The sequence below is a fragment of the Salvelinus namaycush genome, chromosome 37 (assembly GCF_016432855.1).
Source record: "Salvelinus namaycush isolate Seneca chromosome 37, SaNama_1.0, whole genome shotgun sequence".
In the NCBI taxonomy this organism is placed as follows: Eukaryota; Metazoa; Chordata; class Actinopteri; order Salmoniformes; family Salmonidae; genus Salvelinus; species Salvelinus namaycush.
In genome coordinates, this window is record NC_052343.1 from 1,313,742 (window position 1) to 1,437,639 (window position 123,898).

Here is a 123,898-nt window from a genome sequence, read left to right on the forward strand (position 1 = left end):
AAAAAAGTTATATTACAGTCCGTAAAAACATGACAAACGAAGTATTGAATCAATCTCTAGGATGTTTTTAACATAATTCTTCAATAATGTTCCAACCGGAGTATTCCTGTGTCTTCAGAAGTGCGATGGAACAGAGCTCGCTCTCACGTGAACGCGCCTGGTCAGACTCATTCCTGTCTCCTTCGGCCCCACTTCCCAGTAGTGGCATCAGACAAGGTTCTAACGACTGTTGACATCTAGTGGAAGCCTTAGGAAGTGCAACATTACCAATATCCCACTGTATCTTCAATAGGAGCTGAGTTGAAAATCGAGCAACCTCAGATTTCCCACTTTCTGGTTGGATTTTTTCTCAGGTTTTTGCCTGCCAAATAAGTTCTGTTATACTCACAGGCATGATCCAAACAGTTTTAGAAACTTCAGAGTGTTTTCTATCCAAATCTATTAATAACATGCATATCTTAGCTTCTGGGCCTGAGTAGCAGGCAGTTTACTTTGGACACGCTTTTCATCCGGACGTCAAAATACCGCCCCCTATCCCAAAGAAGTTATCTTCAGGATTGGTGGGTCCCCTGCTGGATGGTTGAGCTAACGTAGGCTAATGCGATTAGCATGAGGTTGTAGGTAACCCCTACCTTGTCACAACACAACTGATTGGCTCAAACATATTAAGAAAGAAATTCCATAAATGTACTTTTATTAAGGCACACCTGTTAATTGAAATGCATTCCAGGTGACTACCTCATGAAGCTGGTTGAAACAATGCCAAAAGTGTGCAAAGCTGTCATCCAGGCAAAGGGTGGCTACATTGAAGAATCTCAAATATGTTTTGATATGTTTAAGACTTTTGGTTACTTCATGATTCCATATGTATTTGATAGTTTTGATATCTTATTCTACAATGTAGAAAATATAAAAAAGAATGAAAAGCAGGACTGAAACCCCTACACAGATTCTAACCAGATGTTGAACTGGAAAAACAACTATTTCCATTGATCGTTAATTCCCTACTGACCTCTAGTCCTCTGCATTGTGTAGTATTTTAAAATATTCTTACACTCCCCCCTAGACCATTTAAAAAATAAATATACTTAAAATGTATTTTTAGAAAACATGAAAAAATAGACCGTTTAAAAAACATTAGCAGTAAGGATAAAATAATTTACATGAAACACTTTGCATTTATATAAAACACAAATGGCATATTTTACTTGCCGTTACAATAAGATATAGAATTCACACAAAGTTATAGAAAAGAGGTATTAACAGGTGTGATACCACATCTGAGAGAGCATGGTTCATTACAGCACCAAGGACAGTTACCACAGGCACATTTACCACAATCATGAGGCTTGGTGTGATGAAGACCCTTATGATCCCTACCACATTCTTGTGAACACCACTGACTGTCACGCCCTGATCTTTTTCATCTGTCCTTGTGCTTGTCTCCACCCCCCTCCAGGTGTCACCCATCTTCCCCACTTATCCCCTGGGTATTTATACCTGTGTTTTCTGTCTGTCTGTGCCAGTTCGTCTTGTTTGTTCAAGTCAACCAGCGTTTTCTCAGCTCCTGTTTTTCCCCAGTCTCTTTTTCTCGTCCTCCTGGTTTTGACCCTTGCCTGTCAAGACTCTGAGCCCGCCTGACCCTGAGCCTGCCTGCACCTTTGCTGCTACTCTGGATTATCAACCCCTGCCTGCCTCGACCTATCATTTGCCTAAACCTGTTGTTGCAATAAACATTGTAACTTCAACACAGTCTGCACTTTTGTCTTACCTGAAACCTGATAGTACGAACTGGCCATGACTGACCCAGCAGACTTGGACCAGCTCCGCAATGCCATCTCCTCCCAAGGAGCCATCATTAGTAGACACGAGGAGTTGCTTCGCAGTTTGATGGAAGGGTTCCAGGATGTGGCTGTACATCACGACCTAGAATTGGACGCAATTGCGGGAGCAATTCCGTGGGTTGCCTACCAGGCAGCCTACCATGACGGAAACCTCCCAACCCCTCAGTAACCCAGCTGGTAGCAGCGCTTACCTCCCCCGGAGCGCTACGATGGAGATTCCAGAACCTGCCGGCCCTTTCTCTCCCAGTGCTCCCTTGTTTTCGAGCTGCAGCCTTCTTTGTTCCCCTCGGACAGCTCGAAGATAGCGTACATTATTACGAGGATGTCCGGAAGGGCATTTGCCTGGGCCACGGCAGTGTGGGAGCAACAATCCAGCAACAATCCGCTGTCTGCCTCAGTCTGGATTTATTCGTGGCGGAGGTGAGAAAAGTTTGAGGCTCTGGTGTCCGGGAGAGAGGTTGCACGGAAGTTACTCCAGCTTCGGCAGGACACTCTCAGTGAGGCAGACTATGTGGTGGAGTTCCGCACACTAGCAGCGGAGGGTACCTGGAACCCAGAAGCACTGTTCGACACATTCCTGCATGGATTGTCGAGGAGGTAAAGAATGAGCTGGCAGCCCGAGAACTACTGACGGATCTCAACTCACTCATCGCTTTAACTATTCGGATCGATGGTCGGCTACGGGAACGTAGGAGGGAGAAGAGGTTCGATTGCAGTCCCAATCGCTCACTCAGGGATCCCACCTTGCATCTGATGAACTCCGGAAGTCCCCGGCGTCTACGTCCCCGAGAGGATCCGAGCTTACTGAGTCCCTCCAGGAGCCTCCGGAGACTGCCGATTCACCTCTTCCCAAGCCGATGCAGCTCGGCAGGGCTAGGCTGTCTACAGCCGAACGTGTACGCAGACTTGAGACCCAGACTTGTCTGTATTGCGGTACTGCCGGTCATTATGTGTCTACCTGTCCCTTCAAGAGACCTAGCTCATTCGTTGGAGTGAGTACTCTGGTGGGCCTTAACATTATTTTTCGTCTCCCCTTGCTTGCTCGCCCCCCTCTCCATGCCCTCCTGTGGTGGGGCGACCAGTCCAAGTCTCTCCAGGTACTCATCGACACGGGGGCCGATGTGAGTCTCATGGACGTTACCCCGTAATCCCTCTCCATTCCCATGGGTGTTAGAGTGCTGGACGGGCGCTCTATAGGCCGGGTCACCCACCAGACCACCCCCATCAACCTATGAGTGTCGGGGAACCACAGCGAGACGATCCAATTCCTGCTGGTTGAGTCTCTGCAGGTTCCCGTGGTATTGGGATTCTCTTGGCTCAAGCGACACAATCTCTCCATTGATTGGGCTACTGGTGCCATCGTTGGCTGGAGCCCGTCCTGCCACACTCATTGCCTGAAGTCAGCTCTACCTGCCCCGGGGCGTCTTCCTGGGGACTGGGAAAAATTACCCCGGACCTCTCCGCCAGCTCCGTAGAGTACCAGGACCCCTCCGGGAGGGGTTCAGTAATCCACTACTCTGGATTATCGACCCCTGCTTTGCTTGAACAGTCGTTTGCCTGCCCCTGTTGTTGCAATAAACATTGTTACTTCAACACAGTCTTACCTGAAACCTGATACTGACACCCATCTCCAAAAGGACACGGTTGATGAATCTTATGATATCCCCTATCACGTAACCGGCAGATTTTAGCAGACAAACATTGGGAAATAGCGCACTTGATCACCTGGATGAGGATAAGAAATATAACCACAACTCCCACTATTGGAAGTATCATGCTCACCAAACAACTTCACCATGTGCCAAAAGTGGAAGACAACCACATGACTAATCCTAAATCATCTGGATTGTAATCATGATATTTAGCGCCCTCAGTCCTGATCTTTTGGATTATGTCAGTTATTTCCTCAGAATTATCAGGAATGTAAGTACAGCATTCAGCACCAATAACAGTACATGTACCCACTTGTGCTTACAGAAGATAGTCCAGGGCCAAACGATTTTGCATCGCCGCAGTCCGAATGGCAACCATCTCAGCTGTTATTAACTCAAGTCTCTCAACAGTACTATTAGCTAGGATTTCCAAAGAGTTAGCCATATTAATAACTTCCAGTGCTATTTTAGAAATACCATAAGAGGGAAAAGCAATCGCAAAGAATCTCTCAGTTTCTGTAATCACACGTTTATGGCGTTGTGAAAAAGGAGAGTAACGTCTGCTTCCAACTCACCCATTCAAACACGTAGATCCTGAACGCAGCTCACTCTCCAGATCCCAATCACCTGAATTCTGATCACCTGTTCACCCGGAGCACTATTTTCCCATAATTTAATCATCCCGTGTATGATAGTGAGGCAGGCAAAAATGAACGACGCCTTTTGCCTATTCCCTGCCTGTACCTTAGACTATCGGATTTCCTGTTATCAACCTATTGCCTGATCTCTCAGATGACGTTGGTAACCATAACTAGGATCCACAGATATAGCTCCATTAGGAGCTATCATACCATTATTGATGATATTACCAAAGGTATTGGCATAAAAAGTAATCATAGTGCCATTACTGGGAGTCAATTCAGCAGAAAGACATTCCGCAACCTTAGTACGGTTACAGGCAGATGGGTCTGTTGTCTGATCACACGTATTCTGTCCTACTTTGACAAACGCGTCCTGGTGCATTTGAGACAAGTTCCGAGAGAGTGACCTATTAAAACATAACCACCCAACAGGGGCATGTGTAATAACTAGGTAAGGTGGTTGCTGATTAGTGTCATTGGTCATTTCAAATGAAGGAAGGTACCTATCACTCCAGGATGTTAGCTCCTCCCCCAACTCATCCATATGTTTTTGAATGGACACACATCCAGGAGTATCAGGCCTCCCCCAGCACCTATCTGCAGATCCTCCAGCTCCTATCTGCAGAACTAGGTACTCTCGCATGTTGATACTCAACATTCTCACCCCAATTAGTACCAATAATCACCGTATACCAATTAACATCTCTCCATATACCCAACATTTCACTCTGGTTAAAAGGAATAGCCCCTCGGGGAATTCCTGCCTTTGATGTGAATGGAGCATACGTACAAACCCAACAACTACTTTGATTGACCATAGTGGAGAGAAAGAGCTAGAAACGTATTGACGCCTCAGTGTCCCTCATTCTGCTGATGCATCTCTGTGTTGGAAATGGAACCACCACCCACACCCTGTATTAGGAGGAAACTCAAAGAAAATCATTTAAACCATCTTTCACTTGTCTGCAAGACAATAATATTCAATCGTCCTGTTGTCAAGGTAATAATTCACAAAGTCCTTTAAAAGTGACCAGCTCTTCCACACTGGTATCAGTCCCACATAGATAACTATCAGAAATTATATTCTGACAGTCTGCCGGTAGTGAGGAATTCTTCTTCCGTTCCACTGGTTGATAAGGATGTCTCTAATGAACACTTCACCGGTGATCTTGTATCTTTTCAGCTACAGTCCTTGTGTAACAGTTGGTAAAGTACTTTTTGAATTTCACCAGGTTCATATATTAATATGGCATGTTGATTTGTTATTATGCATATATGCACATATATTCCAACCGATTTCATACGTACACCAACTGAGATGGGACGTAAGAGGGGGTCTGTTAGTTTACCTCCACGACATCCAGCAAACTCTGCTGCTGAGCCGGAGAGAGCTTCTTAAATTTCTGCATCAGCATTGTGTCGTTGGGGCTGCTGTCCCGTTTCCATTTTCCCTTAGACGGACCCTACTTCTCATAAGAAAAAAATACTAATATGATGGAATTTAAGACTTAATACTCTGTTCACATAGAAAACCATGTAGCAGCAGTATTCAAAACGGAACTTTGGGGAAAAGTACGGAATGTATTCTTCATGATGATCATATGTTGCCAGTGACCCGAAATCCCGCAATAATGGCATTCACCAGGTTTCTCTTCTGCTGAACGAATGTTGGTTTCACTCGGAACCTGCACAACTCTGATAACAGCCGATCTATTGCGTTGATTGATGTCTCTGTCCAGTCTTAACAGCCTGTCGACGATGTCGCCGTAGTTCTCTCCCAATCAGTAGCTGTGGAAACAAAAGTTTTTCACAAATCAACATGTATGGATTACATCAGCTGATGGGTGATTGCCCCATTTTTGGAGTAAATGAGTGCATCTTCATCTTCCATGTCGGGTAACCCACTGTGTCTAACCACCTCTATTCTAAACATTTCTTCAAATTCAACAAACGGTTCTTTTGGTTTTTGGACACATTTAGTTCTCTCCCCCCAATTGGTTTTTACATTGGTCAGACCCTTAAGGAAAACATGTATGCTCTTCACCACCCACAGCTCTATATACCTTTTCTTCAAGTACGCCATGTTCACGGTTGTTTAAAACAAAGGCTAATAACTGTAACCAATTATAAGGATGTAGATTGTGGAATTTCTTATAACGCTTCAAATGGTCCCACATCTTCATACCCACATCTCGTGGATGCTTCAAAGTCTTTAACCATTCATCCAACTGTTTTGGAGATGCTGATTTATGTGTGATTAGCCACCGGAGGTTTGTCTTTACTACCTTTTACAGCCGGTGTTCTGGTTGGCCTAAGACATCGTTTGTCACCGCTGTCATAATCTGTGGACTCAAAGCCAGGCAGTGCTGACCAGATGCTTGAAACCTGATCTGCCTTGCGCAATTCAATGTGAGGATGGAGGGAACACAGGTGGGGGTCAAGTCTGACTTTTTCACCCACGTCTCACCCACGAAAATGGAAGAAGTTCAAGATGACAGTCAATCACCCTCGGTCTGGGGCTCCATGCAAGATCTCACCTCGTGGGGCATCAATGATCATGAGGAAGGTGAGGGACTACACGGCAGGACCTGGTCAATGACCTGAAGAGAGCTGGGACCACAGTCTCAAAGAAAACCATTAGTAACACACTACGCCGTCATGGATTAAAATCCTGCAGCGCACGCAAGGTCCCCCTGCTCAAGCCAGCGCATGTCCAGGCCCATCTGAAGTTTGCCAATGACCATCTGGATGATCCAGAGGAGGAATGGGAGAAGGTCATGTGGTCTGAGACAAAAATAGAGCTTTTTGGTCTAAACTCCACTCGCCGTGTTTGGAGGAAGAAGAAGGATGAGTACAACCCCAAGAACACCATCCCAACCATGAAGCATGGAGGTGGAAACATCATTCTTTGGGGATGCTTTTCTGCAAAGGGGACAGGACGACTGCACCGTATTGAGGGGAGGATGGATGGGGCCATGTATCGCGAGATCTTGGCCAACAACCTCCTTCCCTCAATAAGAGCATTGAAGATGGGTCGTGGCTGGGTCTTCCAGCATGACAATGACCCGAAACACACAGCCAGGGCAACTAAGGAGTGGCTCCGTAAGAAGCATCTCAAGGTCCTGGAGTGGCCTAGCCAGTCTCCAGACCTGAACCCAATAGAAAATCTTTGGAGGGAGCTGAAAGTCCGTATTGCCCAGCGACAGCCCCGAAACCTGAAGGATCTGGAGAAGGTCTGTATGGAGGAGTGGGCCAAAATCCCTGCTGCAGTGTGTGCAAACCTGTTCAAGAACTACAGGAAACGTATGATCTCTGTAATTGCAAACAAAGGTTTCTGTACCAAATATTAAGTTCTGCTTTTCTGATGTATCAAATACTTATGTCATGCAATAAAATGCAAATTAATTACTTAAAAATCATACAATGTGATTTGGATGGATTTTCTGGATTTTTGTTTTAGATTCCGTCTCTCACAGTTGAAGTGTACCTATGATAAAAATTACAGACCTCTACATGCTTTGTAAGTAGGAAAACCTGCAAAATCGGCAGTGTATCAAATACTTGTTCTCCCCACTGTACATAGGCGTACATAGGCCCATTATCAGCAACCATCATTCCTGTGCTCCAATGGCACGTTGTGTTAGCTAATCCAAGTTTATCATTTTAAAATGATAATTGATAATTAGAAAACCACTCTTCCCCTCTCCTGTGGGAGAGAGGGGGTTTGGCTATCTGTCAGCCATTGCCAGTTGATCTGGCACCTTTGATCCTCACCAAGGAGAGAGAGTCATGACAGCTCTAATGGGTTAAATGAGTGACTACTAGCTCTGCAGCCTTAAAACTTCTTATGGCTGCAAGCCCTAAGTCGGGCTCAATATGACAACAGCCAGTCCAAGTGCAGGGCGCGAAATTCAAAAGATATTTTTTAGAAATATTTAACTTTCACACATTAACAAGTCCAATGCAGCAAATGAAAGATAAACATCTTGTGAATCCAGCCAACATGTCCAATTTTTTAAATGTTTTACAGCGAAAACACCACGTATATTTATGTTAGCTCACCACCAAATACAAAAATGCACAGACATTTCTTTCACAGCACAGGTAGCTTGCACAAAACCGACCAAATAGAGATAGAATTAGTCACTAACCAAGAAACAACTTCATCAGATGACAGTCTTATAACATGTTATACAATAAATCTATGTTTTGTTCGAAAAATGTGCATATTTCAGGTATAAATCATAGTTTTACATTGCAGCTTGCAATCACAAATAGCACCGAAGCAGCTAGAACAATTACAGCGACCAAATTGAAATACCTAAATACTCATCATAAAACATTTATGAAAAATACATGGTGTACAGCAAATGAAAGACAAACATCTTGTGAATCCAGCCAATATTTCCGATTCTTTGAGTGTTTTACAGCGAAAACACAATATAGCATTATATTAGCTTACCACAATAGCCAAAAACACAACCCATTTATCAGCAGCAAAAGTTAGCGATCGCAAAAAAACAGCAAAAGATCTATAATTTTTCACTAACCTGGACAAACTTCATCAGATGACAGTCCTATAACATCAGGTTATACAATACACTTATGTTTTGTTCGAAAATGTGCATATTTAGAGCTGAAATCCGTGGTTATACATTGTGAAAATGTAGCAACTATTTTCCAGAATCTCCGGATATATTTCTGACACTCACCTATTCTGACCAAATAACTAATCATAAACTTTACTAAAAAATACATGTTGTACAGCAAATTATAGATACACTAGTTCTTAATGCAATCGCCGTGTTAGAATTCTAAAAATAACTTTAGTACGACATGCAGCTTACGTTATAGCGAGACAGCGCCCAAAATAAGAGCGGAATATACGTCTAAACATTTGACAGAAATACGAAATAACATCATAAATGGGTCCTACTTTTGTTGAGCTTCCATCAGAATCTTGCACAAGGGGTCCTTTGTCCAGAACAATCGTTGTTTGGTTTTAGAATGTCCTTTTTCCCTCTCGAATTAGCAACCAAAACTAGCAAAGTGGCGCAAAGCTGTCCATCGTCACCAAACGCAGAGAACGGAACACGCCAAAAACAAATCTGATAAAACTATATTGAAAAAACATACTTTACGATGATATTGTCACATTTATCAAATAAAATCAAAGCCGGAGATAGTAGCCGTCTATAACGAAAGCTTTTCAGAAGCCAATGCTGATGTCCTACCCGCGCCTTCCTGAACAAAGGAAATTGGGGTCATGTCATTCCAAGACCTCTCTTTTGACCTCAGATCAAGCTATACACTCCATTTCTTCTCTCACTGCCTATTGACATCTAGTGGAAGGCGTATGAAGTGCATGTATACTAATAGATTTCAAGCAGATTAATAGGGAGGCCCTGGAACAGAGCCTCGAGTTCAGATTTTTCACTTTCTGACAGGAAGTTTGCTGCAACTTGAGTTCTGTTTTACTCACAGATATAATTCAAACGGTTTTAGAAACTAGAGAGTGTTTTCTATCCAATAGTAATAATAATATGCATATTGTACGAGCAAGAATTGAGTACGAGGCAGTTTAATTTGGGAACGAATTTTTACAATGTGAAAACAGCGCCCCCATATTGACAAGAAGTTTTAAGATACAAAAGCGATTTAATTGTTTTTGAGAAATAAAGATCAACATGGTTTTTAAAAAGCCAGTTGTAATATTTCATTCAGTACAGAAACTTGTAGGCGGCTCAACTTACCCTGGTGCGTGGCTCAACTTACCCCATACCTGAGGTAAGTTGTGCTAAGAGAACACTTTTTTTGAACGAGCTATGAATACAGTTTTGAAATGTTGCCATTCATTCTAATTATTTCCAGGATATACAACATCTTAAAATATATAGGTAGATATCTTTGTTAGAAAACTAAACTGATCAACTCTCCCCTAATGTTAAAACTATGCCTAAATTGACATTCATCAGTCAACCATTCAAGAGAGAATGCAATGGCTGATGTGAATGAAACTGAACTGGATCAATGGCTGAAACTGAACTGGATCAATGCAGCTCACAGGTTCAGTAAACTACTATCCTGGGGTCACTTTGAATTTAATCAATCTGAACTCCAACTCAAGCACATGTGGCATCAGCACAGAACTTGGGATATCCTGATTACTGCACTCAACACAATTCTATATGACAACTTCATTATGTAAGCAGAGGGGATAATTCAAGGGCCACCTCAAGCCAATCAGTGACAGGGGGATATTGGATGTTATGAATGGTTTGTATGAGCTGTTAGGATGTTGGATGTTATGAATGGTTTGTATAATTTACTGTGTAATTATTTCTGCTCCTTTTCTTATTAGTGTCAGAGAGAGAGGCTGGCTGGTCCAGGTGCTTCATGTCTCGTCTGATGAACACTGCAGGTTTCACATTGAAAAACCTCCCCCTGGTTGCTCATTTTGAAAGTTTTAAACAATGGATTGAAAAAATTTGAAATAACCTGAGGAACTGTACATTTTCCCATGAAGCTCTCACTTGGAGAAAATGTTAAATCAATACACAACTTTACAAAAATAGAGTGCATTCAGAAATTATTCAGACCCCTTGACATTTTGTTACGTTACAGCCTAATTCTAAAATTAATTTAATCTTTTTATCCCTTTTCTACGAACAATACCCCATAATGACAAAGCAAAAACAGGTTTAGAATTTTTTGGAAATAGATTTGTTTAATACATCACCTTTACTTAAGTATTCAGACTTTTTACTCAGTACTTTTTTGAAGCACCTTTGGCAGTGATTACACCCTCGAGTCTTCTATAAGTTTCTCCCATTCTTCTCTGAAGATCCTCTCAAGCTCTGTCAGGTTGGATGGGGAACATTGCTGGAGTACAGGTCTCTCCTGCAAATAGATGTTCAAGTCTTTAGCTGTGTGCTTAGGGTCATTGCCCTGATGAAGGTCCTGAGTGCTCTGGAAATGGTTTTCATCAAGGATCTATTGTATACAAAGATAACTATTGTATAATATACTATGTCCGTCAAATGTATATAGTATGTATAAGTGTTGTCCATTAGTTTAATCCAATCAGGGGAGGGATTGTAGGGTTAGGGGAAAATGATGAAGGAAAATATATTTAAAACATTTCTCATCAATACCCAACAATGACAAAGCGAAAACAGGGTTTTAGAAATGTTTTCAACTTTATTAAAAATAAGAAACAGATACGTTATTTACATAAGTATTAAGACCATTTGGTATGACTCGAAATTGAGCTCAGGTGCATACTGTTTCCACTGATCATCCTTGAGATGTTTCTACAACTTAATTGGAGTCCACCTGTGGTAAATTCAATTGATTGGACATGGTTTGGAAAGGCACACACCTGTCTATATAAAGGTCCCACAGTTAACAGTGCATGTCAGAGCAAAAACTAAGCTATGAGGTCGAAGAAATTGTCTATAGAGATCCGAGACAGGATTGTGTCGAGGCACAGATGTGGGGAAGGGTACCCAAAAATGTCTGCAGCATTGAAGGTCCCCAAGAACGTAGTGGCCTTCATCATTCCTAAATGGAAGAAGTTTGGAACCATAAAGACTCTTCCTAGAGCTGGCTGCCGAATGGTCACTTTGACAGAGCGAAGCATCTTTGCAGCACTCCACCAATCATGCCTTCATGATAGAGTGGCCAGACAGAAGCCACTCTTAAATAAAGGGACAAGACAGCCCACTTGGAGTTTGCCAAAAGGAACCTAAACGACTCAGATCATCAAAAACAAGATTCTCTGGTCTGATGAAATCAAGATTGAACTCTTTGGCCTGAATGCCAAGTGTCACGTCTGGAGGAAACTTGGCACCATCCCTATGGTGAAGCATGGTGGTGGCAGCATCATGCTGTGGGGATGTTTTTCAGTGGCAGGGACTGGGAGACTAGTCAGGATGGAGGGAAAGACAAACAAAACAGATTGATTCTTGATGAAAACCTGCTCCAGAGCACTCAGCGCATGTTCAGGTCATGGTAGACCTTACTCAATCCCCTCTCCTTTGGCCCCACTTCACAGTAGAAGCATCAGACAAGGTTCTAAAGACTGGTGACATCTAGTGGAAGACGTAGGAAGTGCAAAATGACCCATATCCCACTGTGTATTCGATAGGCAATGAGTTGAAAACCTACAAACCTCAGATTTCCCACTTACTGGTTAAATTTTTTCTCAGCTTTTTACCTGCCATATGAGTTCTGTTATACTCACAGACATCATTCAAACAGTTTTAGAAACTTCAGTGTTTTCTATCCAAATGAACTAATAATATGCATATATTAGCAACTGGGAGCAGGCAGTTTACTCTGGGCACCTTTTCTTCCAAGCTACTCAATACTGCCCCTGCAGCCATATTAACAAGACATTTGTGGAGTGGTTGAAAAACGAGTTTCAATGACTCCACCTAAGTGTATGTAAACTTCTGACTTCAACACTATGTATATATATATGCCTGCTGTGCTAGTGGGAGGCAGGTGTGACCGGTCCTTCGCCCACCGCCTGCTGGGCACTGTTTTCCTGCAGTTCTGTTATCGACGGGGTGAGGGCAGGTGTTCGGCAAGCAGGAGCAAAGGACACTGTCTACTGGTGTCGCTCCCGCTAGCCAACAAGGAGGACCAGGAGTTGGAACCGGAACAAAAGTGATCTATGCTGTTCTGGAATAGAACCATTATTTTAATAACTTTATAACTACGGACATATTCAATCTCTCCCTATCCCAGTCTGATGTTCCCACTTGCTTCAATATGTCCACCATTGTTCCTGTACCCAAGAAAGCAAAGGTAACTGAACTAAATGACTATCGCCACGTAGCACTCACTTCTGTCATCATGAAGTGCTTTGAGAGACTAGTTAAGGATCATATCACCTCTACCTTACTTGACACCCTAGACCCACTTCAATTTGCTTAACGCCTCAATAGATCCACAGACGATGCAATCGCCATCGCACTGCACACTGCCCTATCCCATCGGGACTAGAGGAATACCTACGTCAGAATGCTGTTCATTGACTATAGCTTAGCCTTCAACACCATAGTACCCTCCAAGCTCATCATTAAGCTTGGGGCCCTGGGTCTGAACCAAGCCCTGTGCAACTGTGTCCTGGACTTCCTGACGGGTCACCCCCAGGTGGTGAAGGTAGGAAACAACACCTCCACTTCGCTGATCCTCAACACAGGGGCCCCACATGGGTGCGTGCTCAGCCCCCTCCTGTACTCCCTCAATGTCAACAAAACGAAGGAGCTGATCGTCGACTTCAGGAAACAGCAGAGGGTTGCACGCCCCTATACACATCGACGGGACCGCAGTGGAGAAGGTGGAAAGCTTCAAGTTCCTTGGCATACACATCACTGACAATCTGAAATGGTACACCCACACAGACAGTGTGCCTCCTTAGGAGGTTGAAGAAATTTGGCTTGGCCCCTAAGACCCTCAGAAACTTTTACAGATGCACAATTGAGAGCATCCTGTCGGTCTGTATCACCGCTTGGTATGGCAACTGCACTGCACGCTCTCCAAGGGGTGGTAAAGGTCTGCCCAACGCATCACCGGGGGCACACTGCCTGCCCTCCAGGACACCTACAGCATCTGATGTTACAGAAAGGCCAAAAAGATCATCAAGGACATCAACCACCCGAGCCATGGCCTGTTCACCCCTCTATCATCCAGAAGGCAAGGTCAGTACAGGTGCATCAAAGCTGGGACCGAGAGACTGAAAAACAGCTTCTATCTCAAGGCCATCAGACTGTTAAATAGCCATCACTAGCCGGCTACCACCCGGCTACTCAACCCTGCACCTTAGAGGCTGCTGCCTAATGTACATAGACATGGAACACTAGTCACTTTAATAATGTTTACATGCTGCTGTAACAGTATAACTTTAAACCGTCCCCTCGCCCCGACACGGGCGCGAACCAGGACCCCTCTGCACACATCAACAACAGTCACCCACGAAGCATCGTTACCCATCGCTCCACAAAAGCCACGGCCCTTGCAGAGCAAGGTGCAACACTACTTCTAGGTTTCAGAGCAAGTGACATAACTTATTGAAACGCTAGCAGCGCGTACCCGCTAACTAGCTAGCCATTTCACATCCGTTACACTGCTTTACTCATCTCATTATGTATATACTTTATTCTATTCTACTGTATTTAGTCAATGCCACTCTGCCATTGCTCATCCTAATATTTATATATTTCTTAATTCCATTCTTTTACTTTTAGATTTGTGTGTTGTTGGGAATTGTTAAGATACTACTGCCCTGTTGGAGCTAGAAACACAAGCATTTTGCTACACCCGCAATAACAATATGTGACCAATAAAATTTGATTTATCAGCAGGAACATGGAGCACTCCATGCCAGTAAGTCATGATATTTTTTTCCCTATAGATTGCACTAAACTATTTCAAAAGCTAATACTGCACTCATATAAGAAGTGGAGAAGCCCTATGCATCATACAATAGTCTACTCCTGGAGTAACTCCCTGTCAGTGTCACACCCTGATGTTTCACCTGTCTTTGTGATTGTCTCCACCCCCTCTAGGTGTCGCCCATCTTCCCTATGTATTTATACCGGTGTTCTCGGTTTGTCTGTTGCCAGTTTGTCAAGTCAACCAGCATTTTTTTGCATCAGCTCCTGCTTTTCCCCAGTCTCTCTTTTCTCATCCTCCTGGTTTTGACCCTTGCCTGTCATGACCCTGAGCCCGCTCGCCGGACCACTCTGCCGGCCCGAGTCTGTCTGCCGTCTTTTACCTTTGCCCCGTTTCTGGATTACCGACCTCTGCCAGACCTGAGCCTGCCTGTCGTCCTGTACCTTTGCCCCCGTTGAAGTAACAATGTTTATTACAGCAACACGGTCTGCATCTGGGTCTTACCTTTATCCTGATCGTCAGAGAGACTGTGATTAGAGGGTTAGGGAGGAGGCCCTGGGCCAGTGGTAGGTCAGGGGTGAGGGCTCTTTCTTTCAAGCACACTCACTACCTCTATCCGTCTCTCTCAAGGACCTCCAGAGCCTTCTGACCGACTACCTGCGATCTCTCCAGAGCACAGAGATGTAAGCTCCACTCATAATAGTATACTTGATGCACTATGTAAACCTCCTTCACTATGGCAGTCTTCTTGTGTGATGCTAGCATATTATCCAGGGCCAATGGTCAGATTGGATTTACTGTACTCCAACTCATGCTCTCAACCCTGTAAAAATCAACCAGACTTTTATCAAAACTAACCTGTGTCCATCCCCCTTTCCTCTAGATGAGTATGCTGGGCTATGGAACTCTAGAGCAGCACGTACAAAAACGTGCCACCCTGTTGTCAGTGTAACGGATGTGAAATGGCTAGCTAGTTAGCGGGTACGCGCTAGTAGCGTTTCAATCAGTTACGTCACTTGCTCTGAAACCTAGAAGTAGTGTTGCACCTTGCTCTGCAAGGGCCGTGGCCTTTGTGGAGCGATGGGTAATGATGCTTCGTGGGCGACCGTTGTTGATGTGTGCAGAGGGTCCCTGGTTCGCGCCCGAGGTCGGGGCGAGGGGACGGTTTAAAGTTATACTGTTACATTGGTGCCGTGACCCGGATCACTGGTTGCTGCGGAAAAGGAGGAGGTTGAAAGGGGGGTGAGTGTAACGGATGTGAAATGGCTAGCTAGTTAGCGGGTACGCGCTAGTAGCGTTTCAATCAGTTACGTCACTTGCTCTGAAACCTAGAAGTAGTGTTGCACCTTGCTCTGTAAGGGCCGCAGCTTTTGTGGAGCGATGGGTAACGACGCTTCGTGGGTGTCAGTTGTTGATGTGTGCAGAGGGTCCCTGGTTCGCGCCCGAGGGGACGGTTTAAAGTTATACTGTTACATCAGCTATCCAAAGACTTCCAATGGCCACATTTTGTGGATGACCAAATGCAATACAGTTTTGTATAAACAATTAATTTTTTTATTGTAAGATTACAAAACTACTTTTTCATAGCATGTTGGTCTTCAATTTGTACTAACTCCTGTGATAAGTTAAACATCAAGACAAATACACGTAGAGCTTGAGATTTAAAGTGAATACATTTTTAATAATCTCTCTCATACAGGTGTCTCAACTAAAATATTTATCTCAAACAAGATTAAAGAATGGGACAAAGTAAATATAAATCAGTGCTGGCGTCCGTAGCAGTTTATATGAGTTTGAGTGGGTTCCGTACTATACATGTTGACAGAATGGCTGCGAGACTGTTGCTGTACTCCCAGGTAAGGCCCTTGCTTCCAGAACCACTGAAGACCCCAATATTCAGTCAGGAAGCTTGAAGATGTGTTACCATCCAAGCCCATTTCACAGCATGCAGTGGCCTGATAAGGAGATGACAATAAATGCATGATGTACCTTTCATCACCAAAGCCATGTTCACTGTACATGAGGCTGAACAATTCAACCCTTTTGATAGTGTCATTGATATGGAAATTAACATACAAAGATTAAGTTCATGAGCTTTGACTGTAATACTGTACCTCTGGGGTCCTGTGGTGAAAGACTGTTGTGCAAGGTATTGGGCAACAACTTTCTTCCCGGGCCTGTATTCACAAAGCGTCTTCAGAGTAGGAACAGTGATCTAGGACCAGCTCCCCTTACATAAAAGGCAAAACTGATCCTAAAATCAGTACTCCTACTCTGAGATGTTTTGTGAATACGGGCCCTGATCAGTCTGCATGCTGCTTTCTAGTGATCCAACTCCCTCTTCATCTGAAATGCAACACCACCAAAAACACGAATAAGTCAATAACTTAGATAACTAATGAAACACTAATGTAAATGTGCACAAGCCTACTCAGCCAAATTATACCAAAACCACAGCCTATTTGCAGTGAACTTGTGCATATTTTCAGTCACCAGTGCATCAAAAAACAGGCAGGGGAACGAAGAAGTTTGACCAAAGTCTTCACAACAGTATACTTAACAAAAATATAAACACAACATGTAAAGTGTTGGTCCCATGTTTCATGAGCTGAAATAAAAGATCCCAGAAATGTTCCATACACACGAAAAGCTTATTTCTCTAAAGTTTTGTGCACGATTTTACATCCACGTTAGTGAGAATTTTGCCTTTGCCAAGATAATCCATCCACCTGACAGGTGTGGCATATCAAGAAGCTGATCGTCTGAAATCAGCCACCCGGACAGCTGATGAAACTGGGTTTGCACAAAAAAAAATCTGTACGAACTGTCAGAAACCGTCTCAGGAAAGCTCAGCAGCGTGCTCGTCATCTTCACTAGGGTCTTGACCGGACTGCATTTTGGCATCGTTACCGACTTAAGTAGGAAAATGCTCACCTTCGATGGCCACTGGCACGCTGGAGAGGTGTGCTCTTCATGGATGAATTCCGGATTTAACTGTACCGGGCAGATAGTGTGTATGGCTCGTGGCATTTTAAGATACCGTGACGAGATCCTGAGGCCCACTGCCGTGCCATTAATTCGCTCCCATCACGTTTCAGCATGACAATGCATGGCCCCATGTCGCAAGGATTTGTACACAATTCCTGGAAGCTCAAAATGTCACAGTTCTTCCATGGCCTGCATACTCACCAGATATGTCACCCATTGAGCATGTTTGGAATGCTCTGGATCAACATGTACGACAGCGTGTTCCTGTTCCCGCCAATATCCAGCAACTTCGCACAGCCATTAAAGAGTAGTGGGACCACATTCCACAATCAACAGCCTGATCAACTCTATGCGAAGGAGATGTGTCGCGCAGCATGAGGCAAATGGTGGTCACACAAGATACTGACTGGTTTTCTAATCCAACCCCCTAGATATGTCACCCATTGAGCATGTTTGGAATGCTCTGGATCAACATGTACGACAGCGTGTTCCTGTTCCCGCCAATATCCAGCAACTTCGCACAGCCATTAAAGAGTAGTGGGACCACATTCCACAATCAACAGCCTGATCAACTCTATGCGAAGGAGATGTGTCGCGCAGCATGAGGCAAATGGTGGTCACACAAGATACTGACTGGTTTTCTAATCCAACCCCCTAGATTTTTTAAAAGGTATCTGTGATAACAGATGCATGTCTGTATTCCCAGTCATGTGAAATCCATAGATTAGGGCCTAATGAATTCATTTCAATTGACTGATTTTCTTATTAACTGTAACTCAGTAAAATCTTTGAAAATTATGCATGTTGTGTTTATATTTTTGTTCAGTGTAGGTATTATAGCTAGCAAATATTATTATTTTCTTGCAACATTAGCCAACTTTCTCCCAGCAATTTCAATCTAGCTAGCGGCATTTTTTAATCAACTTTACCAATCAGATGGATAGTTTAGCAAATATAGCTATTAGTTTTCCCATCGCATTTAAAGCTGCCTGATACAGCTTGCCAGTGAAGTAGGATGAATAAGTCAGAAGCCAGTTAGCAATTTCAATTTCAGGCCTTTTACCAACAAAAATCATGTACAAGTATAAAATAGACAATTACCTTCAAGCAGATCATGTTCGTTTTATATTAGGACTTCAGGCCGAGGAGTAATAGCCACTTGTTTGTAGAACTAGCATCTTCACCAGATGTTGTCCACATTCAGCTCGTTTTCACTTAATGAGCGTCACAGGCAAAATCACATGCTGCGGCATGCACTTGAGGGGGCGTTACTTACCTTCTCAGTTCTTTCTTTGGCAGCCAGGGCAAATGTTTTTTTTTTTAATTGCCATCTACAATTGGTGTATAATCTATTTATATTGGCAAATTTAACTTGCAACATGGCCTTAATAAGGCAACAAATTCAGATTGCAACGCTAACATGCTTGGTCAACGGCATACATAAAGGCTATGATAATTCTTTGAGGCAATATTGCCGAGCAACAGAGCTCGCCAGCTTTGAGTCCTACAACCCGGAAATGAGTTACCTCTGGTTCGCTCAGCCATCCCTATGAGCAAAATGAATGGCGAAAGAATAGTGGAGGTGACGTTTTGATAACCATTTAAAGCGCTCTCGGACAAGGTGACTTTTATCAATATATTCGGCTGTATTTACTCTGATTCGAAAATGCTAATTAGCATAAAAGTAAACATCATGCAAAACCACAAATCTCTGAAAGCTCCTGCACGCCATCTCTAGCGGACACCTTTGCTAACAATTATTGTGTCAATTTAAAACTTGCACAAGACAGATCACAGAATTGTCCATTTAAATAATTGTTTCCACATTTATTCATTACTACATTTATCTAACATTAGATAGTTAATACAGAGATTCTTACCTTTGCCTCGATTCGACAGTCTCGTTTTGTGGGGGTAAATACAGGGCAAATATGGATAAAGGTCACCGTGTAAGATTTACACGGTTATCAAAACGTCATGCCAGGGTATGCCTACACAAAATCCAGCCATTATTTTAAGTGTTTCCAAAATCACCTATGGGAAAAATGAATGGTGGAAAAACAATTGGAAGAATTTCCCTGTTTGACCACTAGGTTTTATGGGTATTATGACATACTGTGCTACTCTATAGGGTTTTGGAATAAATGCAGCAAATAATGTCTGAAGTTAACACAAGCTTAGAGATCTTGAGGGAGTGTACAATTGGCATGCTGCCTGCAGGAATGTCCACCAGAGCTGTTGCCAAAGAATTGAATGCCTTCAACATCGCTTTAGAGAATTAGGCAGTACGTCCAACCGGCCAAACAACCGCAGACTACGTGTAACTACGCCAGTCCAGGAACTCCACATCAGGTTTCTTCACCTTCAGGATCGTTTGGGGGGGGTCAATTCAGTCAATTGACTGATTTCCTTATATTAACTGTTTTATTTAACTAGGCAAGTAAGTTATTAAGAACACATTCTTATTTACAATGGCGGCCTACCCCGGACGACGCTGGGCCAATTGTGCGCCGCCCTATGGGACTCCCAATCACGGACAGTTGTGATACAGCCTGGAATCGAACCAGGGTCTGTAGTGACACCTCTAAGCACTGAGATGCAGCGCCTTAGACCGCTGCGTCACTCGGGAGCCAACTGTAACTCTGTAAAATCGTTGCATTTATAAGAGGTTCTTTAGCATTTCAAAGCTTTGAGAAAAATGGGAGCTACTAGGGCTTTTTAAGACAATCCCACATACTTCATGAGTCATTAGTCAGATGAACGCCATTACAAAAATCCAAGGACACAACAATTCCCTTCTCACTAGCACAAAGGCGGCCTGTGGTTTTGATCTATGCCCACGGAACAATCATTTGCAACTTCAAGTGATTTTAATTTACACTGTCTGCCTTATAGAAATATATGTTGACGGACTGATAAATGTGTGGCTGTCTTACTCAAGTCATCACTATGGCCATCTGTTATTGGGTCCTCAATGTATTACCAGCGACAATCCCTGGACAAAGTTTGCCATTGCAGTGTGCAAAAAAAATTAAAAATAATTCCAAACAGTAAAATTGTACTTTATTTCCGAGTTGGACCAGCAAATAATTGTGCAAGGGGGTACAGTGAACAGCTGTCTCAACTACATGGTTCAAGACACCTTAGGCCAGACTTTCAACTGAAAGGACCTTGCTGACAAGAAATACTAGTACTCATCTTACTGATGCCGTTGGGGGGGGGTTATTGCTTGGAACAAAAATTGGAATCTTAAAAGGCTGTGACTTGGGATTTCATTAAAAGGCTTGTCCACTATTTTCCCCACACACATACTGGCATCCTAAAGATTGTCATAAAAAAATAACTAAGCAAACTAGATTTTTAAAAAGTGTTTCTCTTGCTTAATGATCATGATCTACTGAACCACATCCAAATACATTAGGGGATTTTTGCACTGAGTGGGAGATTGAGCCCTCTAACAGACTAGTCAGTCTCACCCCTGCCCCATCACGTTCCCTCCACGGCTTACCTGGCTCTGCACAGGAAGGCACATTCATCCACAAACCCCTCCCCCACATGTAGGTATTTAACACAAATCCCTCTGGTGCAGACCAACAAGGTCAACCTTCCCCTGCCTGAGGATACATCAACTCTCCAGCTTGTCTTTGACCAGCAGGACTGTGTGCTGCCCGCCGCTGGCCACCATCAGTACTATGCGGTTCTCCAGCTGCTTGCCCGTCATCTCTACAGGGCTCCATTCGTCATTCTCCTCACCTGTGCCAAGCTGGAGGTTAGTGCCCATACCCCAGGCATACACAGACCCTGCAATAAATACACACATCAGTGGACCATATAGACACAATGGCCTTGGAGTCATTCCTATCACAATTACACACAATAATGTAGACATGCACAACATCAGCAGATTATTATTTTTTATAAACCAGAAATACACTAGCTATGACCTCACCTTGTTTGGTGACAGCGTAGCTGACCGATGCCCCACATGCCACCACCTGGGCTACATCCAGTCCTTCCACAGGCGTGGGTTCGCTCTTCTCCTCTGCCCCCTGGCCCAGACCCAGACGCCCATACTCTGCCCGGCCCAGGCTGTACACCTTCCCTATAAGAGGACAGAGAAAGGAGACATCTCTGTATCCTGTATCTTCCCAATTTGTGCTGCACTATGCAGTTGACAGATTCTTGAACAGTCCAAGTTCTGACATTTTAAACGCTCTTGATCAGATCAACTAAAATATGGGCCCCGAAGCACTTACCGGCAGAGTCGAGGCAAACTGTGTGGTGCTGTCCCCCTGAGAAGCCAATCCAGTTAATGGTGGAGTTTTTGAAGGTGGTAAGTTTTATTGGAACGAAGCATGTGTTGATGAGTTTGGTCCCTGAAAACATTAGTACAGAGGTCTATGGTCAATGGGTACTGTGTGACTCTCCAACACACCCAACTGCAATTCCAGAGCAGATCAGAGACTCAGTGTGCATAAATAACCAGGTTTCCAGCCAACCTTTCTATGCAAGTAAAGTACATGTCAGATAAAAAAAAATGTTGATGGAAATGCCTTTATGCGCATATATTGACAAGCACCATAAAGTAAAAATGTTCATATTTCTTTATGCAGATTACTCAAATTTATTTTTTCTTCAAATTTTACCCCCTTTTCTCCCCAATTTTCATGGTATCCAATTGCTAGTAATTACTGTCTCATCGCTACAACTCCCGTACGGGCTCGGGAGAGACGAAGGTCGAAAGAAACACAACCCAACCAAGCCGCACTGCTTCTTAACACAGCGCGCCTCCAACCCGGAAGCCAGCCGCACCAATGTGTCGGAGGAAACACCGTGCACCTGGCTCCCTTGGTTAGCGCGCACTGCGCCCGGCCCTCTACCGGAGTCGCTGGTGCGCGATGAGACAAGGATATCCCTACCGGCCAAACCCTCCCTAACCCGGACGACGCTAGGCCAATTGTGTGTCGCCCCACGGACCTCCCGGTCGCGGCCAGCTGCGACAGAGCCTGGGCGTGAACCCAGAGTCTCTGGTGGCGCAGCTAGCGCTGTGATGCGATGCAGTGCCCTAGACCACTGCGCCACCCGGGAGGCCCCGTTTTCTCAATTTTCACATGAAAATCTGTTGCCAATTGGATGGAAACCTAGCTATAGTTGATGAATTAAGCTCAAATTGGAGGATAAACCAAGTTCTACAGTATTTCTAAAGGTTGTCGAATACATTTTTATCATGCTCACCAAGCTGATGGTAGTTTGACAGTCCAAATCCATAGACGTGGCCTTCTTTTGACACAGCAATGGTCATATAAGCCCCACAGAAGGCATCTGTGAAGTGAACTTTGCCCCTAGACTGGACCTTCACAATCTGAGGTATCAGCAACCGCACTATAATCATACAGAAACACATGTCCTGACTGTCACCCATAGCAGTCAAAACAGAGAATAGTGGTACAGATATCCATTCATCATATGAGTGCTCACACCCAAACTACAGCTGAATGAATACAGTGTCAGAGGTAAATGGTTTCAGTTGGTACATACACAGCCCTTTCCTGCCCCCTCGGTTGGCAAAGAGCTCTGGCACCCTTCCCAGCTGCCCCTGCTCTCCGCAGCCTGATGTGTAGAGGTCACCGCTTGCGGTCAGCATCACCAAGTGGTCATTACCTGGGGGTCAGAGGTCATGAATATGGTCTTATAACCAGGGCAGCATTGAGCAAGAAACGATATGGTAGAAAGCTCAGATGTAGGACAAACATGCCTCTGACCCGCAGAAGGAATCACGTCAGTTCTAATCATTATATTTTTATTGAACGTGGTCCAGACCTCTGGGCAAGCAGAACTTAAGCAGAGAAACCATAAAGGTTAGGGACAGAGCCCCCATTTCTCACCTGATGCTATTTTCATCACAGGCCCTTTCATGGGGACCTTGACAGGCACAGTAACCTTCTTCATAGGCTCTAGTAGACCAATGACTCCGCTGTTATCCTAATGCAAATGGGACAATGTGTGAAATGTGAGAATAGCAGGTTCTCTGAATTTGGTATATGATAGAGATGACATATGCTGCTGCTACTGTTTATTATCTGTTACTTTATTCCTAGTTATACAGTGCATGTACATATCTACCTCGCACCCCTGCACATCGACTCAGTATAGGTACCCTGTGTATATATATCATTACTCATTGTGTATTTATTACATGTATTAATTTCTATTATTTTTACATTTTCTTTCTCTGCATTGTTGAGAAAAGCCCATAAGTAAGCATTTAACTGTTAGTCCACACCTGTTTACGAAGCATGTCACAAATAAAATTGTATTCCATTTGATTAGTTAAAGGCAGATGCAATGCAAGTCAATGGAAAGTCAATTTAAGATTATTTGAGTAACAGAATGGTGCATAAACAGTTTCCAGGGTGTTTGACAGCGGTTAAACCCTGTCCCCTACTCACCCTGAAAGAGCCCCAGATGTATACGGCACCGTCCTCTGTGAGTGCAGCTGTGTGACTGTCCCCAGCGGACACCTGAACCACCCTCTCGTCCAGGGACACCTTTCCTGGCACCATCTCAGAGCCCTCCTCTGTAGTCTCTCGACCCAGAGCACCCTCGTCATTGCAGCCAAACGTGTAGATCTACACCAGTGACAAGCATCTTGTTACTAAGCAAAGTCATATATGCTTAAGATACGGTTTTTCAGTCCCGGGTTAATCTTAGTCCAGGGTGTATATTCACAAAGTGTCTCCCAAGTAGGAGTGCTGATCTAGGATCAGTTTTGCCTTTTAAATAAGATCTAGATCAGCACACTTACTATGAGCCAGTGTTCATTTTCACAGCTATTTTAGATTTAGCCATCAGGCGGTTTAGTAATTTCCTCTTTCGTAGTTTGTCACATTTCCCCCCCATAAACAAATTTATATTTACCCCCAATAGTGTTCACATTAAGATAGGCCTATTTGGACAAGGCTACAATTCCCACATAGTTGGCAACATTGCTTGTAGCAGATTGTAACAAAAGTCAGCCATTATTTATCATATAGGCTACAAAGCCTTGGCTACTAGTAAAAGAATTTGGGCCCATACAGCTCAGATCTTCTCCCCATCATAACCTCGTGATGTGGGTAAACAGTGATTTCCCCCCCCCCTTTTTATTTATTAATTTTTGTTTTTAAATGGGAGAACCTGAGCTTTCCAACAATGCCAAAATTATTAATTTACTCCTAATATTTCAACAAATAGCCTTAATATTTCCAATCAGATAAAAGCAAAAGCACTCGCATTTCCCTCACGCATCAGCAGATGAATAAACAGCGCACATGGTAATAGAGCTTCTGATGTGATCAAAGCAAAAATAGCCTATATGTAAGAGAGAGTAAACATTATTGGTTCTAGTTGAGGTTAGTTACAATTGAAGTGTCCTGGCTGCACATCAGTTCAAAAGAGAAGTGACTGGAGTGACCTAGTAGCTGTGTGTGTGTGGTAGAGCCAGACAGATCAGCTTAATCAACCACTGCAACTGAAAGACCACTGAGAGGATCGCATTATATTCCACAAAGGCATGTATGCTTATGATGGGACACAAACGGCTCAAAAGGAGCTTCATGTGAAATGATGTCAATTAGTATCACATGGAACTCTCGTCTCTTTACATTTGTCAACTAAAATGGAAAAACATTTTTAATCGTTATCGTTTTCTTCAGGGCATTTCAACTCATTATCGTCATTTGTTTGCGTCAGGAAAAAGTAATAGACAAGTATTTTTCATAATTGTTGATGAAATAAAAGCTCTGAGCCAATTCATGATTACAGGGCCTGAACTAAAAAGCATTTCCAATAGATATTCTCAATTGAGCATTTTTTTTCTCCCACCTTAACTTAACCAGGTAGGCCAGTTGAGAACAAGTTCTCATTTACAACTGCGACCTGGCCAAGATCAAGCAAAGCAGTGCGACAAAAACAGAATTAAACATGGGAACAAACATACAGTCAATAACATCTGTATACAGTGTGTGCAAATGAAGTAAGGAGGTAAGGCAATAAATAGGCCAATAGTGGCAAAGTAATTACAGTTTAGCAATTGACACGAGTGATATGTGCAAATGAGGATGTGCAAGTAGAAATACTGGTGTGCAAAAGAGCAGAAAAACAAAAACAAATATGGGATGAGATGGGTAGTTGGTTGGATGGGTTATTTACAGATGGGCTGTGTACAGCTGCAGCGATCGGTAACCCGCTCTGACAGCTGATGCTTAAAGTTAGTGAGGGAGATAAGTCTCCAACTTCAGTGATAAAAAAAAAGAAAAAAAAGACCAGTAGCATGGTTAATCTGGATTTATGAAATTGGATGCTGTATCTTGAGACAGTTGAAGTTGGATCTGCTGCCTTCACTCACATTTCCAGTGTCACTGAGACAGACTGTGTGCATGCCCCCCGCCGCCACCTGCACCACACCCTCAGGCAGGGTCACCAGGGCCGGCCTCTTCCTCTCCATGATGTCCTCTCCCAGACCCAGCTGTCCTACGTCCCCTTGGCCCAGCACTAGAACCAGACCCTTATCCTGCCCATGGCTGCTGTGGGAAACTGACACCAACAGTATTATTTAATCCAAACTGTAGTATCTTTATGGAAATTGCGCAAATAACAAGCACAGTGTTTTGATGATTCTATTTCAAAGGACTCATACTAGGGGAGTGTTCAAGTAGGCAGCTTGACAACGAGATTGAACATTAACAATAGACTTCATATTGGCTTAATGGAGTCAAGTCAGTGGCTTACCTTTAACTTTCTTAGGATCCTTTACTTCCTCTGGTTTACTTTCCTTTGGTCTCTTCAGAGCCTTCTTTGCAGGCATGGCTACAACAGACCCTGCACAAAACACAACTCGTGTGAGAAGATTTGAGGGGGAAACAAGCCTGTAGGAACAGAAAATGAAGACTGCATTTAATATAGCAAATAATTGTTTTAGGAAGGTTATTAGAGGAAGCACAATTCTAGATAACAGTACCAATAATATTGCTGCAGTAGGATATCAGCTACAAAGTCAAATGTGACCTATGGAAGAGGGCTGTGTGATTTTGGACTTGGAACAGATGTCAGGAATTGGCTATTATTCAGTCAACGGCTAGCCTAACCAATGCGGACAGCTGTTGCACAAGATGTACGTGCAGCGAGACTTGGACTAGAGTGGTATGCAACCTTACGACCGACAGGCGCAAACAATATAGCTACTTGTTCCTGGCTGCAAACAACCATCCTGTTAACTTTAGCCATGTGGTTGATACACTTCCCAGGGACATGGTGATGGCTATAGCTAGTACTGCCATCAATTGTCGGTACATTTGTTAGACTGGTGTATATTGTTATAGTAAATACAGAACTTAGTCACCTTGGTCAGCTAGCTTGTTAGCTAGAACTAAGCTAATGTTAGCATACAAGCGGCTGTGGTTGCAATGACAACGTTAGCCAGCTAACGTTAGCTAGTTAAGTTAACAGTTGGCAATTGAGTTTGTTTAAACCAGAAAGTGTGCTAACGTGTTCGCTATTTTACCAACACAAAGCTGACGCTAACTAGCTACACTTTAAACGGGAAGGTTAGGCTAGCTAACATTGCCAAAATGAGTTGGCTAACGTTATCTGAAAGTTAGCTTGCTAGCTGATTCATTGGTACATGGATGAAAATATACCGCTAAACGAATCCAAATAACTAAACAGCTCGTGGTTATATTAAGATAACTCGTATATTCCGTTTTCACCAAGGGAAAAATATTAAATACCGACATAACTTACTTGCCTGTACCGTGGATCACTTTGGTAGCTGACAGAGATGTAGCCACACTGGTTCAGTGTGCGTGTTACCGTAGGCTATCCCAGTCGGCAACTGTTCTACACAGACCACGCGCCCTCAATTTTTAAAGAGACAGTGGCCGTGTTAGAACTCTGTCTTGCCAATTACTGCACACCGTATGTACTATTTAGAACGTACTGTTTAGTAAAAACGAAAACAGTCTTAACGTATGCATCAAATTCTATAGGTAGACTTGACAGAAATAGTAGCAAAAGGTAAATATTGAACTTGCACACATATCAACTAAAACAGTTTGACTTGCAGAATCGATTATGCTGCAATGGCTGTCAGTCTGATCAAGGCGTTAAAGCTGCACTATACAGAAATCGCAGCCGCCATTACCTGGTTGCTAAAATTCAAATAGTTCTAATACGTTTGTGACAAAACAAGCACTTAAGTTTAGTTTTTGCTTCTTTTACTTTGAGTTTTGTACATCAGCTTCAAACAGCTGAAAATACAATATTTTTTGTTATGGAAAATATTTCAGAGGTTTAGCTGGTACAATGATTCTCTATACTAAACTTAACGAGAAGCATAGAAATAGCGCACATAAAACAGATTTACCGCTTCTTAGACTTGCTTTGAATGAGAATGACAGATCTATAACTCATATTTCTATGTGAATTTGGACCGTTTGCCCCAAAAGTTACAGATTGCAGCTCCTTTTCTTTCCTAGACTAATTTCCTTCTTTCTTAGCGTCCTTTCATTTCCTCTTTTCCTAACTTCCTTTCCTTCTTCCATTTCTTTCCTCTACTGTGCGTTGTTGATACCTGCCACAAAATAAAGGAAACACTTGAGTAAATGAGGGATACAAAGTATATTGAAAGCAGGTGCTTCTCTAAAGGTAGCTAGGAAAGGAAAGGAAGCTAGGAAAGGAGAAATAAAGAGAGTTAGGAAAGGGAGCGAGAAAAGGAATCTAGGAAAGAAAAGGAAGAAGGAAAGGAAGCTAGCAAAGGTAGATAGGGATGGAGGTGAGGAAAGGGATGTAGGGAAAGAAAGGAAGCAAAGAAAGGAGGAAAGGAAGCTAGGACAGGAAAGAAAGGAGGAAAATAAAGGGAGTTAGGAAAGGGAGCGAGGAATGGAGAAAAGGAATTTAAGAAAGAAAATTAGGAAAGGAAAGGAAGAAGGAAAGGAAGCTAGGAAAAGAGGAAAGGAGCTAGGAAAGGTAAGGAGATGAGAATAGGGAAGGGGGTGAGAATATTTAGGTTGGGAAGGAAAGGAAGCTAGGGAAGGAAAGGAAGCTAGGAAAGGAAAGAAAGCTAGGAAATTAGAAAAAGAAAGGGATATAGAAAAGGAGAGAGGAAAGGAGGAAAGGAATCTAAGAAAGAAAATGAGGAGTACACATGTATGTGGTAGGGATTAAGGATCTAAACCTAGGCCAGCTAGTGACTAAGCCTACACGGCCTAACCATAAAGATCCTTCAAAGTCAACTCTGATTGATTCTATTTTAACGAATACCTCTGAGAAATATGTTTCTACTGGTGTCTTCGCCCCAAGATATTAGTGACCATTGCCAAGTTGTGTGTGTTAATACAAAAATCTAAGCCTTGTGTCATCACAGACTAATTTTAAAAACTTCCGTGAACAGGCTTTTTTACACAATCTTTATTTTAGTGACCTTGATTGTAATTTCAGCTGTCCCTGAACCAGATTTAGCTTTGAGCCTCGTCAATACTATTGTTGAAAATCATAATCCCTTAAAAAAAATTAAGGGTTAAAGGTAGATTGAAAGAACACAGGCTTAGGCCCAGACTGGCAAGCTTTTAAGCAACTGAGGCATAGCCGCGGGAAGTAGGGGTGCTGACTGTGCTGCAGCACCCCCTAAAAAACAATATACTGTACTAGCTATATTGATAAATGCTATATTTTATGCAAGAAAAAGTATATGAACCCTTTAGAAATACATGGATTTCTGCATAAATTGGTCATAAAATTTGATGTGAGCTTCATCTAGGTCACAACAATAGACAAACACAGTCTGCTTAAACTAATGACACAAACAATTATACTTTTTCATGTCTTTATTGAACACACCGTGAAAACATTCACAGTGCAGGGTGGAAAAAGTATGTGAACCCTTGGATTTAATAACTGGTTGACCCTCCTTTGGCAGCAATAACCTCAACCAAACATTTTCTGTAGTTGCAGATCAGACCTGCACAACAGTCAGGAGGAATTTTAAAGAGAACCATTCCTCTTTACAAAACTGTTTCAGTTCAGCAATATTCTTGGGATGTCTTGTGTGAACTACTCTCTTGAGGTCATGCCACAGCATCTCAATCGGGTTGAGGTCAGGACTCTGACTGGCCCACTCCAGAAGGCATATTTTCTTTTGTTGAAGCCATTCTGTTGTTGATTTACTTCTGTGTTTTGGATCGTTGTCCTGTTGCATCACCCGACTTCTGTTGAGCTTCAATTGGTGGACAGATAGCCTAACATTCTTCTGCAAAATGTCTTGATAAACTTGGGAATTCATTTTTCCGTCAATGATAGCAAGCTGTCCAGGCCCAGAGGAAGCAAAGCAGCCCCAAACCATGATGCTCCATCCACCATACTTTACAGTTGGGATGATGTTTTGATGTTGGTGTGCTATGCTTTTTTTTCTCCACACATAGTGTTCCTTCCAAACAACTCAACTGTAGTTTCACTGTCCACAGAATAATTAGCCAGTAGCGCTGTGGAACATCCAGTTCCACTTTTGCAAACTTCAGACGTGCAGCAATGTTTTTTTGTTGACAGAAGTGGCTTCTTCCGTGGTGCCCCACCATGATCACCATTCTTGTTTAGTGTTTTGCGTATCGTAGACTCGTCAACAGAGATGTTAGCATGTTCCAGAGATTTCTGGAGCTGACACTCTAGGATTCTTCTTAACCTCATTGAGCATTCTGCGCTGTGCTCTTGCAGTCATCTTTGCAGGACGGCCACTCCTAAGGAGAGTAGCAACAGTGCTGAACTTTCTCCATTTATAGACAATTTGTCTTACTGTGGACCGATGAACATCAAGGCTTTAAGATGTACTTTTGTAACCCTTTCTATATTTATGCAAGTAAACTTCTGAGATCTCTTTTGTTTGAGGCATGGTTCACATCAGGCAATGCTTCTTGTGAATAGCAAACTCAAATTTTGTGAGTGTTTTTTATAGGGCAAGGCAGCTCTAACCAACATCTCCAATCTCGTCTCATTGATTGGACTCCAGGTTAGCTGACTCCTATCTCCAATTAGCTTTTGGAGATGTCATTAGCCTAGGGGTTCACATACTTTTCCCAACCTACACTGTGAATGTTTAAATGATGTATTCAATATAGACAATAAAAATACAATAATTTGTGTGTTATTAGTTTAAGCACACTATGTTTGTTTATTGTTGACCAATTTATGCAGAAATTCAGGTAATTCAAAAGTGTTCACATACTTTTTCTTGCCACTGTATATTATTCTTTTTTTTCCTTCTTTTTTTTAACGAAAGTAGTGCATTGGGCCTTTCTAGTATTAGCGTACCAATATAGACTTCTGTAAGGTGGGCAACAACGCTGGCCGCCCAAAAATTCAGCATCTCAGCTTTGGCAAAAAAGGTAGTTGTATAATTTTTTTTATTTCACCTTTATTTAACCAGTAGGCCAGTTGAGAACAAGTTCTCATTTACAACTGCGACCTGGCCAAGATAAAGCAAAGCAGTGCAACAAAAACAACAACACAGAGTTACACATAAACAAATGTACAGTCAATAACACAAAAGAAAAGAAAAATAGAAACATCTATGTACAGTGTGTACAAATGTAGAAGAGTAGGGAGGTAGGAAATAAATATGACCTAAAGGCGAAAATAATTAAAATGTTGCATTAACACTGGAGTGATAGATGTGCAGATGATGATGTGCAAGTAGAGATACTGGGGTGCAAGAGGGTAAGTAATAATATGGGGATGAGGTAGTCGGGTATGCTATTTACAGATTGGCTGTGTACAGGTATAGTGACCGGTAAGCTGCTCTGACAGCTGATGCTTAAAGTTAGTGAGGGAGATATAAGACTCCAGCTTCAAAGATTTTTGCAATTCGTTCCAGTCATTGGCAGCAGAGAACTGGAAGGAAAGGCGGCCAAAGGAAGTGTTGGCTTTGGGGATGACTAGTGCAATATACCTGCTGGAGCGGGTGCTATGGGTGGGTGTTGCTATGGTGACCAGTGAACTGAGATAAGGCGGGGCTTTACCTAGCAAAGACTTATAGATGACCTGGAGCCAGTGGGTTTGGCGACGGATAAGTAGTGATGCTGGCCAGTCAACGAAAGCATACAGGTCGCAGTGGTGGGTAGTATATGGGGCTTTGGTGATAAAACGCATGGCGCTGTGATAGATTACTAATTAAGAACAGTATCTTGCAGGATTCAATAGTTGGAATTGTAAGAGTTGTTGCCCTGTCCCTTTCTCTGCAATTTCCATTCTAATGGAATCCAGAAAGAACAAAACCCTGTCCTCAAACATTTACATCAAAAGGTGCAAAGTTATGGGCAAAGACACAAAACATCCACATGAAATAAAAAAAATGTCTTGATCAAATAACATGGAAAACAAACACTTTTTGTAGAGTTTTCATTTACCATTCTTACAAACCACTTAATGTAAATGTACATTACTGTATTGTACATAGGCTGGTCATCTAGGTCTGTACCTGTACACTTTCCAACACCACGAAGAAAAACAATGCACAATACAGTACTTGAGTACAGTCATGGCCAAAAGTTGAGAATGACACAAATATTAATTTTCACAAAGTCTGCTGCCTCAGTTTGTATGATGGCAATTTGCATATACTCCAGAATGTTATAAAGAGTGATCAGGTGAATTGCAATTAATTGCAAAGTCCCTCTTTGCTATGCAAATTAACTGAATCCCCAAAAAATGCTTGCTCAGGAATGGCAGCAGGCAGGTGTGAGTGCATCTGCACGCACAGTGAGGTGAAGACTCCAGGAAAAACATCAGGGACAGTGATATTCTGCAAACGGTACAGGGATTGGACTGCTGAGGACTGGGGTAAAGTCATTTTCTCTGATGAATCCCCTTTCCGATTGTTTGGGGTATCCGGAAAAAAAGCTTGTCCGGAGAAGACAAGGTGAGCGCTACCATCAGTCCTGTGTCATGCCAACAGTCATGTGTGGGGTTGCTTCTCAGCCAAGGGAGTGGGCTCACTCACAATTTTGCCTAAGAACACAGCCATGAATAAAGAATGGTACCAACACATCCTCAGAGAGCAACTTCTCCCAATCATCCAGGAACAGTTTGGTGTCAAACAATGCCTTTTCCAGCATGATGGAGCCAGGAAACTCCCCAGACCTTAATCCCATTGAGAACTTGTGGTCAATCCTCAAAAGGCAGGTGGACAAACAAAACCCCACAAATTCTGACAAACTCCAAGCATTGATTATGCAAGAATGGGCTGCCATCAGTCAGGATGTGGCCCAGAAGTTAAATGACATGATGCCAGGGCGGATTGCAGAGGTCTTGAAAAAGAAGGGTCAACACTGCAAATATTGACTCTTTGCATCAACTTCATGTAATTGTCAATAAAAGCCATTGACACTTATGAAATGCTTGTAATTATACTTCAGTATTCCATAGTAACATCTGACAAAAATATCTAAAGACACTGAGGCAGCAGGTTTTGTGAAAATTAATATTTGTGTCATTCTCAAAACTTTTGGCCACGACTGTAGAACCCCAAAGATCCCATTTTCCTAAGAGTAGAAGCTTTTCATCTAGTAGAATCAACGAGGAAGAGGTGAAGCGAGAGGTTTAAATACCCAAATCTGTCCACAAAAATAAGCCCACAGAGTGAGGAATTTTTGTATGGAAGTCAGTAACCAAGTTTAGATCCACAGTTTTTATGCGAGTAAAGTCATACCATGTTTTCAAAAAATCACAATGTGATTTTATATAAAATGTCAACAGATCATTTTTTCATTCGACATGGTGGGATATTTTTGTGTCAGTAAAATGTATTATGCAAGAATTGCCAATGGAAAAACTTTTATGCGCAAATATTGATATAATAAATTCAAAGTTAACTTGGAGTCACGCAAAGACATGTGTCGTCCTCACACTACGACTTGTCGGGAAAGCAAGCAATTTTTTAGGCTACAGATTAAATAAATTATGAACTTCACATGGTGGTGAAAGTGAAAGGTAATGAGCTTGATACTCCTTTCCAATAATTATCGAGGGTCTTATTCTGTTGACATGATGATCGATGCTTAACTGCTGTTTGACAAATACAAATATGAATTGCTTTTATCCATATTAATCTCATCATGTAGACTAGCCTACCCCCACAGCCTACTCGCACTGTGTCTGTTATTGGCTAGAGCTCACACGCCAAGACCAGAGTAGGCACGTTTGCTATTTAACAGTTTTTGTGATCTGTAGAGTGAAAAATGCAATGGAAACACATTGAACTTTAGATTTTTATTCGGTACATGAAAACTGAAGCAAACATTTCTTTGTGTGCACTATGTCATTTTTATTCACACCAAGTCTGTTAGGACACACCACTGGAGGGAAAATGCCCATCTATCCTTTATGCAGATTTTAGATCGCATGAAAATCTGCCTCCAATTGGATGGATACCTAGCTAATGAGAGAGTGTCGAATTTGATCAACAAAATGTTTTATTGCTAATTTGCTACTTAAGGCTAATTCGATCAAATAGAAGTTTCGCAAATGGTCAGGTTGTTACGAATGCACTGATATAAGTGGACGCATGTGGCATTTCCGCAAAGTTGTCATAGAGATGGATAAAGGACTCATCATGGATATACATTGCCATTAAAGGGCTTTCACCATTTTAATGTAATCAATTGGTTGGGATTTCGGCAGGTAGCCTAGCGGTTAAGAGCGTTGGGCCAGAAACAGAAAAGTCACTGGTTTGAATCACAGAGGTGGAAAAATCTGCCATTCTGCCCGTGAGCAAGCCAGTTAACCCCCAACAACAACTGCTCCCCTGGTGCCGATAACATCGTTTAAGGCAGCCCCTCACACCTCTCTGATTCAGAGGGGTTGGGTTAAATGCGGAAGAGACATTTCAGTTGAATGCATTCAGTTGTGCAACTGACTAGGTATCCCCTTTCCCTTTCCTATGAATTGGGAGCAATCAGCCAATGAAGAAGAAGAAAAATGTACTACTTTAAAATGGAGATAGCCTCAATGGCGCAGCCCATGCTATCACAGACGCTATGATGGCACAGATACATAGATGAGTCCTTTATCTATCTCTATGGCATGTTGTTCACATGCGTATCTGCCCTCTCGTTGGCTAGAATGGTTCCACCTGCTCTTGCCTTCTCCCGTCTGCATTACATCTTTCAGAACATGTATTTCCATTGTCAGAGCCGTCACTCGAATATCTTGTCAATATAATAGACAATCTTTGTTAGAATTCAGCACACTATTGAGGAAGAGAATGATATTTCAAGACCCACCTCTGTCTGACAACAGCTGATAATCAGCTTAGGGGATGCACTGTAAATAGTATCCAGCTGCAGCAGCCTGTGACTTAAACTAGCCTGTCACTAAAATCAATACTATTGCAATCTACTGGCCGTGGTTAATCCCTACCACATACATGTGAACTCCTCCTTTTCTTTCCTATATTCCTTTCCTTCTTTCCTCTAACCCATTCTTTTCCTCCATTCCTAGCTTCCTTTCCTTCTTCCTTTCCTCTACAAGCCGTGATTTTATTTGTTATTTTATTTAACATTTATTTTGATAGGGAAGACATATTGAGACCTACAGACCTTCTTTTCCAAATGTGCCCTGTATAATACAATATAAAAATACACATGAAAATACAAAAACATGGTCATGGTAAGCACAAATTAAACATCACAAATCACCCAGAAAAACAGTTACATTCCTCCACAAATAAGTTCCCAATCAATACTTTAAATTGAAATATATTTTGAATTCTGTTCCAGCAATACGGTGCATTAAAACTAAAAGCAGATTTACCTAGCTCTGTGGAGACCCTAGGAACCTCAAGAGTTAACCAATCCTGTGAACAGGTTAGGCAACTCAGGTGTCTATACTTCAACAGCAAAGTTAGATAAGATGGAAGTTTATGAAGTAGGGCCTTGTAAACAAAAGGGAGTAATGTAGAGATCTTCGGGTATTTAGCGAAGTCCAGACAATCTTTAAATACAGAATACAGTGATGAGTATCTAAAATGTCGCCTGTAACAAAACAAAGGGCACTATGGTAGATGGAATCCAAAAGTTTAAGAGTAATAGCAGCTGCACTTCGATAAATAATATCACCATAATCAAGAACAGATAAAAATATTGACTAAATCATCTGCTTCCTACTGTTTAGAGAGGCACAATCTGTTTCTACAGAAAGAGACCATTTTAAATATTAGCTTCATAACCAGCTCATCTATTTGTTTTTTAAACGTCAAATCCATATCAATCCAAATGCGTATTTATTTATATGCGGGAACACGTTCGATTGGAGAACCATCTATTGAGTGATCATGTAATTAGTCTGAAACATTCTTACGAGAGTTTAAAAACAACATGAATTTAGTTTTGCCCATATTAAGCACATTTTAAATCAGCAAGGGATTCCTGCATAGCTATACAATCTGACTGTAGTTTTGACACAGCCAGATCAACAGTCCGGGCAATAACATACAAAAATAATAGTATCATCTACATATAGATGAAGCTTACAATTTTTAACAGATTGACCAAAGGTGGTTATATAAATAGAGAAGAGAACGCGTTCCAAAATTGACCCCTGTGGTACACCTTCATGTACTTCAAGGGGGCGCAGCCATGGGTGGGCCTCCCACCCACACTGGGGAGCCAGGCCCAGCCAATCAGAATCAGTTTTCTCCCACAAAAGGGCTTTATTACAGACAGAAATACTCCTCAGTAGAAGCCGGGTGTGGAGGTCCTGGGCTGGCATGGTTACACTTGGTCTGCGGTTGTGAGGCCATTTGGAGGTACTGCCAAATTCTCTAAAACAACGTTGGAGTCTTATGGTAGAGAAATGAACATGACATTTTCTAACAACAGCTCTGGGTGACAGTCCTGCAGTCAACATGCCAATTACACGCTCCCTCAAAACTTGAGACATCTGTGGCATTGTGTTGTATGACAAAACTGAGAGTAGCCTTTCAGTGTCCCCAAGCACAAGGTGCAGCTGTGTAATGAACATGCTGTTTAATCAGCTTCTTGATATGTCACACCTGTCAGGTGGGTGGATAATCTTGCCAAAGGATAAATGCACACTAACAGGGATGTAAAACAATGTGTGCACACAATTTTAGAGAAATAAGCTTTTTGTGCATATGGAACATTTCTTATATATTTTATTTCAGCTCATGAAACATGGGACCAACACTTCACATGTTGTGTTTATATTTGTGTTTAGTATACTTCGTAGTTTAATCAATCGTAGGCTATTGTCCTGTCACGTCCTGACCTTAGTTCCTTTTTTATGTCTCTATTTTGGTTTGGTCAGGGCGTGAGTTTGGGTGGGCTTTCTATGTTTTATTTCTAAGTTTTGTTTTTCTATGTGTTTGGCCTGGTATGGTTCCCAATCAGAGGCAGCTGTCAATCGTTGTCTCTGATTGAGAACCATACTTAGGTAGCCTGTTCCCACCTGTGTTTGTGGGTAGTAGTACTGGTCAGGCACCGTGTTATGCAGTGAAGCGCACGGTGCCACCAGTGCGCACTCATAGCCAGGAGCGCTATAGGCCAGCCCCCCGCAAGTGCCATGCGAGAGTGGGCATCCAGCCAGGGCGGATTGTGCCAGCTCAGCGTGTTTGGTCTCCGGTACGCCGTTTCGGCCCAGGGTATCCTGCGCCGGCTCTGCATGCTGTGTCTCTGGGGCGCTGGGAGGGTGCAGTTCGCCCTATGCCTGCGCTCCGCCCGTGCCGGGCGAATGTGGGCATTGAGCCTAAGGGAGAGGTGCGAGTGGTATGCACCAGATCTCCAGTGCTCCCCCACAGCCCGGTTCAACCTGTGCCTACACTCTGAAGGGTCCGGGCTAAAGTGCTCATCCAGCCCGCTGCCACCTAAGTGGGCCAAGACTAAGGTGGAGTGGGGTCTACGTCCCGCACCAGAGCCGCCACCGCGGTGAAATGCCCACCCAGACCCTCCCCTATAGGTACAGGTTTTGCTGCTGGAGTCCGCAACTTTGGGGGGGGGGGGGGGGGGGGGTACTGTCACGTCCTGACCTTAGTTCATTTTTTATGTCTCTATTTTGGTTTGGTCAGGGCGTGAGTTGGGGTGGGCATTCTATGTTCTATGTTGTTTTTCTATGTGTTTGGCCTGGTATGGTTCCCAATCAGAGGCAGCTGTCAATCGTTGTCTCTGAGAACCATACTTAGGTAGCCTGTTCCCATCTGTGTTTGTGGGTAGTTGTTTCCTGTTTTGTGTTGTGTCACCTTGCAGGACTGTTTCGATTTTCGTTTGTTACATTCACTTTGTTATTTTGTCTTTTCGTGTTCAGTTAATAAATTAACATGGACACTTACCACGCTGCATATTGGTCCGATCCTTCCTATTCCTTGTCCAAAGAAGACGACAATCGTTACATGTCCAGCCAAAGTAGCCTATATTTCCATGAAACATTTCCCCCACAATACTGCAAAAATACCATAACTTGAGAAGTCGTTGGGAAGTAATTTATCTGAAGCCTTTAGGCCTAATATATAGCCCTATGTGTGTCACAGATGCGTGTCTATAGCAAAATAGCTGGCAATTCAGGAAGAGTGGAATTCTAGAAAACAGCTGCTGGTTGTCAGTGAAAGCGCAGCGCAGAGAGATGCAGAGGAAAGTCATACGCTACTTTTTATTCGTCTTATATAGCGAGCCACTATGTGCTCCTGCAACGGCATACATAATCCTACATAATTGGACAAATAAATATTGTAAACCATAGCCTAGCCTACCTCATTGCCAATTTCGCTTTTCAATCAATCAATCAAGTTTATTTTATATAGCCCTTCGTACATCAGCTAATATCTCGAAGTGCTGTACAGAAACCCAGCCTAAAACCCCAAACAGCAAGCAATGCAGGTGTAGAAGCACGGTGGCTAGGAAAAACTCCCTAGAAAGGCCAAAACCTAGGAAGAAACCTAGAGAGGAACCAGGCTATGAGGGGTGGCCAGTCCTCTTCTGGCTGTGCCGGGTGGAGATTATAACAGAACTATGCCAAGATGTTCAAAATGTTCATAAGTGACAAGCATGGTCAAATAATAATCATGAATAATTTTCAGTTGGCTTTTCATAGCCGATCATTAAGAGTTGAAAACAGCAGGTCTGGGACAGGTGGCGGTTCCATAACCGCAGGCAGAACAGTTGAAACTGGAATAGCAGCAAGGCCAGGTGGACTGGGGACAGCAAGGAGTCAACATGCCCGGTAGTCCTGACGTATGGTCCTAGGGCTCAGGTCCTCCGAGAGAGAGAAAGAAAGAGAGAAGGAGAAAATTAGAGAGAGCCAAGATTTTCAAAATGTTCATAAATGACAAGCATGGTCAAATAATAATCAGGAATAAATGTCAGTTGGCTTTTCATAGCTGATCATTAAGAGTTGAAAACAGCAGGTCTGGGACAGGTAGGGGTTCCGTAACCGCAGGCAGAACAGTTGAAACTGGAATAGCAGCAAGGCCAGGCGGACTGGGGACAGCAAGGAGTCATCATGCCCGGTAGTCCTGACGTATGGTCCTAGGGCTCAGGTCCTCCGAGAGAGAGAAAGAAAGAGAGAAGGAGAGAATTAGAGAGAGCCAAGATTTTCAAAATGTTCATAAATGACAAGCATGGTCAAATAATAATCAGGAATAAAAGTCAGTTGGCTTTTCATAGCCGATCATTAAGAGTTGAAAGCAGCAGGTCTGGGACAGGTAGGGGTTCCATAACCGCAGGCAGAGCAGTTGAAACTGGAACAGCAGTTTGTCCAAAAATGATGCAGAAAAATTAATCCATGCATTTGTTACTTCTAGGTTAGACTACTGCAATGCTCTACTTTCCGGCTACCCGGATAAAGCACTAAATAAACTTCAGTTAGTGCTAAATACGGCTGCTAGAATCCTGACTAGAACCAAGAAATTTGATCATATTACTCCAGTGCTAGCTTCCCTACACTGGCTTCCTGTTAAGGCAAGGGCTGATTTCAAGGTTTTACTGTTAACCTATAAAGCGTTACATGGGCTTGCTCCTACCTATCTTTCCGAGTTGGTCCTGCCGTACATACCTATACGTACGCTACGGTCACAAGACACAGGCCTCCTAATTGTCCCTAGAATTTCTAAGCAAACAGCGGGAGGCAGGGCTTTCTCCTATAGATCTCCATTTTTATGGAACGGTCTGCCTACCCATGTGAGAGACGCAGACTCGGTCTCAACCTTTAAGTCTTTACTGAAGACTTATCTCTTCAGTAGGTCATATGATTGAGTGTAGTCTGGCCCAGGAGTGTGAAGGTGAACGGAAAGGCTCTGGAGCAACGAACCGCCCTTGCTGTCTCTGCCTGGCCGGTCCCCCTCTCTCCACTGGGATTCTCTGCCTCTAACCCTATTATGGGGACAAAGTCACTGGCTTACTAGTGCTCTTCCATGCCGTCCCTAGGAGGGGTGCATCACTTGAGTGGGTTGAGTCACTGACTTGATCTTCCTGGACGGTTTTGCGCTCACTTGGGCTCGTGAGGTAGAGGACATCTTCGTGGGCTATACTCAGCCGTGTCTCAGGCTAGTAAGTTGGTGGTCTGTTGATATCCCTCTAGTGGTGTGGAAGTTGTGCTTTGGCAAAGTTGGTAGCGTTTTATCCTGCCTAGTTGGCCCAGTCCGGCGATATCGTTGGACGGGGCCACAGTGTCCCCCAACCCATCCCCCCCCCGTCTCAGCCTCCAGTATCTATGCTGCAATAGTCTATGTGTCGGTGGGCTAGGGTCAGTCTGTTATATCTGGTGTAATTGTCCTGTCTTATCTGGTGTCCTGCGAGAATTTAAGTATGCTCCCTCTAATTCTCTCTCTATCCCTCTCTCCCTCCCCTCCCGGAGGACCTGAGCTTTAGGACCATGCCTCAGGACAACCTGGCCTGATGACTCCTGGCTGTCCCCATTCCACCTGGTCGTGCTGCTGCTCCAGTTTCAACTGTTCTGCCTGTGGCTAGGGAACCCTGACCTGTTCACAAGACCTGCTACCTCTCTCTCTCTCTCTCCCTCTCTCTCACACGTGCTGTCTCGACCTCTGAATGCTTGACTATGAAAAGCCAACTGACATTTACTCCTGAGGTACTGACCTGTTGCCCCCTCTACAATCACTGTGATTATTATTTGACCCTGCTGTTGATCTATGAATGTTTTAACATCTTGAAGAACAATCTGGCCTTAATGGCCATGTACTCTTATAATCTCCACCAGGCACAGCCAGAGGATTGGCCACCACTCAGAGCCTGGTTCCTCTCTAGGTTTCTTCCAAGGTTCCTGCATTTCTAGTGAGTTTTTCCTAGCCACCGTGCATCTACATCTGCATTGCTTGCTGTTTGGGGTTTTAGGCTGGGTTTCTGTATTGCAATTTGTGATATCTGCTGATGTAAAAAGGGGTTTATAAATAAATGTGATTGATTTGTTATTGTTTCTACTGCTGATTGCCACTATAAGCATTACGATTGTCGTAAGAAATGATATCGTTATTTACGATGCAACTTTTTAAATGTTTCCCAAACAAGCACTTAGAGTGAACCTGTAAGAGTGACAGCAAAGAGCGTCGTTGGGGGCATGTTCGGTTTTTCACCTGATTCTGTTGGGGGAGCTGTCCAGTTCACTGGTGCTGAAATAGATGCCACTTGTGTCATAAGAAAACACGACTAATAGCCCACATTTCATGTGAAACGTAGGCATATACATTTCATAGACTCGTTTTTATGAATAAAAAAAATAACACTAATCTACATTTGTCATGTAATGTTGATATACAAAAATATACACTACCAGTCAAAAGTTTTAGAACACCTACTCAAGGGTTTTTCTTTATTTGTACTATTCTCTACATTGTAGAATAATAGTGAAGACATCACAACTATGAAATAACACATGGAATCATGTAGTAACCAAAAAAGTGTTAAACAAATCAAAATATATTTTATATTTGAGGTTCTTCAAATAGCCACCCTTTGCCTTGATGATAGCTTTGCACACTCTTGGCATTCTCTCAACCAGCTTCATGAAGTAGTCACCTGGAATGCATTTAAATAAACAGGTGTGCCTTCTTAAAAGATCATTTGTAAATTTATTTCCTTCTTAAAAGTTGTTTGGGATAGGGGGCAGCATTTTCACTTTTGGATTAATAGCATGCCCAGAGTGAACTGCCTCCTACTCAGTCCCAGATGCTAATATATGCATATTATTATTAGTGTTGGATAGAAAACACTCTGAAGTTTCTAAAACTGTTTGAATGATTTCTGTGAGTATAACAGAACTCATATGGCAGGCAAAAACCTGAGAAGAAATCCAAACAGGAAGTGGGAAATCTGAGGTTTGTAGTTTTTGAACTCACCCCTATCGAATACACAGTGGGATATGGGTTATTTTTCACTTCCTAAGGCTTCTCATGTGAAGGGGGGCCGGATGGGAGCTGTTTTACTAAGGGGTCTGCCTACAGCCTCGTTCTCAGTCACGCGCTTTCACTTGAGAGGTTGCTCTCGTTCCAGTGCATTTCTACAGACAATGGAATTTTCCAGTTGGAACATTATGGAACTTTTATGATAAAAACATCCTAAAGATTGATTCTATACTTAGTTTGACAAGTTTCTTCGACCTGTAATATAACTTTTTGAATGTTTCGTCCGAAGTTATTATGAATAATGTTGATTACCCAACATGGCAGAGATTTCTCTGGCTGGTTTGGGCTCTGAGCGCCATTCTCAGATTATGCTTTTTCCGTAAAGTTTTTTTGAAATCTGACACAGCGGTTGCATTAAGGAGAACTGTATCTAAAGTTTCATGTATAATAGCTGTATTTTCATCAACATTTATTATGAGTATTTCTGTGAATTCATGTGGCTCTCTGAAATATCACTGCATGTTTTGGAACTACTGAATCTAACACGCCAATGTAAAATAAGATTTTTGGATATAAATATGAACTTTACCGAACAAAACATACATGTATTGTAAACATGAAGTCCTATGAGTGTCATCTGATGAAGATCATCAAAGGTTAGTGATTAATTTTATCTCTATTTGTGCTTTTTGTGACTCTTTGGTGGGAAAAATGGCTGGGTTTATCTGTGACTTGGTGGTGACCTAATATAATCGTTTGTGGAGCTTTCGCTGTAAAGCATTTTTGAAATCAGACACTGTGGCTGGATTAACGAGAATTGTATCTTTAAAATGGTGCCTAATACTTGTATGTTTGAGAAATTTCATTTATGAGATTTCTGTTGATTTGTATTTGGCGCCCTGCAATTTTATTGGCTGTTGGCGAGGGGTTCCGCTAGCGGAACGGGGTTCCCCAGTCCTAGACAGGTTAATGCGTTTGAGCCAATCAGTTGTGTTGTGATAAGGTGGGGGGTTATACAGAAGATAGCCCTATTTGGTAAAATACTAAGTCCATATTATGGCAAGAACAGCTCAAATAAGCAAAGAGAAACGACAGTCCATCATTACTTTAAGACATGAAGGTCAGTCAATCCGGAAAATGTCAAGAACTTTGAAAGTTTCTTCAAGTGCAGTCGCAAAAACCATCAAGCGCTATGATGAAACTGGCTCTCACAAGGTCCGCCACAGGAAAGGAAGACCCAGAGTTAGCCCAAATAAATGCTTCACAGAGTTGAAGTAACAGACACATCTCAACATCAGCTGTTCAGAGGAGACTGTGTGAATCAGGCCTTCATGGTCGAATTGCTGCAAAGAAACCACTACTAAAGGACACCAATAAGAAGAAGAGACTTGCTTGGGCCAAGAAACACGAGCAATGGACATTAGACCGTTGGAAATTTGTAATTTGGTCTGAAGTCCAAATTGAAGATTTTTGGTTCCAACCGCCGTGTCTTTGTGAGACGCGGTGTAGGTGAACGGATGATCTCCGCATGTGTATTTCTCACCGTAAGGCTTGGAGGAGGTGGTGTTATGGTGTGGGGGTGCTTTGCTGGTGACACTGTGATTTATTTAGAATTCAAGGCACACTTAACCAGAATGGCTACCACAGCATTCTGCAGCTATACGCCATCCCATCTGGTTTGGGCGTAGTGGGACTATCATTTATTATTCAACAGGACAATGACCCAACACACCTACAGGCTGTGTAAGGGCTATTTTACCACAAAGGAGAGTGATGGAGTGCTGCATCAGATGACCTGGCCGCCACAATCACTCAACCTCAACCAAATTGAGATGGTTTGGGATGAGTCGGACTGCATATTGAAGGAAAATCAGCCAACAAGTGCTCAGCATATGTGGGAACTCCTTCAAGACTGGTGGAAAAGCCTTCCAGGTGAAGCAGGTTGAGAGAATGCCAAGAGTGTGCAAAGCTGTCAAGGCAAAAGGTGGCTATTTGAAGAATCTCAAATATAAAATATATTTTGTTTAACACTTTCTTTTGGTTACTACATGATTCCACATGTGTTATTTCATAGTTTTGATGTAGAAAATAGTAGAAATAAAGAAAAACCCTTGAATGAGTATGTGTTCTAAAACGTTTGACTGGTACTGTATATATTTCCCGAGCTTTCTTAGTGTTTATGTCTTAGACATAAACTCAGCAAAAAAAGAAACATCCTCTCACCGTCAACTGCGTTTATTTTCAGCAAAGTTAACATGTGTAAATATTTGTATGACATAACAAGATTCAACAACTGAGACATAAACTGAATAAGTTCCACAGACATGTAACTAACAGAAATGGAATAATGTGTCCTTGAACAAAGGGCGGGGGGGGGTCAAAATCAAAAATAACAGTCAGTATCTGGTGTGGCCACCAGCTGCAGTAAGTACTGCAGTGGAACTCCTCCTCATGGACTGCACCAGGTTTGCCAGTTCTTGCTGTGAGATGTTACCCCACTCTTCCACCAAGGCACCTGCAAATTCCCGGACATTTCTGGGGGCAATGGCCCTAGCCCTCACACTCCAATCCAACAGGTCCCAGACGTGCTCAGTGGGATTGAGATCCGGGCTCTTCGCTGGCCATGGCAGAACACTGACATTCCTGTCTTGCAGGAAATCACGCACAGAACGAGCGGTATGGCTGGTGGCATTGTCATGCTGGAGGGTCATGTCAGGGTGAGCCTGCAGGAAGGGTACCACATGAGGGAGGAGGATGTCTTCCCTGTAACGCACAGTGTTGAGATTGCATGCAATGACAACAAGCTCGGTCCGATGATGCTGTGACACACCGCCCCAGACCATGACGGACCCTCCACCTCCAAATCGATCCTGCTCCAGAGTACAGGCCTCGGTGTAACGCTCATTACTTTGACGAACTAGGAGACTCTGAAATTTCTGACTTGCTAACTGGTTGTAGTTAATCACATGCCGTGTTCAAAAAAAATTGCAAAAAAAAGATTCTGATTATCTTAGCTTGTGAACACGGCATAAAACCCAGCCCTGAAACAAAAATAATTTGCATGTCATCTCATAGGAAGACACAGAAGACTCAGGGAAAATCTGATTCCAAATATATCATACTTTGACTAAAACGATAACATTGACTTACATCATGGGTAAACTCTGGCTATCGTCTTTCATGTCAAAAAAGTGGATTTTTACTGGTGTGGGAATTTAAAGGCCCAGCTAGTCAAAATTGTATCAGCTGATGCAACGAACACTAAGAGTGAAAAATTGTGTTCAGTGTCATTTCCTGATAGTTGCTGGTTGAAAAAGCAATCTACACAGGACCTTCTAATCAGCAGCTTTGCATGGCTGGGAGTTTCAGCTTTCGATGGTGACATCCCCATGCATTAAATTGGTTAATAGACCAAAAAACAAAGAGTTCCAAACCTCTGCCAATAACAGCTAGTTTTCCCCTCCCTACCCAGACAATAGCTAGATTTCCATTCAATTGGAGACACATTTTCATGCGAATATTCTAAAATACACATAACGAAAACATGCACATTTTCCCAAAAGTGGTGTGTTTCCACCAAGCTGACCTGTTGCGGATATAAATCAGTGCACGATGACGTAGGGCACGCAAAATGTACTTTTGCTTACGTTTTCATGTACCGAATAAAGATCAAAAGTTTGATGTGTTTACATCGCATTTCCAACTCTGATAGTTTTGTCACAAAAACTGTTGCGTTAAATAGCAAATGTGCCTACTCTGGTCTTGGCACATGCGCACGGTTTTCAGATAGAGTGTGGGTAGGCTTTGCAGGTAGGCTAGTCTACATGATGAGATTATTATGGATAAGAGAGAGAATATTTAAATTTGTCAAACAGCAGTCAAGCATCATGCCACAAGAATAAGACCCGCAATATTTACGAACAAATGGCAGCATTTACAAAATTGTGCCAAAACTTCCTGTTTCGATCACAGCTGTCGCAATGACTTATTCGCATAAAAACTGGATGGAAACATGATTTGTCCTAGCAAAATTCTTGCTTGAGAAATATTGTTTTTCGAAAAAGCATTTTTTTTAAAACACTTTTTAGGGAAATCTATTACAGTACAGTACTTGTTAACCAGAAATTATTTTATCTTTTTTCATATTAACTAGTCTAGATCCACTTGTAGGTTCTTGTGATTCAGCTATATGCCTGAATCCCAGATGAATGAGAGATGCACCATCTTGAATAATGAAGTACCATCTTTCCCAATTCATTTGGAATTACAGGATATAGCTGGATCATCACAATTGAAGACGGGAGGTGGGACGTGGGACGTGGACTCTATCTAAATTAGGCAATTCATTCTGGAGTGAACCATCACTTTACAGTACAGCACGGACATATTTATTCACAAGTGAGCTATTAATGCCGCATTCAAGTGCTAGTCGGAAGTAGGAAACTCGAAGATGTTAGACTTGCTAATTGTTTGAACGCGGCACGTGTAACTGCAAACAGTTAGCAAGTCTTACTTTTCTTAGTTTCCTAGTTCCGACTATTATTATACCTTTATTTCAACAAGGAACACAGACTGAGACCAAGGTCTCTTTTACAGCTGGGCCCTGCATATACATGTTTACACATACAGTTTAGGTACAATGATTAAAAAATTAAACAAGACAAACAAAACGATCACAGATAATACAATTTTTTTTTTTTAAATACAGCAACAGATTTCATTTACACATAGGTTATTCTACTAACAGCACAAGAACTTGCATTACCCGAAACACTTACAAGCAATACAAAAAAAAAAATGCTCCAATAAATATTTAAAATGAGTAAGGGGGACAAGAGTCTCAAGTTTAAGTTTAGTCTGCAGGCTATTCCATAGGCAAGGAGCGTAACAGGAAAAGGCAGCCATACCCAACTCGGTGGAAATCGCATGGGCCTCAAGTGTAATCCATGCTTGAGACCTGGTTTAAGGAATTCTAATTCTAATATTGATGAGTGATGATAAATAAGAAGGTAGTTTATTCAGAAGTGCTTTATAGACAAACACGAGAGCATGTTGTTCTCGTTTCACGGACAGCGAAGTCCAACCCACATTATGATATAAACACAGTGGTGAGTTCTGTAGCTAGCAACCGTAATATACCTAAGTGCGCAATGATGAATTCGCATCCAGCGATTTAAGTGTTGATGCCGTAGCATGCATGCAAATAATATCCCCATCATCTATAACAGACATAAAAGTAGCTTGCACAATTTGTCTTCTATTTGTAGAGGACAAGCATGTCCTGTTTCTATAGAGGAAGCCTAGTTTGATTTTTAGCCGTTTACAAAGTTAGTCAATATGCATTTTAAAAGACAGTTTATCATCCAACCATATCCCTAAGTATTTAAATGCAGAGACCTGATTAATTCGAGAACCATCTAAGCTCGTAAGTGAAAGTGTATTTTCAACCAACTTTTTGAACCTATTAAAAATCATAAAATGTGTTTTCTTTGCATTTAAAACAAGTTTCAGCTGTATAAAATACCCTTGTAATATCTTAAAATCTGTCTCCAATAGTGATAATGCTTGGTCAGCAGTTGAAGCGATAGAGTACATGACAGTGTCATCAGCATATAAATGATTTTGACACTTTCTTATCTCATCACCGATATTGTTTATGTAGAGTGAACAGTAATGGACCAAGTATAGAACCTTGTGGGACCCCTTTAACCAACTCCAATGGCTCTGACTGGATGCCGTCGACTCTAACAGCCTGACTTCTATCCTTTAGATAGTCATGAAACCAACGACAGGCATCCAGTCCCAGTCCTATTGACGACAGCTTACCCAAAAGTATCGCATGGTCTACAGTGTCAAAAGCTTTAGATAAATCTATGAACAAGGCGGCACAGTACTTTCTATTATCTAGGGCATTAGTAATATAATTTACAACACATACAGTGGCCGTAATAGTACTGTGTTTAGGTCTAAAGCCAGATTGATTACTAGAAAGAGTATTGTTAACAGTTAAAAAAGATTGTAGTTGCCTATTCACCAGTGACTCTAGAATTTTAGCCAAACAGGAGAGCTTAGAGATGGGATGAGATAGCAAAAGCTCAGGTTGCCCAGCCCGGCTGAGATACAAGCTTCGGCAAAATCATTCGCAAGGAGATTCCTGCAAAAATATTATTTGAAGATGTAATTATCCAATTCACTACCATCACCTCCCTTGAGGAGTGGTAAAACAAAAGCTGTTTTCCAAGATTTAGGAATCTTTCCTATGACAAACGTTTGATTAATAATATGCGTCACTATACTAGCAATAATAGGTGCCGCACACTTGAGTAAATATGGATCCAGATTGTCAGCGCCTAATGATTTATTAGAATCTATAGCAGATAGTGCAGATAAGACCTCATCTTCTGTGACTTTTTGAAAATTAAAAACCGGATTACTGTTTTCCACATCAGCTAAAGGCCGAGGGACTGAAACAATAGACCGGTCAGGATCATGTTGGCCATTTTTTCTTTCAAAAAGAAAACCAGCAGAAATAAAATGCTTATTAAAAACATCACAAATTTCAGTTCGGTCACTGATGATCCCAGATTCCGATGTAATTTGCTTCGGCAGGGAAGTCAAGGAGTTTCCTCGTTTAAGTGAGTTGACAGTTTTCCAGAATTTAGCGGGATCACCAGCAGACTCTGTCATAGCATCAAGATAGCATCAAGAAAATACCTAGATTTTGCCTTTTTTATTCCTCCGGTCCATTTATTTCTCAATTGCCTAAAAAGCAGCCAATTAGCTGTTTCGCCAGTTTTCCTCGCCAAGGCCTATGCTTGATTCTTTTGCAGAAAAATGATTTTCAAATCACAGGAGAACCAAGGATTAGTTCGATTTTTTACCCTAAGTCTCATTAACGGGGCGTGTTTATCAGCCATGAAGGTAAAAATTTACGAAAAGAGAACGCTAAAACTGGGTCCATTATGCAGTTTACGGATAAAAGCTCTGAATAATAAAGGTCATGAATAAAGGCTTGCTCTGAAAAGTGTTTATAATTTCTCTTTAGAATTATACGTGGGTCAGGGTTTTTCAGCCTAGTATCTCTGATACATGCAATAGGGCAGTGGTCACTGATGTCATTAGCAAATAACCCACTAGCTATATTTTTGTGAGGTGTATTTTTTAAGATAAGGTCTATTAATGTAGATTTTTGGGGGTCTTTTGGATTAGGACGGGTAGGTATAGTTATTAGTTGAGTAAGATTTAGTTCGTTACAAATATCTTTTAATTTAAACGATGCTGGCATCAGCCAGTCCAGATTGAGATCTCCGATAATCAATAATTCAGAGGTTGTATAATTAGACATTAACTAAAAAAAATTGCTTAGTGCAGATACCGGAGCTGAGGGTGGGCGATAAACTCCCGCTAGCGTTAATAGTGCATTATGACCAAGGACCACATTTAGAACTAAGCATTCATACTATTTTGGAACAGAAGTTGAAATGGACACAGTGACATCTAGGTTGCATTTAACATATATGGCAATACCTCCTCCTCTATCCACTCTGTCTGCTCTGTAGATATTGTAACCAGCTAACAGAACATCTGAGTCTGGAACAGAGACACAGAGCCAGGATTCAGATATAATCATTATGTCAGCATGTGATTGTGAGACCAGTATTTCAATCAAATCTAACTTTTGGATCAAGCTTCTAGCATTCAAATGAATAATTCCTAGGCCACTATTTCGAGAGCTCATATCAGAAGGAGCATTCAAGGTAATATTAGATGAGTAACGCTTCCTTATGTAACTGCTGACAGGCCTGAGTTGGATGGAGATGAGATTACTTTTAACAATACCCCTCTGCCTGTGCGAGGAAATGGCAACACGGTACCTTGACAGTAGTGTAACAATAACAAAGTCCATCAAAAGTTTAATCCATGTTAGCAGCACCTGTAGAGCTATTTAAAGCTATGGGGGGAGCAGTCAGTATAGCCTGATGGGGAATCGACCAATTCCGAGTATCAACCCCCATGGCTATATATTGTCAGTTCTCACATGCCCTGTATGAGGCGATAGTGAGAGCCAGGTTTGAGGAGAGAATGCTTGTACCATACCTATTCAGATGTAATCCATCCCGGAGAAATACATTTGGACGATGTAGAAAAGCTGTAAAATTGTCCACATATTGTATGCTTATTGAACAACAATAACATTTAAACCAGATGTGTAGCTGGCGTATACGACTGAAATGATTATCCGTAGAGCGTGGAGACGGGAATGGACCTGAAATAATGCATTGTTTAGCACGTGAACGCGGCATAAGTCCAACAACAAGACACAAAGAGTGATTAAGGTTTTTAATTATAGTCAGTTACTAAAATTCTACATTTCATAAAAAAACAAAGTAAAACTGAACAGGTACACTTAAAGATTCCCATTGTTGTAGTGTTTAATCATATAGTAATATTTTGTGCTTAGAAAAATAGCAACATAATACTTTATTATATTTAACATTTATTTTCAAATAATAAGGAAGAAAAAGATTTACACAACAGTAACCTAAATGCATCTGTACAGCACAGGACCCTGTAATCTACTGACCAGAAGACAATGCATGATACATTTCTCCAGATAAAAAAGTATTTTCCTGACGAAATTATTCCCTGTCAACCGTAAAATGCACTAAATTGTTCTTTCATGTTTGATTAATCAAATCCTGATCTACACTAACTGCACTTTGATACATTCTCTAAAGATTTGTAACATTTTAACTTTTGTTTTATTTAAGATGCCATCATCATGATCTTAGCATTTTAAAACAGCTATTATTTGCAGCATTGCATGGTTTGACCTATGTAGAGAAGTACAAAAAATTATAATAAAAAAGCATAAATAAAAAAAAGAATTATGTATTGATTCAATAATTGCACTGTGTGTTGGCTCATGCAGCGAATTGAAGAAATCTGCGACATGAAAAACCAGCATTCTACTGTCAGCATAGGGATCAGTGTCTGGCAAAAAAAGAACGAAACAAATAAAAAGAATAGCACACCAACTACCTCCTCATTGTGTTCTTTCCTATGACTAGTATAAGCTCAAATGCTCACCCCACGTTACAGCCAAATACAAATACAGGCAGGGCAGGCTAGCGGTTAAGAACGTTGGGCCAGTAACCAAAAGTTTGCTGGTTCGAATCCCCAAGCCGACAAGGCGGGAAAAATCTGCCGATGTGCCCTTGAGCAAGGCACTTAACCCTAATTGCTCCTGTAAGTCGCTCTGGATAAGAGCGTCTGCTAAATGACTAAAATGTAAAAATGCACACTACAAAACAGGTTCAAATAAAAGCAGCAATTTCTGTTGTGATCAAAATATTATGCATTACAGTTGTCATTATTAGAACTCTCCAAAGTTTCAGTCTAACAAATCACAGAAATCTATACACAATTATCCCAGAGCTTTTCCAGTCTTGGGAACGGCAAATCCCACAGTCGTCTTCCTCCTTATCCTCTTTCTGCAGCTTCCTCTCTAACATGTATTATTACTGTGTTTATTATTGTAGCCGTAATTATTATTACTGTAATATTATTACATTTACATCTCTGCAACATGGGTTAACTGTGCAATACAGAGTAAAAGCAGAAAAAAGGCAACATCGAAAGAGGCGGCAAAAGGTCTTTGTCAGGGGAACCAAGTCCCTGAGGGATAACACACATCGGCAGAGTGGCTCACAGTCAGCCCTCTCGGTCAAGCCCATCTGCCAGCTCTCCACTTTGTTGGCACTTGGTCCCCCCTACTGTCCAGGAGAAATACTGCATCTGGTCCTCAGTCCCCGTTTTCAGTTCAGTCAATTCCAGGGCCTTCTTTGATAATCTGTACAGTACATTCAGCAACATAAAAAAGGCAGTCTGTTTAGGGAGCACCAAGACCCTACGACTCCTCTCCAGAGACTCTGCCAGCCACTGGTTAAGAAAGTGCTTTCCAGTATAGGGTGGATGCTAAGGCCGGTGGAACCTAAAGAAAGGGACATCAATGATAATTTGACCAATCACAACAACTCAACATATCAAAAAGGTATTTTCCAAGGCTGTAAGAGCCGCCAATTAAAGGGACCGAAACAAATGTCTTGGTATGTTAATTCAAGATCTATATTATGGAATGGTGTATATAACTTCATGTTGTCCATAAGCTGAGGAAGTACCTTGTATAGATCCTACTGTCTTCATGAACCTCCATTTCAGAGCTCTTAAAGTCATTGAGCTCCTTCCGAATGGCAGCCTGGACGAAGGAGGGAAAGTTAATATAGTGAAGACTTGCATAAACAGCATCTAAATACTAAAGTAAAGACAGAAATATATACTTCCTTTACTGGGCAATAAGATATACTGGTGTCAATAAATAAGTGCATTACAAGCCGTGATTTAGGGAGCTATGAGTGACAGCTGATTGTACCTTGTCGGCGGGTGTTAGCTTGGTCCAGGGCTTGTCCGCTCGCCGATCGTAATCATTGGCTGTGGTGACCTCCACATACTCGTGGAAGCGCAAGATCTTTCTGGCCTGAAGCTCAGCAACCGTGGGCCTCTGACTCAGCTAGAGGAGTTAAATTAAGAGTTTAAAACCTGTTGAGGATAGAGGGCGCTATTTACACTTTGGGGGAAAATCGTGCCCAATTTAAACGGCCTCGTACTCAATTCTTGCTCGTACAATATGCATATTATTATTACTATTGGATAGAAAACACTCTAGTTTCTAAAACCGTTTGAATTATATCTGTGAGTAAAACAGAACTCATTTTGCAGCAAACTTCCTGACAGGAAGTGGAAAATCTGAAATCGATGCTCTCTTCTAGGGGCTGCCTATTAAAGTCCTTGATATTTATTAGTTTAGATGCACTTCATACGTCTTCCACTAGATGTCGACAAGGAGTGAGAGAAGAAATGGAGTGTGTAACTTAATCTGGACTCGAATCATAGCTCTTGGCATGACGTGTCACCAGTTTCCTGTTTTCTGGAGAGCGTGAGGAGGGACCTGGATTTGCCTTCTGATAAGCTGTCGTTATGGACGACTAATATCTCCGGCTTTGATTTTATTTGATACATGTGACAATATCATCGTAAAGTATGTTTTTTCAATATAGTTTTATTAGATTATTGAATTTTTTTCGGGACGTTAGGCGTGTTGCTTTGTCTGCGTATGTTCAGGAAGGAGAGCTTCGCGCCACTTTGCTAGCTTTCCGTGCTAATTGACTGGAGAAGAGGACATTCTAAATCCAAACAACGATTGTTCTGGACAAAGGACCCCTTGTACAACATGATGGAAGATCATCAAAAGTAGGACCCATTTTATGATGCTATTTCATATATCTGTCGAACATGTGAACTAGTAGTTTGCGCCCAGATTTTGGGCACGCTCTCGCCATAACGTAAACTGCATGTCGTAATGAAGTTATTTTTAGAATTCTAACACGGCGATTGCATTAAGAACTAGTGTATCTATCATTTCCTATACAACATGTATTTTTTAGTAATGTTTATGAATAGTTATTTGGTCAGAATATGTGAGTGTCAGAAAAATATCCGGACGTTGTGGGAAAAAGATGCTACGTTAGCACAATGTATAACCACTGATTTCAGCTCTAAATATGCACATTTTCGAACAAAACATAAGTGTATGTATAACCTGATGTTATATGACTGTCATCTGATGAAGCTTATCAAGGTTAGTCAAAAATTATATATCTTTTGCTGGTTTGTTACGATCGCTAACTTTTGCTGCTGGTAAATGGCTTCTGGCTATTGTGGTAAGCTAATATAATGCTATATTGTGTTTTCGCTGTAAAATCGGAAATATTGGCTGGAATCACAAGATGCCTGTCTTTCATTTGCTGTACACCATGTATTTTTCAGAAATGTTTTATGATGAGTATTTAGGTATTTGACGTTGGTGTCTGTAATTACTCTGGCTGCTTCGGTGCTATTTCTGATGGTAGCTGTGATGGTAGCTGCAATGTAAAACTGATTTATAGCTCAAATATGCACATTTTTCGAACAAAACATAGATTTATTGAATAACATGTTATAAGACTGTCATCTGATGAAGTTGTTTCTTGGTTAGTTTGGTTGGTTCTTGGTTAGTAAGGTTGGCTTTGTGCATGCTACCTGTGCTGTGAAAAATGTCTTTCCTTTTTTGTATTTGGTGGTGAGCTAACATAAATATATGTGGTGTTTTCGCTGTAAAACATTTAAAAAATCGGACATGTTGACTGGATTCACAAGATGTGTATCTTTCATTTGCTGTATTGGACTTGTTAATGTGTGAAAGTTAAATATTTCTCAAAAATATTTTTTGAATTTCGCGCTCTGTCTTTTCAGTGGAATGTGGGAGGAGTTCCGCTAGCGGAACGCTGGGGCTAGACAGGTTAAAGGGATACTTCAGGATTTTGCCAATGATGAACTTTATCTACTTCCCCAGAGTCAGATGAATTTATGTTCAGTATGAAGGAAGTTAGAGGTAGTTTTGCGAGTCAAAATGGTATCCACAAGTTCATCTGAATCTGGGGAAGTAGATAAAGCGCCTCATTGCCAGTCTCCCTTGAAGAAGACTACCTTCCATCTTCTCTCGTTGTATAACAATTCACTCTAGTTAATCCTCTGTATGTAAATGTTCTGTTAAATGAGAGAACTATCTTATTACAGGTAACAGTGTGTCACTGGTCTTACCTTCCTGGTGAGCCTACGTTTGATCTCTCGGACCTCTGCCTGCCTGTCTACCTGGTTCTTGGCTGGAAAGGAGAGAGAGAGAGCGAGCCAAACCAATGTTTAGAACCCTGTACAGACATTCACCAAATTGTGCAATTGTTGTCTTTTTCACAAAAATTGGAATTTCCAATGGGACTTAATAAAGGCACAAATACAAAAGTACACTGACATAATTTCTTCTTCTAATCCACGATGATAAGTGGCCTCATGCTCTTGGAATGTGGCCTCATTTATATAAATAATAAGAATCCTTATTGAGAGAGAAATACCAGTGGGGATTGATCAGTGATTAGGTGAAAACCTAGGCCCCATTCTAATTCCATAAAAGTGCATTATTCCTTCCTCCCTTCAAGGTCTCTGATTAGACATGATCAGACAGGTGAAGGCAAGGGCTCCACGCCTCCACCACAAAGCTTTCACCTGTCGAAAAAATTGTGATGGGGAGTTGGAAAGACTTACGTTGAAGGATGTTTCTCTGCTCCAGCTCCTCTGCACTGGGTCTCTGGCTGAGACGCCTAGAGGATAGAAGTTAGAATATCAATATCACATCAACCTTGTGTTAGATTTGGTGTGTGTATATGTGGAGAGAAAAGAGAGAAAGAGAGAGAAGAGGAAAGAGCGAGAAGAAAATGATAGTGAGACTCTGTGGCTTTATCTATTACCTTGTGAGTGCAGAGCCTATTTGTGTGCGTATGGCATCCCATTGCTCCCTGCTCTGCCACGTCAGCCCTGTTGACCCTTGGTGTGTGTGTCCTGGTGTGTGTCCCGGAGTGCATCGTTCGGTGTGACCGCTGGACTTGTCCTCTCGAGCATGTTTCTCTGGGGCGTGTCGGTTACTCAGTTTCAAAGCTAAAGTGTCTTTCCTTCTGACCCTGCTGGCCAAAGCACCTGAACAAGAACCACAGAGAGATGTAGTCAGGTATACAAAGATATACAGTACCAGTCATTAGTTTGGGCACACCTACTCATTCAAGAGTTTTCTTTATTTTCACTATTTTATACATTGTAGAATAATAGTGAAGACATCAAAACTATGAAATAACACATATGGAATCATGTAGTAACCAAAAAAGTCTAAAACAAAACAAAATATATTTAAATGTTTGAGATTCTTCAAAGTAGCCACCCTTTGCAAACTCTTGGCATTCTCTCAACCAGCTTCACCTGGAATGCTTTTCCAACAGTCTTGAAGGAGTTCCCACATATGCTGAGCACTTGTTGGCTGCTTTTCCTTCAGTCGGCGATCCAACTCATCCCAAACCATCTCAATTGGGTTGAGGTCGGGTGATTGTGGAGGCCAGGTCATCTGATAAAGCACTCCATCACTCTCCTTCTTGGTCAAATAGCCCTTACACAGCCTGAAAGTGTCCTGTTGAAAAACAAATTATAGCCCCACTAAGCGCAAACCTGATGGGATGGCGTATTGCTGCAGAATGCTGTGGCAGCCATGCTGGTTAAGTGTGCCTTGAATTCGAAATAAAATCAGACAGTGTCACCAGCAAAGCACCCCTACACTTCCTCCACCGTGCTTCAGATCATCCGTTCACCTACTCTGCGTCTCACAAACACACAGCAGCTGGAACCAAAACTCAAATTTGGACTCATCAGACCAAAGGACAGTTTTCCACCGGTCTAATATCCATTGCTCGTGTTCCTTGGCCCAAGCAAGTCTCTTCTTCTTATTGTTGTTTTTTAGTAGTTGTGTCTTTGCAGCAATTTCGACCATGAAGGCCTGATTCACACAGTCTCCTCTGAACAGTTGATGTTGAGATGTGTCTGTTACTTGAACTCTGAAGCATTTATTTGGACTGCAAATTCTGAGGCTGGTACCTGTACCTCTGCAGCAGAGGTAACTCTTTACTTCCTTTCCTGTGGCGGTCCTCATGAGAGCCAGTTTCATCATAGCGCTCGATTGTTTTTGCGACGGCACTTTTATTTATCCATTATTTTACCAGGTAAGTTGACTGAGAACACGTTCTCAGCAACGACCTGAGGAATAGTTACAGGGGAGAGGGGGATGAAAGAGCCAATTGTAAACTAGGGATTATTAGGTGACCGTGATGTTTGAGTAGGTGTGTCCAAACCTTTGACTGGTACTGTATAGGTATCATGTGTGGCTCAATTGGTAAGAGTGCAGTGCTAACAATGCCAAATGACGGGTAAATTCCCGCAGGGATCATAGTCACATCATAGCTCACTCTACTGTAATTCACGTCTAAAATGTGTCTGATAGGTGGCATATATATTTTTACAGTATTTTAAAGATGCTGCTGTATCTGAGTATAAATGTTTATCCATAAAGCAATTCAAGTGAGACAGAGATACATACTGGGTGGAGGCTCATCCTCCTCATCATCCTCGTCTGAATCTTCATCTTTATAGAGCACTGGCCCGTCCGAGTCGCTGTCGTCCCTTTGCAAGTCCTGCTGTTCTTCCTCCTCCTCCTCCTCACTGCTGTTGGGTCCCTCAGGGATGACGTTGATGCTGGGCTCTCCCACCATGCACCTCCTGCTCCGTGGCTCCAGCTCTGGCTGGGGGAGCTCCCCATCATACTCCTCCTCTTCTTCGTCATCATCCTCCTCCTCCTCCGAGTAGTCATCCTCAGCCCTGATAGTGAGAAATGGAGCGATGGAGACCAGATGAATTTTCAACAGAAATAGGAAAAGCCGTCAGTCACATATCATTATTGATGGAGCTGATAATAAATCATTGGCATCACAGAAAGATTGTGTGGCTAGATCCTTTCATAAGTCCTTGCCAACTTTACACCTAATGTGTAAAGGTGTGTGTTTTACTCAAGTCTAGAACATTGACGAAATACCCACAGTGACATATAGGACTCACAGTTTCAGAGGCTGGATGCTGACGGCTAGGGGCCGGCTGCGGTCCCCCTGGTACTCGGGCGGTGTCTCGAAGAGCAGGGAGTGAGCTGAGCGCTGGGAGCCGTCGGGATGTGGCTGGGCCGGGCCGGGGCTGGACAGGGCCCTCTGGATCATGATGTGCAGGGGGACGGGGGCCGGCCGCTGGGGGGGCTCATTGGTGGGGCTGGGGGGGTCAAAGAGCAAGGGCTGGGGGATGGGATGTTGGTAGGAGTGCTGGTGGTGGAGGTAGTGCGCTTGCAGATGCTGGCGGGGGGGAGAAGGGGGGATGTGGTTGGGTAAGGGCGGGGACGGGGGAGGCATCTGGAAGCCTGCTGAGTGGTTATGATGGTCCTCAGGAGAAAGCAGGGAAGGGGAGGTGGTGGAGACAGACTGGGTGGACGCAGACGGGTCCTCTGGGTTGCGCTTTGTGACAGGGGTGGTCCTCTTGGGGGGCATCGGTGGGGAGGGCTTAGTAGGCACAAGGCTGGTACCGGCCTGGGTGAGGTTGCCTGTGGGATGGAGAAACAGTTTCTTATCAGAGTGTGTGACACATTCAAACACACATGTTCACTTACTTTATTAACCTAAATCTGGGATTTCAACTGCGGATCAAGTGAGTGCACTTGCTTGTTTACGTCTCCATTTACATGTAAGATCGAGCCCAAGTAACATGGGTGAGTGCATATGAATGGATATACACACCCAGATCACATGACTGAGTCCACATGAATGCATAGGTCCACAAACCCAGGTCACATGACTGGGTCCACATGAATGCATAGGTCCACATGAGTGTATCCGGCAGGGTCTTACATTACAAACGGGTGCATGTGGCAATCAAGGTTACAGTGAGGGTTTGAATAAGTACACATGCTCTAGAACACACACAGACCATATACAAATCGAATTGGCCAGTATGCATCCATCGCTTCTTAGCATCTCTGAACTGAGAATTATGAAAAAACCCTGTTCAACCAAGCTGGAATAGACATTTTGCGATTGCATGCAAACCTTTAAATACGTAAGCTCGATGCAGTTGCTGATGAATGTGTCAACATGAAATAGCATTAAAATACAAAGCCATGGAGACATACTGCATTGGAGTACAATAGATCACAGCAGCAGACTGATTGAGCGCCAGACATGAAGCATACTATAGACTGGATTATAACATCTGCTTTAAACAGAGTCAAGCCCTTTATCTGCCCTTCTCCCCTCTCTCGCTCCAGAGCAGATGTGTGGATTAGCCTTTATGGGGCAGCCTGGTCTGCGCTGCGCTGACACAGCTAGCCATCACAGGAGACACTCAGTAATTCCCCCATTCACATGCCAGAGGTGGTAGTACACATATGGTGGTCAGAGGCCCACGTACACCCACACCTCACTCAACCTTGTTACGCGCATGCAGCCTAACGTGGCATGAGCAGAAGAGAGCAATCAATCCAGGCCATTATAGGTTAGTCCATCAGTTGCATCCAGGTAGCGTTTGGCATGAGGCTTTTCAAGTCAGGATGATGCAATATGATGACGCAAGTGACCAGAAGGTTGACGTTAACAGGGGTGTGGCATACAGCCACACATACAACGCAGGCTTGGGAAGACGTTAGAGAGACAGGGTGGGCACCGTTGCTGCGGCGATGCCAGTGAAGAGGGGCATTGGTGGGCATCCTTTGTTTTACCTGACCGCAGGCCTCTGCCGTCCCGCCGGCACAGGTAGACAGGGAGGGACAGGTAGACATCATAGTCGCCCTCGCGTTTCCAGCAGGACCAGTAGAGGGGCAGTTGGGAGTCATTCTGGTTCTCACCCCCCTGTAGAGTGGAGGCTGGCAGGGGACGAGAGGCACGACACACTACGCTCTCATATAGGCTGGCTGAATGTATAGACTTAGGGTGACCAGACATCCCTGATTTCCAGGGACAGTCCCCAATTTTAGTGGCCTGTCCCTGGCTAGAGCTGCCCCCCCCCCCCAAATATCCCCGATTATCCCTCAGAAAGAAAGATATAACTGTTGATATTGAAGTTTATATTTCAATAATCAAAACACTGTATCCAGTCAGATTTGCATGTACAAATTGTCTATCCCTGTACCAAACTTGTTTGACCATTTATGAGAACGTTTGATCATTGATACAAACATGTAACCACTGCATGAACAACCATACCCACCAGGCTGCTAAACAAGTGATTCTAAAATGACTAGCCTAAGATAACGGTGGAGGGGTAATCCATTTCTGTGTTAGAATTAATACGTATTTGAAAGGAATATAGTGAAAATTGATAGTTAACTATAGTTCCATACCATTGTATTTTATATTTTTGCACAGCTAGCCCCATATAAAAAAATCCATGATTTTCATTCCAATATCTGGTCACCTTAACCTTAACTACACATACACCAGGGTGGTGTTCATTTGGGCACGTGGTAGCACAAGATTTTAAAAACAGTCCAGGTAGTCCTTCCTGGTTTCAGCCATTTAAAAAAAAAAAATGTGTGGTGTCTAATGAACACGACCAAGGTGGATATGCTTACACTGAACGCACTACCAGCACCCAGAACAAGAGGGTTTGTGTAATTAGAGTACTGCGCTAAGTGTCTGAGGGGCTTGCCTGGGCTGTGAGAGGGGCATCAATGGGGAAAGTGAAGAGGTTATCAAAACTCCTTCAGCTTCGGGCCCTCTAGGTTAGCCGGTGAAGTAATCACTCTGTACCTAGCTACCTGTTAGGAATTTTCCTAATTAACTAGTGGAATACCTTTGAAGTCACTACTGGCTCAGCTAGCATTCGTATACAGTTTGATATGTTTCAACAGCAGCTGGGCAAGCAATGATTGCATATTCCGTATCATGTCGGATGAGATTTTAAATCTACAAGTATCCGATAACTTTTCCCAGTAGTTTATGATAACCTTGGTTTGAACATTACCTAACAAAATGCACTGGATAAAATGCATTGTTGACAGTAACGGAACGTATTGTAATTGTACCAAATTAAGAATGCAGCGAAGCAACTTCTTATTGCCGTTTCTCCTTCCTGCTACATCATGAAAAACCCCCATTGTTCAGAGTATTGTATGCCACCCCTTTTAACATATCCGACATGGTTTAATACATCGGAATTGTTTACATAATGTGAGAGCTGAAATGTCTACATACATTCTAGAACGTACATATGAAATAGCTTGACAGACTATAGATGGCAAATAGGTGACACGAGCGCATGGCAAATGACTTGCAAGCCCACTAGCTCCAGGCTAAACCAACCAACCTACATGTAAAAATGACACAGGAAACTAGAGGGGATATATACAAAAAATGTGTTTAAACAGTCCTAAGGTAATAGGCGTATCAGATCTCGAAGAGAACAACAGTGAATAAAGTCAGGCTCCCCTGACGAGAAACGCCCCTGGTAAAAACAACATTAATATTGTCTTCGTATGGAGCTGAGCAGCAGCAGGCTCAGAGCCACCAGAGTCAGTGGTGTCCTGGGAGAGTACAATGCCAGGGAAAATCTCTGCTCTGCTGCTGCTGTCTAAAATAGTTCAGTCTTATTAAGTTATCGTCTGGGGAACAGCTGCTGGAGCCGCAGGGATAACATCATTATAAAGATGAGTGGCAAAGTGTGTGTGTGAGAGAGATAGAATGCGTGCACATGTCCCTTGTAGTAACGCCTATGCATGTAACGTGAGTCTTCTGCAGACATGCATGCATGTGACTACATGTTACACGAGGAAGCTCCACTGAGTGAATGTGTGTGTGTGTGTGTATTGATGCAAGCTGCACCTGGTCTCCTCTGGCATCTCATTAGCTAATTCTGCCATCCCGTGATTAAACAGGCAGCTGCGGTCCCTACTACTACAACCACCACAACTAGTACTACTACTCACCTAACATGGCAGCATTAACGCCCCTGTTGACGGGCTTGGGCAGTGGGAGGGGAGGCTGCTTGGTCGCCTGGGGGGTGGAAGATGGAGCGAAGGACACTACTGCTGAAGATTGGGGGTTGGCGCCTGCAGAGGAGACAGTTCGGGCAGGCATTGCAACTGCAGAGGAAGAAGAGGAGGAAGAGTACGTGGTTGCAGGGTGGTTGGATGGGGTGTGGGATGAGGGTGACCCTTCGCTGCCGGGCTCGGGGGTGGAGCTCATCAGCCACTTGGGGGGCATAACGGACTGTTTGGGGGGCAGAGACTCTCGGAGAGTGTCCCGCAGCAAATCTGGGTCAGGAACAAAATGGCTCTCCGATTCTGCAAAACACACAGCACACAAAACACATGTTACATAACATACATGTGTTAAAGAGCACTATACATTTAATAACTAATCATCATCATCATGAGAGACACATGAGCGCATTCGTGTCAAAGACCGTACACACAACAACTCGCTACACACTGCTAGCCTTTTTGGACGTGTTTGGCTCTTTCAAAAATGGAAAAGATACTATCTCATCCCTAAAAAACATAAATGTTTCAGTCTTGGGTTGAAGCACTGAGCCAATTTGTGCCATTCACTCAGCCACTCTAGTGTGTGTGTGTGTGTGTGTGTCAAAAACCTTGTATGAGATTGTCATTATCAGGGGATCCGCTGTGTAGATAAACAGTGCTGTAATTACAGTACTAAACCCCCATTCCCCTAGCCCTCCACCCTGCTTCTTATCCCACGCCATTCCTCAAAGCTGAAGTTTATTTATAGACAAGTCTTTATCACACGCTGATGTCACAGAGAAAATAGGAAATAGTGCCTTCAGAAAGTATTCACACTCCTTTACTTTTTTCAAATTTTGTTGTGTTACAAAGTGGGATTAAAATGTGTCCTTTTTTGTCAATGATCTACACAAAATGCTCTAATGTCAAAGTGGAAGAAAAATTCTAACATTAGTTTTTTTTAATGGAAAATAAAACCATAATATATCTTCATTAGATAAGTATTCAACCCCTTGAGTCAATACATGTTAGAATCACCTTTGGCAGCAATTACAGCTCTGAGTCTCTGGCACACCTGGATGGTACAATATTTGGCCATTATTCTTTAAACAATTATTCAAACTCTGTCAAGTTGATCATTGCTAGACAGCAATTTCCAAGTCTTGCCACAGAGCCAATTTAAGTCAAAACTGTAACTAGGCCACTCAGGCACATTCAAGGTCGTCTTAGTAAGCAAGCCCAGTGTATATTATGGCCTTGTGTTTTGGGTAATTGTCCTGTTGAAAGGTGAATGTGTCTCCCAGTTTCTGTTGGAAAGTTTTTCCTCTAGGACTATGCCTGTGCTTAGCTCTATTCCATTTATTTTCATCCTAAAAAAAACCTCTAATCTTTGCCGATGACAAGCATACCCATAACATGATGCAGCCACCATGCTTGAAAATATGAAGAATGGTACTCCGTGGTGTGTTGGAATACAGGTTTCCTGTACAGGCTTTCTTTGCATTCTGTCATTTATGTTAGTATTGTGGAGTAACTACAATGTTGTTGAGCCATCCTCAGTTATCTCCTATCACAGCCATTAAAATCTAAACTCTAACAGTTTCCTTCCTCTCTGGCAACTGAGTTAGGAAGGGTGCCTGTATCTTTGTAGTGACTTATTTAGGCTTGCCATTACAAAAGGGTTGAACATTTATTGACGCAAGACTTTTCAGCTTTTCATTTTTTATTAATTTGTAAACATTTCTAAAAACATAATTCCACTTTGACATTATGGGGCATTGTGTGTAAATCGGTGACACAAAATCGAAATGTAATCCATTTAAAATTCAGGTTATAACAACAAACGTGGAAAAAGTCAAGGGTGTGAATACTTTCTGAAGGCACTGTAGGTCAGAGAAAACCGAGGGAGAGAGAAAAGGGGAGAAAAGGAGAGGGAGAGAGAGAAAGCCAGAAGATTAAGATATAAATCAGGGAGAGTATAAGATCTAAAATAGACACTAAAGGCCATTTAGCTCAGTGTGTAATAGCTGGAATGGTATCAATTAGCTTTAGCTCTTCAGCAGGGTTACGGTTGAGCTGACAGGCATTAGCTTTTAAGGACAGGAATGGTTAAAACGATAGTGCCGCATTAATTACGAAAGGAGAAGATGAGCTATTCCCTCTATTCCCTTCTGTTCCCGAATAAGACGCATAGCTGGAGCAGGACTCAGGGGAGCAAAGAGGCTCCGAGACTCCTGTCTATATCTGGGGCCAAACCAGAGGACTGAAGAGGAGGAAGATTGACTGGAGAGAGGGCAGTCAGAAAACCAGGCTCCAGGTAGAAGTTGCCCTTATGCAAAGATCTAGGATCAGCTGATCCTTTTCAAATCTTCCATTAGGGGGAAAAACACAAACCTTAGATCAGTGTCTAAGGACAGCTTCACCCTACTCCACAGAATAAGGCCGTGTGTGTGTGTGTCAAATCAAATTTGATTGGTCTCATACACATATTTAGTAGATGTTATTGCGTGTGTAGCGAAATGCTTGTGTTCCTAGCGTCAACAGTGCAGTAATATCTAACAAGTCACAACAATACACACATATCTAAAAGTAAAATAATGTGTTGGTGTTAATAGCTCACCTCTACGGGCCCTTCCCTCCTCTGCGGACGCGTGCCGGGGGAGGGTGGGTTTCCATGCCGTCTCAGCAGGGCGACTCCTCCTACCGTCCTCTGATGGCGCCTTCTGCAGGCCCGGCCGCTTGTCTCCGTCAGAAGGGTGGAGTCTGCCCCCGCGTCTACCCTCCTCCTGTCCCATCCCCTGCACCTGGCCCATCGCCTGGCCCTGCCAGGCCATGTTAGACTTCCATTCCCCCTCCCCCTGGGACCGTACTGCTCCACCTCCTCGCCGGCCCTCCTCCTGCTGTCCGGAGCCTCTGGGGCCACCCTGGTCCCCATGGAGTTCTACATCCGGGGGGAATCGGACCCTGCGGTCCTCTATCTGGGGCAGCCAGGCTGGGTTCACCTTAAAGTCTGAGGGGTTCATCCCAAGGTCTGAGGGGGGTCTTGTCTGGTTCTCCTGCCCTCTGCCCCCTCCACCCAGGGGCAGGGTGTGGCCATTCTTCACGTAGGACTGTTTGAGGCTGTGAGGATCGTCCCCATCTGTCACAAAAATGGATACAAGCAGTGAGACTTTCCATACAGAGTCACTCACACATGAGAAGATCTATAAACTAGCACTACTTTGAGTCACTAACCAAGTGTGAGGGAGGGGTTAGTCAGAAATCTAACAAAGCCATTATCTCTACTCAAAATGTTCTGCATATTTGAGTATAAATGGTGAAACTTAATTGGCTTGTTGAAATAGGGCACATGATGGACTTTTGGATTGGCTCCCTCTGTGCATCTGGACATGATTTCACAGGCCCCTTCAGAATGAGAGGTTTGAGAAAGGTGTCCTAACTGCCAAACCCTTTGGATCAGAGCTCTGGCCATGGAGGGAAATATGTTTAATAAACGGGCCTCTGCAACACGGCAGAGTGAGTAAGAGCACAGAACACACTTACTTTAAAAGATATTTCGCTGCAGGGCGCAATTCGTTCCACTTTCCCCAGCTCAAGAAAAACAATTAATTTTCTTCCAAAAATATACAGTTATACTGTTGAAAAGGAGCATGAGAGTGAATTTGCCTTTCTTCAACTGCCATTGAGTGTGCTGAATTTGAAGCCGTTACTCATCGACTATGCTGTCTGTGTAGGTGTGATAGCCCTGGACTTTTGTCTGATAAAGATAAAGCCATTTCCAATTTGCTCCCTCCCCCTTGGCTGCCAAAACCCTTAAATGTTTGTAGATCTGAAGGGTCTGGATAGGTATATGCAGGGTAGCGGTGGAGCGTCCACCATGTTGCTTACACTTTACAGATATAGAAACATTGAAAATGTTAGGAGGAAGGAGTAGGGAGCCAACTGGAACTGGCTGATTGAGTCATGTGAGTGAGTGACATCACCAGCGGCAGCACTCTTACCATTCTCTGAGAGCTCCTTCAGCACTCCCTGTTCTATAAGCTCCTGCCTCGGTCGCCTCATCGACATCTTTCTCTCCAGAACTGCCGTCAACACACAGAATTTAAGCCAGTGCATTAACGCACTGAGTTTTCCCCCCAGATTTCTTCCAGATAGCATATAAAACCGAAGATAATATTTCAAATTTTAGTGTGTCATTTCACGTTCCAGAAGTCAAAGATGTAAGTTTACAGATCTTCAGATAAAAAGGATATTATTCTAACCACTATAACAATTGTCTTGTTTAAGCAGACTGAACTGGACACACTGGAAAAGGCCATGGCATGTACATATCACCAGGAGACAGTAAAACACACTGAAAGGCGTTTGATAAAGATTGAATGCAACACGTAAAAACTAACAAACACAATGAAGCCGGAACACAAACCTTCTGAAGTTTCCGTAAACTTCTCGCTGCTTTTCTTCTTCCTCCACTTCCATGGTTTGAAGATCTTGCCGAGGGTAGAGAACTTGCCCTTGCCCTTGCATGGGAGAGGGGTGCTGTCCCCATCTCCCTCTGTCGTGTTGTGCAGGTGGTCAACTTCATCAACTGGAGTAATGGAGTCAGAGAGAGAAGAATGGAGAGTCAAGAAACATTGGTGAAATATGACAACCATATCTGGGCATCTACAACGTAACAACAGCACAGAGAGCAGAGGTAACCAGAACCCAGACAATTTCACAGTAGCCTAGCTGAGCTCTAACTCAGGCGAGCAAAACCTTGTGCACAAGCTGCTGTTTAGCCTGGCCCATGCACTCCGAGTAAAGTGTAGTATTGGAGCATTAGCCTATAGCCTAACTGAGCTAGACTGACACCCATATGCACTCAGAATAAAGTGCAGAAGAACATTAGCCTAGCTATGCTAGACTGACACCCATACCCATTTGCTTTATCTTGGCCAGGTCACAATTGTAAATGAGAACTTGTTCTCAACTTGCCTACCTGGTTAAATAAAGGTAAAATAAATATACACCATGAGTAAAGAACATGGGAGGGCCAGGCTCATTAGAAAGGTTATTATCTTTAGCTCAGAGCTCTGGGACTGTGTGTGCTTTGGCAGGGTGATGGTGAAAGCTCATGTACTCCTCCACACATTCACAACAAAGTAACCAACAGCTTTGGGAAGGGAGAGTCCCTCTTGCACTGGCCTCCGTCCATAGCTTCCCACAGTCAAGAGTCTCACATTCCTCCCTACTGGGAGAATATAGTTATCAGCCTTTCAACACCAACAGGCTATGTGGAAGCACACATACACACATTTTTCACTAACAAATACACCTTTAAAAATAATTTGGGAGGTAGGACTCGCTCTTTGGCGTCTCTTTCCGAGACACGCACAGACATCCAGCTGCCATGGTAACAGCTCAGGTGACTGACAGGCTGACAGACAAGGTGCTGAGCTTCACAAGGCCTCACACAGAACATCTCTGTGAGCCAGGTTCCTCTAAGGTTGAGGTTTTAATTCAGCAGACATAATATTTACTGTGTAGAAGGGCTGGGGCAAAACAACCAACCAGTCCCACAAAAACAGGATGTCCTGGCAATAACACTACTACAGCAATTCGGTTCACACAACAACGCACGTGTAAAAAAAAAACTATATTTGCCAGCTGCTGATGGGCAGAGGTAATAATACTATACAAAACCTTCCTTCAAAAGACCAGAAGTGGAGGAATAGGAAACATGTCAAAAGGTGGAAATGGGCTCCAAAGCAGGGTCGTGGAGGTTATATTACAGAGCTAGTCTACCTGGGTGAGAGCTCAGGGTCCAGCTTCCATGGTGGTGGGACTTGAGGCAACATGCCATGAGGAAGCAGAAGGTTGTGTTCAAAAACTCAAACTCTTGTCCCTAGTCGATCCCAACACCCTAGGTAGGGAGGGGCTGGGGGCGGCTGTGACAGCGCAGAGACCCACAGCAGGCTTCTAAACCACATGGGGACAAAACGTCAAAGTTCAGAGGCCAGCTCCAAACCATATACATCCAGCTCCTCAGGAAGTTACAAAAACCAGTGGATTCAGGTTATGATGTGCAAAGAACGAGTTGCTAAATGCAGTTGTCTGTAACACACACTCCCCTGGTTCTCATACACTCAGGCACAGCAGGCTCTGGCAGAGCGGTCTGCCGCTGACAAGGAGAGCACGGCAGGCAGGTCAGCTAAAATCCACTCAAGCAGGATAAGTGCTGGCTGTGCTGGGCCGACACACTCCAGATCCACAGTGGGTTGACTGACTGATACTACCAGAAACACACAGCAGCAGAACATTCACTCCATTCAGCTGGTAGCAAGAAACACAGTTGATCTTATCACAGAGATTGGAAAGGTGACCAAATGGATCCTTCCTATACCCAAAAGGGTGCCTGAAGAGTTGAGTGGAGGTCCGGTGTGTGTAGACTGTCTGCAGCTGTGTGACTCGGACAGAGGAAGGGGAGGGTGAGGTCTGGGAAACACAGGGAGGAAACGGCACTCCACCCTGATCCTAACTGTGACAGAACAAAGACAACCTCCACCCCTCACACATCTTACTGTACTGGACATGGAAACAGAGAGCCTGTTTCAACTGATAGCCTGCATTGTAGGCTATAAAGCACACAGGACATAATATTAAGTGATAATGCCCGAGAAGGCGGTGTTTGGAGGATATATTGGCACAGGTGTTAGCAAATTGTGCCAATATATCCTTCAAACACCGGCTTCGAGGGCATTATCACTTTTATACAATAGGTTACCAACATATTCAAATAATGATTGACATATTTTCATTAAAAACGTTATTTTGATGAATTTATTCATACTATTTCATCCTTCCACAAGATATAGTCCCGACACAAATCTAGGGTTGCTACTCAAGTTGGCTGGTCGTTCATTCTATCGGTTCGGTTGCTGGAGACGTGACCCAGTCGTTCAGTCTAAATGTTCCATTGCCATACTGGCTGGCAACGTTCTTATCCCTTGCTTGCTAGCTAGGCAACTACGGCAACTACAGTGCAGCCAGAAGAACAGCAAAATAGCTGCATTTGAATTTGTTTAAGCTGTTTTCTAGTGACATTTATTTGTATGCATCCGTAAAAATGAGCTAAGCACGATTTCGCCTGGTATAGAAAATGTGCTCACTTGTCAGAACACTGTTGTTCAGAAGAGCTAGCCTATAACACAGCTAACACAATCACTTCAAACTGAAGCTGGAAAGACTGCAAACTAGCTGCACTTCATTTGGTTTAACATTTTTTCAATTGACATTTCTTTGTATATATCCATAAAAATTATTCAAGCTGATTCATGATTTCGACTGGCTGAGAAACGCTGCCTGGCTGTCTCGTTCCGATTCCCGACACGTTCATTACTATGGGACAGCTGAAAATCACATTTGAATATTGAAACAATGTTGCAAACGTCGTAGAGACAGAGAGCAAGGTTTATACAAATCTCAGAGGTTGAAAACTAAATGTTAGTCTAAAAGAAATGTGAGATAATGTCTAGATGCTTTTAATAGTCGAGATCAAGTTTATAAATTGCCTGGCTGGGCTGATGAGACAGTGGATTGCGCTGTCAGATTTTTATGTAAAAACAAAGGACTCAGAGAGGTCTGGATGACAAGTTCAAAGTGAATGATGCAGTGACAGCCAGGATACCAGTCTAGACAGTTCTGTCCAATCAGGAAGCCAGCGCATCTAGAGCTTGCCAATAAGGAAACAGGGTCAGACTTGGTCGTCACTAGTTATGTTACATTCCCAAATAATAAAAAAATAAAAATCGCTCCTCAACAGAAATAGGGAACTAACAAAATGAGCCTCTGACAACCAGAACGAAACAGGTGGGGTTTTAAAATGGGTTCTGAAAGGCATCCATGGGGGTGCCTACTGACTGGGTGCTGGCCAAACAAACTCGAGTAGGGTCTTAAACACCCACCATGTGTAACCGATGTGAAATGGCAGCTAGTTAGCGGTGGTGCGCACTAATAGGGTTTCAATCGGTGACGTAACTTGCTCTGAGACCTTGAAGTAGTTGTTCCCCTTGCTCTGCAAGGGCCGCGGCTTTTGTGGAGTGATGGGTAACGATGCTTCGTGGGTGACTGTTGATGTGTGCAGAGGGTCCCTGGTTCGAGCCCAGGTAGGGGCGAGGAGAGGGACGGAAGCAATACTGTTACACCATGGACGCCCACTAGATTTGCCTGATCGCAGACAAACTAAAGGAAAAGAAAACTCACACCAACTTAGGTAAGGGAGTGCAAATAAACGTGGCACAAACCAAACAGGTGAGACAAGATAAAAGGCTGTTTCACATAAGAGATGCCCACTGAAGCATTGGCTCTGTAGCTTTTAAATATTACCTGAAACTAACGACTGACTAACGAGGCGACAGGTGCAACACATCTTGACCAACGAGGATCATTCCAATCAGTCGCATCCACAACTAAATAGGACCAACCTCAAACAAAAACCAAAGCCTGTAACAGTTACCACAGCCACAAAGTCGTAAGTGTCATGCCCTGACCATAGATCACAGGTGTCAAACTCATTCCACGGGGGGCCGAGTGTCTGCGGGTTTTCGCTCCTCCCTTGTACTTGATTGATGAATTAACATCACTAATTAGTTAGGAACTCCCCACACCTGGTTGTCTAGGGCTTTATTGAAAGGAAAAACCAAAAACCTGCAGACACTAGGCCCTCCGTGGAATGAGTTTGACACCCCTGCCATAGATTGTTTTATATGTTTCTATGTTTTGTTTGGTCAGGGTGTGATGTGGGTGGGCATTCTATGTTGTATGTCTAGGTTGTCTTTTTCTATGTGTTTGGCCTAGTATGGTTCTCAATCAGAGGCAGGTGTCAGTCGTTGTCTCTGATTGGGAGCCATATTTAGGTACCCTGTTTTCCTTTGTGTTTTGTGGGGGGTTGTATCCTGTGTTAGTGTTTTCACCATACGGGACTGTTTCGGGTTGTTTGTTTTGTATTTTTGTTATTTCGTTCAGTGTTCTGTTTGATTGATTAAATTATCATTATGGACACTTACCACGCTGCGTATTGGTCCGATCCTTGCTACTCCTCGTCAGACGAAGAGGACGAAACCCGTTACAATAAGTTCCACCTATTTCTACAATTTATCTTCTTAATGCGATTTTAAACCTAACCTTATGCCTAATCTTAAATTAAGAATATTTTTCATTCATTTTTACGATATAGCCAATTTCAACTTTGTGGCTTTACTATCTAGTGTAAACCGCCAGACTGGGATGATCTCAAAGCAATGCTAATAGCCACACCTCAGACTAGTGATGGGAAGTTTACTAGTCAGAGTTGTGGACTTTTCTACTCATTTAGTCAAAAGAACAAATCTTGACTAATTTTGTTCAGTTCAAAAGAATGATTTAAAAAAAAAAATAATAATAACTATTGAGTTAATGAAAAGAGTTTGATTTTTTTTTTACTACAAATCACTACCTCACACCAAGTCTCTCTCCACAAAAAATAAATAGGCCTAAGTGGTGGTCATTAGGGGAAATTCTTATAAATGTGAATGTCCAGTTGCAGGTGGTTCTACAAAACAAAAAACCAGAAAGCTATTAAATCCATGTTTTGTACCGCGCTGGGAGGTTCTTCACCGACACACATCTAGCATTTCCCAGCATCATTGCAGGAACTAGTCGTTTCTAGTAGTAGACGACAGCAAGTTACACAGTGCGACCAAAACAAAGATCTACACACATGCAAGAGTCATCTCTCGCTCGATACAAAACATGGTTTCAATATTTTTTTTTGTAGAATCAAACCAAATGTTATTTGTCACATGCGCCGAATACAACCGGTGTAGACCTTACAGTGAAATGCTTACTAACAAGCCCTTAACCAACAATGCAGTTAAGAAAATATATTTTTATAAAGTAAGAGATAAGAATAACAAATAATTAAAGAGCAGCAGTATAACAATAACAGGACTATATACAGGGGGTACTGGTACGGAGTCAATGTGCAGGGGACACCGTTGTCGAAGTAATATGTACATGTAGGTAGTTATTAAAGTGACTAAGCATAGATAATAACAGAGAATAGCAGCAGCGTAGAAGAGGGGTGGGGGGGCAATGCAAATAGTCTGGGTAGCTATTTGATTACATGTTCAGGAGTCTTAGAGCTTGGGGGTAGAAGCTGTTTAGAAGCCCCTTGGACCTAGACTTGGCACTCCGGTACCGCTTGCCGTGCGGTAGCAGAGAGAACAGTCTATGACTAGGGTGGCTGAAATCTGACAATTTTTACAGCCTTCCTCTGACACCGCCTGGTATAGAGGATGGCACGAAGCCTGGCCCCGGTGATGTACTGGCACTACCCTCTGTAGTGCCTTGCGGTCGGAGGCCGAGCAGTTGCCATACCAGGCAGTGATGCAACCCGTCAGGATGCTCTCGATGGAGTAGCTGTAAAACCTTTTGAGGATCTGAGGACGGCATGCCAAATCTTTTCAGTCTCCTGGGGGTGATAAGGTTTTGTCATGCCCTCTTCACGACTGTCTTGGTGTGCTTGGACCATGTTAGTTTGTTGGTGAGGTGGATGCCAAGGAACTTGAAGCTCTGAACCTGCTCCACTACAGCCCTGTCAATGAAAATGGGGGCGTGCTCAGCAACTGGACAAACATTTATAAGATAACCTTTTACCCGAAACGAGAAAGGTATTGCCAAGAGCAGGTTAGTTGAAAAATCTATGGTGTCATTTTGTATAAGCTAAGCTGTAACGTTGAGTATGGAAACATCGTTATGTAACATATCTTGCGTAAAAAAACGGTAGTTAATTATGATCCAGGTTTAGCCTCAGCCCCTTGACTTGCAGGAGCAGTCAGGTGAGCATGTGGTAGAGAGCAGATCGTGTTGTTTTAAGGGCCTCAGCAGCAGGCCCGCTGCCTCGAGCAGCCTGATCACTTACACAAGAGTCTGCTTCCGCAAGGAAAGCCCACCCTCTCCATCCCTAAACTAGTCACCTTCCATGTTTTGAAATGGAGCCTAGATAAGCTTTGACTAGTCACTAGTGGGTGGTACCAGAGAGGTAATTCCAATACCTACAGTTATTGGTTGAAAAGATAGCCATTTCGAAACCTGGTTTTGTGTACTTGTGCCTACACACCGGGTCTGACTGGCCATGTGGCATTTCAAATGCCAGATGGGCTGGTTGATTTTTTTCTGTAACTTGTTATTGGCACACTAGGCTGATTATTCGCGGGTTGCCATACTTCATCTCTATAAAATAATAATACTACCCAACCTCATAGGCTTACCCTCCGTGGGATAACAGACCACAACAATACTGAGGGAAGGGGGATGCAATGGCTCCAAAAAAGCACATAATAACTCCCTACACATTGACAGACAATCCTATTTCCAGTAATCCCTCAGAAAAATGTTTCAATATCTCACAGTTTACTGCCGCAAACAGTGAGACATGTGTTTGTGCGGCTAATCTTTTTGTTTTGCACACAGCACGTCAGAAGGGTATCCTGCACTCAGTAATGTGGGTGCAAGCACACACACAACTGATATTCATCCACATGATCCCAGTGATTTTTAGCATTTCCTGTGGTAAAGAGAGAAATAAAGAGTGCAACATTGTTGATTACACAATCTCCTGCTCCGCCTCTCCTCTGCCCTTTCTCCTTCGCAGCTAAGATGTTGAAAAAAAAACTAGAAAAACTGAACACTAAGGATTGTATTATAATTGAGTGAAAAGTGCTTGAGTGTATTTATAAAAGGTGCTTGTGTGTACTTGTGAGACTGATTATAGAGCATGTGTATGTGAGTGAGTAAGCTAGAAACTCACCGCTTCGGTGGATGTGTTGGTCCTGAGCTGGGGTCTCCAGAGGAAGGCTCTGTCCCATGATCCAGCCCCAGAGGGGCCTCTTTTGCTCTTTCTACCCAGGAATAGGCACTCCGTGCTGGGCAGAGGAGGAGCACACCTGGTCCACAGCTTGTTCAACCAAGTTCCCTGGTCTCCTCTTTCCCGGACACCTCTGTCTACTTTGCCAGCAACTCTGTGCGACTTTCTTTACCCTCTACCTCTTTTGGTATACTCCTCCCACTCTCCCTCCCTCTTTCGGTCTCTGTAAGACCTACCCTCCCTGCTCCCTTGAAGTGCTCCCCACCCTCTCCCACTGACCCTCCCTCCTTGGTTCTCTGGGCCGGTCAGCATTCACAGACGGATGCCTATCATTCCTTTGAGCTGCACTGGTGGTGTATAAATATGCGTTTGTATTTTAGTGTGTTTGTGTGTGTGAGAGTGACATAATTTAACAACATTCTCTGGCTAACCTCTCAGGCTTTAGCCCTTCATATATGCCCACCACAGTGGGATCCTTTCTTCACAGGATCTCTTTCCACTTTGAATGGGGCACTCAGCAGCTTAATATACCAAAACCAGTAGTAATGAAAGTAGTTTCAGCGGTGGGCTCTGACTGCTCATGTGACCTGACAGTGGCCAGATCCAGGTCAAAGGTTAAATAATGACACCCACTGAGGTATTCATATTCTGTCTCTATGGAGCCACCATATGGATGTACAGCATGAGCAGGAGGCTCCTAACAGCAACTCTGCCAGTAGGGCTGAGAGGTGTGAGTAGTCACAGAGAACTGCAAGGATGGGCCACTGTCCAAGAGAGAAAAATCGGGAAAAAATATAGACAGTAGTACCTTCTCTCTCTCACTTCCGACATAGAAATGAAATTGTTTAAAGCTGAAAAACCAGAGCAGGTACAAAGCTACTAGCTTGTCCTTTGGGAGAGATATCTATTTCTATCTGTGCCCTCTATCAATGGAGATGTAGTTCAGATAGAGAGAGGAGGAAGTTTCTGCTCTGAGACCACACAGCATTCCATCAGCAGAAATGTCGCTAGTACTGCTGAGGAGGTCATGGGCTGGCAGGTAGCCTAGCGGTTAAGAGCAGAAAGGTTGCTGGTCTGAATCCCCGAGCTGACTAGGTAAAAAATCTGTTGACGTGCCCTCGAGCTAGGCACAACCCTAATTGCTCCTGTAAGTCACACTGGATAAGAGCGTCTGCTAAATGACTAAAATGTAAATGTGAAAAATGAATGCACAATGGCGAGCCATTCAAAATGGCCGCGTATGCTTCACAAAAGCCTTCTTCACATTCACTTCCAGTCAGCACTCATGACAAGAGCAATATTGAGATGATACTGGTTCGTTCCATGTCATTTCAGCAAGCCATGACAACCATGTTGACCTGGCCACTGTTTCAAATGCTAACTTTTAAGCATGAGAATGCATTACATAGGATATGAAAAAACAATACTCTTAGCCGCAGCTTCATACTATACTGAACAAAAATATAAACGCAACATGTAAAGCATTGGTCCCATGTTTCATGAGCTGAAAGAAAAGATTCCAGAAATGTTCCATATGCACAAAAAGCTTGTTTCTCTCAAATTTGTGTACATCCTTGTTAGTGAGAATTTCTCCTTTGCCAAGATATGCCACACCTGTCAGGTGGATGGATTATCAAGAAGCTGATTAAAAAGCATGATCATTACACAGGTGCACCTTGTGCTGGGGACAATAAAAGGCCACACTAAAAAGTGCAGTTGTCACACAACACAATGCCACAGATTGAGGGAGCGTGCAATTGGTATGCTGACTGTAGGAATGTCCACCACAACTGTTGCTGTAATGTATTGAAAACAAAGTCACTAAAAACAGACACCCCTTTATTATTATTTTTTTAAACCAATTTGTTTATGTATGTCTGAATTAATCTAAAATATTATATTCTACATGCTTTAGCATTAGTAGTCCATCAGGCCAATAGATGGCGCTGTTGCACTGTGGTAGTTCTGGCCAAGTGCACGCACCATTCTTCAGAATAAAGAAAGCATCAGAACTTTGCAGATGTAAACTTGTCTGTTCTTTTTAACAGAACTTCCAAACGTTCTAATATGAAAAAAATATGTAATAACATGCAATTTAACAACTTTGTCAAAGTATTATCACGTTATCTGGAGTGTGGACGTTTAGTGCAGACAGTGCGGGTGCATGAGAGAAAGACGATTTTACGGTGGTGCCACTATCTTAAAGCTGAATGTATTGTTGTCAGTTTTCTTTATTGGTAGCAGTTTGTAGAAAAACATTCAGTTATTTTTGTCTTCATATATAAGTGTTTTTATTGTATGAACATGAAATACATTGTGGTTTTCATGTGAAATCATACAGTAGACAGGGTTATTTGTGGAACATTTTTGAATTCTGCTTTAGGTAAAGTGCATTTATGCAGTGTATTTTAAAGTGTGCACTTGTTTGATGGTAATGTTTTAAAAGTACGAATAAGAAAATAGACAATTGAACAAGAGAAAAAAAACATTCTTCAGAATAAAGAAAACACCAGAACTTTTCAGACGTAAACTTGTGTCCGTTATTTTTACTATTACAGGCCACCTCAGCTACAGACTGAGGCCGGTAACATTGCCAGAGAATTTAATGTTAATTTCTCTACAATAAGCCGCCTCCAAGGCCATTAAAAAAATTTGGGCAGTACGTCCAACCGGCCTCAAAACTGCAAACCATGTCTAGCCACGCCAGGCCCTCCACACCCTGCTTCTTTACCTGTGGTATCGTCTGAGACCAGCCAACCGGACAGCTGATGAAACTGAGGCGTATTTCTGTCTGTAATAAAGCCCTTTTGTGAGGAAAAACTCATTCTGATTGGCTGGGCATGGCTCCCCAGTGGGTGGGCCTATGCCCTCCCAGGCCCACCCATGACTGCACCTCTACCCAGTCATGTGAAATCCATAGATTATTGCCTTATGAATTCATTTAAAATTGACCGATTTCCATAAACACAACAATTTCAATGATTTTACTCAAAATAATTGAAATTGTTGCATTTATATTTTTGTTCAGTATACTTGTCAAACATAGGATTTTGTTATGGATTGGCGTGGGGGGTCCGTTGGAATGTTACTCACTAAGATTTTTGTTGGGGTCCAAATTGGATGTTATTTACTATATTTATTGAATATTATATGAATCCTCTAATTTAAAATGGCCAAATTGGGTGCAATCAATCAGCTTAATGTCTCAGAGATCCAATTATATTTCGACAAAATAATGTTGCAGGAATGTTAACCTTATCAGAAACGATTTCAAAACAATTTGAAATGGTGGGTGTCGAAATCCTATGTCTTGTGCTTTTTGAGGTGGAACAACAAACTGTTTGGGCAAAATACAGAGAAAGAAGGGAGCGTGAAGGGACACACACAAACGACTCCTTCCCAATGGAGAGCGAGAGAGAGCGAGAGAGAGAGAGCGAGATATCGGCAGATCCAGCCAGGCTGTTTTGGTTAGAACGAAGAGCATGTTTAAACCCACTACCTGGGGTCACATGCAACATGACAACACAGGGCACTGAACCGACGTGGGGTGTATTCAGTGATGTGAAACGTTCTGGAAGTCACAGATAGGAATAGAGTGAACAAAGCTGGCATGATCTGACAGACAATCATATCTGTTCTACACGATACATTCCTATCTGAAAGTTCTATCATGAACAGGCTCCTGGGTTTAAATATTTGTTTTCCTTCAAATCCTTTGAGCGTTTGATTGAGCCTGTCTGGAGTGCCAGGTGGGCGAGGTTTGCACTTTGGGGACTATTATATTGGTTCCATTGTGCTAGGCAAGCTCAATCAAGCACAGCTTAAGTATTTGCTGATTTGAACAGATGAGGTCTCTGACCTTCTTGGGCTGTCTCTCTCGGGTAGGAGCGTTTGGCCAGTAACCGAAAGGTTGCTGGATCAAATCCCAGAGCCGACAAGGTAAAAAAAGTGTCGTTCTGCACCTGAACAAGGCAGTTAACCCCTCTGTTCCCCAGGCACTGATGAAGTGGATATTTATTAAGGCAGCCCTCCGCACCTCTCTGATTCAGAGGGTTTGGGTTAAATACAAAAGACACATTTCAGTTTTACAACTGACTAGGTATGACCCTTTTCCCCTTCCCCTTCTCTGATTCTGAAGATGGAGTCTGTAGTTGTACGGCCCTTTCTCACTGCCCCACATAAAGCCAAACTGGGCTGGCTTCCAGAGAGCGAGAGACAGAGCTGGGCCAATCCGCATGAGCCCGGAACCTGTCGACCTGGAAAACAGACTGGGCCAGGCCTCTTCAGCAGGCAGACGGAACGGAAGCTCAACACACAGACTGGTGCTAATAAGAAAGGGAGGGAGCCCATCTCCCTTGCCTACAGAGGGCGCCATAGAGAACTGAGCTGTCTGCTGTGCGCCGAGAAGCAGCAAAAACAAACTGCCCCATAAACACACCCAGGTCTATATTGCACTACTACACAAACCACAATGAACAAGAAGCCAAACTTACCACGATTTTCCATTACAAGGTCTGAGGCGCAACAGTCAACGGTTCCTGAAAAAGAAATGGCAACATTATTTATTAGCCTGCAGAGGTAAATGGCAAAAGGTCAACTTTAATGAGTAGCATTTATGTAAAAACTGAAAAGATGTACACTGTAGAAGGTCATTGGTGTTGGGAGGTGGTGGTCTTCAGCAGCAGTAGGTAGGTCTGTGGGGAGAGGTTTCAGGCCTCCCTGGAGATGCCCTCTCGGCTCAGTCCCTCTGTCCAGAGAGAGCACAACACACAGTCAGTCACACACAAATGGGAGGGGAGAGCATTTTACCAGCTATAAAATGGGGATTGATAAACTCAAGTGACATTCCACATAAAACAACACTTACATATTTAGAGGATTTGGAGTGAGGAGAAGGGTAATGGCATCACTATGACACGCAAACACACATTGTCTTGACGATTGTTTGAAAACTGCATTTTTCCCTCTTCAGATTTACACCCAAATCTGAATTATAAGCTATTTAATAAAAACAATTAGCAATGAACACATTGTGGTGTGTGGTAACTAAATATTAACTTGGGAAAAGAGAGTTAAAAGACATGCTCATTTACAGTCCATCTAGACTAAAACACACACACACGACTCTAGCTGCAGCTCGATGTGACAGTGTCATAGCCAGGGGGACAATATTAAACCTTGGGAACAGAGCGGGAGCACGTTTGCAACTTATTTTTAGTGTCGCCAACTCAAGCAGATCTGCTGTAACAGGGACCTTTTTCAGGGAGAATGAAGGACAAGCACAGGAATGGTGTGGGTGCGTGCGTCAAGGGAGAGATGGTGGAGTGTCAAGGGAGAGGTGAAAAAGTGTGGGTGCAGGCTAGGGTTGAATGGCTGGAACCCGGTTACCAAGATTAAACACCCAAAACCACTCCCTTTTCCCGGGTTAAATAACTGCGAGAAACCAATAAATTATTTATATTAACAGCATGACGTTAAACTGTTAATATGCAATGTCTAAACCTGGCTTCTCTACGGCCTCCTCTCTGCATGATCAATCATAAATGCTCATGGTGTGGACAGACCATCTCGGTATGGAATGCAGTTCACACCGCATGTACCCCCATCATGGTAACTTTTTTTTTTAAATACTTGCGACAGGTATGCTTACATTTGCTGCAGCATAGCATACTGCTACAGTAATATAAGGACCGAATGCACGTCTAATTTACACATCTCCATCTGGCTTTCGGGGATCAGCGGATTTTTGAATTGTAAAGATATTTTTTATTGCAGCTGCAGTTTTAAAACAGCCTATCACTCGAATATCGTTGCTTTAAAATCAGAGCATGCGCAAGCAGACTCTCCATCAATTCCCTTCAAATTGCTTGAAAATAGATAATCCTGTTCAAGACATCCTAGCCTACCTCTTTCAGGTAATACATTCAATGCAGTATTAGCCTTACATTTAGCTATGAATGATGGGTTATGCATAATAAGCTTCTAACTTATAGCCTCTGTGTCTTTTGCAATACGCATGTGCCTGTGCTCCGCTGGCCTCTAGTTAAAAAACCCTGGCAGGAAAAGCTAGAATAGCTTGCTGGACATTTTATATTTAAAAAAAATGTTATATACGAATAGACTATTTGAAGAGGGACGCAAGTTCGTTTGCTGAATGTTAAATACAACAGTCAACAGAACTGATGTTTAGTTTGAAAGAAGAACGAACGCACGATGGCAGTAGGCTGTATGCAGTTATTTAGTCAGACCCATAACCATTCAAATCTTCATGAAGGGAAGTGAAAGCCATCTGCATCTAATTCTAGTCCTATATTATTCAAGCATGTCATTAGAATGATAAACGTAAAGACAACGAAAATCATTTAATTTAGTGTAACGATCTGGGTGTAGTGGGTGCGAAGTCAGGCGCAGGAAGCAGAGAGTTCAGTGGTAGTGCTAATTTAATGCACAAAACGGCGAACATAAGCCAACCCACAAAACACAGGGCGCACACAAAACAAATGCCCCAAAACCGGGGACTGCAACAGTCCAGCAAAACCCACGAAATGAGAAACACGTAAACCTCAAACGTGCACCCTAGTCACACAAACAATCCCGCACAAATAGCAGGCGGGCCTACTGGTTAATATAGCCCGACTAATCAACCAAACACACAGGTGAAACCAATAAACAGAAAAAGGGGAAAAAAAGGATCAGTGGCAGCTAGTAGGCCGGTGACGACGACCGCCGAGCACCATCCGAACAGGAAGGGGAGCCACCTTCTGTAGGAATCGTGACATTTAGCTTAACTGTTGAAAGCGAGGAAGGAATGAAGCAACAGGAGGTAAGAGAAAAGGGTAGGCTAGTAACATCAGGGGAAATATTAATAAAAGGTACAGTGCCTTCAGAAAGTATTCAGACCCCTTGACTTTTTCCACATTTTGTTTACAGCCTCATTCCAAAATTGGTTAAAGTTTCCCCCCCTTAAAATCTATACACAACACCTCATAACAGACAGAGAAAACAGGTTTTTAGAAATGTTTGCAAATGTATAAAAAAATAAAAAACTGAAATTTACATAAGTATTGAGACACTTTGCTATGAGACTCAAAATTGAGCTCAGGTGCATTTCCATTCATCCTTGAGATGTTTCTACAACTTGATTGGAGTCCACCTGTCGTGAATTAAATTGATTGGACATGATTTGGAAAGGCACGCACCTGTCTTTATAAGGTCCCACAGTTGACAGTGCATGTCAGAGCAAAAACCAAGCCAATGGGGTCGAAGGAATTGTAGAGCTCAGACAGAGGATTGTGTTGAGGCACAAATCTGGGAAAGGGTATTAAAAATTAATTTGCAGGGACCATGTTAGGTGTAATGTCTTTGTGTGTGGTGAGTGAGTGAATGAGTAAGTGAGTGAGTCAGAGGTAAAAGGAGAAAGTAATGAAAAAGCTGGAGGAACAGTAAAAGCTACAACCGTTCTGTCTAACTTGCTGCCCATTGAGGCCTTATATTACTACCATCAGATCATTTCCTGCAACCTCCCACCATGAAATGGTTATGACTTGCTTATAGTTGAGAATGTTTGGGCTAAAGTCTTACTTATGCTAAGGCACAAAGTTACAGGTATAGTGGTTAACAAAGGTTAACCTCATGGCAGAGACACATAAGAATGATGCTCCATCCCAGTAATGCATGTTGGTGCTTGGTATGTAACAATGTAAAGGCTTGACCCTGACTCAGTCTGCTCTGTTGAAGTCTTCTATAAAAAAAAAATCTACAAGGAGGGAGCCAGCCCTGCTTCGCCTGAGAGCCCAACAAGCTGTGTGCTACATTTACATTTACATTTAAGTCATTTAGCAGACGCTCTTACCAAGAAACAACCTGCCAATGTCCTCGAAACAGGTTCTTCATGCAGTTCTTCATGGTTTAAAACAGGTGTATTCTACAGGTACTTTAACCATGAAGACATTGATCTAAGTGTCATTTTTGTAAATCTGGTAAAAAAAAAAAAAAAAGACATTGCAAGGCCAGCGCTCAATAGCTGTGCACTTCTTTTTTCTGCATCACAAGTGAATGTAGGACTCACTCTAGGGTTGGGCGGTGTCATGACACTAGCCCGATCAGTGAATTGGCTAGCAGAGATGTGAACAACCCCCCCCTCTCCTGTTAGGAGGGGTGGAGGTGGTGGGGTGGCAAACACGTTGTAAATTCCTTGCAAAGACTCTCGTCTCCCTGACCATGCCATATGGGAGAGAGAGGGTCACAGTAGAACAAAGTAACTCTCCTGACAAATTCTACTACATCCCGAATTTGAGAATTGAACAATATTCCTATTTTGGAGAATGTGTAAACGGTCAGTGGAGAAGCCAGCTACGACCGGTCCGTTTTGTTTCATGTTTGTGACCTCATGAAAGACAATACAGCCACATTACCCTAACTCTGTTTATACAGGTTCCTCAGTTATGAGGCTTGCATCTAATTCTTGTATAAAATGAATGAGTAAAGATGAAACTATTTGCAAAATGATGTAATGTGATGTTAACCTTTAAAATGAGAGAATTGGCCTTCGTTGTAAAGTTTAACTAAGTCAGTAGCCACACCCAAGTGAATAGACATTGGTTGGAAATTAGGAAACAACCCCTTTTCCACTCTTGGATAAAAGCCTCAGTGACGAAAAGTCAACTAAGTTCCAAATAACGGGAGTACTTGTCCTCCACAACAATGCATTGCTTTTCCGAAAGAGCGATCGATAGTGGCATATGTATTTATGTGAGAATAGTTTGCCAGGTCCGATAAAGACCCATGCTCCTTAGTCTTCCTTCCAAAACCCCCTTCTCTTCTCTCTATCGTGTTATAACCAAACTGTTTTTGTTTAGTCCACTAGGGACGGTATTTAATGTATAATGTATTGTATATTCTGTAATTGTTTAATTCATTAGTAAATAAAAAATGGAGCTAATATGTGTATTATTGATTTATAAGTAAAGGCTGGGTTCGTGTAGATAACCAAGAATTTTAGTAGTAAAGAATAATTCATGACAGATTGACTGCTATTGATATAAAAGATCTTCAGATCTTTAAGAGCGGATTCAGGAGATCGCCGCTCTACATAAACGATGCTTCGGTGGTGCCCCATGTTATTAATGGTTTAATTGTTGCATGGTTTAATTCAATTACGTAATCAATTAAATGTTAGGTAATCAATTTGAAAATAGCATGTCATCTCATTTAACCATAGTATAGACACGACAGCAGTATCCAGATTTTCATACCGTCCTACCGTTTCTGTATAAACAGAAGAAATATACCGTATTCCCGGGGTAAGGGTCTTTCTATTAATAAAATGGGGACAATGTGTGACATTGGGATAAACATTTCTAAATGGTTAAAAAATAAATGAAAAAGATTTCATGCAGTTCCACATGTACTTAGTGGAATAAAAGTGAATATACAAAATTGGTCCATAACTCCACCTATACAACAACATAGGCCTAGGACTATAGATCCTTTAAGCGGGGTTCATACAGACGCGCTCCAGCAGGTATATTTCACTGGTCATCCCCAAAGCCAACTCCTCATTTGGCTGCAAAAATCACCAAAGCTGGAGTCTTATATCTCCCTCACTAACTTTAAGCATCAGCTGTCAGAGCAGCTTACCGATCATTGCACCTGTACACAGCCCATCTGTAAATAGCCCACCCAACTAACTCATCCCCATATTGTTATTTATTTTTTGCCCCTTTGCACCCCAGTATCTCTACTTGCACATTCATCTTCTGCACATCTATCACTCCAGTGTTTAATTGCTAAATTGTAATTATTTTGCCACTACGGCCTATTTATTGCCTTACCTCGCTAATCTTACTACATTTGCACACACTGTACATATATTTTTCTATTGCGTTATTGACTGTACGTTTGTTTATCCCATGTGTAACTCTGTGTTGTTTGTGTCGCACTGCTTTGCTTTATCTTGGCCAGGTCGCAGTTGTAAATGAGAACTTGTTCTCAATTGGCTAGCCAAATTCAAGCACTTTCAGGGAATTTTTCATGCACTTAATTGTAAAGGACATCAATGTTGTATAATTGTATATTTTATATAAATTGTACACATAAGGCCTAATTGACCATCCCCAAAAAGAATGTATACATAAAAAATGTCATAAAAAGTATGCCATTACCACTAAGAAAAATGATTTTTTTGGCCTTGCCAATGCATTGATATTTTAATTATATTTTAAAATCTGTGACAATAATGTGGACCTTGCCTGACAGATTGGATGCATGGTGATTTTTCTGTAACCTATGTGGCCGAGGGAGGCGCATAATAAAACCATGAATAGCGGTAGCATTAATCTCACCATCGCTGTTTTTATAATGAGAAAGTGACCAAAAAACAGGTTCCTTTTTTAATGGAAGGATTTGTATGGAAAGCCAAGTTGAAGCCAGAGTTTCGCAACACCCTTCAATTGAAGTGACGGGAAACAAACGAAAGTGGCCACATTTATCACCAAAACCACTCAAAAATGAAATCACGGACAATTAAGAGAGCAGGGGTACATAAATTGGCTACAATAATTACAAGGACTTTTCAAGCACCAAATTTGAAGGTAGGCCGACTATTCATGTAATTTAATTTTTGAGCTCCAAATTCAAGTAGGCTACTTCTGGCCCGTTGTATTGTTTAAAATTGCAGGTGTAACATGGAAAGCAAAATGTATGTCATGTTATTTCATTACCAGATCATATTGTGAATAAGCCCACTAGGCTATGTCATTTGTTGTCACTATATCTAGAATAATGAATAGGACTAGCGTTGGGGGTTGCGCAATAGTCTATACTATACAATTGAGCACGATAGACTTGGTGTCCAATCCGAGGCACAATAACATATGAAAACATGAAATTCTCAGTTAATCAAGCAGACAACAGATGATAAACATCAATTTGCTAGGGATATTAGATCCAAAGTGGATCCAGGCACAACGGTTTTCACAGGCTTAATGAATGAGACACCAAAATATTCTGGATATTCCTTGCGAACACCTTTTTTCCAGCACGTTTGTTGCATCGCATGCACTATCACAACAGATATTAGTCACTTGACTGTCATTCTGAAAATTCCTTCCTGGGTCAGATGGTGTGAAAATATCACGGCGTAACTAAATCAGCTTGATACCAAATGCACATCCAACAAGTAATATGCAAAATTATTGAAAAACCGCGTAAATGACAGTATTGGTTTAGGTTTTAAGTATCAAGGTTCCAAAGACTGGGCTTAATATAGTGTATAAGAGGTCATACAATAAGTTTTGTAGGGATTCATATGTTGATGTAAAGAATATTTGCTGGTCTGTGGTGTGTAATGAGGAGCAACCAGACGCTGCACTTGACACATTTATGAAGTTACTAATAAGCACACACCCATTATGAAAATTACTGTAAAAACTGTAAAATCCCCTTGGATTGATAAGGAATTGAAAAATTGTATGGTTGAGAGGGATGCGGCAAAAGGTATGGCAAATAAGTCTGGCAGCCCAACTGATTGGCAAACATACTGCAAATTAAGAAATCATGTGACTAAGCTAAATAAAAATAAACTATACTATACTATGAAAAAGATAAATAATATAAAGAATGATAGTAAAACGTTTTGCAGCACCTTAATTTTGGGGGAGAAAAGCCAACTTGGCTCCTTCATTCATTGAATCGGATGCCTCATATATCACAAAACCCACTGATATTGCTAACTACTTTAATGACTTTTTCATTTGCAAGATAAGCCAACTTAGGGATGACATGCCAGAATCAAAATGTTGACACTACACATCCAAGCATATCTGACCAAATTATGAAAAGAGAAGAACTGTACTATTGAATTCCCGTAAAGTCAGTGTGGAAGAGGTGAAAAAAAATATTGTTGTCTATCAACAATGACGGTCTGACAATATTGCCACATTTGAAATGTAATCCTACTAGGAAGTGTGTGCCCTCAGGATGGGGAGGGAAGCTAAAGTCATTCCGCTTCCCAAGAATAGTCAAGCCCCCCTTACTGGCTCAAATAGCCGATCAATCAGCCTGTTACCAACCCTTAGTAAACTTCTGGAAAAAATTGTGTTTGACCAGATAAAATGCTATTTTACAGTAAACAAATTGACAGACTTTCAGCACACATATAATAGTGAAGGACACTGAACAACCACGGCACTTACACAAATGACTGATGATTGGCTGAGAGAAATTGATGATTAAATGATTCTGGGGGCTGACTTGCTAGAATTCAGTGCAGCTTTTGACATTAGAGTTCCTTGTCTAACAGAACACAGAGGGTGTTCTTTAATGGAAGCCCATCAAACAATCCAGGTAGAAGCAGGAATTCCCTAGGGTAGCTGTTTAGGCCCGTGCTTTTTTTCAATGTTTACTTACGACAACACTTAAAGAGATGCAGTTAGTTTCGGAATAGCAAGGAATAAGTTAGTACTAAATATTTCCAAAACTAAAAGCATTGTATTTGGGACAACTCATTCAATAAACCCTAAACCTCAACTACATCCCGTAATGCATAATATTGAAATAGAGCAAGTTGAGGTGACTAACGCAAGCAGGTAACTGACGCAAGCAGTAGAATCAGATTTAAAGAAGCAGGTAAAAATACACCTTATGGAACAGCGGGGACTGTAAAGTAACACTGCCTTAGCAGCAGCTAATGGGGATACAAGGTAAGGTGAAATGAAAGAAATACAAGGTAAGGTGACTCTTACGGTTAGAAGCATTTGATTTTGCAATCGCATACATCATTTTGGATTTGTGTTATTGTTACGGATACAAGTGTTCTGTGTGTATCCTGTGTGTATTTCTTTTCTCTCCTTCTCCCCTACTCACAGGTGACAATAATCATTCCCCAATCAGTCATCAATCAGTCGCTAATCGGAAGACACCTGCTCCTTTTCCCTTACCCAATCACAGTCCCTTTCCCTTGGTTTAAAACCCCTGTCAGTTGTTTTCTCCCCAGCTCAATCTCTTTGTAACATGCCTTCTGTCTGTAGATCGCTTGTGTGTTTTGCAGCTACATGTCACTTTGTCCCCACCTGTGAGTATTGTTTTGGTTATGGTGTTTGAGTGTTTGTTTGATGGTGGGAAAAGGGGGTAACCAGACAAGTCGCCCTTGGGCTACACTACCCGTAGTTAAACATTGTTAGAAACACTAGTTAGAACTGGGCGGACCACCCCCTGTATTTTTGGTTAGTTAGTTAGCTGTTTGTGAAGTAGGCTAGTCTAGCTTAGGGGTGTTTTTGAATTATTATTCTTTCATTCCTTGGGTCCCGCTCAGCCCCTTTTCCTGCTCCCCCCCCATTTACCGTGTGTTTATAAATAAACATTTAGTGTTTGACGGTAATTAAGTTGTCTGTGTTATTTGTTCTCACTGTTACGTTTTCACTACTATAATTTGCATGAGTTGTGTTACGGGTCCCATTACCATCCCCCCTAGACTGTCGGGCCAAAGGGATTCGTAACAGTTATCATAAACTGTTTTAACCCTGTAACATAAGGAGACAAAAAGTTACTTAGACTGCATTTGAGATCTCTATACAAAAAAAGAAACTGTCCAACAGCTAGATCCAGGATTCTTACAGGGTTCAAGGATTCTTACAATGTTCTTACAGGGCTCAATGTCTAATTTAACTGATTCATGCTTAATATATAATATAACGACAACTTACACTGCCATAAATGCAAGGACAGAAAAGTTACACAATTTTGGACAAATCCGTCAAGACACCAAAACAGTTTTAAATCAACTCATACATTTTATTGAATATAACAATGATCCCCCTTATATGTTAATGTAATGACAAACTCTTGGCAGATTATTATCAATGACTTATCAACAGCTTTGTAACAAGTTATTGTGAGAAATCCTCACTGGTACCTTAGTTTATAGAAAGACCCATAAACGGTATATCGGCCAAGCCTACCAAATTAAATTTCTTGCATGAGTGATAGCGGGGGTACTAGTGATAGCAGCGGGGGGGGGGGGGGGGGGGTAGTGGATAGTTATATTATTATATGATATCTTGTATCATTTTGGCGATATCATTTTTGTGCTAGTTTGCTTCACCTGCACCAAAATGTCATAACTTGTTCTCAATCTTCTTTTTATAGGGAGCCAATTAGTTTTCAGCACTTTTATTTCCATAACTGATCAAAACTTCATGGTTCTCGTCTCTGCAGCAGACATGGAGAGCAATATGTTTGTAACATCGAATTGCAATAAAATCACAGTATTGAATTGCAAAACATATACAATTGTGTGAATCGCAATACATATTGTATTGGCACCTAAGTATGGTAATAATATCATACCGTGAGATCCCTGGCAATTCCCAACCCTACAAATGACTATCACTATACATTGTCTTTCTTTAATGAATAGTGTATTAGTAACCCATGACTACATGGGCAAAAGCCTGTTTAGACAATGTGACGGCTGTCATCCTGAGGCCCCATTGACCAGAGCTATAAATACACACCGTCCAATCAATGCCCTGCCGTGAGGTAATAATTCTGTCCAGGACACAGCCAAGGACAGGGTTCTACTGCTCTATTACACTCACACACAGCCATTACCTAGACTAATAGTCTGTCTAGGACTCTATGCAGAGGGTTCTACTGCTCACACACACTTCCCATCATCAGGCTACCATTTAATATGACTGATTGCTCTCTTTCAGAAGCATCATTACCCCTTATGAGTTTCTCTTGCTGTATGAGTGTAGGAACAAAGCTTCGCTTTTCAACCACAAAAGGCAGCTAAAAGGGTAAAGGAATGAAACTGAACTGAACAAGTGGCAGTGACACCAGATAAGCCCCATCCTTTCCTTGAGTTCAGAGCCTGGGCTAAATGTATTGGACTTTTAGCATTGAAAGACAGGTAGTCACTGAATTATTGGACAAGGTGCGAGCGCACACACCACAGAGGCAGCAGACGTCAGGGTGGTTAAAGATGACGTTTCTCACTCCTGACTCGCCCAGTACCACTGCTTGGTGAGTCACAGCAGAATCTGGAGCAGAGTGGCGAGCATTTCCAGATCTTAGAAAAGTGTGAGTGATCTTATACATCTCGTTATGTCCTCATCTTTATTCTCAGCCTTTGAATGCATCGCTGCATGTGATTTGAAACAGAGAAATGTGCTCTCTCGCTCGCTCTTCTTCTTCTCATGCTCACAGCACACTGCTGGGCGATACCGCTGCACTCAATCAATGCTTTTCAGCACCGCCACAGTCTCACTGTGTCAAAGTCAAACAGTCCAGAGACTTCAATCATTCACTCTTCCACCACAGCGATGCCAGATATACACCACTTGTCTTTGACACATAACACGTCAGTCTCCAGTCCAACCACACCTGACCTCACACTGACTGTCAAGCAGGAGGGTGCGAGACCTGGCACACGCATTGGTCAGTGACAGTCCTGACTAATTAGAGACCGTAAGGATTTCCACCGTGGTGAGTAGCCGATTGAATCGATCCTGATGAACTCTGGGTCAGTGGTTGTCTTAACTCGTTCCGATTGATATGAAAGATTCTCTTGCCGTAGCAAACAACCTGAGGCGACCCGCACAGACTAAACCCACAACAACTCGGAGGGTACTTTTAAGTCCTGCTATTGCCTGCACCCCTCCCCACACACCCATTTCCCCCTCCACAGTCAACAAGTACCAGGCATCACAGGTCAGAAAGCACAGGTCAGGAGGAATCACAAACTAGTTGTTGCTTGAGTCACTACTATATAATCATTTGTAGAGTGCACCACTTTCACTGGCTGGCACGCCACTAGCGATGATTCAATTACAACGCGAGCGGAAGCGGGAGCAGCTGGCTTGGTTATGTGATCTTTAAATAGCAGGCCAGCCCACCTCTCACTGCAGGGTTGCTTGGGTTTTGGGAACAAATAGCCGCCAATAAAGCAGAGGAAAAAAAATTGTTATTCCCAGTTATCTCCGCTTCACAAAGCCAACACTGAGCTCAGCCTATGACATGCATCTAGCGCTACACATCTAGAAGTAGATATGCATTGCCAAGCACTGCAGTTGTCCAGAACCAGAGCCTAAAGCAGGTGGACCCAGTGCCATACTCACTGCTCTGGAAGGGCCTTTGACAGATCTCTCCCCTGCCAAAGGTGTCTTGGAGCTGGGTGCGCAGTGGCAGACATACAGCCTCTCTGGTCCCCCTCGTGCGAATCTCTCCGATCAGCACCGCTCCCCAGCCCCCCTCTCGGATACGGACAGAAGATAGAGTCTGTTCTCAATCCGGGCCAGCTACACGTCATCACCGCACCTACCCCAGAATAGCACCACTCACCGCAGGGACTAATGGCCCACTTTCCCAAGGAGCCCAAAATGCTCCTCTCCTCTGAAAAACTTTACTTCTTCTCTCCACCTGTTTAGAGCACTGTTCAACAGTAAGCTAGTGCAAATGGACCTTTGAAATTCACTGTTCTTCGGTCACTACGAGCAATGCGAATGTGTTTTTATCCTCTGCCCAAAAGGCAGAAGTAAGGACTCCACTCAATGTGGTCTGTGGAAGTGAAGTTCCTGATTACAGTACATACAGTAGACAAGTTCTTTGGCTTGGACAGCTGTCATGTATCAGCATAATCTAGCTTGAACCCACACCTTTTGCATGGTCAGTATTTTCACACACCCATCTCCCAAGCTCTCTGCATCCCATATTTCCGTCCTCGTGCCTAAATGCACTTCCACTGTTTAAAGCCAGTGAGTCCGCAGTCTCCGCACCCTCCACCCTGCTAGTGGACTAAGATGAGGGGAGAACAGAGTACATTAACTGACAGCATTTATGTTAGCCGGCAAAAATAAATACACGAAAAGCCGATAAAAATGCCCGGATAAATAATGCTTTTTAATTCATTGGTGTAAATACCAGTCGATGAAGATACATTTCACCGTCATGCTTATCGGTCTATAGGTTAGTGTAATTAAATTGGCCTGTGTATTCGTTAGTCATCATGCATCTTATTTATCCAACACAACTATCATACGCGCACGCATACAGAGCCTATTTTGAGTGGGATTTCTTCTGCAGCTCCTCAGCTGGTTGCTGCTAGAGTAAAACATGTACTTTTTTAAAGCCCATTCATTGCGCCACAAATCCAAATCGCATGTTTAAAACAGTTTTATTGCACACTTAAAAAGAGCTAAAAAAAACAACAATTCTAAACTGGTAATTGAAGCACGACTCCTATTCAACATTCAAATGCAGGCAACAGCCTATTAGTGCGTCACCCACCACTGCAATAGGAGCTGGAGGCAGAATGCATTTTGAAAACATACTTAATTGTTTGAAACCTTTTTCAAATAGCTTACTGTGAGGAACTATAGTTTTAATATTATAACTTGCAATGGATATACTTTTTTTTTTTTTTTTTTTTTTTTAATAAACACTTTCCTACATTTCCTGTGCAGCAGGCCAGGTACTTCTATGCGTGCTCAGGTGTGCGCACACTACCTCAACATTATCAGAAAAGACAAACCAGACACATGCTCAACGCTCATATGGAGCACACCAAACAAAAGACAATGAAAGAAATGGACAAATCTCGTAAATTATGGTTATGAAATAATCCAAAACTTGTTTCTCACAAGTGTATAGCAGGTTATGAACTCTGCAAACAACGTTTCCACTCCAAGAATGATTAAGGTAAATGACTAATTAATACATGAATTAACAGATTTAAAAAATAATTTATGACAGGATAAGACAATCATAAGAACAATGTACATAACAAAACTCAGACAAATAAACACACACACACACACACGATACAACACATTTGGACAAGAGAGTTATCAGCAATGCCACAGTGTAGCCTACAAAAATATAATAATCAATAATTTCAAGAAGCCTTCTGAAACTATCTTCTATGAATCTCCCTGCCAAGAAACCTGCTTGATCATGGTGGATCATGGATCATGGTGGATATCTTGTATGTATGTATGTATACATTGACAGTATACGGGCATCACAACCAAGTAACGTGAGGAGTCTCCAATTTAAGTTTAATTGGGTCTTTCTATTGACCGTTTGCATCTTGCTTTAATAATAAGGAAATTACTCCCTCCTGTTGGGTCCTGGATTGGTTTACAGCACAGAAAGAATAGTAAGGGTTTCTTAATTTCTGTGAAGAACGTTTTACATACCGCAATTGGAATTCCATCTAAAACATGGGGACTTCAACTATGACAGACAAAATGAGAAAAAGAAATCCAGAAAATCACATTGTAGGATTTTTTATGGATTTATTTGCAAATTATGGTGGAAAATAAGTATTTGGTCAATAACAAAAGTTTCTCTCAATACTTTGTTATATACCCTTTGTTGGCAATGACAGAGGTCAAACGTTTTCTGTAAGTCTTCACAAGGTTTTCACACACTGTTGCTGGTATTTTGGCCCATTCCTCCATGCAGATCTCCTCTAGAGCAGTGATGTTTTGGGGCTGTTGCTGGGCAACACAGACTTTCAACTCCCTCCAAAGATTTTCTATGGGGTTGAGATCTGGAGACTGGATAGGCCACTCCAGGACCTTGAAATGCTTCTTACGAAGCCACTCCTTCATTGCCCGGGCGGTGTGTTTGGGATCATTGTCATCCTGAAAGACCCAGCCACGTTTCATCTTCAATGCCCTTGCTGATGGAAGGAGGTTTTCACTCAAAATCTCACAATACATGGCCCCATTCATTCTTTCCTTTACACGGATCAGTCGTCCTGGTCCCTTTGCAGAAAAACAGCCCCAAAGCATGATGTTTCCATGCTTTTCCACCCCCATGCTTCAAACCTGTTTGAGGTTGTGGACAGGTGTCTTTTATACTGATAACAAGTTCAAAGCATTCTTTGTCCTCCAAACACGACGAGTTGAGTTTTTACCAAAAAGTTCTATTTTGGTTTCATCTGACCATATGACATTCTCCCAATCTTCTTCTGGATCATCCAAATGCTCTCTAGCAAACTTCAGACGGGCCTGGACATGTACTGGCTTAAGCAGGGGGACACGTCTGGCACTGCAGGATTTGAGTCCCTGGCGGCGTAGTGTGTTACTGATGGTAGGCTTTGTTACTTTGTCCCAGCTCTCTGCAGGTCATTCACTAGGTCCCCCCGTGTGGTTCTGGGATTTTTGCTCTCCGTTCTTGTGATCATTTTGACCCCACGGGGTGAGATCTTGCGTGGAGCCCCAGATCGAGGGAGATTATGAGTGGTCTTGTATGTCTTCCATTTCCTAATAATTGCTCCCACAGTTGATTTCTTCAAACCAAGCTGCTTACCTATTGCAGAGTCAGTCTTCCCAGCCTGGTGCAGGTCTACAATTTTGTTTCTGGTGTCCTTTGACAGCTCTTTGGTCTTGGCCATAGTGGAGTTTGAAGTGTGACTGTTTGAGGTTGTGGACAGGTGTCTTTTATACTGATAACAAGTTCAAACAGGTGCCATTAATACAGGTAACGAGTGGAGGACAGAGGAGCCTCTTAAAGAAGAAGTTACAGGTCTGTGAGAGCCAGAAGTCTTGCTTGTTTCTTTTCCTCATTTTGTCTGTCATAGTTGAAGTGTACCTATGATGAAAATTACAGGCCTCTCTCATCTTTTTAAGTGGGAGAGCTTGCACAATTGGTGGCTGACTAAATACTTTTTTGCCCCACTGTATATATAGCAGATGTTATATTGGGGGTGTAGAAAAATGCTTTTCTGTGAATACTTGTGAGATTTTAGGGCTGGCTTCTGTTTGAAATAATTTGTTCCTTCCATTAATATCGCAATTCTCTAAAATGAGTTGATATTTTTTCTGGAAAAATGTCTCTGCTGTAAATGCATTAAATGTAAATGCATGGAGTATTTTTCACCATGTTCCATCCACGCGGTTTTAGACCTACAGTATAGATGATACCCCCAACCACCTGTTGATGAAGTCTCTCTAGCCCTCTTTGTTTTCCATTGAGCAATTGTAATGTTGTAATTTAAATCTTAAAAATAATTGTACATTTGTTGGTTTAGACCAGGTATTCCCAAACTAGGGTACGGTACGTGTAATGCCGCCGGGGGTACGCCAAATGACATGTTTTTAAATTAATTTTTTCACATTTTCAAACAGTCCATTTATATTTTCCAACGGGGTTAAACATTTGGGTGAGGTTTTATTCTCACCTGAGTAGCCTCGTTTCACTGCCAAAAATACAATTAAAACCATTTAGCGTTCAGCGAAATAAAACGTGAAATACAGGTAGCCCAGTCAAATAATTAACATCCAATCACATTAAGCGTTACTCTCTCGCGGGAATTCCACTAACGGTCCATATATAGCCAAACGTAGCTGCTGCTCATGTTGGTATCTGTACTGATGGCGCAAAAGCCATTACAGGGAGACATAGTGGAGTGGTAACGTGTGTGCAAGCAATTGCTCCCAACGCCACTTGGTTACACTGCAGCATCCACCGAGAGCAACTTGCTGCCAAGGGAATGTCTGACAGCTTGAAAGACGTTTTGGACACTACAGTGAAAATGGTTAACTTTGTTAATTAAAGCAAGGCCCCTGAACTCGTGTATTTTCTGCACTATGCAATGATATGGGCAGCGACCATGTAATGCTTTTACAACATACAGAAGTGCGCGGGTTAACTAGCGGCAAGAATTGACACATTTTTTGTTTTTTTAATTGAGAGACGAGCTTAAAGTTGTCTTTACTGACCATCATTTTCACTTGTCTGACCACTTGAATGATGACGAGTTTCTCACACGACTGGCCAATCTGGATGATGTTTTTTTGCGCCTGAATGATCTGAATCTAGGATTACAGGGACTCTCCGCAACTATATTCAATGTGCGGGACAAAAATTGAGGCTGTGATTAAGAAGTTGGAGCTCTTCTCTGGCTGCATTAACAAGGACAACACACAGGTCCAAAACCCTGGACCTCTTGGGAATTCCTCACTGACATGTTAGATTGTAATAACAGTGGTTTGAACGTAAACTTTCTGCAATAACAGTTTGATACCTTAGAAGTGAGTGAAAAGGAAATAAAGTAAAAAATAATAAATCAGTCTCGCCTTTTCCCTTCTTCACCAAGTATATCTAATTGACTGGAGATTTTAAATATCCAGATATCTACTAGATCCAGAGAGGATAAAGAGTTGAAGTCGGAAGTTTACATGCCCTTAGGTTGGAGTCATTAAAACTCGCTTTTCAACCACTCCACAAATTTCTTGTTTACAAACTATAGTTTTGGCAAGTCGGTTAGGACATATACTTTGTGCATGACAAGTAAATTTTCAAACAATTGTTTACAGACAGATTATTTCACTTATAATTCACTGTATCACAATTTCAGTGGGTCAGAAGTGTACAGTCGTGGCCAAAAGTTTTGAGAATGACACAAATATTAATTTTCACAAAGTCTGCTGCCGCAGTTTGTATTATGGCAATTTGCATATACTCCAGAATGTTGTGAAGAGTGATCAGATGAATTGCAATTAATTGCAAAGTTCCTCTTTGCCATGCAAATGAACTGAATCCCCAAAAAATATTTCCACTGCATTTCAGCCCTGCCACAAAAGGACCAGCTGACATGTCAGTGATTCTCTCGGTTACACAGGTGTGAGTGTTGACGAGGACAAGGCTGGAGATCACTCTGTCATGCTGATTGAGTTCGAATAACAGACTGGAAAGCGTCAAAAGGAGTGTGGTGCTTGGAATCATTGTTCTTCCTCTGTCAGCCATGGTTCCCTGCAAGGAAACACATGCCGTCATCATTGCTTTGTACAAAAAGGGCTTCACAGGCAAGGATATTGCTGCCAGTAAGATTGCACCTAAATCAACCATTTGTCGGATCATCAAGAACTTCAAGGAGAGCGGTTCAATTGTTGTGAAGAAGGCTTCAGGGCGCCCAAGAAGGTTCAGCAAGCACCAGGACCGTCTCCTAAAGTTGATTCAGCTGCGGGATCGGGGCACCACCAGTACAGAGCTTGCTCAGAAATGGCAGCAGGCAGGTGTGAGTGCATCCGCACGCATAGCGAGGCGAAGACTTTTGGAGGATGGCCTGGTGTCAAGAAGGGCAGCAAAGAAGCCACTTCTCTCCAGGAAAAACATCAGGGACAGACTGATATTCTGCAAAAGGTATAGGGATTGGACTGCTGAGGACTGGGGTAAAGTCATTTTCTCTGATGAATCCCCTTTCCGATTGTTTGGGGCATCCGGAAAAAAGCTTGTCCGGGGAAGACAAGGTGAGCGCTAGCATCAGTCCTGTGTCATGCCAACAGTAAAGCATCCTGAGACCATTCATGTGTGGGGTTGCTTCTCAGCCAAGGGAGTGGGCTCACTCACAATTTTGCCTAAGAACACAGCCATGAATAAGGAATGGTACCAACACATCCTCCGAGAGCAACTTCTCCCAACCATCCAGGAACAGTTTGGTGACGAACAATGCCTTTTCCAGCATGATGGAGCACCTTGCCATAAGGCAAGATAACTCAGCGGCTCGGGGAAGAAAATATAGATATTTTGGGTCCATGGCCAGGTAACTCCCCAGACCTTAATCCCATTGAGAACTTGTGGTCAATCCTCAAGAGGCGGGTGGACAAATAAAAACCTACAAATTCTGACAATTTCCAAGCATTGATTATGCAAGAATGGGCTGCCATCAGTCAGGATGTGGCCCAGAAGTTAATTGACAGCATGCCAGGGCGGATTGCAGAGGTCTTGAAAAAGAAGGGTCAACACTGCAAATATTGACTCTTTGCATCAACTTCATGTAATTGTCAATAAAAGCCTTTGACACATATGAAATGCTTGTAATTATACTTCAGTATTCCATAGTAACATTTGACAAAAATATCTAAAGACACTGAAGCAGCAAACTTTGTGGAAATTAATTTGTGTCATTATCAAAACTTTTGGCCACGACTGTACATACACTAAATTGATAGTGCCTTTAAATAGCTTGGAAAATTCCAACTCCAGAAAATGATGTCATGGCTTTAGAAGCTTCTGATAGGCTAATTGACAAAATTTGAGTCAATTGGAGGTGTACCTAAGTTCAAACTCTGTGCCTATTTGCTTGACATCATGGGAAAATCAAAAGAAATCAGCCAAGACCTCAGAACAACAATTGTAGACCTCCACAAGTTTGGTTCATCCCCGGAAATTTTTTCCAAACGCCTAAGGTACCACGCTCATCTGTACAAACAATAGTACGCAAGTATAAACACCATGGGACCACACAGCCGTCATACCGCTCAGGAAGGAGACACGTTCTGTCTCATAGAGATGAGCGTACTTTGGTGCGAAAAGTGAAAATCAATCACAGAACAACTGCAAAGGACCTTGTGAAGATGCTGGAGGAAACAGGTACAAAAGTTTCTATATCGACATTACCTGAAAGGCCGCTCAGCAAGGAAGAAGCCACTGCTCAAAAAAACGCCATAAAAAAGCCAGACTACGGTTTGCAACTGCACATGGGGACAAAGTTCGTACTTTTTGGAGAAATGTCCTCTGGTCTAAAGAAACAAAAATATAACTGTTTGGCCATAATGACCATCGTTATGTCTAGAGGAAAAAGGGGAGGCTTGCAAGCCAAAGAACACCATCCCAACCGTGAAGCATAGGGGTGGCAGCATCATGTTGTGGGGGTGCTTTGTTGCAGGAGGGACTGGTGCACTTCACAAAATAGATGGCTTCATTAGGGAGGGAAATTATGTGGATATATGGAAGCAACATCTCAAGACATCAGTCAGGAAGTTAAAGCTTGGTCACAAAATGGTCTTCCAAATGGACAATGACCCCAAGCATACTTCCAAAGTTGTGGCAAATGGCTTAAGGACAACAAAGTCAAGGTATTGGAGTAGCCATCCCAAAGCCCTGACCTCAATCTTTTAGAACATTTGTGGGCAGAACTGAAAAAGCATGTTCGAGCAAGGAGGCCTACAAACCTGACTCAGTTACACCAGCTCTGTCAGGAGGAATGGGCCAAAATTCACTCAACTTATTGTGGGAAGCTTGTGGAAAGCTACCCGAAACGTTTGACCCAAGTTAAACAATTTAAAGGCAATGCTACCAAATACTAATTGAGTGTATGTAAACTTCTGACCCACTGGGAATGTGAGGAAATAAAAAAAGGATTCTCTACTATTATTCTGACATTTCACATCCTTAAAATAAAGTGGTGATCCTAACTGACCTAAAACAGGGACTTTTCACAAGGATTAAATGACAGGAATTGTGGAAAAACTTAGTTTAAATGTATTTGGCTAAGGTGTATGTAAACCTCCGACTTCAACTGTATGCTGAAAGAGCTTGTGGGTGATAATTTGACATGCGGCTCCCAGTTCTATCGATTGCTGAATTTGAACTGTATTAAAATCTCCAACCATTCTAATTTGTTCATTACAATCCTTAAATTTCTGTATTGTTCCTCTCAAAAAAAGAAAATCCACATTTGGGGCATAGAGGTTGATGAGACAATAAACTAAAGTTGTCCACTGATATATCTAATATAATACATCTCTCGTGAGAATCTCATACAGTCACATGGATATTAGCTAATCTGATTACCAATAAGAATCCCTCTTTTGTTTCTTAAGCCATGATTAAAGAAATACAGTGCCTTCGGAAAGTACTGATACCCCTTGACATTTTCCATATTTTATTACGTGACACCCTTATTCTAAATGGTATTCAATTGTTTTTTCCCCTCATCAATCTACACACCCACACACACACACACTCCATAATGAAAAAACACATTTTGCAAATTTATTTAAAAAATATTTAAAAATATATATATCACATTTATTACTTAAGTATTCAAACCATTTACTCAGTACTTTGTTGAAGCGCCTTTGGCAGCAATTACAGCCTTGAGTCTTCTTGAGTATAAGACGGAACCCAAACCGGCTGTGCGCGTGCGCCATTGTGCGCTATCGTGCATACATTTATTTTGCCCCCCCACACCAAACGCGATCATGACACGCAGGTTAAAATTTCAAAACAAACTCTGAACCAATGACATTAAATTTGGGGACAGGTCGAAAAGCATTAAACATGTATGGCAATTTAGCTAGTTAGCTTGCACTTGCTAGCTAACGTTAATTTGTCCTATTTAGATAGCTTGCTGTTGCTAGCTAATTTGTCCTGGGATATAAACATTGACTTGTTATATTACCTGAAATGCACAAGGACCTCTACTCCGACAATTAAGCCACACATAAAACGGCCAACCGAATCGCTTCTAGTCATCTCTCCTCCTTCCAGGCTTTTTCATCTTTGAACTTATATGGTGATCGCATCTAAACTTTCATTGTATTACCATGACAACCGGCAACAAAGTTCATCTTTCAATCATCCACGTAGGTATTACCAGTGAGGAGATTGCACGTGGGTTCCTGCTTCTATAAACCAATGAGGAGATGGGAGAGGCAGGACTTGCAGCGCTATCTGCGTCAGAAATAGAAAGGAGTTCTATTTTAGCCCTTATTTTAGACGCTTGTTGGCACGCGCGCGCGCGAGCAAGTGTGGGTGCAATAATTGAATAACATGTATTTCGAAATGTATTTTGCGACGCTCGCGCACGCGACGTGTTCGGTCTGGTCAGCATGTTACACTACAAGCTTGGCACACCTGTATTTGGGGAGTTTTTCCATTCTTCTCTGGAGAACCTCAAGATCGGTCAGGTTGGATGGGGAGCGTCACAGCACAGCTATTTTCAGGTCTCTCCAGAGACGTTAAATCGAGTTCGAGTCCGGGCTCTGACTGGACATTCAGAGACTTGTCCCGAAGCCACTCCTGCGTTGTCTTGGCTGTGCGCTTAGGGTCGTTGTTCTGTTGGAAGGTGAACTGTCACCCCAGCCTGAGGTCCTGAGCACTCTCAAGCAGGTTTTCATCAAAGATCTCTCTGTACTTTGCCCTGTTAATCTTTCCCTCAATCCTGACTAATCTTCCAGTCCCTTCCGCTGAGGAGTGGCTTCCGTCTGGAAGATTGTTGCAGAGACGGGATAATCTTCCAGAAGGACAACTATCTCCACAGAGGAACTCTAGAGCTCTGTCAGAGTGACCATCGGGTTCTTGGTCACCTACCTGACCAAGGCCCTTCTCCCCCAATTGCTCAGTTTGGCCGGGCGGACCAGCTCTAGGAACAGTCTTGGTGGTTCCAAACTTCTTCCATTTAAGAATGATGGAGGCCACTGTGTTCTTGGGGACCTTCAATGCTGCAGACATTTTTTGGTACCCTTCCCCAGATCTGTGCCTCGCCATAATCCTGTCTGGGAGCTCTATGGACAATTCCTTCTACCTCATGGCTTGGTTTTTGCTCCGACATGCACTGTCAACTGTAGGACCTTATATAGACAGGTGTGTGCCTTCCCAAATCATGTCCAATCAATTCAATTTGACCACAGGTGGACTCCAAGTTGTAGAAGCATCTCAAGGATGATCAATGGAAACAGGATGCACCTGAGCTCAATTTTGAGTCTCATAGCAAAGGGTCTGAATACTTATGTATATAAGATACTTCTGTTATTTATTCTAAAAACCTGTTTTCACTTTGTCATTATGGGGTATTGTGTGTAGATTGATGAGGAAAAACAATTATTCAAGCCGTTTTAAAATAAGGCTATAACGTAACAAAATGTGGAAAAGGGGAAGGGCCTGAATTCTTCCCGAATGCACTGTACAACCTCCCCAATGACGCTTCCATTTTGCTTCTTCCTTAGCTAGAGTGACAACCAAATGATGGAGATTAATGGTACATTTACTAATGGTGACATATGTAAAAATGGAGAATCAATAAATCAATGAATGCGAAAAATTGGCGGGATACAGCTAAACCATTCTTGAGAGACACCCCTATATCGTCGCCACACACCCCTCCCCTTCTTGTCAACTTTTAAATGATAATAAAGACATTATCTTCAGACATATTTGAGATGCTTTTCACTGACAGACGCAATTTAATAATCAGCTATCCCTATTGCCACTCACAATGTCCAAATTGTGGGCTTCCCAAATAGGCACAGGCCTACGAGCTTGTACCTCCACAGCAATTTTTTTCAAGAGACTAATGATCCTCGACTCCTCTGGCTAAGTTATGCTTTCTGATGAAGTATTTTGAATGATTTTATTTATTTCTGTATAGACAGGAGAAATAATTTTATTTTGGCAAATGTATTTCCATTTACTTCCCCAATGGCACACCACTATGCCATTTCTCTCCTGTTCCATTGGTTTTCATATCAACTTTATTTTGTTGTCCAGAAGCCAAAAGCTACAAACCCATTCATATTAGCAACCCATCTGAGTTGTTGTATCTTTAGGATTCACCATCTTTCAAAGTTTCTGACAGAGATTTTCATCTCCGCTATCAGGTGCGAATTGCATTGTGGCCAATATTTGAAAAGGACGTTTTATTGGCTGCTTCATTACATGAGTTGCATGTTCTGTTAAAATGCATTACCATAATCTAAATGTGATTTCTGTAATTCTGAGAACCGTGTGTGGACGCCGTTATGCACACAATGCATATGTGTCAGGTACATTTCTCAAAACGGCTGGTAAATTAAAATCTTCCCGGTCATGTTGTCTGGCGCAACATTTTCCTAACAGAAACCCTGGCTGAGAGCTATTGAAGTGGCTCGTCAGAGACCTGTCTCCTCTTTGGTCTAACTGAATCATGCCCAGCTGATGGGTTAAGCATCCTGCTCTGCTTATAATGGCCCATTACCCATGGCAGTGCATTCCAAAAGGAGGTGGCGAGCACCGCAAGAGCACTGATACAGCGTTTTCTCTGACAGGCAAATTAACGTCAAGACCTCTCAAGCCACAAATAGTCAGCATCTATTTGTGGCCACAAAAGCTTATTTCTAATACATCCATCTGAAAAGGTGTGGCATATCAAGAGGCTGATTAAACAGCATGATCATTACACAGGTGCACCTTGTGCTGGGGACAATACAAATCCACTAAAATATGCAGTTGTGTCACACAACATAATTCCACAGATATCTAAAGTTTTGAGGGAGCTTGCAATTGGCATGCTGACTGCAGGAATGTCCACCAGAGCTGTTGCAAAATAATTCTATGTTAATTTCTCTACCATATACCGCATCCAACGTCGTTTTAAAGAATTTGGCAGTAGGTCCAAACAGCCTCACAACCGCAGACCACGTGTAACCATACCAGCCCAGGACCTCCACATCCGGCTTCTTCACCTACAGGATCATCTAAGACCAGCCACCCAGACAGCTGATAAAACTGTGGGTTTGCACAATCGAAGAATTTCTGCACAAACTGTCATCTGCATGCTCGTTGTCCTCAGCAGGATCTTATTTTTATTTTTTTAATATATATATTTTTTTTTGTACAATATATTTATTGCCATTTCTTCTTTTTTTACAATTATCAAAATGACAGATAATGCCCCGTTATTCCTTCCACCTACACAAAACACCATGCTACATGGGGGCACATCGTTCAAAACCCATCCCTCCCCAACACAGGAACACCTCCCTCCCCTCTACCGGTATTAGCGTCACTGATTAACAACAAAAAAAGAAACAGAATGACCTTCAAATTCCATGCTAGAAAATAAATTATTCAACACAAATAAATAATAATAATACATTAATGAAGAAAGTAGTAATGAGGCAGCTAAGGTAACATTTCTAGAAACTGCTGAAAGTCCCCCCAGACATCAGTAAATTCAAAGGGTTTATTACATAAATTGTATGTAATTCTTTCAGATGGAATATAGGAAGATAGTTCTTTTAGCCACATCTGCTTGCTTGGCGGAATGTCACTCTTCCATATAATAGCTGTGCATTTATTGTCTGCAATGACTGCCAATTTAATGAATCTGGTTTTGCTACAAATATTAACTGGTAGAACAGAATAATCTCCAAGAAGAATAAGGGAAGGATCTAGTGGTACCGTTATATTAGTGACCTGTGATAAGATCAGAATAATGTCTTTCCAATAATTGCTTAGTTCAGGGCAGGACAAAAACATATGCATAAGTTTGCCCACTTCCGTTTTACACCTTGGACACAATTGTGAATTGATCTTATACAGTTTCTCTCTAAAGCAGACCCTATGTAAAATATTGAATTTCATCAACTTTTGCCATATGTTAAATGAAAGACGCTGAGCATCTAAAAAGAGCTTTCCCCATTTCTCATCCTCAAAAATGAGACCAAGGTCATCATGCCACTTCATGCAAGCTTTCAGATGTTCACCATTCCCCAACAGAGCTTGAAGCCTAGAGTACATGTAGGAAATGAAACCTTTTACCCCTTTCCTTTCCAGCCACAGTTTATCAGTTAACCTCCTGTGGCTGAAGGGGGAGTATTGAGTAGCTTGGATGAAAGGTGCACAGATGTGCCCAAAGTAAACAGCCTGCTCCTCAGTCATAGTTGCTAATATATGCATATTATTATTAGTATTGGATAGAAAACACTCTGAAGTTTCTAAAACTGTTTGAATTATGTCTGTGAGTATAACAGAACTCATATGGCAGGCAAAAACCATATTCCAAACAGGAAGTGGAAATTCTGAGGCTGGTCGAGTTTCAACCAAGATCTCATTGAAATCACAGCGAGATATGAATGAGTATTCACTTCCTACGGCTTCCACTAGATGTCAACAGTCTGTAGAACTTTGTCTGATGACTACTGTGAAGGGGGCCGAATGAGAGGATAATTAGTCACCACTGCCATGAGGTGACCATTCTTTGACCATGCGTGTTCACATGAGAGGGAGCTCCGTTCCATCGCTCATCTGAAGTCAATGTAATTCTCCGGTTGGAACGTTATTCAAGATTTATGTTAACAACATTCTAAAGATTGATTCAATACATCGTTTGACATGTTTCTACTGACTCTTACAGAACTTTTGGACATTGTCAGGTTTTAGTGAGCGCTTCGTGACTTTGTTTACCAAATGCGCTAACCAAAGTAGCTAATTGGACATAAATAACGGACATTATCGAACAAATCAAGCATTTATTGTGGCCCTAGGATTCCTGGGAGTGCATTCTGATGAAGATCATCAAAGGTAAGGGAATATTTATCATGTCATTTCTGGTTTCTGTTGACTCCAACATGGCGGCAAATTTGACTATTGTTCTGAGCTCCGTCTCAGATTATTGCATGGTTTGCTTTTTCCGTAAAGTTTTTTTGAAATCTGACACAGCGGTTGCATTATGGAGAGGTGTATCTATAATTCCATGTGTATAACTTGTATTATCATCTACATTTATGATGAGTATTTCTGTTGAAACGATGTGGCTATGCAAAATCACTGGATGTTTTTGGAACTAGTTAATGTAACGCGCCAATGTATACTCACGATTTTTTGATATAAATATGAACTTTATCAAACAAAACATACATGTATTGTGTAACATGAAGTCCTATGAGTGTCATCTGATGAAGATCAAAGGTTAGTGATTCATTTTATCTCTATTTGTGCTTTTGTGACTGCTATCTTTCGCTGGAAAAATGGCTGTGCTTATTGTGGTTTGGTGTGACCTAACATAATCGTTTGTAGTGCTTTCGCTGAAAAGCATATTTGAAATTGGACACTTTGGTGGGATTAACAACAAGATTACCTTTAAAATGGTATAAGACACATGTATGTCTGAGGAATTTTAATTATGAGATTTCTGTTGTTTTGAATTTGGCGCCCTGCACTTTCACTGGCTGTTGTCATATCATCCTGTTACCGGGATTGCATCCATAAGAAGTTAAGCTAGATGTACCTGATATGCATCGCATCACTCTAATTAGGTTAATTCTAAATTATATGCATATGGAAATAGAAGTACATTGACTGTTCCTTGTAGCATGAAAATATTGTTAGTCAAGTTACAAAATACAATTTGATTACAACAATAATGACCGGACTATTTAGCCCCACTTGAGCAAGTCTCAACAACAACAAAAAAACCTTGGGTGCGTTCATAGTCACCAACAGAGCCTACCCGCACACCCAAATGTCAACCAATCGGCATTCCCCAATGCGCCCTGAAACCTGTGCCGCGCGGCGACAAAAGTGATGACCACAAACGCACCCCAGCAGGTCAGGAAAAAAGACATAAATCTCTGATATATAAATGAAAACCTTTACCAGACGATAACTATCATCTCTCAAATATAAAATAGGGCCAAGTAGTTAAACAATCACCATCCTCCCGAGTTCACCTTCCCTCCCAAAATATTATACACTGCTCAAAAAAATAAAGGGAACACTAAAATAACACATCCTAGATCTGAATGAATGAAATATTCTTATGAAATACTTTTTTCTTTACATAGTTGAATGTGCTGACAACAAAATCACACAAAAATTATCAATGGAAATCAAATTTATCAACCCATGGAGGTCTGGATTTGGAGTCACACTCAAAATTAAAGTGGAAAACCACACTACAGGCTGATCCAACTTTGATGTAATGTCCTTAAAACAAGTCAAAATTAGGCTCAGTAGTGTGTGTGGCCTCCACGTGCCTGTATGACCTCCCTACAACGCCTGGGCATGCTCCTGATGAGGTGGCGGATGGTCTCCTGAGGGATCTCCTCCCAGACCTGGACTAAATTATTAGATTATAGTTAAATTACAGAAATGGTTTGACAGTTTAACACCCTGCAAACATACACTGTGTATCACATTTTATATTCCTTGTGTCACTATTTTATTATATTTTTACTAAAAAATGTTTAACTGTACACCAGTTGTATTTGGCTCATGTGACAGAACATTTTATTTGACATAATGATACACCATGCATCCAACACCTCTGTACTATCCTGTTTTAAGTAGTCTCTGTAAGACAGGACTACATTGGCAAAACGGGCAGCAGTGTTTTGCTACTGTATTACCACAGAGTTAGTAGATGCTTTGGTATTACTGCATGCTGACTGTCCAGCATTAAGACAACCACAAAGAACTCCTTTCAACATAGCCTAACTACAACCCCAACAACACAGGCACCTACCTCACAGAGACTGCTCTGCTCAAACACAAACAATGTGCCAATGTCCTCTAATTTAACATAAACTTGAAAACATCAAATCCCCTTTGGTTTAGGGAAGAAAATTATGACAATTTAAATATTCATACAGTGGCAAGAAAATGTAAGTGAACCCTTTGGAATTATCTGGATTTCTGCATAAATTGGTCATGAAATTTGTTCTGATCTTCATCTTCACAACAATAGACAAACACAGTGTGCTTTAAACTAATAACACAAATTATTGTATTTTTGTCTATACTGAATACATAATTTAAACATTCACAGTGTATGTTGGAAAAAGTATGTGAACCCCTAGGTTAATGACATCCCCAAAAGCTAATTGGCGTCAGCTAACCTGTTCAATCAATGAGATGAGATCGGAGATGTTGGTTAGAGCTGCCCTGCCCTATAAAAAACTCACAAAAATTGAGTTTGCTATTCACAAGAAGCATTGCCTGATGTGAAACATGCCTTGAACAAAAGAGATTTCAGCAGACCTACGATTAAGAATTGTTGACTTGCATAAACCTGGAAAGGGTTACAAAAGTATCTCTAAAAACATTGGATGTTCATCAGTCCACGGAAAGACAAAATGTCTATAAATGGAGAAAGTTCAGCAATGCTGCTACTCTCCCTAGGAGTGGCCGTCCTCCAAAGATGACTGCAAGAGCACAGCGCAGAATGTTCAATGAGGTTAACTTCTTCTGGCTGCAAGCCCGAGGCCGCCCACAATATGACAACAGCCAGCTCAAGTGCAGGGCGCGAAATTCAAAAGATATATTTTTTTTTATATTTAACTTTCACACATTAACAAGTCCAATACAGCAAATGAAAGGTACACATCTTGTGAATCCAGCCAACATGTCCGATTTTTAAAATGTTTTACAGCGAAAACAGCACGTATATTTATGTTAGCTCACCACCAAATACAAAGAAGGACAGACATTTTTCACAGCACAGGTAGCATGCACAAAGCCAACCTAACTAACCAAGAACCAACCAAACTAACCAAGAAACAACTTCATCAGATGACAGTCTTATAACATGTTATACAATAAATCTATGTTTTGTTCGAAAAATGTGCATATTTCAGGTATAAATCATAGTTTACATTGCAGCTACAATCAGAAATTGCACCGAAAGCAGCCAGAATAATTACAGACACCAACGTCAAATACCTAATTACTCATCATAAAACATTTCTGAAAAATACATAGTGTACAGCAAATGAAAGACAGGCATCTTGTGATTCCAGCCAATATTTCCGATTTATTAAGTGTTTTACAGCGAAAACACAATATAGCGTTATATTAGCTTACCACAATAGCCAGAAAGACAAGCCATTTCCCAGTAGCAAAAGTTAGCGATCGTAACAAACCAGTAAAATATATATATTTTTTGACTAACCTTGATATTCTTCATCAGATGACAGTCCTATAACATCAGGTTATACATACACTTATGTTTTGTTCGAAAATGTGCATATTTAGAGCTGAAATCAGTGGTTACACATTGTGCTAACTTAGCTACTTTTTCCACAACGTCCAGATATTTTCCTGACACTTTTTCTGACACACATATTCTGACCAAATAGCTATTCATAAACATAACTAAAAAATACATGTTGTATAGGAAATGATAGATCCATTAGTTCTTAATGAAATCGCAGTGTTAGAATTCTAAAAATAACTTCATTACGATATGCAGCTACAGTATAGCTAGAGTGCCCAAACGTTGGGCGTCGGCAACTAGTTCACATGTACGACAGATATATGAAATAGTATCATAAAATGTTTCTTACTTTTGCTGATCTTTCATCAGAATGTTGGACAAGGTGTCCTTTGTCAAGAACAATCGTTGTTTGGATTTGGAACGTCCATTATCCCTCTCGATTTAGCAAGCACACTTGCCAAGTGGCACGACGCTCTCCATGTCAACAAACGGAAGAGAACGGAACACGGCAAAACTCCCGAAAAAATTTCAATAATCTGATTAAACTATATTGAAAAAACATACTTTACGATGATATGGTCACATGTATCAAATAAAATCAAAGCCGGAGATAGTAGTCGCCTATAACGATAGCTAAACAGAAGGCAAATCCATGTCTCTCTTCGCGCCTTCCTGAAAACAGGAAATGGAGGACACGTCATTCCATGAGCTGTAATTCGAGTCCAGATCAAGTTACACAGTCCATTTCTTCTCTCACTCCTTGTCGACATCTAGTGGAAGACGTATGAAGTGCATCTAAACTAATAAATAACAAGGGCTTTAATAGGCAGCCCCTGGAACAGAGCCTCAATTTCAGACTTTCCACTTCCTGTCAGGAAGTTTGCTGCAGAATGAGTTCTGTTTCACTCACAGATATAATTCAAACGGTTTTAGAAACTAGAGAGTGTTTTCTATCCAATAGTAATAATAATATGCATATTGTACGAGCAAGAATTGAGTACGAGGCCTTTTTGAAATGGGCACCTTTTATCTGGCTACTCAATACTGCCCCTTCAGCCCAAACAGGTTAAGAAGAATCCTAGAATCCAAGACTTACAGAAATCTCTGGAACTTGCTAACATCTCTGTTGACGAGTCTACGATACGTAAAACACTAAAGAAGAAAGATGGCGCTGGAGCAGAACTTGGCCCAACAGATTGTGTTTTTTAAATTTGTTTTGGCTACCGTCTCTTATGACCGAAAATAACTTCTAGACATCAGGACTGCGATTACTAGCCACGGACTAACAGAATCCTTTTTCTTCTTTCACGACTCTGACGAGCCCGAGGCGGAGGATATACGGCTCCCTCGGGAACAGGTCCCGACCCCGTGAAGAGGAGGCAGAGAAAGAGAGGCCGGAGAGCAAGCTGTACTTCTGAGAAGTCAGAGGCGATTGAATAAACCCCCACTTCACTCAATTCTGTTAGCAAACATGCAATCATTGGACAATAAAATGGAAGACTTACTGGAAAGATTAAACTACCAACGGGACATTAAAAACGAACAGTTTATGCTTCACGGAGTCGTGGCTGAACGGCTGAATGGCTGGTTATACGATGTTCCGGCAGGATAGAACAGCGGCATCTGGTAAGACAAGGGGCGGCGGTCTAAGTATTTTTTGTAAACAACAGCTGGTGCAAAATATCTAAGGAAGTCTCGAGCTATTGCTCGCCTGAAGTAGAGTTTTTCATGATAAGCTGTAGAAAACACTGTATTTTTCGTAGCTGTCTACATACCACCACAGACCGATGATGGCACTAAGATAGCATTGAATGAGCTGTTTTCCGCCATAAGCAAACAAGAAAACACTCAACCAGAGTAGGCACTCCTAGTAGCCGGGGACTTTAATGCAGGGAAACTTAAATCCGTTTTACCAAATTTCTATCAGCATGTTAAATGTGCACCAGAGGGAAACTCTGGACCACCTATACTCCACACACAGAGATGCATACAAAGCTCTCCCTCGCCCTCCATTTGGCAAATCTGACCATAATTCCATCCTCCTGATTCCTGCTTACAAGCAAAAACTAAAGCAGGAAGCAACAGTGACTCGGTCAATAAAAAGTGGTTAGATGAAGCAGATGCTAAGCTACAGGACTGTTTTGCTAGCACCGACTGGAATATGTTCCAAGATTCCTCCAATGGCATTGAGGAGTACACCACATCTGTCATTGGCTTCATCAATAAGTGCATTGACGACGTCGTTCCTACAGTGACCGTATGTACATACCCCACCAGACGCCATGGATTACAGGCAGCATCCGCACTGAGCTAAAAGCCAGAGCTGCCGCATTCAAGGAGCAGGACTCTAACCCGGAAGCTTATAAGAAATCCCACTATGCCCTCCGACGAACCATCAAACAGGCAAAGCATCAATACAGGACTAAGATCGAGTCGTACTACACCGGCTCCGACGCTCGTCGGATGTGACCCATTACAGACTAAAAAGGGAAGCACAGCAGAGAGCTGCCCAGTGACACAAGCCTACCGGACGAGCTAAACTACTACTGTGTGATCACACTCTCTGCAGCCGATGTGAGTAAGATCTTTAGACAGGTCAACATTCACAAGGCCGCAGGGCCAGACGGATTACCTGGACTTGTACTGCGAGCATGCGCTGACCAACTAACAAGTGTCTACACTGACATTTTCAAACTCTTCATGTCCGAGTCTGTAAAACCAACATGTTTTAAGCAGACCACCATAGTCCCTGTGCCCAAGATCACTAATAAACCTGCCTAAATGACTAACGACCCGTAGCACTCACATCTGTAGCCATGAAGAGCTTTGAAAGGCTGGTCATGGCTCACATCAACTTCATCATCCCAGAAACCCTAGACCCACTCCAATTTGCATACCGCCCCAACAGATCCACAGATGTTGCAGTCTATTGCACTCTATTGCACTCCACACTACCCTTTCCCACCTGGACAAAAAGGAACACCTATGTGAGAATGCTATTCATTGACTACAGATCAGCGTTCAACACCATAGTGCACTCAAAGCTCATCAATAAGCTAAGGTCCCTGGGACTAAACACCTCCCTCTGCAATTGGATCCTGGACTTCCTGTCGGGGAGCCCCCAGGTGGTAAGGGTAGGTAACAATACATCCGCCACACTGATCCTGAACACAGGGGCCCCTCAGGGGTGCATGTTCAGACCCATCCTGTACTCCCTGTTCACTCATGACTGCACGGCCAGGCAAGACTCCAACATCATCATTAAATCTGCAGATGACACAACAGTGGTAGGCCTGATCACTGACAACAACGAGACGGCCTATAGGGAGGAGGTTAGAGACCTGGCTGTGTGGTGCCAGGACAACAATCTCTCCCTCAACGTGATCAAGACAAAGGAGATGATTGTGGACTACAGGGAAAAGAGCACACCCCCATTCTCGTCAACGGGGCTACAGTGGAGCAGGTTGAGAGCTTCAAGTTCCTTGGTGTCTACATCACCAACAAACTAACATGATCCAAGCACACCATGAAAGTCGTGAAGCGGGCACGACAAAGCCTATTCCCCCTCAGCAGACTGAAAAGATTTGGCATGGCTCCTCAGACCCTCAAAAGGTTCTACAGCTGCACCATCGAGAGCATCCTGACTGGTTGCATCACTGCCTTGTATAGCAACTGCTCGGCCTCTGACCTCAAGGCATTAAGTGTAGTGTGAACAGCCCAGTACATCACTGGGGCCAAGCTTCCTGCCATCCAGGACCTACATACCAGGCAGTGTCAGAGGAAGGACCTAAAAATTGTCAAAGACTCCAGCCACCCTAGTCATAGACTGTTGGCTCTAATACCACACGAAAAGAGGTACCGGAGCGCCAAGTCTAGGTCCAAGAGTCTTCTAAACAGCTTCTACCCCCAAGCCATAAGACTCCTGAACATCTAGTCAAATGGCCACCCAGACTATTTGCATTGCCCTCCACACCACTGCCACTCTCTGTTGTCATCTATGCAGTCACTTTAACTCTACCTACATGTACAGTTGTGGCCAAAAGTTGAATGACACAAATATTAATTTTCACAAAGTCTGCTGCCTCAATTTGTATGATGGCAATTTGCATATACTCCAGAATGTTGTGAAGAGTGATCAGATGAATTGCAAAGTCCCTCTTTGCCATGCAAATGAACTGAATCCCCCCCAAAACATTTCCACTGCATTTCAGCCCTGCCACAAAAGGACCAGCTGACATCATGTCAGTGATTCTCTCGTTAACACAGGTGTGAGTGTTGACGAGGACAAGGCTGGAGATCACTCTGTCATGCTGATTGAGTTCGAATAACAGACTGGAAGCTTCAAAAGGAGGGGGGTGCTTGGAATCATTGTCCTTCCTCTGTCATCCATGATTCCCTGCAAGGAAACACATGCCGTCATCATTGCTTTGCACAAAAAGGGCTTCACAGGCAAGGATATTGCTTCCAGTAAGATTGCACCTAAATCAACCATTTATCGGATCATCAAGAACTTCAAGGAGAGCGGTTCAATTGTTGTGAAGAAGGCTTCAGGGCGCCCAAGAAAGTCCAGCAAGCGCCAGGACCGTCTCCTAAAGTTGATTCAGCTGCGGGATCAGGGCACCACCAGTACAGAGCTTGCTCAGGAATGGCAGCAGGCAGGTGTGAGTGCATCTGCACGCACAGTGAGGCAAAAACTTTTGGAGGTTGGCCTGGTGTCAAGAAGGGCAGCAAAGAAGCCACTTCTCTCCAGGAAAAACATCAGGGACAGACTGATATTCTGCAAAAGGTACAGGGATTGGACTGCTGAGGACTGGGGTAAAGTCATTTTCTCTGATGAATCCCCTTTCCGATTGTTTGGGGCATCCGGAAAAAAGCTTGTCCGGGGAAGACAAGGTGAGCGCTAGCATCAGTCCTGTGTCATGCCAACAGTAAAGCATCCTGAGACCATTCATGTGTGGGGTTGCTTCTCAGCCTAGGGAGTGGGCTCACTCACAATTTTGCCTAAGAACACAGCCATGAATAAGGAATGGTACCAACACATCCTCCGAGAGCAACTTCTCCCAACCATCCAGGAACAGTTTGGTGACGAACAATGCCTTTTCCAGCATGATGGAGCACCTTGCCATAAGGCAAAAGTGATAACTCAGCGGCTCGGGGAAGAAAATATAGATATTTTGGGTCCATGGCCAGGTAACTCCCCAGACCTTAATCCCATTGAGAACTTGTGGTCAATCCTCAAGAGGCAGGTGGACAAATAAAAACCTACAAATTCTGACAATTTCCAATCATTGATTATGCAAGAATGAGCTGCCATCAGTCAGGACGTAGCCCAGAAGTTAATTGACAGCATGCCAGGGCGGAATGCAGAGGACTTGAAAAAGAAGGGTCAACACTGCAAATATTGACTCTTTGCATCAACTTCATGTAATGGTCAATAAAAGCCTTTGACACGTATGAAATGCTTGTAATTATACTTCAGTAGTCCATAGTAACATCTGACAAAAATATCTAAAGACACTGAAGCAGCAATCTTTGTGGAAATTAATATTTGGGTCATTCTCAAAACTTTTGGCCACAAGTGTACATACTACCTGAACTAACCGGTGCCCCCGAACATTGACTCTGTACCGGCACCCCCCTGTATATATTGTTATTTTTTACTGCTAATCTTTAATTACTTGCTACTTTTCTCTTATTCTTATCCGTATTTTTTAAACTGCACTGTTGGTTAGGGGCTCGTAAGTAAGCATTTCACTGTAAGGTCTACACCTGTTGTATTCGGTGCATGTGACTAATACAATTTGATTTGTGTTCATGGGAGGACACCACGGAAGAAGCCACTGCTGGCGAAAAAAAACATTGCTGCACATCTGAAGTTCACAAAAGAGAACCTGGAGTTTCCACAGCGCAACTGGCAAAATATTCTGTGGACAGATTAAACTAAAGTTGAGTTGTTTGGAAGGGAGAAAAAAAGGCACAGCACACCAACATCAAAACCTCATCCCAACTGTAAAGTATGGTTGAGGGAGAATTATGGTTTGGGGCTACTTTGCTGCCTCAGGGCCCGAACAGCTTGCTATCATCAACGGAAAAATGAATTCCCAAGTTTATCAAGACATTTTGCAGGAGAATGTTAGGGGACAAAGATCGTACTTGGGAGAAATGTCCTCTGGTCTGATGAAACAAAAATAGAACCGTTTGGCCATAATGACCAACGTTATGGAGGAAAAAGGGGGAGGCTTACAAGCTGAAAATCACCATCCCAACCGTGAAGCACGGGGGTGGCAGCATCATGTTGTGGGGGTGCTTTGCTGCAGGAGGGACTGGTGCACTTCACAAAATAGATGGCATCATGAGGGGGGGAAATTATGTGGATATGTTGAAGCAACATCTCAAGACATCAGTCAGGAAGTTAAAGCCTGGTCGCAAATGGGTCTTCCAAATGGACAATGACCACAAGCATTCTTCCAAAGTTGTGGCAAAATGGCTTAAGGACAACAAAGTCAAGGTATTGGAGTGGCCATCACAAAGCCCTGACCTCAATCCCATAGAAAATGTGTGAGCAGAACAGAAAAAGCGTGTGCGAGCAAGGAGGCCTACAAACCTGACTCAGTTACACCAGCTCTGTCAGGAAGAATGGGCCAAAATAAAGCTGAAATAAATCATTCTCTCTACTATTATTCTGACATTTCACATTCTTAAAACAAAGTGGCGATCCTAACTGACCTAAGACAGGGAATGTTAACTAGGATTAAATGTCAGGAAATGTTGAAATACCGAGTGTATTTGGCTAAAGTGTATGAAAACTTCCGACTTCAACTGTAGATTATAAATCTAATCTAATATAAATCTAATCTGATAAATCTAAAATATCGCAGAGTGGAGTAATAGTATATGGAATCAGTGATCATTTTATTACATTTTGCACAAGGAGGATTCTTAAAGATATATTTAAGTGTCACAAAACCGTTAGAATCAGAGGACTCAAAAAATACTGTGTTGAAAAGTTTAGGGAGGAAGTGGGTAAAATTGACTGGTCACCTGTGCTAGATAGTGTAGGGGTAGACATTGCCTGGGAAGTCTTTAAATGTAGATTCCTTGATGTGGTGAATGTGATGGCTCCCATTAGACGGGTCAGGGTAAAACAGACATCTAGCCCTTGGTTTAATCATGAGATTCTAGAATCTATCCAAGCAAGGAATAAGTCTTAATTTTTTTTTAAGAACTCTTACTCTTAAGAGCAGCATGATTTTGTCCTATATAAACATCACAGAAATGAAGGAAAGAGCAGGATGGATAAAGCTAAGAGGGGTTACACTTTGCTGAGAAAATAATTGAGAACAAAAATGACCCTAAAAAGCTTTGGAAATCATTTAAGGAACTAGGCTGTAGTAGTACTACCAAAACCAAACTAAACAGTATTGGACTGAACATCCGGGGGGAGACGGTATATGAAAAAGCAGAGGTTGCCAATGAATTCAACTATTCTTTTTCCTTCTGTTGCCAGAAAGCTGGTCAGCAAGCTGCCCACCAGTTCTGGTTTGTATGGAAGCAACCAAGTCAAGAAGTATTATGTAGTTAGGGGTTCAGCCAAACTCTTTTTCCTTTTGCAAAGGTAGCAACAACCAAAATAGTCAGTATGCTGGCAGAGCTTAAATGCTCCAAAGCAACAGGCCTGGATAATATTCCTGCAAGGTTTCTTATAGATTCTGCTGAGCAAATTGGCCCTTGTATTACGCATATCGCTAATCTCTCTCTTGAACAATGTACCTTTCCCAGGGACATGAAACAAGCTAAAGTTATACCTCTGTATAAGAAGGGGATAAAGTCTGACCCTGGGAATTATAGGCCTGTATCTATCCTCTCTATAACATCAAAGATCTTGGAGAGAGTTGTACATGAGCAAATGTATGAATATGTTAACAAACAGGGTCTAATGTATGGTTTTCAGGCGGGTTTTAGAAAAACATACTCCACTGATTCATGTCTACTTTATTTGATTGACTTCATCAGGAAAGAGATTGATGAGGGAAATCTGTGTGGAATGGTACTGCTTGACCTACAGAAGGCCTGTGATACAGTTAACCACTGTCTCCTAATCTCCAAACTGGAGGCACTGGGGTTAAGCAGTATCCCTCTAGGCTGGGTAAAGTCCTGTTTATCAGGAAGGGAGCAAGGAGTAGAGGTTAATGGTTCACTGTCTCGGGCAAAACCAATGAGTTGTGGCGTTCCGCAGGGGAGCGTACTTGGGCCTCTGCTGTTTTTATTGTATATTAACGATATGAAAGATCCTTGTTCTTGCCGTCTTTTTCTTTATGCGGATGACTCTACACTTCTGGTGTCTCACAAAATTAAAACTATGTTGGAGAACATACTTAGCACAGAGCTTACCAAAATTAGCAAATGGCTTGGAGATAATAAGCTATCTCTGCACTTAGGGAAAACTGAAGCAATTATTTTTGGATCCAGACCTAAATTGTGTAGGTTGTCTGAAATCAGAGTGGAGTTAGAGGGTGAGGTGCTGACTACTAAAACCTCTATTAGCTACTTAAGATGTATCCTTGATGAAAGCTTGGGAGGTGTGAGCATGGCCAATAAAGTGCTAGGGAAGGTTAATGCCAGGACTAAGTTTTTGGCTAGAAAGTCCAAGCTGCTTGATAAGAACTCCATGAAAGTGCTAGCTACTGCCCTCATTCAATGCCATTTTGACTATGCTAGTACTTCCTGGTTTGAGGGCTTATCTAAACTTATGAAGGGGAAGCTCCAGATAGCCCAGAATAAGCTGACCAGGGTAGTATTGAAGGTGAGTCCACGTACTCACATAGGCAGGAGCTGCTTTCAGGAACTAAACTGGCTACCTGTTGAGGCTAGGGTGTCCCAGATTAGACTAGGTTTGGTTTACAGGAGTATTTATGGTCCTGCGCCCAGATATCTAAGTGATTACTTTCCTCGTGTTAGGGATGCACACAATCACAGCACCAGATCAGGTGTTGCTGATGTGTACTTATACAGGTTCAGGAGTAATGCTGGGAAAGGTACTTTCTTGTATACTGGAGCCTCAGAATGGATTGAGTTGCCTCTGCCCATAAAAACAACATCCTCTCAGGGCAGCTTTAAAAATAAAGTAAAAATATGTTTGATGTCTTCTGTGCCCATATGAATAACCCCTATGACGTAACTGGAATGATGAGATAGATGTTCTTCCTCTCTGTTTTTGTTTTATTACTTCACTGCCATACTGGGTTCGATCTTGTCTAGCCATCTTGTCTCAAGAGGACCACAATGGAAATAAGTCCCAGACTTTATTGTGTGTTATCCTTGATGATTTTATTAATGTGCATGTAAGGCTTTTTCAAGTTTTATATGTGCTTGTTTTTTTTAAATGGTCGAATTAATAAACTAAACTAAATTAAGACACTGCGGAGCTGGCGCGAGATATGTCTCAGAAAACCTACCTAATTCAGTCATTTTCTATTAAGGTATCTTTACTTTTACTCAAGTATGACAATTGGGTACTTTTCCCACAACTGGTTAGGCACTACAGCTTAGGCTTACGCACGGATACCAAATAGCTAGCCTAAAATAACTAAACAAAAACCTCAATGTAGCCTATAGATATAAATTGCACAAGAATAATACATTCATGGATTTAAGGTATTGTTCTTTTTAGTCAACCCACCCGCTCTTTATCCACACAATATTTCATGACCCTAAACCCGTCTGCCCCACGGATAAAACCGTGGATTGAATCAACCCGCACATCACTAATGTCAGTTTACTTAACTAGCAGTCGTTCAATCTTCTCAGTGTAACAGTTGGGCTAAGGGGACAATTCGGAGTACAACGCATTTCTCATCCCTGGATTGAGGTACTTTTTCAGAGACATATCTTGTGCCAGCTCCACAGCGTTTTAATTTACACAGGAAGCCTGTCCGACTCTACCCCGTTCACAGACGCTAACTGCTTTAGCGCCTATTAAAAGATAGTATCTTTTGACCAGGGGAGTATATTTAAACAACAGAGTTACACATGGAATAAACCAGCGTACAGTCAATAACACAATAGGGGGGGAAAAAGTCTATATACAGTGCGTGCAAATGGCGTGAGGTGGTAAGGCAAAAAATAGGCCATAGTAGCGAAGTAATTACAATTGAGCAAAATTAACACTGGAGTGATAGATGAGCAGATGGTGATGTGCAAGTAGAAAAACTGGTGTGCAAAAGAGCAGAAAAGTAAATTAAAAACAATATGGGGATGAGGTGGGCTATTTACAGATGGGCTATGTACAGCTGCAGCGATCGGTAAGCTGCTCAGATAGCTGATGTTTAAAGTTAGTGAAGGAGATATGAGTCTCCAGCTTCAGCGATGTTTGCAATTCGTTCCAGTCATTGGCAGCAGAGAACGGGAAGGCGTCCAAAGGAGGTGTTGGCTTTGGGGATGACCAGTGAGATATAACTGCTGGAGCGCGTGCGTCGGGTGGGTGTTGTTATCGTGACCAGTGAGCTGAGATAAGGCGGAACTTTACCTAGCATAGACTTATAGATGACCTGGAGCCAGTGGGTCTGGCGACGAATATGTAGTGAGGGCCAGCCGACTAGAGCATACAGGTCGCAGTGGTGGGTGGAATAAGAGGCTTTGGTAACAAAATGGATGGCACTGTGATAGACTGCATCCAATTTGCTGAGTAGAGTATTGGAAGCTATTTTGTAGATGACGTCGCCAAATTCGAGGATCGGTAGGATAGTCAGTTTTACGAGGGTATGTTTGGCAGCATGAGTGAAGGAGGATTTGTTGCAAAATAGGAAGACAATTCTAGATTTAGTTTTGGATTGGAGATGTTTAATAGGAATCTGGAAGGATTGTTTACAGTCTAGCCAGACACCTAGGTATTTGTAGTTGTTCACATATTCTAAGTCAGAACCGTCCAGGGTAGTGATGCTAGTCGGTCGGGCGGGTGCGGGCAGCGAACGGTTGAAAAGCATGCATTTGGTTTTACAATCGTTTAAGAGCAGTTGGAGGCCACGGAAGGAGTGTTGTACGGCATTGAAGCTCGTTGGGAGGTTAGTTACCATAGTGTCCAAAGAAGGGCCGGATGTATACAGAATGGTGTCGTCTGCGTAGAGGTGGATCAGGGAATCACCTGCAGCAATAGCGACATCGTTGATATATACAGAGAAAAGAGTCGGCCCGAGAATTGAACCGTGGTTCCCCCATAGACTGCCAGAGGTTCGGACAACAGGCCTTCCGATTTGACACACTGTACTCTATCTGAGAAGTAGTTGGTGAACCAGGCGAGGCAGTCATTTGAGAAACCAAGGCTGTTGAGTCTGCCGATAACAATACGATGATTGACAGAGTCGAAAGCCTTGGCCAGGTCGATGAAGACGGCTGCACAGTACTGTCTTTTATCGATGGTTGATATATCGTTTAGTACCTTGAGCGTGGCTGAGGTGCACCCGTGACCAGCTCGAAAACCGGATTGCACAGCGGAGAAGGTACGGTGGGATTCGAAATGGTCAGTGATCTGTTTACTAACTTGGCTTTCGAAGACTTTAGAAAGGCAGGGTAGGATGGATATAGGTCTATAACAGTTTGGGTCTAGAGTGTCACCCCCTTTGAAGAGGGGGATGACCGCGGCAGCTTTTCCAATTTGGGCAAGTAGATGCGGGTGGTGCAGAGCTGTTGGCCGGGGTTGGGGTAGCCAGGAGGAAAGCATGGCCAGCCGTAGAGAAATGCTTATTGAAATTCTCGATTATCGTGGATTTATCGGTGGTGACAGTGTTACCTAGCCTCAGTGCAGTGGGCAGCTGGGAGGAGGTGCTCTTATTCTCCATGGACTTTGCAGTGTCCCAAAACCTTTTGGAGTTAGAGCTACAGGATGCAAATTTCTGTTTGAAAAAGCTAGCCTTTGCTTTCCTGATTGACTACGTATGTTGGCATAGCCTATTCGTAGACTCAGTTTAGCCTATTGTGCATATCAAAGAAAGCCGCAGCAACATTTCTAACTGTTACTAATGGCTGAACAGTGGGCAAATGATGGACCTTCAGGAAACCAACCGCATAGATAACTATAGCGGCTGTTTTCAAACTAATTAAGTAGCCTACAAGTTCTGGTTAGCCTACTTAGCAACTGGCTATTTCGTCAACTGTAGCCTATCATTCTTGCCAAAAAAACGAATTGAATAGACAACGCAGTTGAAAATCAACCCACAGGGATGAAGAATAGTCACCATATATCAACAACAAAAAATCAAACAGCAGCCTGTGGCTTACCTCTTTGTAGGAGAAAGAGGCTTGCTAATTGCCACCCAGTGTAACATCACCGCTCCATCCCACTGATAACATCTAGAGAGCGTCATCACGCGCATCCATTGTGCTTGAACGCCAACAGAGCATCAATGGAGATCAAGCCAAGATGGAAAATACATAATCACTGACTTAACCGGTAAAAACAAAATAAATACTCATAAAAAATGTCATTTGGAAAAAAGTTATTACAAATCTATATTTTCAACGGCAATGGAATTGTCTCTTAGTGATTGCCAAGTTAAAACCACGTTCATTGTGTTTTGCTGGGAATTATTCCATCTCTGTTTATATAGCATGTTACTACATACCTTCTCTCCTGACTCATGAATTGCCCTCCTCTTGTTTGGAAATCGGTTATAGTCGATTTAATATAGCTAGGCTACTCAGCCATTTCCTCACCAAACACTTTTTTCCCAGGCCCCCATCGAAACTTTTTTTTACCGGAATGACCGGAAACAACCTGGAGGGCATTTCGGTAGTAGTAGTTCTTGTGTAAAACCGCAGCCAAGAGCATCTCAGTAGCCTACTATGTGTGGTAGTCGCAAATCGAATCTGCCTTGGATTAAAAAGACTTCAATACCCAGCAAGCATTGTAAGGAAAATGGTCCAAGCGCACTGTTTTAACTGTTTTCGTAATCTGAAATCATTGATGTTCCTAAATGAAATAACGGATTACAGCTGACTGTTACAATACAGTATTCTTTGTTTCAATGTGAGCGATGTTGAATTCAATATTTTCATATTTTTATCATCACTAAAGACCATAATAATATGCTGGTAACTGGTCTCACAAGCTTTCAGAGCAATTTGAGCACACATGGAGCATGGACAACTCTAAAGATAAATGTGTTTTAAGAGCATTTGATGAGTCAAGATTGAAATATTTTTTTAGCAAAAGACAAAGCTCTTGATGTACTGCACTCTTATGGGGGGGCTAACTAGAACCATAAGATGTTCTACAACTGTCCCTGTAGGAGAACACGTTTTTGGTTCCAGGTAGAACCTTTTTGGGCTGGGTAGAGCCCTTTTTGGTATCAGGTAGAACCTTTTCACCAATATGAACTAAACATGTTCTACCTTGAACCAAAAAAGGGGTCTCCTACAGGGACAACTGCAGAACCTGCTTTGAACCCTTTTTCTAAGAGTGTGCAGGTGTAGGCATAAGTCTTACTTCATGTCAAACAATTGTATTATTGTTTCATATGTAACAAATATATAGAACGTGTCATATCAACTGTAATAGCCTAATTGTTGCCATGAATAGAACAAATATGTATTAAGTCAGTTTATCATACTGAAGAGAATTTTTAGATTGAAGGTAAATTGGATTGAATCAGACCAAGTAGGCTACAGAATAGCTAAAGCCTGTAAACTCTGCAAGCTTCAGCTTCAATTTACATTGGACATACAGCCTCATCTAGTGGCTGAATGGTAGTAAATCGTTTACTGCCCTCTGAACATTCTGCTTATTTTCTTATTGTTATAGTCATACTTTAGGAATGATCTTGTGCCAGTAGGATGTGATGTGAAGGGAAGGCAGGAAGGACTAACAGACTATGAAACAAAGAGTTGGATCAGCTGGAAACTGCGGCAGAACATTACAAATACACTACTGTTTTTATTGACCATAATAGATTTCAGGGGAATAACTTTTGGTAAAACAGAACTCATCAATTTCCATAATCACAATTTAATGTATATATATTTTTTGCCTAAATGCCATATTTCTTATTGGAAGGTTTATGTGAGGACACTGCATTGAAAACAGATCATAAGAGAACATGTTTTTCCCTTTGATTAAAAATAAATAATTTGATTGTAACTGGACAAAGGAATGCAATGATGACTACTGAAAACTAACATTTTAACCTTTACAACATGCACATCTGATCGAATTTAGTACTCCGTTGGTACTCTCTAAAAGGTTCTCTACATCTAGAACTGAATGAAGGACGTTTTTTTAAATACATATTCTAGTATTATGAAACCCGTTATGCACTTGACTAAATCATTGCCGATAATGTGTACAGAGCTGCCTGTCAACAACTTTTCCATGTAACTTCCTCAAGGAAGAAGCATTTTTAAGTCTATAAATATGATTCCAGCTTGATGGTTGTTCTTAGATTGAGACATTATAAAGTAATCAGGCATTGGGCAGTATTACACCTCCTTAGATATGAGCATGTGCCCTTTCCTCTGATAACATTGCCATGCCTCTCTCTGCCTAACAACAACAGAAACATTAAGGTACAGTATAGTAGAGTTAGGCTCACTACTGTATTTCTTATTTCTTCAGAACTCTGTCTGTCTGAGGTGTTGATGGAACACTGCAGCCGGATGTTTTGTCCAACATAACGAAACATGAGCTGGTTCCCAGGTGTTAGAAAAACATCAAAACATAGTGAAACCAGAGACAGATATGTGTTGTGATGGGTTGTTTCAGGTTTTCTTGTGCTGTATCAGGTTGCCTTTGCATGTTATGAGCCATTATTTATTCCGGTAGTCCATACTATTATGCAGCGGGTAGAATGGATGAGGCCACAATCTAGGCAGGAATGTCTATGTTCAGGGGACCAGGCTAGCTGCAGAGGATTTGATCACTGGCCACAGCTGGATAGCAGGACAACCAGGGCTGGCTCCAGGCATAAGCAATAAGCGGTCGCTTAGGGTCCCCAGGCATTAGGGGTCCCCTGACCTAAAAACATATATATATTTTTTTTAAGAACTTATTTGGAGTCTCAACTTATTGTTTATATTTAGAATAGTAGAATACACAAGGTGCAATTTCAAAATGTTTTTGTGCATCAGCAGTTTTTCTCTTGTTATGTCAGTCACTGACAGTCACTCAATTAGCCATGTCAGCTAACAATGTTTTGATAGGTAAGTTAGTCTAGCCATCTATCTACTGTAAACTGGTAGTAATCATGTCCGAATACCGACCTGGCACCCAGAACGTGATTTCCAGGGGGCCTGTCATGCCAAAAAGTGTGTGTGTTCCCTCCCCCTGTAGGGCTGTTGCTAGAACTTGCAAAAGTCTGACCGGCCTACGCAATTAACCAAAGCGTCCATTGCTATGCTGGTTGCGTGGCTCTATTTTACCCTGTAGCAGATGCGGCGGATGGAGGACGCGGGCAGTTCTAATTCTATTTCACCTCCTAAGCGCTCGCTTGGTCCGCACTAATTTATTACCTCAGAATCACTCTCCAAGGATTTCCATATATTTGTCTTTATATAATGTAATGACCTGAATAGATCATAAAGGAACAATTGTCCAGACAGAGGTTTGAATTTACGAATTAACGGTTTATTAACCCAACTTTACACAGGCTACTGTTTGGCCGTAGCCCACGCCAAATAAATGAAAGATAACCCCCAAGCCAACCGTGACCTTCTCTTGTGAAGGCCAGACGTAAGAGAGAGAACAAAGGCTAAACCTGGTCTTAACTTCCAATGCTTCATCCCCCTGCCCAACCCCCCTCCACGCCACTCCGCCAACCGCCAGGATGCCCGGCATCAGAACATTCCAGGCATTACCGTGGTTGGCAGATAGCAGGTTGATTGGCATGTCACAACCACCTCCTAGCCTAACACATAACACACAGCTGTCTATTGAAGCTCTTTTTAGGTTGATTTTAGATTGACATTGCTAGATACTTATTTACCTCAGCCTGCCTAGTCAGCTAGCTAGCCAGACAGTTTTATTTAGCTAACGTTAGCTAGCTAGCTAACTTTTATTGTAGCTTTCTGTTTGTATGTAGCTTGCACTTTAATGGCATCCCTCGAGGAGATGTTATTTTATCTTTCCAACCAGGCAAAGTACCATGAAGACACCACTGATCTCAACAAGAGGCGCACCATTCCTAGGGGGGCAGAGAATATCACAATTCAGGGTAACGTTAAGTAGTTACCTACTATTAGATCACTGGAAGGATTTATTGTACAATCATTTTTTTAAATCTAGCCATCTAGGGTCTCCACAGTGCTAGGTAAATCTGCTTTTAGTTTTAATGCACTGAATTTCTGGAACAAAATTCAAAATACATTTAATCTTGATGTTCTGGTGCCATTCAGGCAATTTAAAGTACTGATGATTGGGGACTTATTTGTGGAGGAATGTAACTTTTTTTCTGGGTGAGTTGTGATCTTTTATTTGTGCTTCCCATGACTGTATTTTTGTATTTTAATGTGTATATGTTTGGGTATAATGTGTATATTTATTTTGTGTATAAACTGGGCACATTTGTAAAAAAGACCTAGGTCTCAATATGTTTTCTAAAATAAAGGTTAAATAAAAAAATATTAATAAAATAAGAAGTTGGTAATTTACAGTACCAGTTAAAAGTTTGGACACAACTACTCATTCCAGGTTTTTCTTTATTGTGACCATTATCTACATGGTAGAATAATAGTGAAGACATGGAAACTATGAAATAACACATATGGAATCATGTAGTAACCAAAAAATTGTTAAACAAATCAACATCTATTTTATATTTGAGATTCTTCAAAATAGCTACCCTTTGCCTTGATGACAGCTTTGCACACTTGGCATTCACTCAACCAGCTTCATGAGGTAGTCACCTGGAATGCATTTCAATTAACATATGTCCCTTGTTAAAAGTTAATTTGTGGAATGTCTTTCCTTCTTAATGCATTTGAGCCAATCAGTTGTGTTGGGACAAGGTAGGGGTGGTATACAGAAGATAGCCCTATTTGGTAAAAGACCAAGTCCAAGTTATGGCAAGAACATCTCAAATAAGCAAAGAGAAATGA

General features: G+C 42.2%; 2 protein-coding genes across 5 annotated transcripts; both read right to left on the bottom strand.

Moving 5' to 3' along the window:
* Positions 1 to 20,570: 20,570 nt before the first annotated feature.
* On the bottom strand, positions 20,571 to 27,420 carry rcc1 (regulator of chromosome condensation 1). 4 transcript variants are annotated; one of them, XM_038977065.1, is made up of 10 exons: positions 27,310 to 27,420; positions 26,299 to 26,388; positions 25,916 to 26,103; positions 23,979 to 24,158; positions 23,415 to 23,511; positions 23,068 to 23,190; positions 22,765 to 22,911; positions 21,786 to 21,905; positions 21,479 to 21,631; positions 20,571 to 21,330 (listed from the first exon to the last, which is right to left on the bottom strand). In XM_038977065.1, the coding sequence occupies exons 2-10, from the start codon at positions 26,372 to 26,374 to the stop codon at positions 21,155 to 21,157; spliced, it is 1,260 nt and encodes a 419-aa protein (XP_038832993.1). In that variant the 5' UTR covers positions 26,375 to 26,388; positions 27,310 to 27,420; the 3' UTR covers positions 20,571 to 21,154. The 4 variants fall into 4 exon arrangements, with proteins under 4 accessions (XP_038832993.1, XP_038832992.1, XP_038832996.1 ...); XM_038977064.1 differs by having other exon boundaries at positions 26,299 to 26,435; positions 27,310 to 27,412; XM_038977068.1 differs by having other exon boundaries at positions 27,314 to 27,397.
* A 22,912-nt stretch (positions 27,421 to 50,332) lies between these two features.
* Positions 50,333 to 119,536, bottom strand: phactr4b (phosphatase and actin regulator 4b). The gene is made up of 15 exons (XM_038977419.1): positions 119,434 to 119,536; positions 77,965 to 78,073; positions 77,820 to 77,864; positions 65,866 to 66,027; positions 65,441 to 65,521; positions 64,060 to 64,578; positions 61,404 to 61,760; positions 57,503 to 58,028; positions 56,988 to 57,265; positions 55,321 to 55,546; positions 55,118 to 55,173; positions 54,620 to 54,681; positions 52,353 to 52,490; positions 52,102 to 52,178; positions 50,333 to 51,914 (listed from the first exon to the last, which is right to left on the bottom strand). The coding sequence occupies exons 3-15, from the start codon at positions 77,830 to 77,832 to the stop codon at positions 51,899 to 51,901; spliced, it is 2,511 nt and encodes an 836-aa protein (XP_038833347.1). The 5' UTR covers positions 77,833 to 77,864; positions 77,965 to 78,073; positions 119,434 to 119,536; the 3' UTR covers positions 50,333 to 51,898.
* Positions 119,537 to 123,898: the final 4,362 nt, after the last annotated feature.

Excerpts from the sequence above, each read along its gene's own strand:
- rcc1 (XM_038977065.1), bottom strand. The coding sequence starts at position 26,374 with ATGCCTGCAAAGAAGGCTCTGAAGAGACCAAAGGAAAGTAAACCAGAG. Across the intron at positions 23,512-23,978 it reads ACATCTGGGGCTCTTTCAGG|GATAACAGCGGAGTCATTGG; the intron begins GTGAGTAGGGGA and ends CATTTGCATTAG. Across the intron at positions 21,331-21,478 it reads CTACGCTGTCACCAAACAAG|GGTCTGTGTATGCCTGGGGT; the intron begins GTGAGGTCATAG and ends TATTTATTGCAG.
- phactr4b (XM_038977419.1), bottom strand. Across the intron at positions 61,761-64,059 it reads GGAGGGAAGGGCCCGTAGAG|AATCGGAGAGCCATTTTGTT; the intron begins GTGAGCTATTAA and ends TGTGTTTTGCAG. Across the intron at positions 55,547-56,987 it reads GGAGGATGAGCCTCCACCCA|GTGCTTTGGCCAGCAGGGTC; the intron begins GTATGTATCTCT and ends GTTCTTGTTCAG.